The sequence below is a fragment of the Zingiber officinale genome, chromosome 8B (genome assembly GCF_018446385.1).
Source record: "Zingiber officinale cultivar Zhangliang chromosome 8B, Zo_v1.1, whole genome shotgun sequence".
In the NCBI taxonomy this organism is placed as follows: Eukaryota; Viridiplantae; Streptophyta; class Magnoliopsida; order Zingiberales; family Zingiberaceae; genus Zingiber; species Zingiber officinale.
The window spans coordinates 78,127,705-78,271,883 of NC_056001.1; the positions used below are offsets into that span (position 1 = coordinate 78,127,705).

At 38.8% G+C, this 144,179-nt stretch overlaps 1 protein-coding gene across 3 annotated transcripts; it reads left to right on the forward strand.

The window, feature by feature from the left end:
* Nucleotides 1-39,642: 39,642 nt before the first annotated feature.
* On the forward strand, nt 39,643-116,116 carry LOC122015265. Of its 3 annotated transcripts, none has more exons than XM_042572063.1 (21): nt 39,643-39,886; nt 39,995-40,164; nt 40,427-40,597; nt 40,912-41,022; nt 41,102-41,191; nt 43,093-43,283; nt 43,350-43,410; nt 43,670-43,744; nt 44,020-44,097; nt 44,630-44,692; nt 44,769-44,852; nt 71,683-71,843; nt 71,991-72,030; nt 72,111-72,254; nt 101,821-101,940; nt 102,016-102,234; nt 113,415-113,588; nt 113,775-114,456; nt 114,626-114,747; nt 114,909-115,038; nt 115,747-116,116. In XM_042572063.1, exons 1-21 carry the CDS (start codon nt 39,742-39,744, stop codon nt 115,896-115,898), a joined length of 3,183 nt encoding a protein of 1,060 aa, XP_042427997.1. In that variant the 5' UTR covers nt 39,643-39,741; the 3' UTR covers nt 115,899-116,116. The 3 variants fall into 3 exon arrangements, with proteins under 3 accessions (XP_042427997.1, XP_042427995.1, XP_042427996.1); XM_042572061.1 differs by having other exon boundaries at nt 39,645-39,886; nt 114,554-114,747; XM_042572062.1 differs by having other exon boundaries at nt 39,645-39,886; nt 43,350-43,404; nt 114,554-114,747.
* Nucleotides 116,117-144,179: the final 28,063 nt, after the last annotated feature.

Here is a 144,179-nt window from a genome sequence, read left to right on the forward strand (position 1 = left end):
TATATTAAATTGCCTTGAATTAAAGGTTGAATTAGATCAACCATGAGAGAGATTAAGTCAAGTTTGACTTGACTTGAAAGGAAGAGGAAGAGTCAAGTTTGACTTTACTATTTGCCACATCATTAATGATTTGGCATTAGGAGGACTAATGATGATGTGCCACATCATCAAAGTGTGCCACCTCATGGGGGTTATGTTGGTGCGGGTAGCACTAACGGTCTAACCTAGGTTTTGATGAATGACAAATAGGTTAAGTTAGGTTTATTGTTGATCTAACACTCTGATCAAGTGTGCAGGATAAGTCCAGACAGGTCGACGGGCCGACCGGATGTCTGGCACGAAGCCCAGCTAGGTCGACGGGCTGACCGGATAGCTGGCACGAAGTCCAAGCGGGTCGACGGGCTGACCGGACGCTTAGGCACGAAGCCCAGCTAGGCCGACGGGCTAACCGGATAGCTGGCACGAAGTCCAGACGGGTCGACGGGCTAACCGGACGTCTGGCAGGTAAGTGAGGTAAGTCACTGGAGGGGAGTGACTGCGAGGACGCGTTCCCAGGAAGGGAACATTAGGCGTCGATCCGGCTTAGATCCATTTCGGATATCTAAGTCGAGATCGTGACTAGATTCCAGTCTCGGAAAGACAAAATCTAAGTCATACTTTTTCTGTTAATTCATACTTTATAAATTGTGCTAACAATCTGTGTTGCAGGATATATTTTGCCTCGGACTAACCTTGTTTTGCAGGAGAAGGAATCTCTAGAAAAAGGTGGTCCGGGCGCCCGGAGGGGATCCGGGCGCCCGGAGGCAATTTTTATCCTGTGCGTCGCCTCGTCACGTGGAGCATCCTGACTGGACTTGCCACGTCGCACCAGGGCGCCCGGAAGGGATCCAGGCGCCCGTAGCAGCATATAAAAGAAGCCCCAGGGGTGGAGCTTCTAGATCATCTCAGAATTCCCAGATTTCTTTGTTGCTCTGTGCTCCAGCGACGCTAACAAAGCTCCGACAACGCGCCCTTGCTCTTTAAGTTTTCTTTTCTGTCGGTATAGCTTTGTGTTTTGTTTCATTAGCATTTCTTGTACTCTTTTTGTAATCACATTCGAATTGCTAGTGATTGCCCAACGAAAGTGGTCAAGGACCACGGGCCTTCGAGTAGGAGACGTCACAGGCTCCGAACGAAGTAAAATCAATTGTGTTCATTTACTTTTCCGCTGCGTACTTTTACACTCGAGTTTTCGAATTGATATTCACCCCCCCCTCTATCGAACGATCACGGTCCTACAAGTGGTATCAGAGCAGGTACCACTCTGATTTGGCGCAACCACCAATCAGACAGGGGGTGAAAATTTATTTTTTTTTCTAGTTTTCAGTTTTACGTTTAATTTCAAACTGGTATTATTGCCTGTTTTGAATTTTTTTTTTTTTGCAATTAAATCTAAATTGGTGCAACACCAATTTAGATACTTCTATTATTTTTTCTTCCGCACTACTAATCCAAGACCAAGTCTTGGGATTTTTTTTCTTTTCTTTCTTCTGTGCGTAGGACTAAAATGTCTCAGACAGAAGGATTCAGCACGGTACGACCTCCACTCTTCAACGGGGATGATTTTCCGTACTGGAAGAAGCGCATGGAGGTTTACCTCAAAACAGACTTCGACCAGTGGATGAGCGTTACGAGACCCTATAAAATTCCAGCGGACACCTCCGGGAATATACTAGATCCTGAAGACTGGACAGCAGATTTGAAGAAAAAGGCGTCAACAGAAAATAAAGCGATCAACACTCTACAGTGCGGATTAACAAGAGAAGAACTGAACAGAGTCGGTCCGCACAAAAACGCTAAAGAGCTGTGGGACAAATTGATCGAGCTGCACGAGGGAACGAGCGATGCCAAGGTAACAAAACGAGACCTGCTTTTAAATAAAATTTTTAATATAAAAATGCAGGAATGTGAAACGGCGAATCAGCTCCACGCAAGGATCAAGGACATCCTCAACGGGCTTCATGCAATAGGCCACCAGATGGAAAATAGAGACTTAATAAGGTACGCATTAAATGCTTTTCCACGTAATAGTTTGTGGGCATCAATCGTAGATGCCTACAAAATTTCTAAAAATCTTTCCAAGTTAAAATTAGACGAGCTTTTCTGTGAATTAGAATTACATGAACAAACTAATGCTGGAGCCGAGAAAGGTATAGCTTTATTTGCAGGTTCCTCCAAAGAAAAGAAGGGCAAGCCTGAATATGAAGAAGATTCCGACCAAGACTCCGAAGACGAAGAACACCTGGTGAACTTGGTAAGAAAAATGTTCACCAGGAGAAAAAGGAGCTTCAGCAAAAAGGACCTTCAAAAGATCAGTTCTCCCTCAGAACAAAAGAACGTAACTTGCTTCGGCTGCAATAAAAAGGGGCACTACAAGAATGAATGCCCAAAACTGAAGTTTGACAAACCGAAGCCAACCAAAAAGAAGGCCCTCAAAGCAACGTGGGATGACTTCTCGGACGAATCGGAGGAAGAAGAGCAGAAACATCAGAGCCACCTCGCACTGATGGCCCGCGAAGCTGAAACAGAAGACGAGTCGGAAGATGAAGACGGGTCTGAACCCGAAACAAGCCACGAGTCCGTACTCGTTTCAGAAGGCCCGAATGAGGTAGATTTTAATTTAAACAAAAAAAATTTTAGAATTATTTCCTGTTTAAATAGTAAATTAATTAAAATAGAAAATGAAAACAAATCACTTCTTGAGGAAAATCAAAACCTCAAGGAACAAATCAAAAATTCAAATTCAACTCAAGATCTAACACTTGAGGAGGAGAATTTATCATTAAAAAATAAGATTAACAATTTAAAAGAAATGTTAGAAAAATTCACAACAAGATCAAAAAATCTAGACTTAATCCTAAATAATCAAAAAGCATGCTATAATAAAACCGGACTAGGATATAAGGCGAATTCAAATAAAACCTTCAAATCATTAATAACCCAATACAAATCAACCAATCTAGCTTGGGTTCCGAAAGCGTGCTTAACCACGCAAATAGGACTTAATCAATATTATATACCTAAAGAAAAAATACATTATATAAAATCGAATAAACCAAACCAAAATCCAAAATCTAAACACTTTAAAAATCAACAAAATTATCACCAAGTTAACTATAACTATAAAAGGAATCGACACAAACCTAAAACCAAAATTTAAATTAATGGCCAATAATTCAGGGGGAGGCTCCAGAATAGCTGGCACCTCCAAAACTAACTTACCCGACAGGGTAACCTAAAATAAACTAACCCGGCAGGGTAATTAGGATTAGAGACCAAGTTTAACTTGAATCATGGTACTGGTGAAGTTTTTGGATGATAGTACATTAGGGAAACTTGGGCATCGCATGTCTAGAAAGATATGGTTTCGATCTGGTGCATTTGGCCAAGCGGAACTGACCGAAGCTACCCTTAAATGAATCCTAACCAGTTAGACCAAGGTTTAGTACTAAGCTCCATGGATAGGACTATTCGGAAAACCTCGAAAGGTTGGTTACTTCTAATGACGTCCATGTGACTCACCAAGCTTAGAAGTTTATCCGAAGAATGTCTGTCTGTAAAGACCAAAGCTAAACCTAAATCTAATACAAGTTAAACCAAGACTCCATAATTAAAATCCAATTTCATCTCACAAAATCGTAGGATTCCCTGATTGATAATATAGATCGGGTGAGATGAATAAGGCTTAAATTTGCTTAATTAAAATTTTAATTTTAAACTTAAAAATTAATTTCAAAATTTTAATTTTAAAATTAAAAATTAATTTCAAATTTTTAATTTTAAACTTAAAAATTAATTTCAAACTTAAAAATTAATTTCAAAATCTTAATTTTAAACTTAAAAATTAATTTCAAAATTTTAATTTTAAACTTAAAACTTAATTTCAAAATTTTAATTTTAAACTTAAAAATTAATTTTAAAATCTTAATTTTAAACTTAAAAATTAATTTCAAAATTTTAATTTTAAACTTAATTTCAAAATCTTAATTTTAAACTTAAAAATTAATTTCAAAATCTTAATTTTAAACTTAAAAATTAATTTCAAACTTAAAAATTAATTTCAAAATCTTAATTTTAAACTTAAAAATTAATTTCAAAATTTTAATTTTAAACTTAATTTCAAAATTTTAATTTCAAACTTAAAATTAATTTCAAAATTTTAATTTCAAACTTAAAAATTAATTTTAAAATTTTAATTTTAAACTTAATTTCAAAATTTTAATTTTAAACTTAAAAATTAATTTCAAAATTTTAATTTTAAACTTAAAATTTTAATTTTAAACTTTAAACTTAATTTCAAAATTTTAATTTTAAACTTAAAAATTAATTTTAAAATTTTAATTTTAAACTTAAAAATTAATTTCAAAATTTTAATTTTAAACTTAAAAATTAATTTCAAAATTTTAATTTTAAACTTACTTAAAAATTATTTGAAACCTGAACATACAATGTTTGCTTAAAAATAATTCTAAAAGACTAACCTAATTCCTACTTATTATAGAAAACTAAGTGGATTCTGGACAGTAGTTGCTCCAAACATATGACTGGAGATCACACCAAGTTCACTCAACTCACTTACAAAAGCTTAGGAATAGTTGCCTTCGGAAATAATGGCAAACTCAAGGTAATTGGCATAGGTAATATTGAATTAAAAATAGATTTTATAATTACAAATGTTCTACTTGTCGAAAATTTTAAATATAATCTCCTAAGTATAAGTCAATTGTGTGATACTAGATATAAGGTTAAATTTCTATCTACAGAATGTTTAATCAAACATTTAGATAATCCTACTATAAGCTTAAAAGGCTTTGAAAAGACAACATCTATGCTATCAACTTAACCACTTCTTCAATTAAATGTTATTTAACACTAAAAGAAGAAACTTGGTTATGGCATAGGAGGATGTCTCACACCAACTTTAGAAATATAAGTAAACTAAATGGACTTGTGAGAGGCTTACCAAAATTACCTAACTTAGATTCAACCATATGTAATGTTTATCAATAAGGTAAACAAACTAAATCCACTCACAAACAAACAAATCAGACACAAACTAACTCAATATTAGAACTTCTACATTTAGACCTTTTTGACTCCCATGGAGTCAAATCTATAAATGGAAACTTATATTGTTTAGTAATTATAGATGATTATTCTAGGTTTACTTGGGTAAAATTCTTAAAACATAAAGATGAAACTTTTGAAATCTTTATAAATTTCTACAAACAAATTGAAAACGAAAAAGATCCTAAAATTAAAAGAATTAGGAGTGACAACGGGGGAGAATTTAAAATTCACAACTTTAACAGATTTTGTCTTGAAAATGGTTACCATCATGAATTTTCATGCCCTAAAACCCCCCAACAAAATGGGATTGTAGAAAGAAAAAATAGAACCTTACTTGAAGTTTCTAGAACAATGTTAAATGAATATAACCTACCTAAATATTTTTGGGCAGAAGCTGTTAGTACAGCCTGCTATGTATAAAACAGAACAACAATAAATAAAACCCATAACAAAACCTTCTTCGAAATGTTTTATAATAAACAACCCAATATAAAATATTTTAAAGTATTTGGGTGCCCAGTTTTCATCTTAAATACAAGAGAACACTTAGGAAAATTCTCCTCTAAAATTGAAAATGGAATTTTTGTAGGATATTCACTAAATAATAGAGGCTATAGAATCTATAATAAGGTTACCTTAAAAATTGAAGAAACTACTAATGTAAAATTTGAAGAAACTAAACAAACCTTAGAACTTACACAACCACTTGAATTTGTTCCAGAAACCAACCAAACTCTAAGTCATGAAGAAGAGGAACAACGTCAAGAGAGTCAACCCCCTAGAACAATAAGGGTTAACCCAAATCACCCAACTGATCAAATAATTGGTGACCCAGACTTGAGAGTTCAAACCAGATCATCCTTTAGAAACATAAGTCAAATTTCTCTAATTTCAAAAATTGAACCCAAAACTGTGGATGAATCCCTACTAGACCGAGACTGGATTATAGCTATGCAAGAATAACTAGCCCAATTTGAGCGTAATGAAGTTTGGGACCTAGTACCCCTACCTAAGAATAAGAAAATAATAGAAACAAAATGGGTATTCAGAAATAAATTAAGTGAAACTGGGGAAATCACTAGAAATAAGGCTAGACTAGTTGCCAAAGGGTTTAGTCAGGTTGAAGGACTTGACTATGATGAGACCTATGCCCCAGTAGCCAGATTAGAATCCATTAGAATGTTACTAAGTTATGCAGCCCACAAGGGATTCAAACTATACCAAATGGATGTTAAGTCTGCCTTTCTTAATGGACTAATTAAAGAAGAAGTTTATGTAGGTCAGCCTCCTGGGTTTGAAAGTCTAGAACACCCTGTTTATGTTTTTAAGTTAAAGAAAGCATTATATGGACTTAAACAAGCACCCAGGGCATGGTATAAAAGGCTAACATCTTACTTAACATCTAAAGGATTCAACCAAGGTCAAATTGACCCAACCTTGTTTGTAATCATTAAATACAGACATATTTATTGCACAAATATATGTAGATGATATAATATTTGGTTCAACAAACTCAGAATTTTTAGAAGAATTTATTAATCTAATGGAAAAAGAATTTGAAATAAGCTTAGTAGGAAAATTAACTTATTTCTTAGGATTACAAATCAAACAAACAAATGAAGGAAATTATATTTATCAACACAAATACACTAAATAATTACTTAAAAAAATCGGAATGGAAAATACAAAAGAAATAAAAACACCTATGGCAGTAAACACAATCTTAGATAATGACCCAAATGGAAAACCAGTTGATTTAAAATATTATAGGAGTGCAATAGGTAGCCTACTGTACTTAACTGCAAGCCGACCTGATATTTTATTTGCAGTTAGTATGTGTGCTAGATACCAAACTTGTGCTAAGGAATCCCATTTGACACAAGTTAAAAGAATTTTTAGATATCTTAAGGGAACAACAAATGTAGGAATTTGGTATCCTAGGACCAATAATTTGAACTAATAGGGTATTCTGACTCAGATTATGCTGGATGTAAATTAGACCGCAAAAGCACAAGTGGTGGATGCCAATTATTAGGTTCATCACTTGTCAGCTGGTTTAGTAGAAAGCAACATTGTGTTGCTCTATCTACCACTGAGTCAGAATACATAGCTATAGGCGAATGTGTTGCACAATTATTATGGATGATGCATACTCTAAAAGACTTCAACTTAAATATCACAAATGTAAAAGTATTAATTGACAACATAAGTTCAATTAACTTAACCAAGAACCCGGTGCATCATTCAAGAACCAAACATATTGAAATTAGGCACCACTTTATCAGGGATCATGTTACTAAAGGTAATATTGAACTCAAATACATTGAGTCCAAATCAAATTTAGCTGACACTTTCACAAAACCACTCCCTGAAAGTGAATTTAGCAATTTACGTCGAAAATTAGGGATGTGCTTAATAGACTAGGATTTTTCAAAATCATTTTCAAAAATTGTTTTCAAATTATAAGTTAAACTTGTTTGTTTTCAAAACTTTCCATTTTTAGATTTTCAAAAATAGTTTTGGCCTTAGACTAGTTTTGAATCCTTAGAAAGCATGTACCCATAGGACTAGTTTTTGAGCATCTCACCGCACCTTAGGTTTACCTTGCTTGTGTTTGATAAACATAGAAAGGGGTGAGATGCATAGGCCACCTGTCTGGACTTAAGATGCTTATTTCAGTGCATCAGCATAAGTCTGGACGTTAAATACAAATCAGACATTAATCAGATTAAGTTCATCAGTCAAGTCAAACACTGACTGCTTATAATCAACTTAATCTGACTAACAAAGTGAAAGCTACTATCTTCTGATAGTTAGTTAGTACCTAATTGGTTAGACAGCTGTTTAATTTTAAGTGTCAAGTTCAGGGGGAGAAATTATTTAAAATTTTGTATGTTTTTGTACATTTATTTTAAAACTAACTCATTTTTGAACACCAGTCTTCAAAACATTAAATTTAACTGAGTGTTTAAAAAATTGGAAGTTTAAAAATCCCACTAATTTCTAAACTTGATTTTAAAGTTGAAAATTATTACAAATTTAAACTTATTCAGTTTTGTAACATATGCTTGAAAATTAAACTTTCCAAAATTAGCCTTAACAAATTTACTTTGGCTAAAATTTTACTTGTTTTTTGAAAAATTAAAAATTTTGCTTTGTTTTGAAAAATCAAATTTAAAAACTAGATTCAACTTAGTGTTTGAAAATTGGAATTTGAAAATTAGAATTTACCTTTTGAAAAGTAAATGTTACTTAAAATCTAAAGTTGAAAAACCTGATTTGAAAATTTTACACGTTTGAAAAGTTAAACTTGATTCACTTTAAACTTATACTTTTTAAAATTCAACTTGACTCCCCCAAGTCAACTTGACTATCTTTTAAAAAAATTGTACTTTTATCAGTATCTTTGAATTTTGAATCAAACTTAGATATTTTCCAAAATCAGCTGTTTCTTAATGAATTTTTACAGTAACTCTACACTATGCTTGTTTACCCTTGCCTATTTTCGATGAATGCCAAAGAGGGAGGGTTAGGTGGTTAAAGTTAGCTAAACCAAATTGAAAACACTAAAAACTAACTTTAAAAACCATGTACCTGTTTTAATTATTTTTGCGTCTTTTCAGTAACTTAACCAGGTTGTCATTCTATCAAAAGGGGGGAGATTGTTGGTGCGGGTAGCACTAATGGTCTAACCTAGGTTTTGATGAATGACAAATAGGTTAAGTTAGGTTTATTGTTGATCTAACACTCTGATCGAGTGTGCAGGATAAGTCCAGACAGGTCGACGGGCTGACCAGATGTCTGGCACAAAGCCCAACTAGGTCGACGAGCTGACCGGATAGCTGGCATGAAGTCCAAGCGGGTCGACGGGCTGACCGGACGCTTAGGCACGAAGCCCAGCTAGATCGACGGGCTGACCGGATAGTTGGCACGAAGTCTAGATGGGTCGACGGGCTCACCGGACGTCTGGCAGGTAAGTGAGGTAAGTCACTGGAGGGGAGTGACTGCGAGGACGCGTTCCCAGGAAGGGAACATTAGGCGTCGATCCGGCTTAGATCCATTTCGGATATCTAAGTCGAGATCGTGACTAGATTTCGGTCTCGGAAAGACGGAATCTAAGTCATACTTTTTCTGTTAATTCATACTTTATAAATTGAGCTAACAATCTGTGTTGCAGGATATATTTTACCTCGGACTAACCTTGTTTTGCAGGAGAAGGAATCTCTGGAAAAAGGTGGTCCGAGCGCCAGGAGGGGATCCGGGCACCCGGAGGCAATTTTTATCCTGTGCGTCGCCTCGTCAAGTGGAGCATCCTGACTGGACTTGTAAAATACCGGAAATAGGCGAATATGAATAAGGAAATTTTTGGAAATTTTTGGAAATTTTTTGGGAATTTTTCGGAGCTCGTACGGACGAGTTGACGGTGATAAAAATGGAGTCCGGAAAAAGCCTGTTTAGGCTACCCCATTTAAATGAGGAAAAGTTTTATTTTCTTTTCCTTTTCCTTTTCTTTTTCTTTTTCTTTATATTTTCTTTATTTCCTCGCCGTTCTCTTTTCTCCTCGCGCCAACGCCGCCCGCGCCCGATTCTCCTCCGAGCCCTAACCGCACGAGCGGTTCTCTCCTCTCCTTTTCCTCTCCTTTTAGTTCTTCTTCTTCTTCCCCTAAGCGCCGGCGACCAATCTGCCCGTCGACCTACTGCCACATCTCGGCACAGCGTCGTCGCCGCCGATACTCCCAGTGCCGAGTTCTTTCTCTTCTTGACAGCGCCGCCGGCCACCTCCTCTATATCGGCCACCAGATCTGACCCCAGTGCCGATGTCGCCTTTGCCCTAGCGCCGGCCACTGCCTCCTCTTCTCCGAGCCTGATCTCTGCCCACCGACGCCGAGTCGTGCCCTAGTTTCCACTGCCGCCACCACCACAAGGAATAGCGGCGACGCCCTCACAGCCGACGCTGCCGAGAATCCTCTCTGCCTTAGCGTCGACGCCCCATTTCCGACGCCACAGCGTCGCGGCTGGTCGCTAGCCACCCGAGCTCTCGTCGCCGACTAACTCCTTGTGCCCTAGATGTTTGGGTTCACAGCCACCGCCCCTCTCCGATCTTCTCTCTGCCCTAGTCGCCGCTGTGAGGTTCGAGCCGACCAGCAGATTCACAGCCACCACAGTCGGCCAAGTTCCCTCTTTCGTGCCGCTGTCTCTGTACCACACTGCTGCCGGCCACCAGGTCCAGCCGAGTCTTGTTGATTTTGGGAGGTAAGAAATCGTGTTATATAATTAGGATTTCTTAAATGGGTAATTTGTGTATCTCAATCTGATCCGAGCAGTGGGGAAGGTTTCCTGTAGGGTTTGCGTTGCTGTGGATTGATCTTGGAACCGACAGTCACACCTTCCAGCTTCTCTTTGATTTTTAGCAGCAAGATTGGCTGTGGGAATTGAGGTAAAGAATTTGGATTTATTTGATTAGTTGAATATGTATTGAATTTGGGCTAAGTCGGGTAAGATGTTATGTTTGATTATGTTTATTTCAAATCCTAATTCGAATGGAATATTTAGAATCAGTTGAGGAGTTAAATGATCTAATTAGAGTTTATAATTGGATCCAGATTTATGATAGCTTCTCGAGGATTTGATTTAGCTAATTATTTATATGAAATTAGCTAAATCTAGATATCATGTATTACAGGACTTTGACGCGAGACGAGTATCTCGGAGTCAGATTTGGACCTTTTCTATTGGAGGCGGGTACTTTGACTTATGTCTTTTGATATGCATGATAAAGTGTTTAACATATAGCAAGAATTGTGTTTCCATTTGATTCGGTTGGTCACTACATGATCTGTTACATGTTGTTTGTTTATTTATTATGCACTGCATGTTATTATTTATCTGACCATACATGCTTTCGGTAGTGACCCAACCATGTGATACATCATGTTCAGGACCTAGGGTTTATTGATACCCTATCTGTTTGTGTACCTTCCATCTGATACATTGACTTGTGGTACACCTTTTATTTATGTATGGATCTTGCTATGCTATTCATGAGATTGTCATGCTTAGTGTCATGCATCATGATTGCATGCTGTGCGATTGTCGGCTTCACTATGGTTGAGCCCATCGCCAGTTACATGTACTGCACACACCACCCATGGATTAGTTGTATATCTGGCTGGTGTGTGGCGGTTCTGCTGTTTGGCTCCGTTGGTCAGGTGACTCAGCGTGGTAGCCGGCAGGCCTGTTTGGCTCCGTTGGCATTTAGTGTAGCAGCGTGGTAGCCGGCAGATGGTGGACTCTGTTTGGCTCCGTTGGTCAGGAGACTCAGCGTGGTAGCCGGCAGAGATATCCTCCCCATCATTGGGTACCGGGAGATGAGAGCATTGAGCTCCCCCATTTATGATTTGGGGACAGAGGACAGGAGTACTCCGACAGCATTCCGTCCACTCAGTCACTGTCAGGAGCAGTGATGTCCGAGTGCACGGTCACCATATGCATTTATTGCATTTTATTGTTGTGATTGCTGCACTTATATGCTGCATTTGTATGGATGCATTTGATTGACATGCATACAGGATTATGATTTCTTCGGTCTGACGACCTGTTACCTTTGTACCTTGATCCCGGTTAGTACAGTTATCTCCTGATTTCGTTCCAGTTGCATTTATTCCTTCTCGTATTCAGGAGACTGTACGCATGATTAGTGTTGTCTGTTATTTGTTTTATTATGCATATCAGTTGTACCTGCTGAGTGTTGGACTCGCCCCGCCTCCATTGTTGATATTTTCAGGAGCAGTTCCAGTCGCTGACCCCCCATCTGCACGTAGAGCTAGTTCTCTATTAGTTCGTTATTTGTTTTATTTTGGTCTTTTTCTATATCAGACTTTGTTTTAGTATTGTCTTTGGATTTTTCCTATGGATATTGTATGGAGTGATGCCTTTTGATGGATTTTTGATATGATATTGGATTCCATTCTACTACGTGCCTGCCTGGATGGCAGAAGAGGTGAGTTCGTTGGATTTGAGCTTTACGAGTGTAGTGGAGTAGGGTGGATTTCGAGTCAGAGTCCTATTGTTATTGTTTACTATTATTAACTGCGTGGTTGTGACAGCCAGAGGCTGAATATCTTTATAAACTGCGTGGTGTTTATTTTTATTTTTGTTATCATTCCAGCCGCTTGTGGCTGATGTATTTGTGATATGTAGAAAGTTTCATATTGTCCGCCGTACAGGGGAGATGCTGCCGAAATTTCTTCGGACAGAGACTCCTCTGGGGCGTGACAGGACTTGCCACGTCGCACCAGGGCGCCCGGAAGGGATCCAGGCGCCCGGAGCAACATATAAAAGAAGCCCCAGGGGTGGAGCTTCTAGATCATCTCAAAATTCCCAGATTGCTTTGCTGCTCTGTGCTCCAGCGACGCTAACAAAGCTCCGACAACGCGCCCTTGCTCTTTAAGCTTTCTTTTCTGTCGGTATAGCTTTGTGTTTTGTTTCATTAGCATTTCTTGTACTCTTTTTGTAATCACATTCGAATTGCTAGTGATTGCCCAACGAAAGTGGTCAAGGACCACGGGCCTTCGAGTAGGAGTCGTCACAGGCTCCGAACGAAGTAAAATCAATTATGTTCATTTAATTTTCCGCTGCGTACTTTTACACTCGAGTTTTCGAATCGATATTCACCCCCCCCTCTATCGAACGATCACGGTCCTACAGGTTACAAATCTATTCTCTTTAATGGCCACATTTAATGAGAATGGGGGTTACCTTTTTGGTTTTGAATGAGAATGAATTTTTCATTCACTCACATTCACATCATTTTCTTCCTCAAGCTCTCTTTTTGCTCCTTCTCTTCTCTTGGTCGTGGGTTCCAAGCAAGGGAGAAGAAAGGAGAGTGAGTCTAATCCAAGAAGAAAGGTTAGTGAAAGTCACATAGAGATTTTTTTAGAGGAGTGTGTTCTCTTCTTTTCCTTTCTTCTTCTTCCAATCCCATCCGAGAGCATCAAGAAGTGCTAGCACACTTGTGGTGTTCTCTTCTCCATCCTTGTGTGTTAGAGAACACATCTTGTTCGTGTGGATACTTCTAGAGGATTGTCTACGTTGACAATCTTGAGATCCGGCACTTCCTTGGACGAGCAGGATTCGAAAAGGGCACGCATCAAGGGTAATTTTCTAAACATATAGATCTAAGAGTAGATCTAGTTAGTAAACTCGTACATGTAAAATTTTGTTCTATACTCTTCGCACGGATCCGTTGTCTAGGGAGTTTCGGGGTTTCCGCGACGCGAAAAAGCGATTTTCGCGTCCCGAAAAACCCAACAAAAATCACCTAAGCGAGCGGAGCAGTAGGAGAGCCAAAGGAGAAGTTTGGAGCTCGGTAGTGCTTAAGGTGCCTCTAATGGTATTGAAGGCGCCCTCACACCTTTCGAGAGGAAGGCACCTACAACCCTTGAAGGCGCCTTCGAGCCTCTATTGAAGATGTCTTCAAATAGTGACTGTTGCAAAGATAAACTTTATCTTTGCATGGATAGGATTTGCCACGCTGGATGCGCCTTCCATCCTATTAAGGTGCTTCCAGCTTTGGATAAGATTTTTCAGGGGCTATAAAAAGACTCATAGAGTTAGGAATTAGATATCAACTCTTGTATTCATTTCCTAGCAACTGTCTGAGCATTTAACGAGTATAAGAGGCTTCTCCGCCTTCATCGAAGGAGACTTTTAGTTCTTTTCATTTGCCTTGGATTAACAACGCTGATGTGCTAGATTTTATACACTTGTTTAGCATGTTTTGACGCACATTCCTATATTTTATGCATGCTTTATCTACGCATTTTCATACTCTTTGCTTTACTTTTAGCATATTTACTCTTCTTTGTTCGGAGATCTGCTCTTGTGCATTTTCTATCTATAAGAGTCAAATTTGGAAAGGAAATGATATTCGTGGCAAATTTGATCAATGAACGAAGGAAGTCAGCGCCAGCCATGTGTGCCACACGACCTTGTCAAAGGAACAAGAAGGAAAATAGGCATGGCCATGTGGAGCAGACCAGGTGTGCAGCATCGACAAGAGAGAGGGTTGACATGGTCGTGTGGTATCACATGGCCATGTCACTTTTGAAGCAAAATCAGAACACGGTCGTGTAGATCTACACGGTCGTGCAACCTTTCCAGAGGCCCAGCATTGCCAAGTCGTGTGTGCTACACGGTCGTGCCACCTTTCCAGAGACCAAGACTGGCACGGTCGTGTATGACACACGGCCGTGTGAGCCATCCAGAGATGGAGCACGGCACGGCCGTGTGAATCTCACATGGCCGTGTAACTCTAGTCGAGAGTAAAATAGGCAAGGCCGTGTGAGGGCCACACGGTCGTGACACGAGCCATGTGGCTCCCAAACCCCCTGCTTTATTTAAAGGGCTTCTTCCTCTTTGAAAGGGGGAGGCTCTCCCTTTGGGGAGATCCAATTTGAAGGTTCTTCTCCATCTTTTGGGTGTCGATCCGGCCATCTAAGGACGTCTCCATTCCCGATTCGACTCCGGTAGCAAGGATTGGTTCCGAAAATTAGTCGTCATCTCTAGATAAGCATTTCTTTTCTATCTTCTTGATTTGAATCGAAATGTTTACAATCTTCTTGTCTTCGGATCTTTTCTTTTGTTCCATGGACTAGATCTCCTTGTTCTAGGATTGAGAGAGTATTTGTGATGTGAATTGATATATGAATTCAAGGATTTACCAACTTCTTATTTCAATGATGTTGCTATGTTTTGTATCAATTCAATCTTGTGTGGATTGTTGTGTTTGGATCTAATTACCATTCTTGATTGAATGTTTATAATTCTTATGGATCTTGTAGAGGAATTCTCTAGGTTGTATGGCCGAGAGGCGTCGTGACAGGGTTGCCCCATTAACGAACATCTTGGGGATCACCTTAAAGGGTGAAGCAAGAATCTACAAAGAAGTGGGATAGATAGATGAGCTATTACTATATCTTGATGTGAATTGATTACTGATGTGTTTCTATGTCGTATGGTCGATGGGCGTCGTGACAAGGCAGCCCTGCTAACGGACTTCATAGGGATCATGACTATTTAGTTGCTTAAGGTATAGATATAAGTCCCTTGTCGGTGTTTTCTGCAGGAGATAACCGATAACTTCTTTCAAATACATGACAATTGAGGATATAATTGGTAAAATCATATTACAATGATAAGTATCACAAAAAAACCAAATCTCCTAAAACTTTCATAAAACCTAATTTCTGCATTACTTTTCTATTTCCATTTTCTAATTGTTTCTTAGTTCGTGTAATTCCTAATTGATTGTTTAGCTAATTCGCTTTGAGATATCTTTAGTGATTATAACCAGTCCTTGTGGATACGATATCTTTTATATTACTGACTACGTAACCGTACACTTGCGGTTATCTAACAAGTTTTTGACGTCGTTGCCGAGGACTACGTCTATAACATTAGAGATTATCATTTGAGTTAGACTAAACTTTTCTTTATTTTTCTCACATCTAACTTGTAACTAGTTTTTTGATTCTATTCTTTAAATTTTCTTTGCATTCTTTTATTCTTTCCATTTGTGAATCAAATTATTTAATCTTGTTCTTGTATGCGAAGATCTAACTTTGTAGGTGATCTATACCTTTTGATCCCGGAATTGATAGAACCTTTTATAAAAGGAGAACCTCACAAAGACATTCAGAAGAACAAGTACATTCAAATATGGCAAACAAACCGCTTAAAGATTACGCAGCACCTTATGCTAGAGGATTTTATTCTAGCATCACAAGATCCTCTGTTGAAGCTAATAATTTTGAAATCAAACCTGCGATAATCAGTATGGTCTAGCAGAATCAATTTGGGGGTGGACCACGTGAAGATCCTAATCAACACTTAGAAATTTTTTATGAAATCTGTGGAACTATGAAGATGAATGGTGTTCCATCTGAAGTTGTGAGACTATTATTATTTGGTTTTTCTTTAAGACATAGAGCCAAGCAATGGTTAAATTCACTACCAGCAAATAGCATTACCACTTGGGAGCAATGTGAGCAACAATTCCTTGATAAATTCTATCCTCCAAGCAAGACTGCTCATATGAGAAATCTTATTGCAAGCTTCAGACAATCAGACTCAGAATCTTTATTTAAAACATGGGATAGATACAATTTTGGTTGATCCTAGGAAGATCATACCGGTTCCACTGTATAAAAATTTTGTACAAGTATCGAACATTTCCTAACAACCTATTGTGTTCTTTAGAAATTAAATCCGGAATCGCAAACGGAACTTAACATTATTGATTCCAAATTTAACTTATCTGTTCTTAGTGGTTTAGACTTGGATCGCAAACAATACTTAACATTATAGATCCAAATCAACCTAGGTTACAAATTTAATTAAATATTTATTTCGGAAATCGGCTCCTAGGTCAAACATGGCGAGACACTTGGCCTTCTTGGGTATGGGAACATCCACCACTGCCTCGACAAAGCCTCTTAACGAAATTCAATATTTAATTTCCTTACATAACCTTAGGTTTATTCAAAAGGAACAATCGAATCACAAGATCGACAAATAAAATAAAAGAAACACAACTTCGAATTACAAATCCGAAAATCTAGAATCTCTAGCCTCTTGTGTTTGGAATTCATATAAAGAAAACTAGTATGATGCGGAAAACAAATTCTAGTTATACCTTTCTTTGTAAGCAATAACCTCTTGATCTTCTACCGTATTGCTCTTCTTATCTCGGACGTCGTGTAGGTGATGATCTACCGAGATGAGAACCACCCAAGCCCTTCTTCTTCCTTCTTCCAAGATTCGACCAAGCAACCTTCTCCAAGAAATTATAAGTCTCGGCCACCAACCAAGCTCCAAGGAAAACTAGGAAACGAAACCTCCTTTCTCTTCTTCTTCTCCAAGCTAGATCCGGCCACCAAAGCAAGCTCCTAGAGATTGATGAGGTTCGGCCACTAAGGAGGAAGAGGAGGAGATGATATGGTCGGCCACCACCAAGGAAGAAAAGAGAAGAAACTATAGAAGATAGGTTGTAAGGTGAGGCACCTCTACCCCCTCTTTTATATTCCTTGGTCTTGGCAAATAAGAAAATTTAATTATAATTAAAATTCCCTTATTCTCCTTGTCATTGGTTAATGAGGAAAATTTAATTAAACTTTCCTTTTAACCCTTATCATGGCCGGCCACACCACAAGCTCCAAATAAGGCAAGTTTTAAACACAAAATTAAAACTTCCTTATTTGTTTCCGAAAATTTTTAAAATTAAAATTTCTCTAATAATTTTTCCCTTCATGGTTGGTTATAAAAGAAAATTTTATAAATTAAAATCTCTCTATTAAAACATGTGGATGATTTCCAAAAAGGAAAGTTTTATCTAAAATTAAAATCTTCCTTTCAATTTACAAATAAGGAAAGATATCAAATCTTTTCTTAATTTTTTGTAGAAACTTATAAAAGGAAATATTTAATTTTAAAACTCTCTTTTTAAATCTTAAACATGATTACAAAAAAGGAAAGTTTTATCAAAAATTAAATTTTTTTTAACTACAAATAAGAAAAGATATCAAACCTTTCACTTAATCTTTTGTAGAAAGCTATAAAAGGAAATATTTAAATTTTAAACTCTCTTTTAAAACCATGGCTTCCACATAAGGAAAGATTTTAAATAAAATCCCTTTTATTTTATATGTGGTAGGCCACACCTAGCTTGGGCTCCAAGCTAGGGCCACTAATCTTGGCTCAATCCCTTGGCTTTAGCCGGCCCAAGCTTGGGCTCCAAGCTTGCTTGGCCGGCCACCTAAGGGTGGATAGGAAGTATAATTCTCTATATACAAGAGGCTACGATAGGGACCGAGAGGAGGAATTAGTTTTGGTCTTCTGATGAATTAAGCTTCCCGTGTTCGCCCCGAACACCCAACTTAATTTCATCAATAATAATTCATATCACTAAAGAATTATTATTGAACTACCACACCAATCCCAAATTACATTTTGGGCTCCTTCTTATTATGAGTGTGTTAATCTCCCTGTGTTTAAGATGTCAAATGTCCACTAATTAAATGAGTTACTGACAACTCTCTTTAATTAATATCTTAGTCCAAGAGTAGTACCACTCAACCTTATTGTCGTGTCGGACTAAGTCCACCTGCAGGGTTTAACATGACAATCCTTATGAGCTCCTCTTGGGGGCATTATCAACCTAGATTACTAGGACAAAGTTTCCTTCTATAATCAACAACACACACTATAAGTAATATTATTTCCCAACTTATCGGGCCTATTGATTTATCGAGCTAAATCTCACCCTCTGATAAGTCAAAGAAATAAATACTAAATATATGTGCTTGTTGTTATATTAGGATTAAGAGCACACACTTCCATAATAACTAAGGTCGTGTTCTTTTATTAAGTCAGCATAAAAAGAACTTACCTTAAATGGTCCTGCTCAATACACTCAGAATGTACTAGTGTAATTTTATAGTTAAGATAAACTAAAACCAAATTACACTACGAATATTCCAATGGTTTATTCCTTTCTATTTTAGTCGTGAGCTACTGTTTATAATTTATAAGGAATTGATAGCATGATCTTCTGCGTGTGACACCACACACCATGTTATCTACAATATAAATTAATTGAACAACTACACTTAGCATATAAATGTAAACATTTGACCAATGTGATTCTTATTTCTAAATAAATATTTATACAAAAATCTAGGCTTTTAGTATACACTCTAACAATAATAACATGCTCAGACGATGCCCACACCATAGATTGGAAAGATGGTTAGTGTTACACACATTTTATAACGACATCAATTATCACACAAAGACGTCCCTAGATTCAGCAGCTGGAGGGGCACTTATAAATAAAAGTTTAGATGAGGCCGAAAATATTATTGAGAGTGTAGCACAGAATCATCATCAATGGGCTACAGAAAAAGTGGAGGCTATTCTTATTCAAACCCAACAAAGACATCAGGGAAGTTTGATGTGGATGCAGTTACCTTGATGGCTACAAAATTGGATGCTCAAACTAACAAGATAGAAAGTATGGGGACAAATTCTAGCACGGTCAATGTTATAGTATGTTGTTGTGAAACTTGTGGAAGCTCTAATCATACTCAAGACTCATGTCCTTTGGGAGCTATTTCTGCACAAATCAACCAATTGGAACAATGTGATGCTGTCATGAGTTATAATCAAAGACAGAACAATCTATTTTCAAACACATACACCCTGAGTGGAAGAATCATCCCAACTTTTCTTATCATAACAGTCAAGAGCAAGGACCATCCACGGGGGCTAGACCAAATTTCTAGTCCGGGCAACAAAATTTTCAACAACAACAGTCTTCTCAAAATTATCAACTTTCTAAATTGGAGAAAATGCTTGAGGAATTTATTTCCAATCAAAATGAAATGAAGCAGGAAATTAAGTTGCTGACTCAGAGAATGGATAATTCTGACAGCATCAAAAGATCCAAGATAGCCAAATTGCCCAGATTGCTTCATCACCTTCAAGATCACTTAGCCAATTTCCTGGAAAGCCTGATGTTAATCCAATAGAGCATTGCAATAGAATTAAGCTTAGGAGCGGACGGACTTTGGGAGATCCCCAAATGACTGCTCCAAAAGGGATGAAAATTAAAGAAGAGCTCTCTCCTCTAACTCCTGAACCAATTCAGATTCAAGAAGAAGAGGAGAATACTAAAAAGGTTGAAGAGACTCTTTCACTTCACTCATAAAGTTAAGCAATCCCTTTTCCTTAAAGATTGATCATGTTAAAGAAAGATGAAGAGTTCGGCATATTTCTTGAGAAAGTTAAAGACATTTGTGTTGAAGTTCCTTTGATTGATACTATCCAACAAATGCCAAAGTTTGCCAAATTGTTGAAGGGCATCTTGTCCAACAAGAGACAAAAAGGAGATGTCGAGACCATAGCTCTAACTGAGGAATGTAGCACTTTGATTGAGAAGAACACTTCCCCGAAACTTAAAGATCCCAGAAGCTTTTATATTCCTTCCACTATAGGAGCTGCATTTATAGAAAAAGCTTTTTGTGATTTGGGGGCAAGTGTTAGCCTCATTCCTTATTCAATTTGTAATAAGCTAGGTCTCAAAAACTTTAAACTTACTACCATGACACTGTAATTAGCTGATCATTTTTGTAGGTACCCAATGGGTATTATGGAAGATGTGCCAACAGAAGTTGGCAGGAGTATTATTCCCGCAGATTTTGTGGTACTTGACATGGATGAAGACCCAAAAATTCCAATAACATTAGGAAGACCCTTCCTTGCAACAACTGGAGCAATAATTGATGTGAAAAATTATAAGCTTTCATTGGTAATTGGTGAGGAAAGGTTAGAGTATGATTTGGCTAATTCTTCTAACCATGTCTCTTCTTTTCTAGTAAATGTTTGCAGTGGGGCAGATGCTTACAAGCTGAAGGAATGGAATTTTCATCCTCACAGGAGGCCGCCGAATGAGGAACATGATCCGGCAAGCATTGGGAGAAGGTCTCCCATAAAAAATGAAAAATACATCTGCCCTCCGAGGGCAAGAAAGAGGGAAAAAGAAGAATATTCAACCCTAGGAGATAAATCCGTGTCTCCTCGGGAATTGCCGTGAAAACGGATACGGGGTCGAGCTAATGACCTTAAACAAGCGCTTCTTGGGAGACAACCCAAGGGTTCTTTTGATTAGAATTTACTTTGCTTTCTTTTCCATTAGTTAGTACTTTTACATTGCTTTTGTTTTTGTTTTTCAGGTTGTAAATTGTTTCTATGAGCTGGCCATGAGTATTTTGTGGGCATGGAAACATAAGGGAAGTCAGAAGGGAGGAAGATCATCAATAACGAGAAGAAAAGTAGCTCAGTCGTGTACCAGACACGATCGTGTTAAGTCTACAGAAGAGGAGGAGTACACGGCCGTGTGACTCACACTGGCCGTATGAACTTACCCGAGGAGGAGATGTGCTCGGTCGTGTACCGGACACGACCGTGTGAATTTACCAGAGAGGGGAACTGCACTGCCCGTGTCAACTAACACGGCCGTGTAGAAATTTCAGAGAAGGAGAAGGAACCGGCTGTGTACCATACACGACCATGTGAATCAAGCCGTGAAGGGGACTGCACTGCCCGTGCCATTTGGCACGGTCATGTGGACATACCCGAGAAGGAGACACCTTGGGCCGTGTAGATCTACATGGCCGTGCGGAGCAATGACCGTGTCTATACGACACGGTCGTGTCTAGGTCGTGTCAGCTACACACCCTCCTCTCTCAACCCTTTCTAATCATCAACCTATCTTCTTCAAACTCTCAGATCTAGATCTCTACCCTATTTTTCTCTACAAACTATCTCAGATCTAGATCTAAATAGTAATTTTCTTCTCCTATCTTCAAGATCTAATTACCTCTATTCCTAAGATCTCATTTCTCAAGATCTATTCTCTTGAGATCTCACTTCTCAAATCACAAAGTTTTTCCCTGTTTTGAACTTCAAATCATGTCTAGCCTTTTGAAGAAACTTTGCAAAGGAAGTGGTGGATCAAGCGGAGGAAGGGAGCCAACAAAGGACAAGGGAAAGGAAAAGGCCACAAAGGGCAAGGGAAAGAGGATTTCACGCGACGAAGGTAATGACAATGAATTCAATATCATTTTTAGAGAAGATCATAAATCTAGATTTGATATTCTTGTCAATAGAAAGATTGTGTACACAAGGTACATGGATTCAACTGTTCTTAATATTTTAGGGATTAGAGATGATGTTGATTGGATGATTGGTTCCTTGGATTGGAATGATATCATGTACACACATTTACCTACATATCCTCGCATTATACTTGAGTTTTTGAGTTCATTAGATGTTCACTTTGCTAATGAGGATGACTACGTTGGAAAAATAACTTTTAGATTAATGAATCAAGAATTTCAGTGGGCATTTAGTGATTTCAATAATTATTTTGGATTGTCTACCGGTAACTCTCACAGGTTTGACTCTAGATTCAATTGGAATAATTTTTAGAATTTGATTACTGGTTTGGATCAATCTTATAAGCCCTCTAGAGCTAAAGCTTTCCATATGCAAAACCCCATTTTTAGGCACATTCATCGAGGTATGAGTAAAACTATTTTTGGTAGAGGGGAAAGCAATGGAGTTGTTAGAAAAGTGGAACTTTATGCTTTGTGGGCTATGTTACATAAGGTTGATTTTGATTTTGGTTTCCATTTTTTGCAAACCTTGGTGAGAGCTGGGAAGACATCCTCAGGATCAATTATTTTTGGTAGTTTGATTACTCAAGTAGCTATAAATTTGAGTTGTGATATAGATGAACTAGAGATCATTCATGGTAATAATATGATTGATATTGATGCATGTCTTGCTATGAAAATAATTTACCGGGATGAGAATGGTTTTGCTTTTCCTAGGAGGGATGGTTTTCCACTACCCCTTCCTTCTCCCGAGCGGACTTCTGTTCGCAACCCTGCTAATTGGGGGATCACTGATGTAGATCCTGAGAATGTTCCTTCTTTATTTGAAGACACTGAACCCCACCTTGAGCCCTCGTCATCTAGACACCCGCAACCCTCCAGACATCTGTAACCTGCTAGGCATTCATTCACCTATGGTACGGGTCATTCCAGATTTGATTTTTCTTATTTTTGCGCATTTATAGACTCGCTTTATAAGAAGCAGAGGCCCAACGTGTGATGTTGGAGGGTCATTTTTCTTTATCAGATGATCAGTTTAGAGAAGTGCAAGATCATTTTTAGTTTAGGAGGAATTTTCAAGGTCAAGTGGTTGAGTTTGTTCAGGACTATGATATTGATCAAGCTAGGATGAGAGAATTCATGAAGGGTATGAGTATTACTAGTCAACAAGTTAGTACCCTCTATGAATATCATAAGTTTTTGAGTGAAACTCCAGGTTTCTCTAGTTTTCCTATTGGTCGTCCACGTAGACCCCCACCTCCTCCTCCACCACCATATTGATTTCATCAGGGTGATGAAAAGTTTAAGTCTGGGGGTTGGTTTGCAACCTGAAATTTTTTGCATTTTGTTTGTTTTTGTCTTGTTTTTGTTATGCTTGTTTGGTTTTTGTTTTTTTTTACTATCATTTGATTGTCTTTTGAAGTGTTTTGTGGCATTCATACTGAGAACATCAATCCTCACTTATATACTTGTTTGTTTAAAAGTAAAATGGTTAGCACATTTATATCTTGATTCATGATGTTGTAAATGATGCTAGTATGTTTAGTGTATCTCTTTTCTCTATCTTAAGTTGCATGATGTGAGCTAAGTATTCTATGGAAATAAGTTTGAGTTTTGGCTTAACCTTAAGGATCTTACTTTCACTTTACTTGAGTTTGAATAGTTGATATCATTGAAATAGTCATGATTCATCTTATTTATTTAGTACTTAGTTTCCATGGTGATTTCTCAAACTTCATTTTGGTTACTGGATGATGCTCGAATCATGTAAGCTCATTTGAAAAAATAAAAATACCCCAACATTTGTGCAGTATATTTGTGTTTAAGTGTTGCACCTTGCAATCACTTAGAAAAAAAATAAAATGAAAAAAAGAAGAGAATGAAAAAAATGATGATGATGAAAAAAGGGATATAAAAACAGTTGTCGTGAGTGGAAACTAGCAAGTTACCTCTTTGAGACTTAGTTAGGTTAATGGAGAAATGACTGCAATGCTTCTCTTGATATCGAGCACGCCTTTGAGACCTTGGGCTGATTGAGAAATATGAATCAAGTGCGTGGCAAGTAAGTGCATATCACCAGAAACATTAGGAACTCAATTGGATGACGACTTGACTAGAACGAAGATTGAAACTTGAAGAGTTTGGGTCACTTATTTGCACTGTACATAAAGAGACTTATGCTTAAGCCATACTTGGGTTATTTCTATGATCATGCTCATTAATGAAACTTGTAGATAGAGTAAGGAAAGTGCATTAGGGATTATAATGCATTATTGAGCATGTGGGTTTTAATTGTGGCATTTTACCTTAGGACAAGCAAAAGTTTAAGTCTGGGGATGTGATGTGCGTAGATTTTATACACTTATTTACCATGTTTTGATGCACATTCCTATATTTTATGCATGCTTTATCTATGCATTTTCATACTCCTTGCTTTACTTTTAGCATATTTACTCTTCTTTGTTTAGAGATATGCTCTTGTGCATTTTCTATCTACAGGAGTCAAATTTGGAAAGGAAATGATGTGTAACGCCCGCCCTTCCCCTACTGTTAGCAAGGGCGGTGCAACACGAACATACATACATGCATAAGAAATCATTGCAGCCAAAGAATTTTTTTTCTTTTTTCTTTTTATTCTTTACAACTTAAAACTTAATCATATAACCAAAACATGTGAACATGCTAGCATTCATGTATATAAAAATTTATTTACTATCTATTACTTGAAACATGATACATGCTTGTCTAACTAAAGCATAAAGCGTAATAAGATGAGAAGAAAACTAAACATGTATACTGCTCTCTAGAGTTCATGATCACTAACAATTCTCTAAATAAACAAGTACTTAGCATTTCGAGGTATCATGGAAGCAAGAGTAAGTATAGTTCACCTTAAATAGAAAACATCCAATAAGTTCAAGCTAATATCATCAAAAGTAGCAAGAAAGAAATAGTTCACATGCAAAAGCTTAAAACATATATAAGTCCTGAAAACACAAAACAGATCTCTTCCACCATGTCACTGTCACACACATCCTTTTCCCCTCCTGATGCTCCCTTTAGTTTAACCATGCTTTACCCTTTTCTGCAGTACAAGGAAAATAAAACTATAAGCACATAGGCTTAGTAAGATCCTTTCCTACTCACAAAAACATACATCATGAAGTTGATATAAAGTAATGACATGTTCATCTAATCAAACAAGCATAAGCATAAGGTAGTAGCATGTTCATTTAGGCATCATAGACATATCACACAAGAGCATTTTCATGAAGCATAATAATCATGTAGCATGAGATAAGCATATGCAAGATGTTCTTTTAAAAACATATATCATAATCATATAGCATGAAACAAACATATGCAAGATGTTCTTTTGAAAACATATATCATAATCATATATATAGGTTCTTTTGAAAACATATATCATAATCATATAGCATGAAACAAACATATACAAGATGTTCTTTTGAAAACATATATCATATAGGTACTTAAACATAAATCTCAACATGAGGGCCTGGCATTGTACCATATACATGAATTACGTGCATCCTAAATAAATCTGAGGTAGCTAATCTCGAACCTACTAGGAACTAGGCCCGTTTCCTTGACCATCGACCTAGGGGCAACTTAGGAGCTCATCTCATGGACCATTCTTAGGGTCTGGTACAAGCCAATTCAAAAGTAAAATAGTATATCATGTTCTTGTCATATCATGAAGCATATCATGTTCTTGTCATATCATGAAGCATAACATGTTCTTGTCATATCATGAAGCATATCATGTTCTTGTCATATCATGAAGCATAACATGTTCTTGTCATATAATGTAGCATATCATGTTCTTGTCATAAAATGAAGCATATCACATAGCATAACATAGAGAGTCATTATCATGCATGGTTAGGGTTTTGAACTTTCCATAATTCCTAATCCACATCTTGTTGAAACTTGCATGGACATGATCTTAAATTTTTTAAGCAACTTTAACCAAGGAAAGCATCATACTAGCATCACATCATACATAGCATAACATGGGAGAAAACATAAGCAAGTCTAGTTGGAATTAAGCTTCCCCTAAGTCCCTTCCTTTCTTCTTGGCCGCAACTTACAAGGTATGGCCTTAAGTTTTAAGCACTTTTAAAACAAGGAAAGTATCATACTAGCATCACATGGTACTCATCCTAACATGGGAGACCTTTAGCAACATAAAAGGACTTCTCACCCTATTTTTTTTCCTTGGTTGGGCCGAAACTTACAAGAGGTGTCATCCTAGGTGTTAAGCAACATAAAGCATGGAAACTTTACACTAACATCATATAATGGATTACACACCATGAGCAAGCATAGTTAGGTTTTAAAACTTTCTTAATTATATTTTATTCCTTCTTGGCCGAAACCCTAAGAGCATGGTTCTAGGGTTTTTAGCAACTTTAAAACATAAAAACCTTAACTAACATAATATAGTAGATCACATACCATAAGGAATCATAAACAAGCATAGTTTAGGTTTAAAACTTTCTTAATTCTATTTTATTCTTTCTTGGCCGAAACCCTAAGAGCATGGTTCTAGGGTTTTTAGCAACTTTAAAACATGAAAACCTTAACTAACATAATATAGTAGATCTCATACCATAAGGAATCATAAACAAGCATAGTTTAGGTTTAAAACTTTCTTAAATCTATTTTATTCCTTCTTGGCCGAAACCCTAAGAGCATGGTTCTAGGGTTTTTAGCAACTTTAAAACATGAAAACTTTAACTAACATAATATAGTAGATCACATACCATAAGGAATCATAAGCAAGCATAGTTTAGGTTTAAAAACTTTCTTAAATTCATCTTATTCTTTCTTGGCCGAAACCTAAGAGCATGGTTCTAGGTTTTTTTTAGCAACTTTAAAACATGAAAACCTTAACTAACATAATATAGCGGATCACATACCATAAGGAATCATAAACAAGCATAGTTTAGGTTTAACAACTTTCTTAAATCTATTTTATTACTTCTTGGCCGAAACCCTAAGAGCATGGTTCTAGGATTTTTAGCAACTTTTAGAACATAAAACCTCGAAAGTTACTTGTACTGCAGGTGAGGGAGATACTTACATCCTCTTGCTTGGGTTTACTAAGAGAATACCCTTGGTGAAGAAGAAGAATAAGACCTTTTTCGCTTCTAGAATTCCCTTTTCCTTATTCTTTTTCTTGCAAGAAGAAGTGTGTTTTAAGGACCTCCCTTTGTGAAGTTTTTCTTAGGGAGAAAGCCCTTAACTAGAATTCGGCAATGGGAGAAAGAGGAGCTTGGATTTTCGGTGAAGGAAGGAGAAGGAGGAAGAAGGAAAAGAATAACTTTTCTTTCCCTTTCTTCTATTTATTCTCCATGAAAGGGAGAAGGGAAAATACCTTTTCATTCTTCCTTTTATTTATTCTAAATGAAGGGAGAAGGGAAAATGAACTCTTCATGCTAAATGAAAGGGGAGAAAGAAAAGAAAAACTTTTCTTCAAGTGAAGGGAGAAAGGTGTCCCTTCACCATCCCTACCCTTAACTACAATTCCCTTTTCCTTCCTACCAATACTTTCTCTAGGTCTATTGGTTATCCCATACTACTTAAAACTTGCCACTTGTTAAGAGGTTCAAGGTTCAAGCCTTGACCACTCTTCTTTTTTTTCTCTCTTTTCTTTTTGGTTCCATTTTCTCTTATTCGTAAAAGAAATTCATATGAAATTGCTGGGCGTTACATGATGTTCGTGGCAAATTTGATCAATGAACGAAGGAAGTTAGCGCTAGCCATGTTTGCCACACGACCATGTCAAAGGAATATGAAGGAAAATGGGCATGGCCATGTAGAGCAGACCGGGTGTGCAGCATCAGCAAGAGAGAGGGTTGACATGGTCATATGGTATCACACGGCCATGTCACTTTTGAAGCAGAATCAGAACACGACCGTGTAGATCTACACGGTCGTGCAACCTTTCCAGAGGCCGAACATTGCCAGGTCGTGTGTGCCACACGGCCGTGCAACCTTTCCAGAGACCAAGACTGGCACGGTCATGTATGCCACACGGCCGTGTGTGTAACACCCGCGAAATTGTTTAGCTACACATATGGGGTATTCTCTTTTAGAATAAAAGGAAAAGGGAAATAGAACCAAAAAGAAATAAAAAGAGAGAGAGGTTAAGGCTTGAACCCCTCACAATAGATAAATTGTGCCAATAGAGTCATGAATGATAAAGCTAAATTGGTGACAAGTAAAGGTCATGCGAAGGTAGCAGATGCAGGGTGTGCCACGGCCGTGTCTCACACACAGCCGTGTGAGTTGTGCAGAGAGGGGAGTGAGGCAGGCCGTGTGAACCTCACACGGTCGTGCCTCGGGGTCGTGTGGCGCCCAAACCTCACCTCTATATAAGCCTTCCTCCTTGATTTAAAAGGGGATCTTCTCCCCTTTGGGAGAAAGGAAGATTTAGGCGATTCCTTCCATTTTTGGGTGGATTTCTGGGCGATCTAAGGGAAATCTTCACTTATTCGACTCAAAGATCGAAGGATTGGATCCGAAGACCATTTTTCTCCGTAGATAAGTTTTCTTTCTCTCCTTTCTTGGATTTGAGGGATTAGAAATGCTTGTAATCTTTGTTTCTTTCGAATTCTTTCTTCGATTTATGGAGTAGATCTCTTGTTCTAGGATGGAGGGAGTATTTGTAAGGAAACTTTGATGTAAAACTCTTGTGGATATGCCAATTTCTCATTTTTATAATTTTGTCCTATTTTGTATCTATTTGTCTTGTATGGAATGTTGTGATTGTGCTTAATTACCATGCTTGATTGAATGTTTGGATATCTTGTGGATCTTGTAGAGGTAATTTTTCATTCGATTTTCCGAGGGATCTTCGTGACAGAAGCATGCCCGTGTAAGGACGTTTGAGGGATTATCTTGAAGGGGAAATTAGGTATTTCAAGAGGGTAGGATAGATTTATGCATTAATCTTTATATCTTGATGGGTTGATGAGTGATGGATTCCTATGTTGATTTTTTGAGAGACACACGTGATAGGCAAGCTCGTGTAAGGACAACATAGATTCATCCCTAATTGATTAATCTAGGTATGGATTTCAATCCTATGTCAGTTCTCTATTGCAAGAGAGAACCGACAACTTTCTACAAATGATGGATAAATGAGAAAATGGATTTGGTAGATCATTTACATTGAAGAACCTTACAAAGAAACCAAAACTCCTAGAATATCCCTTATCATTGCCTTTATTCTTGTTGCCTATTCTTTCATTCTTTTGTTTACTTTTCATAGTTACACTTAGAATTTGTTAATCCATTGATTTGTTGTCTAGCTAATTCGCTTTGAGACATTCTTAGTGCTTATTCCAGTTCCTATGGATACGATAATCTTTTATATTACTTGCGATATTTCCGTATACTTGCGGAGACTAACATCCTGCATTTTTCAGTCTGAACGACATAATATTATAACAATAAGCGCCCTCAGCAGTTATGAAACCAACCTTCTCCTGGTCATCCTTGGTGAGTAAAACTTGGTGATATCCTTGGTACACGTCCAGTATACAAGTAAACTCGCACTTGGAAGTGGAATCCACGGGAGTGGATAATAGTTTTTTGGGCAGACCTTATTAAGATCTTTGAAATTGATGCAGACCTGTCATTTGTTTTCTAGCTTTAACACTAGGACCACATTGTCCAGCTAGCTCGAAAATTGAACTTCACGAATGTAGCCCCCCTCCAATCACTTGTCCAACTCATCTTTGATGATCTTATTCTGCTCGGCTCCAAAATCTCATTTTCTTTGCTTAACTGGTCGAGCATCTGGATATATATGAAGCACATGCTCCATAATTGTTAGTGACACCCCGATTACTTCAGTAGGCGACCAAGCAAAAATACAATTGTTGCATGTAAGACATGCAACTAACTCCTTTTTAAGTTCGTTGGGTAGGTCAGCTGCCACTTGAGTGGCAACCTCCGATTGACGTGGTTGAATCTGAATTTATTTCTTTTCTTCATAGACTAGGGCGAGTGGAGCCTCCTAGATGGTGTTGACTTCCATCCACTGTATCTTCTATGTAGAGTGAGCTTCAGTCTTTATTATATCAACGTAGCACTTTCACGTCATTAATTAATCTCCTTGAACTTCCCAAACTTGATCATCCATGAGAAATTTTATTTTTTGACAGAAGGTGGAGACTACTGCCTGAAATTCATTTAGGGATAGCCAGCCTAAAATGACATTATAAGCTGAGGGTGCGCTGACCATAATGAAATTTGATCAATGCGTCCTCATTAAGGGCTCCTCTCCTAAGGATATGACTAATTTTATTTGGCCGAGCGTTTCGTTACCCGTGAATTCATACAAAGGAGTCACCATAGGCTGGAGGTCACTCGAGTCTATTTGCAACTGCTCGAATGCTTGTTTGAAAATGATGTTGTCAGAACTACTTGTGTCAACAAAAGTACAAGAAATATTATAATTGACTATAACAACCTTGATTATTAATGCATCATCATGGGGTATCTCCACCCCCTCTAGATCCTTGGGCCTAAAACTAATTTCGGGTCTGACCGCCCATTCTACACTGCAGCAGACCACATGAATTTTCAACCATCGAGTATGTGACTTTCTCGCTTAATTGGAGTCTCCATCAGTCAGACCCCTCCCCCCCGCTATCATGTTGATGTTGCCCCAAGCAGCATTATTGTGGTTCTCCTCCTACCGAGTTGGGAGCTCCGGTTGATTTCAAGCAAGAGTTGGCGTTCGGTCCACGGTGTAAGGAACTAGAGCGCTAAACACGCTTATGCGTAGCGGAAACCATCTAGTTCCTTCCAAGAAATCCATGTGAAGGGAAAGAAAAATATACTAAGCTTTCATAAGATTATAAGAGGTTATACCTTTGGTGCATGTACACGATCTCCCGATAGCTCGGATCACAGCACGATCTCATGTTCGCGTCTCTACGGTATCCACACGAGCGAGCGTTCGTTTGTCTCACAAACTCACAAAATGGAGATAGGTTGTGCTAGCAACCTTGTAACACCCACAAAATTATAAGATAAGTATATGGGTGTTATTTGCTTTAGAACATAAAAGAAGAAGAATCAAAGAAAAAGAAATAAGAGAAATAAAAAGAAGAGGTGAAGGTTTGAACCTTGAACCTCCCACCAAGGATAGAAATAAAATTATGTATGTTAACCACTAGGATAGTGAATAATATGTGAAAGGGAAATGATAGAAATTGTAGTTAAAAGTAAAGATATAATTTATTAAGGGAACAAGAGAAAAAACCAATGAGCTTTCTTCCTCTTGTTTACCTCTTGGTTAAGAAAAAGAGTAGCAAAAGACAAGTTGTCTTCCTCCCTTTTCCTCTCTATTTTCGTGGAGTTTAAAGAGGATAGTGAAGAGAAGAGTTAAGGGGAAGGAATGAGGACATCTTTTCATTAAAAAAAAATATATATACATGTATGCATTAAGGAGGAAGGGAAGCAAAGTTCATCTTTGTAACTTCCACTCACTTAGCATAAAAAGGAAAGGAACTAAAGGATTTCATTTTTTTTCCCCTTCTCCCTCACCCTTTGCCGAGACTAACATCCTCCTCCCTCATCTCCACAAGCCAAGTTTAGGTTTCTCCCTAAGAGAAAACTAAACTACAAGAGAGCCTTCAAGGTGTACCTTTCCAAGCAAGAGAAATCGAAAGGAGTGCTAGAAGAAGAAGCTCCCTACTTCCTCTTCACCAAGGGTACCATTTCTTAAGGATTAACAAGTGAACATTAGGTAAGCTTCCCCTCACCTGTGGTACAATAGTTTGTATGGTTTTTCATGGAGTTAGATCGCTTAAAAACCTAGGACTTGCCTTAAGAAAATTCGGCCAAAAGAAGAAGAAGAGTTTAAGAAAGTTGTAATTAGATACGCTTACTATCTTTCTTGTGATATGTATTTTATGTAAAAAGTTAATCTAAGGTTTTCATGCTAGAATAATTAATGAAAAATTAGTTTCATGATTTACATGTTTCGGCCAAGCATGAACAAGAAGACTAGGTAAGTTCAAGACTCAAACTGAGCATGTTTTCTTATTCTTTTTGTTATGTACCCTATGATAATGAGGTTGTTAACTTTCCTCTTACTTGTATGTTGTTTGAAACTCCATTTACATGATCATGAATATTCGGCCAAGTAAGGAGTAAAGGCCTAGGAGAGTTTTAAACCTAAGACCAAGCATGCTAAGATTTTTCCTAAGACGAGACATGAAGCTAAAATGTTATGTCATGATTGTATGTTAGTTATGAATTTTATTTCATGCTTATGAGGGTTCGGTTATGATGAGAGTTGAAGTCTAGGAAAGTTGAAACCAAGGCTAAGAGGCTCATGACCTTCTTGATAATATAATATGAAACTAGTTGATGTTTTATGGTTGCTTGTTATATAGAATTTTGAATACATGTAACTTTCGGCCACATTAGGTTTTAAAGCTAGTATGTGTAGGTTTTTTTTAACAAAGTTTACTCATGTTGTTCCTTGTTATGAAGCCATGAAAATTGTGTAGGGTTTCCATGCTCTTGTGCCACTAGAAACTTAGTTTCATGCTTGTTAAGTTTTGGCCACTACAAGTTTAAAGGGTCTAGAGAAATTTGAATCCAACTTATACATGCTTATGATGTCCTTGAGATATATGCTATGAAATGTAGTTGTGGTTCCCATGCTCTCATGTCACTAAAAATCTAGTTCCATGATTTACATGTTTCGGCCCCTACAAGTTTAAAGGCTTAGAGAAATTAGAACCCAACTTATATATGCTTATGATGTTCTTGTGATGTATGCTATGGAGTGTAGTTGTGGTTTCATACTCTTATGCCACTAAAAACCTAATTCCATGATTGTTAGGTTCGGCCACCTTGAATTAAGGGGTCTAGGAAGTTTGAAATTTTAAACAAACATGCTTATGTTGTTCCTCATGAAAATGTATAACATGTTGGCTTAAGGTTCAACACCTCTATGCTACTTGTAACCTAGGATGAGATAAGCTAGGGTTCGACCATGATATGATTAGGAGCTTAGGGAACTTAGAACCCAAACTAGATGTGCTTAAGTAGTTCCCTATGAAATATAATATGATATGAGTATAGGGTTTACATGTTTACATGTTGCTTAGAACTTGATTCCTCTTCATGAAAGGTTTCGGCCATGAAATAATTGGAAACCTATAAGGGCTTAAAAATTTAGGTTAACATGTTTATGATCTTTCTTATGTTAGTATGTGAAGATATCATGAAAATTTTTATGTTTGTATGTTGTCTAGAGATCATGTGGTCCTTTCATGACTTTCGGCCATATGGGTTTAGTGACTAGATATACCTCACATGCTATGAAGGGATGATATTTAATGATTCCATGAATGATTATGTCTTTATAGGATATGTGTTATGCTCTTCATGTATGCTTATGACCCATGTATGTATGTACTATGTGCTCAAACATGCTTACTTTATGACATGATAAAATGATACATTCGTTATGCAAGCCTATGATTCATGCATGTGCTGTGTGCCCAAATATGCATGCTTTAAGATAAGTGATATGTTCATGATGTATGTTATGATTCATGCATGTGTTGTGTGCCCAAATATGCATGCTTTAAGATAAGTGATATGTTCATGATGTATGTTATGATTCATGCATGTGCTGTGTGTCCAAATATGCATGTTTTATGATATGTTAAGAAATGTGATATGCATGAAATGATAAGAACTATGATATGTAAGTTAAGTCATGCTACTTTACTTTATGTATGGCTTGTACCAAGGGTGGGCTCCATAAGCGCCCCGGGGTCGATGGACTAAGAAACGGGGCTCGTTAGGGATGAGCTCCTAAGTGCCCCTAGGTCGATGGACTAAGAAACGGGCCTAGTATGTATGCCTTGTAGGGTTCAAGACTTACCACCTTGGACCTACATAGGACGCGCGCATTTATGTATGTGGTACAAGCCGGGGCCCCAAATCATGTTGAGATTATGTTTAAGTATGTATTGTATAAGTTTTCAAAAGACATGTTGCATATGTTGCATGATATATGTTTAGGGATGTACCATGATTATACTTTATGATTACGCCATGCTAGTTATGATGATGTTATGCTATGACAGGATACGTTTGATGATCATGATATGTTATGCCATGATACTTTATGTTATGTTATAATATGCCATGATATGCTCTTAACATGATACACTGTCTTTATGTCTTATGACTTGTGATTTTAATATGCTTGACGGTTTTTGTGAGTAGGAAAGAACTTACTGAGTCATGAGTGCTCATAGCTTACTTTCTTGTACCACAGATAAAGGCAAGGAATGGATGTACTAAGGGAATAGCAGGAGGGCTTGAAGGATGTGTGCAGTAGTGGACTGGCTAAAAGAAATGACCTGCTTTCATTTAATAAGAAATTTGCCATGTTGATGTTTTACTTTATGACTGCATGACTTTAAGTATGTGTTTGGTATTAAGACCCAAAATATATGATAAGTATGCTATGTGGACCTTTTATGTCTATTGTGATTTTTTTTTTAAGTAAGAAAAAGGTTTTTAAATTCTCTAAGTAAGACTTCCGCTGTGTTAAGTATGCAAGTGTCGTCAAGTAACCCCCGTCGCCTTAGCAGGAGGGACGGGACGTTACAAACCTAGAGAAAGGATTTCGACCAAGAGAGGAGAAGAGCAAGGAGAATGAAGAACTAACTCAAAAAATGAAGAGAAATTGATTAAGTATTTTTATCCAATGAAAACACTTAATTAGCATTAATAGCCTTAATGAACATTTACACTCCATTAAGGACCACACTTGAAACTCTTCATTTCAAATTCAATTTCAAAAATTGAATGAAATGAATCATTGAATTTCGAAATTCAATAAATCTCTCCATTAATCCTCACTTGAGTCTAACTCAAGTCTCCTCACTTGAGTCTAACTCAAGTCTAATTCACTTGAGTCTAACTCAAGTCTAATTCAATCGAGTCTTACTCAATTAATCTCATGCAATTTCAAATTTAATAAATCACATTTCATTAATTTGAATTGACTCTTTGAGTCTAGTTTGAATTAGACTTAATCCAATAATTAGATCCAATTGAGTCTAACTCAATAAGTCCAATCCGGATAAGACTTAATCCAATGATTCATCATATAAACTCATCTCCAAAACTACTTGTTATTTGTGTATGCCCTAATAGGTTATCGTAACGTTGGCAATGTACCCAAATCAACATTTAGATACATAAATAATGAGTGACATCTAGCAATGCATCATTGCTACCCAAGTGACGAGAAAGTCGAGATCCGACCTAACCTGTCCATGACAATTATCTTGTATGACTTTGTCCCTCTATCCTTGATATCTAGATTGATCAATGAGGCATAGACCGTGTCATTCTCTTATCAACCTTTGTGTTTCTTGATCTCTAAGTAGACACACTCAATCAAATAAGCTCAATATCTCATATTGACTCATTTGCGCATGATCATGCTTTCTTGTGTCCTACTAATCAAGGGGCCCACATATATTGCTTCTGTTATATGGAAGGGATAGATCTCATCTATATCACTCACATCCCTCCGCATAATTCATTGCATACCTAGTGATTGACTTTATTGTCCACCTTATTACAGATGACGTTTGCCGATACCAAAGTACATAACTTCTTATATAGGGAACCGTAACGACTTCAGGTCTAAGGACTATTCATACCAATAGTCACATGAGAATGTTTATGACACTCATATAACGATCCATGAAACATTCTTATGGCAGGTCATTCAGTATATATTCTCTAATATATACCCATGTGTCAACATGATATCTCATATCCATGACTTGTTAGATTAAGTCATCTGTTGACCTATATGCTAATCTCAACGCATTAATATTGTCCTTGTATATTAATACTCGACTAGGAATAGTTAAGAGTAGTGTTCTATGTATATCTACAATATCTCACTATCAATTCAACCAATTGATATGCTGTAGATAAGAACCTACTACCCAATGACATTATTATACTTATTCAATCGACACTGAACTGAAATAAATATAATAACCAACTTTATCTTTTATTAATATTCAAAATGAGCTCTTTACAATCATCTCATAATTGGTACTAGGGCTAATACTAACACACAGGTGGTGTGGTGTCTGCTGGTGTCGCTCGACCTTGCGTTGATTTCTTCTGGGCAAGCCATTCATTCTTCAATAGGGTCAGTGGTTGGCCGATGGAGTACGTCAGCAAAATCTTCGATTACTTCCTTGATGATTGGATAGAGTGTAGCACTCTTACGCGCCATGGGTAGTCAACCGGTGGAGAGTACACCACCTTCTTGGAGCTTCTCTAGGAGGCTCAAGACACCTCTCTTGCTTGACCCCCACATGCTGCACGGCTTGGGGTTGTGGTTCTTGATGATGAGGCTGAGGAGCTACTCGAGGTCCTCTAGTCCTCTAGGTGGAGAAGCGAGTAATGCTTGATGTTTGGGTATTGGAGTCGGTGTTGATGCAGTGGTATCTTTCCTCTAGGCAGTATGTGCCTCTTTGACATTAATGAATTCGGTCACCCGGTCTAGCAGACGATCGAAATTCCTTGGAGATCGTCTAACAAAGGAATTGAAGAAATCATTATTGACAAGCCCTTAGGAGAAGACACTCATCAGGATCTCAGTGGTGACTGAAGGAATGCCCATAGCCACTTGGTTAAATTTTTTAATATAGGACCTTAGTGATTCCTTAGGTCCCTGCTTCAATGACAAAAGACTCAAGGGTTTAGGGTGTCGTCGACTATTAGTAAAGTGGTGAAGGAAAACCTTGTGAAAATCCTTGAAACAACGAATAGATCCAACAGGTAGTCGCTTAAACCACCTTTACGTAGAACCACCGAAGGTCGTGAGAAACACTTGGCACTTCACCCCATCAATAAATTGGTGAAGGAGGGGCGGCATGCTCAAATTTGATAAGATGATTTTCAGGGTCAGTCGACCCTGAGTATTCCCCTATGGTCAGGTTCTAATAATGGTTCGGCAGCCTATCTTCTAACACTTTCTGAGTGAATAGGGTACTAATTTCTTCAAGGGAGCTATACTGTGCCAGAGCCTTTCTCCCTCCCCTTTCACATACAAGTACTTCTCCAGAAGACTCCCAGTGAGGTTCTTCTTTGTCCATATGCTTAGGCGACGTGCGGAAAATAGCTCGATGGCAAGGGAACCGAGGAGTGAGATGCACGCGTCAAACGAACCGGACCTTCCTCCTTAGCCACTCTCTTCCTCTGGGGAGCCGTTATAGATGCGATATGATTAGGTGGCAGCACAGTACCACCGGTGGCTCCTTGTTGTTACTATTGCAGCACCCCTTGGACTCGGGCGTTGATGAGTAAATCTAGGTCCTCTTGTGCCAAAGTAACAGTAGTGAGTTTCCAGCTTTCTCTATCTCTAATTCTCAGATTTAAGCTAATATTCCCATAGATAGTGCCAAATTTAGTATTGTCCGAGACCTACGAAGATAATGCACGGTGGATGAATAATTGACCATCAGAAGACCTTTCTCTCCAAAAGAAGCTTCTCCTTTGATCCTGCGCATAAGGAGGCGATCAAACAAAATGCCAGCGCCTAAAAACCAGGTGGGAGTCTCTGGCGAAGGCCCTCCGATGCTCAAGTCAGTTCTAGTTCGAACAAATAGATGAAGACCAATTAGAACGTATGTGTGAGAATAGAGTTGTAGATGTTAGTGAGTTTACCTTCGTCACGGAGAGGACTCTTCTTTTATATACCACCTCACATAACCTCCGCAATCATGAGGTAACAAAATGTGTCAGAGTTTGTTAAGTAATTCACTATAACCATCCGAGGAATCTTTATTCTACCCACATGTATACTCCTTTTGTCGTTTATAGCTTCTATTATTGTCAAGATTACCAAAGGAATATGTTGTTATTATTGGTCTGTTGACGAGCGACATGATGATTCCTGAAGAAGTTTTCATAAGAATATTTTTTGACACAAAGTTGTTATTATGACAAGTTGTCAGGATATTGTCTGCTGAACATGATTTGACCGGTCCTTAAGCTGGTCGCCTTGTTGAGATGATGTTGTCGACTGAATATAATCCAGCCAGTCCTTAAGTCGACCTCCCTATTAGGATGATGCTATTAGCTAAATATAATCTAGTCGGTCCTTAAGCCACTCGCCCTGTTAAGATGATATTGTTGGCTGAATATAATTTGACTGATCCTTAAGTCGGTCGCTTTGTTAAGATGATATTATTGACTGAATATAATCTAGCCGGTTCTTAAGTCAGTTGCTTTTATTGAGTTGTTCAATTGCATTCTATATATTCCACTGCTATGCATCATATTAAGCTGCTCAACTATGTTTTGCGCAACATTAAGATACTCACTAGAGAAAGGTAAAGTGCATCATGCTCCTAGAAAATCCTTTTGATAGTATATGCTTTGCTAATATCCCGCCTGGGTGGTAATATGAGGATAGGTATTGCAGGCCCGGTCATTCTTTTCCCGCCCAGGCTTATAATGGGCTACCGAGAGATGCAGCTATGCTCTGAGAAGTTCGGTTATTATGTTGAGCTGAATTATGTCATGTCATTGCTCGGCTGAATTTTTATATGGGCAGAGTATGTATACTCGTCTGACTCTAAGATTGGACGGATGCACATGTACACTGTCACTTATGATTGGTATGTAGTGGAGTGAGTTAGTCATTTCGACCGATATGTAAGGCAGGTCGGCCTTAAGCTTGACCACCTTAAGATCTGACCGCCTTTGAGACACTAGACTCCCTGGTTCACTCGGCTTAAGGGTTGATCATCTTTCCCTGATTGAATTATAACTCGGTCAGGTGGAATCTAAGAAGCTTAGCACTGGACAATTTAAACAAATCCATATGAGGGGATTGCACTCCTTCTAGAGTATAATTGCCATCTCATATTAACTTTGACCGCCTCATCACCTGGACTTTGACCGTCATGTTACCTTCTGGGTCTACTTATCACAACTTGTATCACTAGGAGTACGACCGCACTGCCTTTAACCTTCATGTACATGCAGGGTTCATATGGTGAAATCAAAATATTTGATTATCTCATCAAAACAGATGTTTCAACTCTTAGATGCTAGCTTTGGTCCATAATTAAACCATTGAAACTTTCATATTTTATTTTTGTTAATAGATATGAAGCTTTTGGATTGTATCATATAAACATGCTCAAATAGACTTTCATTAAAGAAAGTTATTTTTATATTTATTTGTCATATTTCATAATCATGACAAGCTGTTATGACCAGAAATATCTGAATGAATTTAAGTACGACATGATCTTGCCATGAGGTCGCAACCATAGCTTCATGTCTCGCCTGCAATCTTATTACTAGATAGCGATCACGACCTTACCATGGGAAGTCCGATAGCTAAGAGGTCATGAAGTCACTCACCTTTACTTCCTCTTCTTTTTTTCCCTTTCTCTTCCGTAGTTTATTTTTATTATTTTTCTCTCTTTTATCTGTCCATTTCCATCTTTGAGGATATATTTTCACCATAAATTTCTTTCCTTCCTAGATCCGCACTTTGGATAAACATACGTGTGAGTGGGGTAACGGACGAATATTGTTAAACACAGTATAAGTACCTTACTCCCGTTTATATATTTATCTGTCTTTTTTGCTTGAAATTTCCACAAAATAAACATAGTTTTTTTCCCCTCGTTTTACTTTCGGGCTCTTCCCGGCACTATATTTGTCGAGGTCCCACATTTCCCGCCCTTGTTAATTCATGATTGTTTTTCTCCTCCTCTCCTTAGGGTTTCAAGCGCCACCATCATCACCGTAGCACACTCTGATGGATGCCCTAATTCCAGATGTTTCCCGGCTGCTCAACGACACCTTGAGCACCGAGAAGGCCGTCCTCACCTCTACTACTGATGCTCTGGACCAGCTCTCGGCCCTTCCCCACTTTTCCCTCTCCCTCCTCGCTGTCGCCACAGGTTGTTCCTTGTGTCGCTTGAGCTCTAATTTATTGTACTGGGATTGCCTCTGGAATATGTTTTTGTTGGTTGCTGATTTTTTTTCTCTTCTGGTCTTTGATTATGTAGGCGGTGAAAGCCAAGGGCTAAAATTAGCAGCGGCTGCTTATCTGAAAAATTTCATCCGGCGTTCCACTGATGCTAAACTGTCGTTTTTTGAAATCCACACGTTTAGGAACCAGCTAGCTCAAGCTACGCTTCGAGCAGAACCTGCAGTTTTGAAAGTTCTTGTTGACGCAGTAAGTCTTCTTATTTTCTCAGTGTTTTTTTTTTTGTGCGAGTGTCTTAAGTCATTTTCAGCGATCATAATACACTTTTTATGGATTCAAGTTTGTTGAGCCGGACTCACTATACTTCCTTCACAGTCATGAAATTCACTATATTGTCTTGTCATACGTGGACCGATTCGTTGTTACCACCCATGGCAAAAGATGGCACCACATGCTTGTGATTTATTCAGTTTGAGCACAGTTAATCATTAGTTATGTTCTTGTCATGCAGCTTCGTTGGATTGTCCTAAAGGACTTTGTGAAGGACTACTCTTGGCCTGAACTTGTGCCCAATCTAAGAACAGCAATACAAAGTAGCAATCTCATAATCCAAGGCATGACTTCTGAGTGGAGTACTGTCAATGCATTGACAGTGCTCCAAACAATTCTTAGACAATTTCAGGTTTGTCTTTTACATTGCGGAGTTATTTCATTATTGTAATCTGTAGATGCTATTCATTTTGGATGATTTTTTTTTTTAAAGATGGTGCACAAGAAATGCTTAGCTCTTTTCATATAAATTGTAGAATTCTTTAGATATTTAAATTTAGAAGCATGATTCAAAGGAATGTTTTTTTTGCCTTTTTAGTTTGTTGCTCAATTAAACATTATTCTTTGTTTTTGATTAAACACCATCATTCTTGAATTCAACATGCTTGTTTCCCCCCCTTGAATTTGGCTTCTGTATGGCCTGATTGATTACTTGTTCTTGTACAGTATTTTCTTAATCCAAAAGTTCAAAATGAACCAGTACCTGTGCAGTTGGAGATAATAGCAAAGGACATTCTTGTACCTTTGCAAGCAACATTTCACGGTTTTGTTGACAAGGTTTTTATTGGTTATTCATCACACATCTTTCATATTTCACGAGTTCACTTGATGATGACTATATCTTCCTTTATCACAGGTATTATCATCTCAAAATTCATGCCATGATCAACTTCGGAAAGAGTTAGAACAAAGCATTCTTATTATATGCAAGTGTCTGTACTTTAGTGTAAGATTTCAATATGCATTAATACTCTGGATTTTGTATCGTTTCTATTCATTGAGCTATCTTTGTGCATTTGGATTGTAGCCCAAGAAGTTCCATAAATATCATATGCTGGCATTCAATTTTCTATATAATATTCTATGTTATGCTTGAATGACAGGTTCATGGGTTACATATCTAATAGATAGTTTGTCATGAAAGGTTTTGAAGTTTATCACTTTACAGTTATCTGATGCAAATTCAGTTTCGGCAATATATAAACTCTTTATTCTAATGTCAGAAGATGATTTATATTTTTGTTGATAATCCAAAGCTCAAAGTTCACTAGTGACACATGATATCTCACTATTTCTTCCTGAGAATTGCTACATAAGCCACCTTGGACATTGGAGTAACTCACTAGTAGATTGGCGCTATAGGCATAAATAGAGATGTCAGCATATTTTTGTTCTACCTTCTAGTGTGGTTGTGGTGGTGGCCATGTAGCTTTTATACTTAAATATGTGTTTAAGACATGCTATCCACCACCACTTTTCTTTGATTAAGGATGAATTTGACTTACTTTGGCTACAATCATTTTATTAAGCATGTTTCTTGTCATTCTTCTTTATTTTTCTTCATATATTGAGACTTTTTGATACTATTCACCATCCTATATCCTTGTATATGGATTATGGTATACTATCTGACTAGTGAGTTTTTATTTAAATGATAAGATGTAATAAAAGTTCCTGTAAACATGGTATGCACTATTCATAATTTTTTTATATGTATTAGAGTTTCCTCCTAAATTTCTCAGTAAATATATGGTCCAATATGTAAAGATTCTTGATGACCTGTTTCTCAGTTATGATTGAATGTTCACTTTTGCTTGCCTCAAAAGCTTAAATTGCCATTAAATGATCCAATTTCTATGTGGTGATACAACATTTTTATGAAAAATACAGGTATATGAGAAGTAAACTTGAAACATGAAACCCAAAGAAGAAAGAATATGCAATGAAAAGTGGATGCGTATAAACAAAGAGGTGATCGATGAGTAATCAACTGAGAGAAATACATCCTAGTGATCCTGGAATTGGACTCATGGCCTGTACTGTGTGACATATTTAATTGGATAACCATTTATCCAAAAGAACAAACACAAGGGATATTTGATTGGATAAGTAAATAATCACTTATCCTAAAGCTTCAACTATTAGAATATCTGATTAGATGACCACTTAAGCTGAAACCCAAAGGGCTCTATATCCATGTGCATGGTCAACACATTTCATGAGTACAATATACTACTTTCTTGTATTGACTCTTGTTGTTGTTGTTTTCTTTATTGAATACTTGTTGGCTCAGGTTATCTTAAGTTGCATATATTCCAGTTGCTAAGAGATATCATTTGAAATCCAAGCAAAGGTTTAGGTTTTATGATGCTAGCTTTAGCCTTTGTATATATGACTAAGATTCTTAATGTTGCCTACTGAGCATAAAGTAGTCAATTAGCAACTGTTAGAGACAGACAAATAGTTTTTGAAAATTGTGATTCAGGTGTCTGACATTCAAGGGTAGATTGTGGCTATTATGGTTAAGGTTTCTGGAAGTTGCTAGAAAAATTGGTAGTATGTCTGCTTTTAGAGTAATGCGCATGCTAATGTTTCCGCTTGATTACCTTGGTTGTTCTTTTTGCATTGAAACATACTATAATTTATAAGTTCAACTGATTTTTAGTTTTAACTCCAGACTTCTATTATGCTGTTGCTACTTGAGTTCAGAATAAGTTTGACTGGAAAAATCACTGCTTTGTAACAGTTGTAAAATTTATGTTTTGTTTTTCTTTTCTTTTTTAAATTTAATATACTAACATACTCATAATTTTATGCTATTTGAGTTTTAAGTATTAAATTTTACAGATGAGGTCATACATGCCATCTGAACTGGGTCCTATTTTGCCTTCTTTCTGTCTTGACTTATTCCGGATACTGGACATGTTGAGTTTAGATAGTGCTTCTGAAGATGGATCTTTACTATTGCTTAAGATTGCAAAGAGGAGTTTGATATTTTTTTCTGGGTTAGTGACCCGCCATCGGAAACATGTTGACAGGTGACCCCTCAATGGCCCATCATTTTTATGATTCATGAACATATTATACCTTCTTTCCTTTCCCAGGTTGATACCTAGTATAGTGGACAGTTCATTCAAAGTAGCTAAGCAGAGTGCTTATGTAAGTGTAAGTGTTAAGCATGCCATTTTTCTTCAATTACAGCTAATCAGTTAATGCTTCTCATTTTAACCATCTTAATCCACAAGTATATTTGTTATTTGTCAATATATGCACAATGCATTCATGATAGATCTTTAAAATTTGCTGAAATTTCAATAGGATGCTTAATTTCTTATTTTTGGCATGGTTAAATATTCTCTTCCTCATTCTTTTCCTATAATTCTGTGTCTTCTTCACTGAATCCTGAAAATCTGTGGAAATGCAGAACTTTGGTTACTTATCGGAGCGGATTATCTCCTTGGCATTTGATGTCATTTCACATGTATTAGAAACAGGCCCGGTTAGTGCATGCTGTTTTCCTATCAGTTTTGAACTTTTACCAGAATGGTAATTTTGGATATAATCATAGAATAGGAATTGTTTCCGCTGCTGCATATAATGCTACTCAAAGTCTTACTTTTAAGTTCTGTTAGTCATGTGTCAAGAAATCCTAGCAATCTACCCTCTTGGGAGCCGGAAAAGAGGCCTAAGCTACTTTCTTTTTGTGATTCAATGGTCTTTTAGTTTTATCTTCCATAAAAATTTGATTTAATAACTTGTCTAACCTTTTTACAGGGATGGAGATTTGTTTCACCCCATTTTTCTTCACTTCTTGATAGTGCAGTGTTTCCAGCGTTAGCTTTGAACCAGAAGGTACTCATGGAATATAATATCATTCTCATGCCCTCTTCAATAATAGTGTATATTGTTTTCAAGCTGAAAAAAATATATTAGTTGTTTGTGTGAGCAAAGTGTTCTCTTATTAGACAAGATGAACAACATTTTGACAGTCTCAAAATAGCTGCCTGATGACTAGCCAGCAAAGTGTTCTCTTATTAGGCTAATGATACTTGATTGGGAGCCAATTGGGTGAATATTGAAGTGTTCCTTTGTATAAGGTTAAACAATCTTGGTAAATATCAATATGCCTTAGGCTTAGGTGCATGCCAATTGGGGCAGAAATTTCTGTTTGGTGCTATTTTTCCTAGTTTCCCCCCTTTTTTCCTTGTATTTTCTGGTATACTATATATATGACAGAAATGCTTAAACACGAATGCCTAAAATGAATGCAAGATAATTGGTACCTGATTAACGTTAAACTTTTCCTTGAGTGTTATGTAACATATATGCAAGTGTAAACTAGTTTCTCTCAGTATTTGTTCTAATCATGTTTTCTAATTTGAAGGATATCGTGGAGTGGGAAGAGGATACTGAAGAGTATATAAGGAAGAATCTCCCATCTGACATTGTATGATTATTTAGCTAATAGTCACAATATTGTGTAATTTGTTCTTTGTGATGATGTCATTAATGTAGTATTGCAGGATGAAATTTCAGGATGGTCTGAAGATCTATTTACTGCTAGGAAAAGTGCCATTAATTTGCTTGGTACCATTGCAATGTCAAAGGTAAATTTTTAGATATTTATCCTGCAAATTTCCTTTACCACTTTTTCACTTAGGATAGTATAATTCTTTCTATATAATTGGATTTCACACTGTATGAATTTGAAAGAAGTTGATCACTCAAAGTTCAAGTTTACTTAGCAATTAATTCTAGTACGTATCTTCTTTTAAGATGTCATACAGTGTTTTATATCACTGATTATTCTATCCTTATTTCTTTTGCTATACCATTATTGTGGTCAGACAAGACATATTGTTATGGCTTCTAGGAAAATTTTATCCATTAATTGGATAGTTAGAAGATGAAGGAGAGCCTTGACGCAACGGTAAAGTTATTGCCGTGTGACCTGGTGGGGAGTCGTGAAAATAATCTCTTGCAATGCAGACTGCATACAATAAATTTAATGTGGTCTGACCTTTACCTGGACCCGTGTTGACTGGAGCTTTCTACACTAGACTGCCCCTAATTGATAATCAGAAGAGGACCTTAAAATCAAATTGTTTACATTAATGGAAGAAGATAAATAACTTAGGGAAGGATTAGTCCATCCCATTGTTAGGATTTAGAGTGCTAAACACGCAGAAAATGCAGCGGAAAAACTAACTAGATCCTTCTAGAAGATCCATGTGAAGGAGAAAATCATATACTAAGTTTATTAAAAGGGAGTTTTACCGTTGTTGCGTAAACACGAACCCCCAACAACAAGGATCTCAGCACGATCATGTGTCCGTGCTTCTTTCGGTGTCCACACGAATAAACCTTCCGTTCGTCTCACGAACTAACGAAGTGGAGAAGGAAAAATCAACCAAGGTTGTGCTAGCAACCACAAGGAAGATTTCGGCCAAAGAGGAAGAAAAGAGAAGAAGATGAACACAAGTTGTCCACCAAATGAATCAAAACCCCTTTATGTATTCATTCACTCAATGAGTCTTGGCATTAATTGCCTTAATTGACATTAATTCTCCATTCATTCAATTAAGTCCTCTATTAATCTAATTAAGTCTTGATCTTTCCTTTTCCTTGGTGAATTCGAGTTCACCCAATGAGTCTAACTCATTGATCTTCATCAATCCGAATTGACTCCACGAGTCTAATTCTAATTGGATTCAATTCAATAGTTGGATCCAATTGAGTCTAACTCAATGAGTCTAATTCAGATTAGACTTAATTTAATGATCCATCATATGAACCCATCTCCAAATCAACTTGTCTTTTGCGTGTGACCCAATACGTTCTCATAACGTTGGTAATATTTTTAAAACTATTTTAGTTACATAAACAATGAGTGACGTTTAGCAATGCATCATTGCTACCCAAGTGACGAGACTATCGAGATCCAACCTAACTTGTTTGTGTCTACTATATTGTATGACTCAATTCTTCTATCCTTGATATCTAGATTGGTCAATGAGACATAGATCGTGCCATCCTTTTATGTTTCTTGATTTCTAAGTAGCACATTCAATCAAATGACTCAATATCTTATATTGACTAATTTGAGCATGACCATGCATTTTTGTGTCCTACTAATCAAGGGGCCTACAGATATCGCTTCCGTTATATGGAAGGGATAGATTTCATCTACATCACTCACATCTCTCCGCACACCATATTGCATACCCAATAATCAACTTTATAGTCCACCTTGTTACAGGTGACGTTTGTCGATACTAAAGTATATAACTCCGTATGTAGGGAACCGTAGTGACATTTCAGGTTTAAGGACTATTTATACCAATAGTCATTATGAGAATGTTTATGACACTCATATAACGATCCATGAAACATCTAATGGTGGGTTAATTCAGTATATATATTCTCTAATATATACCCATGTGTCAACGTGATATCTCATATCCAACTTGTGAAATTAAGTTATCAATTGACCTACATACTAGTCTCAACGTATTGATATTGCCATTGCATATTAATACTTGATTAGGAATAGTTAAGAGTAGCATTCTATATATCTACAATATCTCACTATCAATTAAACCAATTGATATATTGTAGACTAAAATCTTCTACTCTAGGATATTACTGAAATAAATATAATAACCAACTTTGCCTTTTATTAATTAGTGAAATATGATAAAAAAATGCTCATGTCAATCATCTCATAATTGGTATTAGGGTTAATACTAACAATCTCCCACTAGCACTAGTGCCAATCACTGAAATATCTAATACCCAGTGACTTAGTGTGACCATTATGCTTCTTCTGTGCTAAAGCCTTGGTCAAAGGATTTGCAATGTTAGCATTGGTTGGTACTCTGCATATTTTCACATCTCTTCTATTGATGATCTCTCGAATGAGATTGAATCGCTGTAGTATGTGTTTGGATCGTTGATGAGAGCGAGGTTCCTTAGCCTATGCAATAGTCTCATTGTTATCACAATAGAGGTCTATTGGGTTCGCTATACTAGGAATAACACTAAGCTCTGTAAAACTTATCCAAACAGTCTCTTTAGCTGCAGCTGAAGTGGCAATGTACTCGGCCTCTACTGTAGAATCAACGACGGTGTCTTGCTTTGAACCTTCCAGCTTACATCACCACTATTTAGGCAAAATACATACCCCGACTGCGATCTGGAATCATCCTTGTCAGTTTGGAAACTAGCATCGGTGTAACCCTTTACAGCAAGCTCTTCATCGTCTTTAAAGATCAAGAAATAATCTTGGGTTATTCTCAAGTATTTAAGAATATTTTTGACGGCTGTCACCTTTATCTGAATCTGACTGGTATCTGTTCGTCATGCTTAATGCATACAAGACATTAGGGCGAGTACACAATATGACATACATGAGAGATCCTATAGTAGATGCATAAGAAATATGATCCATGCGGTCTCTTTCTTCCTTAGAAGAGGGGTATTAAGTCTTCGAAAAACTCACATAATGTGATTGGCAAGAATTCCTTCTTGGAATTTTGCATGGTGAAACGATTAAACGCCTTGTCAATATATATACTCTAACTTAGACCAATCAATCTCTTAGATTTATCTTGATATATCTTGATGCTTCAAATATAAGCTGTTTCACCTATGTCTTTCATCGAAAAATAATTTCCCAACCGAATCTCCACTGGCTAAAGAATAGGGATATCATTTCCAATGAGAAATATGCTATCAACATACAATATGAGAAAGATGATTGTGTTTCCATTAACCCTCTAGACACAAGATTTATCTTCATTCTTGATGAAACAAAACTCTTTGATTGCATCATCGAATTAAAGATTCCAGGTTCTAGAAGCTTTCTTTAATTGATAAATGGATTTTTGCAACTTACATACCTTTCCAGCATGCTTTAGATTTACAAAATCCTTAGGTTGTGTCATGTACATATCCTCGAGTAAATTTTCGTTAAGAAATATAGTTTTGACATTCATCTGCTATATTTCATAATCATAATAAGCTGCAATAGCAAACATGATCTGAATAGACTTGAGCATCGCAATTGGTGAAAATATTTCATCATGGTCTATACCATGAATCTGCTTGAATCCTTTAGCCACTAGTCTACCTTTATAGGTATGCATAAAACTATCCATGTCAGTTTTTACTTTGAAGACCCACTTACACCCAATGAGCTTGATCCTTTTAGGTGGATCAACCAAAGTTCATACTTAGTTAGTGTACATGTATTCCATTTTGGATCTCATGACTTCTAGACATTTCTCAGAATCTGGGCCTGTACAGATTCTTGATAAGATGTAGGCTTGTTGAGACCAACAAGTATTACATCACCGTGGTCAGATAAGAGAAAAGAATATCTCTCAAGTTGACGAATGGTCTTATCAGATCTGCGTACAGGTTATTCTACTTGAACAGGTTGTTTTTTCACAACTTCTTGCGGTGTAATAAAATCATGATCCACAACATCTTGTGGTACATGTTCGATTTCATTGAAGGCGTCGGTGCTAGTTTGTGTATGTTGAATTTTTTCAAGATCTACTTTACTCCCACTAATTTTTCTAGAAATAAATTCTTTGTTAGAAAGACACCATTTCTGGCAATAAATATTTTGCCTTGTGCGAGATTATAAAAATAATATCCATTTGTTCCTTAGGATATGCTATAAAGTAGCACTTGTCTGATTTGTGTCCTAGTTTATTTAAGATTTGTCATTGAACATAAGTCTCACATCCCCAAATTTTCATGAAAGATATATTGGGACTCTTTCCCGTTCATATCGTATATGGTGTCTTTATGATGACCTTAGATGCAACGTGGTTAAGTGTGAAAGCGGCCGTCTGTAGAGCATGTCCTTAGAAAAAAGTAGGAAAATCTGTTTGACTCATCATCGATCGTACTATATCTAATAAAGTATAATTTCTCTTTTATGACACATCATTCTATTGTGGTGTTCCTGGTGGAGTGAGTTGAGATATGATTCCACACTCAACTAGGTGGTTAAGGTCTTCCCCACCTCGATCTGATCGAAGCATCTTAATACGGTTACCAAGTTGATTTTATACTTCATTCTTGAATTCTTTGAATTTGAAGGATTCCGACTTGTGTCTCATCAGATGCACATAGTCGTATTGACTGTTATCATCAGCAAAAGTAATGAAGTAATAATAGCCTCCTCTAGCTGTTATTCTAAAAGGGCCACATACATCAGTATGTATGAGTCATAATAAGTCATTAGCTTTTTCGCTGTGTCCATTAAAAGTAGTCATAGTCATTTTACCTTGAAGACAAAATTCGCATGTCTCATATGATTCAAAATCAAATGAGTCCAGAAGTCCATTCTTATGAAGTTGGGATATGCGACTCTCATTTATATGACCTAAGCGATAACGCCAAAGATATGTTTTGTTTAAATCATTAGATTTGAACTGTTTTGTATTTATATTATAGATTGAGTTTTCAAAGTCTAGAATATAGAGTCCATTCAGAAGATGTACACTACAATAGAACATTTCATTGAAATAAACAGAATAACATTTATCTTTTATTATAAATAAGAATCCTTTCTTGTCCAAATAAGAAACAGAGATAATGTTCTTAGATAAGGCAGACACATAATAACACTCTTTAGTTATAAAATAGGTTCTCTATATACCCAATCATTTTGAGCACATAAGGCTCTACGAGACTTCCTCCTTGTATCTTGCATTGAAGTAAAGTCTTAGAGATCTCAAATCTTTCATGCATTGTCTGTTTTTGATATAGTTGTCTAAGATGTTCAACCATATCATAGGCATTTATGTTCTCATATTGCTTCTGAAGCTCAGAGTTCATGGTGGCAAGTATAAGGCATGATACACATCTAATATATTATCTTGATGCTTCTTATAAGCATCCTTATTAGTTCTAGTGGCAGTAGTAGGGGGTGTTTCATGAATGGGCTACTCTAGGACGTATAATTTTTTTTCTTGCTTGAGAATTATTCTTAAGTTTCTGAATTAGTCTAGGAAATTAGTTACATTGAGTTTGTCCTTATCAAGAACGGATCGCAGAGATAGTGTATTTGATGTATTTGATGACACGGTGATCTACAATAATAAAATGCAAAAATAAGTATTATATTCGGATAATTTAATTAGGCCTTTAATTAAATGATTCTCCCATTGAAGTGTAAAGCTTGGTAAGAGCAAGTCATAGATGTGGTTTTACCCATACTACTAGTTCCATACCCCTAAGTAATAACATTCAAGTGAGACAAAATCCATATTATACCTCATCTTGAGTTAGCTTTGGCTAATCGTCCAAGACTTAGTATAATTTGAATTACATTGTATGTGATATGCGTCTAAGTTCTCAATCCATTTGAGACAACTTAGTTAAGTTGCACCCAAAATTTAATAGTCGGACATCACAATTATCCTGTTGTACTCTACCAAGATAAATCAAGTAACTTTACTTTGACAAAATCTGACTACAATTGATCGAGACAGTAGTGAATGCCAAACTTGGATAGACATATGAAAAAAACCTAATTACGATTAAATTACACATGCATCGCATATAATCATGACATATTATAGCATACATCAACATATATGCTAAATAAAACGTGACATGGTTATGCCCCCATCAACTACGATCTTCTTAAGTCATTGAGAAGATCGAAAGGTTAACCTAGGTAAAAACATTTTCTCTAAGTGTTTCCTTTGTCGTCGTGTGTTGTTGCCCTTCTCCTTTTTCACCATCGTCTGGTAGACTAGTTCTTTTCCGAATTTGTACATTACAAAACCTAAAGAAGCCTCGAGTTACATTCGAGGGTAATTTAAATTTATAATAAGAATGAAAAAGATGAAGGCACACATGCCGTATTATGAATTACAACATACACATCCAATCACATTAGGGTTAAGGGCCATAACCATCCACTATGTCATATAATATTCACAATATCTTTATGACATAAAATCTACTACCACTATTAGGATCTAGAGCGTTAAATTCGCAGAAAGCGCAGCGGAAAAACTAACTAGATCCTTCCAGAAGATCCATGTGAAGGAGAAAATCATATAATAACTTTGTTAAAAGGGTGTTATATCTTTGTTGCGTAAACACGAACTCTCGATAGCAAGAATCTCAGCACGAACACGTGTTCGTGCCTCTTTCTGCATTTACGCGAACAAGCTTTCCTTTCGTCTCACGAACTAATGAAGTGGAGAAGGGAAAGTCAATCAAGGTTGTGCTAGTAACCATAAGGAAAATTTCGGCCAAAAGGAAGAAAAGAGAAGAAGATGAAGAACACAAGTTGTCTACCAAATGAATCAAAATTCGTTTATGTATTCATTCACTTAATGAGTCTTAATTGACATTAATTACCTTAATTGACATTAATTCAATTAAGTCCTTCATTAATCCAATTAAGTCTTGATCTTTCCTCTTCTTTGGTGAATTCGAGTTCACCCAATGAGTCCAACTCATTGATCCTCATCAATCCGAATTGACTCCATGAGTCTAATTCAAATTAGACTCAATCCAATAGTTGGATCCAATTGAGTTTAACTCAATGAGTCTAATTCGGAGTAAACTTAATCCAATGATCCATCATATGAACCCATCTCCAAATCAGCTTTTCCTTTCTGTGTGACCCAATAGGTTCTAATAACGTTGGCAATGTCTTAAAATTATTTTAGATACATAAACAATGAATGACATTTAGCAATGCATTATTGCTACCCAAGTGATGAGAATGTCGAGATCCAACCTAATCTGTTCGTGTCTATTATATTGTATGACTCAATCCTTTTATCCTTGATATCTAGATTGATTAATGAGGCATAGACCGTGTCATCCTCTTATCAGTCTTTGTGTTTCTTGATCTCTAAGTATACACACTCAATCAAATGACTCAATATCTCATATTGACTAATGATCATGTCCGAAAGCGATGAAGATAGTTGGGGTGGGGATGTGGCTTAGCAGTTGGCTCCGCTCCGTTCTGCAAAACTAAAAACGTTAGTGCTAAGTTAGGGAAGGGGTTTCAGCGTGGCTCTTTGACGCTCAAGTCAGTTACTGGAATAGTAGAAGCAAGGTAAAGGACTGTAGTAACAACATGAGTCTAATCACAAATAACGCATACCAATGTTGTCACCATCGTGCACATCTGTTCTCCTCTCTTTGGCCGTCCGACTATTAGGGTGTTGCCAACGCCCAGCCAGAAGATTGATCTGGTCGGGCTGAGCGGACCCTCCTCCAGCTCAGCCAACCTTGGTGATCCAGTGATGTTATGCCTTTGACCACCTTGATTTTGACCTCCACGTCAGCTACTTGACCTATCTTTGACTCGTCCTTGGTGGACTCCCTTTACTGTTGCATCACAAGTTTTCCTCTCAAGTCTAGTCGAGGGAGACTGTAAGTCCGACTAACTGGACGAGCAGTGTTTTCAGCGACCTTTTTGCTCGATCGAACATTATTTGGTTTAGAGTTGTCGCTCGGCTCATATTTTCACTCATCAAGGGTTTATAGTCGCCGCTCGACTTTGCGTTCTATCGATTAAGAGTTTATATTCGCCGGTTGACTTTACTCAGATTTAGAGCTGCCGCTCGGCTATCGCTTTCTGCCATAGGTCTAGAGCCACCTTTGGCCTTACGTTCCATCGATCAAGAGTTTATAGTCGCCGCTCGACTTTACTCAGATTTAGAGCCGTCGCTCGAATCTAGGGAATACTGCAATCGCTTTCCGCTATGAATTTAGAGTCGCCGCTCGACTATAGCTCTCTGCCATGGGTTTAGATCCGCCGCTCGGCTACCTCTTAATCTGCACCGGTCGTTCGGGATGCTAGTGGGCAATACTTAGCAATTTTTCAACTTCTCGCCGCTTTTGTCAACGATTGAGTGCTTCTTAATGGTTGTTGATGTCATCCCAATTTCTTGAAGACTATGCAAATCTCTAGTCATTAATATCGAACATGTCACCCATGCCCTTTAATTAAACCTTATTAATGTCTCCCTGTCGCCAAGCGCCACATATCCTGCTTTCTGCCGCTGCACGTTTGATATGACAGGTGAATATCCACAATTGATGTGATGAGTGCCGTTTTTAATTCAACAACTAGATCTTGACTTTGTTTTCCGTAGCTATCATGCTCTAAGGGTAAGATTGTCCAACGAAAATCGGACAACACCTTCCCTGTAGCAGTGACAAATGGATTATGAATACAAAACCATAAGACCACACAAGAGATAATCAACAGTCCACACGGCTGGAACATATACAACCACGTAGTTATATACTCAGTCCACACGGCTGGAACAAAAAGAAACCACACAAAATAGATATACTGACTGCATGTCGGCATGACTTACACAACCACAACACAACTAAAATAAGGTAGCCACAAGGCTAAAATCCAAAAGCAAGTCGAATCACTACAAACCAAGTTCGATAAAAAAACAAAGTAGGAATAATACAGTGCGAAATAATAAGAAAACGGATCTCGGATGTGACATGGGATTGGTAGTCAGGATCCTCCAAGCAACTCCTTCAACATATACCTATTATCTGGCGAAAGAAAAAATCAGTACAAAGGGTGATGAGTGCGGATCACTCAAGTGGTGAGTGCGGATCACTCAGCGGGTATTAAAACATGGTAGTACATGGACAAAAATGTAAGGCGATAAAAGATATACAGTCTCAGTAGAGAAATAAGAACATGATTATATATATATGACATAACAAATATATATACCCGTACCGGTCTAACACAAACAGTATAGATCAACAACAAATCTGCTTATAACACCTAGGCAATATATATGACAGTATAATCATGTATGATAAACAGTAATAGATCATCAAATGTGAGAGCATCGCTCATCACAAGAATACGTCATATGTGAGAACAACGCTCCACCACAAGCAATCCATCGTATGTGGGAGCAACACTCCACCGCCAACAATCCGTAGTATGTGAGAGCAACGCTCCATCACAACCAATCTGCAATATGTGGAAGCAACGCTCCACCATAAACAATCCACAATATGTGGGAGCAACGCTCTACCACAAACAATCCGCAAGTGACTAAGACATCTAGCTATCTAGTTAAGGACTGCGCGAGATCACTCTACCACATATCGCTATGGGCAGTCCGAAACGTCAGGGTCCCCGTCTGCGCGAGATCACTCTACCACAGATCACCGTGGGCAGACAGGAAGTAACTATCTAGCTACGGGCTGCGCGAGATCACTCTATCACATATCACTGAAGAATAAAACCACAAGTAAGCCATTATACGTGGGAGCTACACTCCGTCACAAGAAAATACAAGTGATCAAGACATCTAGCTATCTAGCTAGGGATTACGCGAGATCACTCTACTATAGATCACTGTGGGCAACCCAGGATATAACACTCACCGTCGACTAGCTCTGATCTCATCCTACAACGTGAGGGAGCCCTGGTCGATAGGAGACATGCAAATCTAGAGGTATAACAATCACTATCAACTGGCTCCAACTACAAGGGAGCAATGGTCGTACCACATGAGAGCAATGATCGTCAAATTAGTTCATACCACATGGGAGCAATGACTATTAAACTAGCTCGTACCGAAAGGGAGCAATGATCGTCAAACTAGTTCATACCACAAGGGAGCAATGATCGTCAAACTAGCTCACACCGAAAGGGGGGGTCGTCAAACTATCTCATATCGCAAGGGAGTAATGATCGTCAAATTAGCTCATACCATTAAGGAGCAATGGTCGTCGGTATGCATATAGTGCAATGATGAACATGATGTAAATAACCATGATACCGATACCGATACAATGATCATCAATGCAACAACTCCCTTAACATAGGTACAATCTAATCAACATGATCCTCCAATAGTACACACAAGACACGTGTGCGCACACTACATAGGTATAATCAACATGATACATCTAATAATACACACCTGATATGTGTGGACACTCAACGTAGGTATAATCAACTAGATACCTCCAATAGTATACACTAAACACGTGTACACACCACAATACAGATATAATCGACAGGATACCTTCAATAATACTCACCTGATATGTATGCACACATATAACACACGATAGATCCAAAATCATGATCCATCCATCACATACACCTACACGCATGAAAATATCCAACATGTGTCTACCAACAACATCTACAATACATAGCAATACCTATACACGTGTGCACACTAATAGTGCATAATCAGCATGATAACTCCTACAGTACACACCATACACTACAGAGTAAGAATAACCAAAGATGAGACTGTATAAATAATAAACAGATCATCTCAAAGATCAAGCATATAAGTATTAAACGCAAATAAAATACGAGTGGAGTCAAGATAAAGCAACTAATCCATGCACTAAGTTCAAAGAACTATAGAGGCCAAGAAAGAAATACTCGCATTTAATGTATAGCTCGTGTCAAATAAATCCCTCGTCACGATGCCCGTCTCCAATGATCAGAATCCTGTATCATTACATGTTATTTAGCTAATTTAATATGAATTAAATAGCTAAATCAAATCCCAAAACTAATTAAGAAAAATTTTAATCGAACAATCATTAATTAACTCTAATTAATAATTAACTTCGATTAATCTAATTTATTGAGCAAATTAGGGTTAACCCGATTCTTAACCCCAATTAATCCATTCTATCGATCAAATTAGGTTTAACTTAACCCTAAATAATTCCATACACCAATTCATTAGGGTTAACAAGTTCATCACATAAAACTCACCCAAACTCAATGGCATAGCCGGTGGCTCACGGCTGGAGCTATGGATCACCAACGAACAGTAATGGTTGAAGTTGTATTGGTTGGAACCAAACAATTGCACACCAATCTTCCACTGTTAATTGAAAAACAATCCCAAATCCAACTAATTAGGAATCCTTACAGTAATTTACAAAATCTACATTATCATTGAAGTTAAAAGGACCATTACCTAACCTTCTTCTTCTCCGGCGATGACAGCAAGCAACAGTGGCTGGTGGCAATGCTAGGTCAAGAGACGTCGACCCACTGTGAGTGGGTGCCAGAATTGATCCTTATCGATGGAGACAGAGTAGTCAAGGAGGCAATCGGCGGTTCTAGGTCAAAATGAACGGTGCTGGCTTAGAGCAGAGGGAGACAACGACTCTTACACTGCCTTGGCTGGATCTAGTGGTGCGGGTGCGATCAGGCACCACTAGCGTGATTAGGTGGCGACGAAGAACGGGGTGGCAGTGATGGAATTGTAGGGCACCGTCAGGCTTGTAGGCAACTAGTGTGTTGGTTAGCTTCTGCTCGGGCTGGCACCCAGGGAAGAGAGACCGGTCGAGGTGATCGGGAAGGAGACAGTCGGCGTCGTTGATCGGTGGTCGGCGACAGCACGAAGAGGAGAAGGGAGGAGAAGATCAGCGAAGATGAGTTTGGGATGAGAAAAAGGAATCCGGAATGAACAATGAGAAATTTAGGTTTTAATAACCTAACTTAAGTTAGGTTTAATTAATTAAACCTTATATTAATAAATCCAATCAACTCCATCTTAATTGGGTATTCCTAATAGGCTTTCTCTAGGCCAATCGATTCATCCCCTTAAACGTGTCATTCGACCTCCGTTTAAATCCCGAAAAATTTCTAAAAATCTCCAAAAATTCCTACAAGATTATTTTTCAAATAACTTTATTATTTAATTATTATTTGGGTGTCGTATTTTACAGTAGGCCTCGATTGGACGACATAGAGCAGCCGCCCCCAAGGTTTATAAACCTTTTTTCACCGTCGTTCTCCTACTTCATTACATCTTCTTCCTCGCGCACGCTCTCTACCGATTCTCTCCTTCATCGTTCGTTGGCGACAATATTTCTTAGTAAGCTTTTTCTCCTTTTGTTCGCCCGCTTCTTGATTTTCATCGACATCCCCGCCTCTACTTTTCGTTGTTTCTCCATGGCTTGCTCCTCTCCTCTTCCTCCCATCGTTGGACTATGGTATATGTCCACCAAGTCTGATTTTAACGGCGGCGAAATAATGTAGATGCAAATGTCTTACAATATTCCTGATGACTACCAAATAATCATTCTCACTGCATATGCACGCTCGCATACGCCATCGGACGATTGCCTTACTTTTTTTAAAGATCAATTTTTGGTCGGCCTGCGCTTCTCAATCCACCCCTTCTTCTTTGAAATCTGTAGATACTTTCATATTCCTTTACCCTAGTTAGTGCCAAACTCCTTTAGACTTTTGTATAGGGTGGTAATCTTATTCCGCCTGTATGACATCCCGCTCATTCCTCACATTTTCCATTATTTTTACTATCCTAAGCTATTCGAGGCGGGAACCTTTCTGATACAGGCTCGAGTGGGCTCTGTATTCTTTGATAAAATGCCTTTCTCTAACAAGTACGGGAAGGAGCATTACTTTTTTGTTCGCCTTCCCGAATGACCATCATTCAAGATCAGCTGGCAAATGAAGTTGATGAAGTCTCCCGCTTTGCACAAGTATCGTTGGGAGCCGACCTACCTCGAGGCAGCCGCTCATCTCGCCGGCCAGAAGTACCATATACAAAAGCTATTGGACGAAGGCGTTCTATATGTTTTTGGACTTAGTCCCTTTTGCTCACGGCTGCTCGGCTCATTAGGTAAACTATTTCTTTCTATGTCACTTTAGAATCTAACTGATTTCACATTCGTTTTTGCAGCTGAAGTCATGTTAAAGTCCCTGAGCAGCAAGAGCAAGCTCTCCGCCGTTGAGATCAATGCTTGCGGAGCTGTCGAGCTGGAGAACCGTGAGCTTATGTCGGTCGGAAGTTCAGCTGATCAGATCGGTGAGGCGAGCCGAGCGGCAGGGAGTAGTGCAGTCGCTACCACTGGCGAGCTTCCTCCCGTGTGGCCTAGCATGATCCCGGTGGCCGTTCCGTCGGAGTCGTTACAAACCGATTCAGCGGGTTCCGGCGAACCACTAATTCAGCGCCAACAGAGAAAGAGGCTATGCTCGGTGGGAACCTCTCTCTCGGGAGCCTCAACACCTGTGCCCATGGAAGTGCCTACTTTCCGATCCCTGTCCGACAGGGTGAGAGCTCGTCTTCTGTTGTCCTCGAGAGGACGATTGTTTTACCAACACCCCCTTCGTCCGATCGGACTCTATCATTGTTCGAACTACCGGTCGACATGCTTTTAGCATAGCTTGTTTCTTTCTTTCCATCGCCGGTCGATCTGGGGGACTCAGTCTCTACCATCCGCCCTTTGAAGTCCAAATCAAAGGGCCAGGCGACTTCAGTGCCCTCCGATCTGGTCGGCCGTAGACAAATCTCGGCTTTGATCCGCTTGCCCACTAATGCCTGGCGCTCCCCCGACGATGACACACCCCGATCGCCCGAGCACAAGATCCATATTCAGGGTTCTCTGGCTCAGACCTAGACGGACGTTAAGAGCAGGGCGATGACCATTCCGTCCAGGGAGTTGGCTAACGACTTCACGCAAAAATCTATCATGGTAAGTGACGTTCCTTAAGAGTTGTTATTCGCCTTTGCTGCGTCGTTCTAACTTTTACTTATTGCAGTATTGGGTGGAGAGTTTGACGATGTGTTAGAGGTTGGCTTTCCTCGAGCACGAAAATAAGCAGCTGCGAGCCCCAATCGGCGAAGCAAGTGCATTCCGAGCTGTTGTTGAAGCGCTTATCGCTAAGGTCGCTCAGTTGAAGGAGGATCTTGAAAAGACTTCCGAACAGTTAGTGGGTTTCGAGTGGGCGCTTTCAGTAGAGAAGAATAAGCAGCTTGAGAGGCTCAACAAGCAAGCTCGGGATTTTGACTCCAAGGTCAAATCGGCGAACACTCGGAAACTTCGCGCCATAGAGGACTTGGAGAAGAAAAACCTAGAGGCTCGGCCTTGGACAAGAAGCTGAAGGAAACTGAGACAGCTATGGCGCAAGAACAATCGAGCCGATCGACGGAGCAACAAAAAATCATCGACCAAGACATCGAGCTGAAATCTCTAAAGGTCGAGCTAGATGCGTCCAGGGCTCAGCTGGCTAAGTATCAAGAGGACGAGCTCGCTCGGCTCGAGGACTTCTGAGCCAAGTATCTCCGCTCGGAAGGCCTAGCTCTTCTCAGATCGGATTCTATGGCTTTTTGACCTCGGCATAGCAGGCTTCGTCCAACAGCTGAAGGATGGTGGCCACTTGTCTGCTGATATGTTCGTTGAATTCGTTCGAAAGGATGATCTTGTGGCCTTGCTTCTCGAGAAAGCCGTTGCTGAACTGGAATAGTTTTTCTTCTTAAGTTTCTTGTCAGCTCTTTGTACTTCCTCTAATTTTTTGTAAAAAATTTCCAAGTATTAATCAACGTTCCTCCGTCCTGCGTGTATGCTGCCTTACCCTCAACGTCTTCTAAGTGTGAAACAATGTCCTTCCGTTTGACTCCATATATCACTTCATCCTTAAAGCTACCAAGTACTAATCCATGCATCCCTGCTCGACGCGTTTCATTTTTCATTTAACTTAGTTACCCTGTGCAATAGTTTGAATACCCTGAGTCGTGGCTGAGTGACATCCCATTATAGAAAATAAGAACGGGCGTTTGGCTCAATCGAGTCGAGCATCTCCCACTCTTGAAGTTTTCATGTGAGGATTCCTCTTCGCACACTTATGATTCGCCTTGTCGGGTTAGGAATGTTTGACACTTGTTTTTTTATTCGAAAGTCTCGATGACTCCCGCTAGGTTCTATTGCTGTCGCTCGACTGTTCCAGGATTTATAGTCGCCGCTCGACTGTTTATCCCTCTTGTACTCGAGTTTATAGCCGTCGCTTGGCTGGTTGATTATCAAGGCTCAAGGTTTTATAGTCACTATTCGACTCTCAAATTACATTGTGCTCAGGTTTAAAGCCGTCGCTCGGCTTTGATTCTTCTCGAATGGCAATGCTAGGTGCCTCTCATCTATTATTTTCGTTGACTCTTGGGTTTAAAGCCGTTGCTCAGCTGTTGTTTTCATCGACTCTCAGGTTTATAGCCACCGCTCGGTTGTTGTTTTCATCGACTTCCGGGTTTATAGCCGTCGCTCGGATGTTGTTTTTGTCAACTTTCGGGTTTATAGCCGTCGCTCGGTTGTTGTTTTTATCTACTCCTGAGTTTATAGCCACCGCTCGGTTGTTATTTTCGTCAACTCAGGTTTATAGCCATTGCTCGGCTGCAATCTACATTGCCCCAAGGGTTTATAGTCGCCGCTCGACTGTTAATATAAATACTTTACCCCGGTTTATAGCCGCCGCTCGACTATTGATATAAATACTTTACCTGGGTTTATAGCCGCTACTTGCCTGTTGATATTTAGTTTACTAGGGTTTATAGCCGTCGCTCGACTACTATTCTTGAAGGCAAGGGTTTATAGCCGTTGCTCAGATGGTAATTATTATTAATTCCAAGATTTATAGTCATCGCTCGACTCTCGATTACTAACATGCTAGAGTTTATAGCCGTCGCTCGGTTGTTTGTTTCACGTTGGTCCTGAGTTTATAGCCGTCGCTCGACTTATGGTAAATTTGTAATGAGAGTTTATGGTCGCCGCTCGACTTTAAGCATCACTGCTCAAGGGTTTATAGTCACCGCTCGACTGTTGATATTAACTTTATCGGGGTTTATAGTCGTTGCTTGGCTGTTGTTTTGGTAGCCTCCCGGGTTTATAGCCGTCGCTCGGCTGTTGTTTTTGTCGACTTCCAAGTTTATAGTCGTCGCTTGCCTGTTGTTTTTGTCGACTCCCGGGTTTATAACTGCCGCTCGGTTGTTGTTTTTGTCGATTCCTGGGTTTATAGCTACCGCTCGACTATAATCTATATTGCCCAAGGGTTTATAGTCGCCGCTTCACTGTTGATATAAATACTTTAACTGGGTTGATAGTTGCCGCTTGGCTGCATCCAACGGTGTGGATTTCCAGCCGCCAGGCGTGTGACTTCCGAGCTCGATTGGAATCACCTTCAGTCGGCCCTCCAGAGATCATTCCGATGTCGTCCTGAGCGACATTGCTCCTGTTGTCCTCCTCCCGAGCTGAAGATCGAGCTTGCTCAGCTGAAGCCCAGGCAGGACTCGCATTACCTCGTTGAGGCTGGTGTTGACGCTACTTGGCTGTCGGCCTTTCTTCTTCTCGACGTCCACTTGATTGGCGTCGATGATGTCGATTAGGAGAGGGTGACCGACGACGATATCCTGCGGAGTTGGTCAGCTTGAAACTGGCCTCAAGTCGTAGTAGGCCTGGGTATTCTGTGTCGTCGAGCGATGGTATGAGCAGAACAACGGTGTTCACTACCTGTCTTTCGCAGCCTTCTGTCGCTTTGCTTCCACATGCTGTACAACGTGGGCTCAGGGCTCCTGATGTGGTTGAGTTGCTCCCGCTCGGGAGCCCTTTGGTGGTTGATGGGTGCGCTTGCCGACTCAGGAATGGTTTCCTTTTTTGCGAGCTGCTTTGGCCTCCTCTACGTTGGTGTATTTGCTAGCCCTTCGGGCTCAGGGCTCCTGATGTGGTTGAGTTGCTCCCGCTCGGGAGCCCTTTGGTGGTTGATGGGTGCGCTTGCCGACTCAGGAATGGTTTCCTTTTTTGCGAGCTGCTTTGGCCTCCTCTACGTTGGTGTATTTGCTAGCCCCTCGGAGCAACCAGTCGAAGTCCTTTGGCGGTTTTCGGATGAGTGAGCGAAAGAACTCGTCTACTGTAAGTCCCTGCAAAAAGTCACTTACCAAGATTTTCAGGATGGCCGATGGGATGTCCATGGCTACCTGGTTGAACCTCTTGATGTAGGCCTTTAATGTTTCTTTGGGTCTTTGCTTTACAGGACAAATTAACATTCGCCTTCTGGTAATTGCGACTGTTAGCAAAATGATGTAGAAACGCCGCTCGGAAGTCTTTGAAGTTGTGGATTGATCCGATCGGCAGATTTCTGAACCATTTCCGTGCGGATCCAGAAAGAGTAGTGAGGAAGACTCGGCATTTCACTCCATCGGTGTATTGATGGAGTGTGACCCTGTTGTCAATTTTTATTAGATGGTCTTCTAGGTCGGTTGTTCCATTGTACTCCCCGATTGTTAATGACGTGTAATGTTGTGGTAGTGGGTCGTCTAGGATCCCCTAAGAGAATTACTTGTTGATTCGTTCGGGGGAATCATCGATCCTTGGTGTCTTTCCCTTTCGTCCGTCCCAGATAGATATGTCGTGGAGGATCCTTGCTCTTTATCCGCTCGGCCTTGTTCCTCTGAAGGGGTGTGGAAGAACACTCAGTGAAAGGGGATCGACACATTTGGTGCATTCCTATATGTGTTGGTCGACTTTTTGTTTGACCTCCGAGCGGATATATTTTTCGCTCGGTCTCTGTAGCCGGCCTGCTGTCTTGTTGTTGACGTCGCAGGTTTATTTGCTTGGCGCTGGACCATCGCCTGCTATTGCTGCTCCACCATCTTGGTCGCCCGTGCTTGTATCAGCATGTCCAATTCTTTCTTCGTCAATGTCACGGTCGTAAGTCATCCAGTGTCCTTTATCTTCATGCCTTGGATATAGGTTAAGTTCCCACAGATGACGCAAATATGATCTTGTCCGAAAGCAGTGAAGACAGCTGATTGGGATGTGGCTTAGTAGTTGATCGTGTGAAGACTTCGCTCTACTTTGTAAAACCAAGAATGTTAGTGCCGGACCAGGGAAGGAGTCTCGACGTTGGCCCTCCGACGCTCAAGTCAGTCATCGGAATAGTAGCAAGAAGGTAAAGAACTGTAGCAACAACAAGAGCCTAATCACAAATAACGCATACCTCCGCCAATGCATGAACTCCCTTTATATAGTGCTCCAGTAGCGGATGTGCACATTTCTTAAGGTGTGTGCACGTTTTCCCAATTATCTTATGAAAAGACAAGTTAGAAAAATGTCCCTAACACCTTTCCTTAACAGGGTGTGCAAATCTCTGACGTGACAGTTGGAAGCTTCCGTCATACGATTTATCGGCTGACTATATCCTGTTGTCAGCAGTATTGACTCCCAGAAGGATACAATGAGCTAAGCAAGGAGTCCCATTGTTTGGTCGAGCGAAATAGTCGCTTGGTTGGATTCCTTGCCCGGTTGCTCGACTTGGTAGATTGAGGTCCGGTCGGACTGACTCTCAATTGGTTGTCACCATCGCGTACATCTGTTCTCCTTTCTTTGGCCGTCCCGCTATCGGGGTGTGGCCAACGCCCAGCCGGAAGATCGGTCTGGTCGGGTTGAGCGGGCCCTCCTCCCGCTCGGCCAACCTTGGTGACCCAACGATTCTACGCCTTTGATCACCTTGATCTTGACCTCCACGTCGGCCGCTTGACCTACCTTTGACTCGTCTTTGGTGGACTCTCTTTATTGACTCATCACATTATTGGTTGTCACCATTGCGGACATATGCTCTCCTCTCTTTGGCCGTCCGACTATTGGGGTGTTGCCACGCTTAGCTGGAGGACCGGTTTGGTCGGGCTGAGCGGGTCCTCCTTTCGCTCGGCCAACCTTGGTGACCCAGCGATGCTATGCCTTTGACCATCTTGTTCTTGACCTCCACGTCGACTGCTTGACCTAACTTTGACTCGTCCTTGGTGGGCTCCCTTTACTGCCGCATAAATTAATTTGAGCATGACCATGCGTTCTTGTGCTCTACTAATCAAGGGGTCACAGATATGCCCTTGCATATTAATGCTTCATTAGAAATAGTTAAGAGTAGTGTTCTATATTGTTGGAGTGTATACTGAAAGCCTAAGCTTTGAAAACATTCATTATGAATAAAGAATCACATTTGGTCTAATTATCTACATTTGTTTGTAGTTGTTCATTTAATTTATATTGTAGATAACATAGTATGTGGTGTCACATACAGAAGATGATGTTATCAGTACCTTATAAATTATAAACAGTAGCTCACGACCAGAATGGAAAGGAACAAACCATTAGAAGGTCGTAGTGTAATTAGGTATTAGTTTATCTTGACTATATAATTACACTAGTACACTCAGAGTGTATTGAGTAGGACCATTTGAGGTCATTTCTTTTATACTGACTTTATAAAGGAACAAAGACCTCGGTTATTATGGAAGTGTGTGCTCTTAATCCTAATATAATAACAAGCACATATATTTGATATTTATTTCTTTAATTTATCAATGGGTGAGATTTAGTTCGATGAATCAATAAGCAGATAAATTGGGAAATGATATCACTTATAGTGTGTTGTTGATTATAGAAGAAACTGTCCTAGAGATCTAGGTGATAATGTCCCCAAGAGGAGCTCATAAGGATTGTCGTATTAAACCCTGCAGGTGGACTTAGTCCGACGTGATAATAAGGTTGAGTGGTCCTATTCTTGGACTTAGATATTAATTAAATGAGTTGTCGGTAACTCTTAATTAGTGGACATTCGATATCTTAAACACGGGAAGACTAACAATAAGGAGGCCAAAATGTAATTTGGGATTGGTGCGGTAGTTCATGATAGTTCTCTAGTGGAATGAATTATCATTGATAAAATTAAGTTGTGTGTCGGGGCGAACATGGGATTTTATCGGAGACCAAACCAATTCCTCCTCTCGGTCCCTATCGTAGCCTCTTATTTATAAGTCTTATATATACATACCCACTAAAGGGGCCGGCCCGAGCTAGCTTGGGAACCGAGCTAAGTGAGGCTGATGGTTTAAGGTGGTGGCCTACAGCAGACCCAAGCTAGTAGGGCCGACCGTAATTAAATAAAAAGAAATTTAATTATTATGTGGAAGATATAATTTAAAGAGAATTAAAATTAAAATATCTCTCTTGTAAAAGATTTATAAAAGATTAAAGAAAGAGATTAGATCTCTTTCCTTATTTATAGATTGGAGAGATTTTTATTTTTTCTTTAAAATTATTCACATGTTAATAAGATTAAAATTATAGATATTTCCTTTTATTAACCATGAAGAGATTTTAAAAGAAATTTTATTTTTTAAAATTTCGGAAACAAATAAGGAAAGTTTTAATTGTTGATTGAAACTTGTCCAATTTACTTCCTCTTGATGTGGCCGGCCATTAGAGTTTATTTGGGAAATTTTATTTTATTTTCTCAAATAAATCATGTCAGGAAATTAAGGAAATTTTATTGTAAATAAATTTCCTAATTTGCCTAGGCCAAGGAATATAAAAGAAGGGGGAGGGTGCCTTCATGAGACACAACCTCTATTGTTTTCTCTCCCTCGGTGTTGTGGCTGGCCATTACCTCTCCCTCTCTTCCTCTTGTGGTGGCCGAATACTTCATCTCTCTTGGAGTTCTTGTGGTGGCCGGATACTACTTGGAGAAGAAGAAGAAGAAGGAGAAAGCTAGCATCTCTTGGAGCTTGGTTAGTATTTTGATTTTCTTCTTTGGTAAAGTTCTTCCTTTGTGGCCGAACCTTGCTTGGAGGAGAAGGTGGTTGGTGGTTTCTCATCTCGGTAGATCGTTGCCACAACGTCAGGGTTAGAAGAGAATCTGATGAAGATCGAGAGGTTTTACAGGTATAACTAGTAATTTCTATTTCATCATGCTAGTTATTTATGGAAATAATACCAAATACAAGGCTTACGTTCTAGAATTTCGAATATGGTTTTCGAAGTTGGTTCTTTTGTTTCTTTCTTTTCCTTGTGATTTGATTGTTCTCTTTGGTTAACCTAAAGTTATTTTAGGAAATTAAATATTAGCTTTCTATTAAAGGTTTTGTCTAGTCGGTGGTGGTTGCTCCCATATCCAAGAAGGCCATGTGCCTCGCCACGTCGGAAATTAATATTTAATGGAATTAATAACTTAAGGAGACTTGGGTCGAACGTGTTAAGTTCCGCAGGAGATCCAAGTCAAAACCTAAAAGAACAAATAGATTAAGTTTTGGATCAAACGTGTTAAGTTCCGCAGGCGATCCAAAATTTAATTTAAAAGAACACATGGTAGCTAGGAAAAGGTTCAGACCTTTGTACAAAATTTTTGTACAGTGGAACCTATAGGCTTTCCGAGTAGCAACCAACATATATATCTATAAAATCCCACTATCGATTCAATCAATTGATATGTTGTAGACTAGAACCTCCTACTCTAGGACATTATTATACTTATTCATTCGGCATTGAATTGAAATAAATATAATAACCATCTTTACTTTTTATTAATTAGTGAAATATGATACAAAATGTCCTTATTAATCATCTCATAATTGGTATTAGGGCTAATACTAACACCCATCTCTTTGAAGTTAGGTTTTCTCTGGATAGAATGATGACTGTGATTTACTTGTAAGCTGAGGATATTAAAAAAGTAGCCTTTTTTTTTCTGTCAATTATATTTAATACTTTGCCTCTTGGCCCTACATCAATTTAGTATATCATTTCGCTCAATGGTTTATGGCTACTTATGTAACTTCTATTTGGAATGTGTGAACTTGTTAAACTTAAAATAATTTTCTCTTGGTGATCTAGTATTTTACTGATTGATTGCTTTATTTACAAGCTAACTTAAGTATGGTTAAGTTTTATTGTTTCAGAAAGCCTAAACCAAACATACAGAATTAAGTACCACATTACATGACTTTTTAAACTTAAACAGATAAATATCTACATATTTGTATGTATGGTATGAATCAAAGAACAAACATAACTGTACCAATCAGTTCAATTGTGTTTGATGTATCTTTTGTTTCTGAAACAGTATCATATAATTTAGTTAGTTTTTCATGACTGTCAAACTGCTCTTGTTCCTTGATGCTTATATCATTATGCTAGAGGCATTGATGATTATAACATGTATCTCACAGGATTTTCCATTAGTGTGTCCTTTTCTTGAATCTGCCTCCCTTTCATACTTTGCAACACGCTCTATTGTTTTTTCCCCATGTTCATCAACATAATTAATCAACATGAATTATTTGAGATATCCAGTTGAGACCTTAGTTGGCCTATCTATTCCCCCACTTATTTTAAAATATTAACCTAAACAATCTTTATTTAGTTATGCTATTCAAATCCTGACTCTGGTTAATTCTCATTGACATTTTTTTGGTGCTTTTGTTGGTTACGAAGACATTTTTTTTCATTCATACATGTTCCATAGTTAAGTTTTAGTAATTTATGGAAATGACACATTTTGACCGCTTACAAGGTTTCAAACTATGTAATCAATAGTGAGTTTGAGTTTTCTTAGAATTGTTTACTTGTGATTGATTAATATACTTAGTTTGATGTATATGGTAGTCATTGTTTATGTTTATTTTAATTTGACTATTGTTTTCATATTTTTAATTATGACGACATCTATTGTATATGATATATGTGTAGGATCGAAAAAAATTTAGATATCTCCACAATATTGTCCATTTTGGGTCTAAACTCTCGTGGTTTTACTCTTGGGCTCTACCCAAAAGGTCTCATACCATTGGAGATATCTTTTCTCTTATAAACCCATGATCTTTCTCATGTGTTTTCAATGTGGGACTATGTTTGCAATCTTGCAATCCCAATAATCCCCCCTCAAACAAAGGACCACAGACTTCTCACGCTCGATCCTCGACCCACCAGGTCTTTCTGTCCCTCGGTCCACCCGATCTACTAGGACTTCCTTGCCTAGCCACAACTAGGACTTACTTCTGGTGTATGATCCTCTTGATCCGAACATAGGAGCTTCCATTTTTTTTTGTTCGAGGTCAATATTGTACCCACATGGTTCAATCAGACCATAGCTCTTGTGCACAGTCGGCGGTTAAACCTTCTGGCAGTCCGGGCTCTGATACCAATTGTCGGATCAAAAAAAATTTAGATATTTCCACAATGGTATGATATTGTCTACTTTGGGCCTAAGCCTTCATGGTTTTGTTCTTAGGCTTTACCCAAAAGACCTCATACCAATGGAGATATCTTTTCTCTTATAAACCCATGATCTTTTTCATGTGTTTTCATTGTGGGACTATGCTTGCAACCTTCTAACCCCAACAATATACAGGGTTGACTTCTTGTCACCTTAACATGTCTTTTAGAACCTTAATTTCTATCTCCTCTAAGAGTCCATTCTAAAGATACTTAGCACTCTCCATTTGAACTCTTTGATTCGATCAACGATAACTCTTACTAAGAAAATGTAACTTAGAGATCATAATAAGTATGAGGTTCATTGCTTTGTATCAGATTTCGGCCTTTTAGCCACTTCACATGTCTCCTAAAAGCATTTTTTTTTAAATATCACTATAGGCCTTTGACTTGCCTTACCTCTCGAAGCTAATGCCCTCTTTACTCTTAGGTGCGGATGAGAGAAAAGATGGATTACACACAAGTTGACACACTTTTTTCTATTTACTTATTAAAAAAATAATCGACAAACATATTCTAAATCCATCTACTAATTAATTTTAACTCATTTTTTCGTTCACCCAATATTGGGTGGAATCAATTTTCTGCCCTTCCAACGAAGATCCCACTTGAAATTTAATGAGACGACATTGCCATAAAGCCATGAGCTCGAGGTCGCGGTGTCTCTAAGAGGTTGCTGTTGTGAGTTCACGTCCTCGCGGTGAGGCTGTGAGGTAGGGGCCTTGCTGCAAAGAGGTTGTGGCAATCGGGATTCACTTTTCATCATGACCGTAAGGATTTCTTTTCCTTTTCTCTTTAGTCATTTACCTTCATTGTCTTTTTTTCTCCACTTTTTTCTTCCCTTTCGCTAAGGATATTTTTTCACCATGATATTTTTTCACCGTTCCTTGTCTTAGTTGCGTGTCTCAATCATAATATCAATAAAAAAGAAAATGTGCATGACTTCTAAGATCAAATGGGGGAAGTTAAGGATGGGAAGCAAAGTATCTTTAATGAGAGGGTAGGACTAGGAGCGCAAGTATTTTGAGAAATAAATGACAACTCAAATACAATATGGGATAAGATGACATCAAATTTGAAAAGCTCAGCATACTTGGCGAGTCAAAAGGATAGATATTATAAATAAAGAATATTGGTGTTGGAATGACGAAGTACGAGAGACACTAAAGAGAAAACAATAGCATATAAGTTACTTACACTTGTATGAATGAAGAAAATTTTAAAAGTATATAGTAGCTAAGAGAGCATTAGGTGAAGCCAAGAATGAAGCTTTCAAATGCTTGCATCAATAGCTTGATACAAAAGAAGGGGAAAGGGATATCTATAAAATAGTAAAGTAAGAGAGGAAAATAAAGGATCTTTCTCAAATATGATGCATAAAAGATGACTACAATAGGATACTAATGAAGGATGGAGAAATAAAAGATCGATGAAGGAGATATTTTTATTAACTTTTTAATGAATGTTCAGATACTAAGTTTAGGAAATTTAAATAGGTTAGAGAAATATAAAAATTTAAATTTTTATTAGAGAATTCAATTTTAAAAGTAACATAGGCGTTAAATAGGATAAAAAAGGAAAATCAACTGGACCAAATGATATTCTAATAGAGGTATGAAAGTGCCTAGAAAACATGATTTTGAATGACTTGCGAAGTTATTCAATCGGATATTGAAAACGAAGAAAATGCTTAATTAGTGGAGGGTAACTACTTTAGTCGCTTGTATAAAATCAAATGAGACATACAAACTCATGTAAATTATAGGAGCATTAAGTTAATAAGCCATACCATGAAACTTTAGGAAAGAGTGGTAGAAAAAAGATTAAGGAACGTGATCAATGTGATTGTAAATATATTTGGATTCATGTTTAAAAGGTCGATGATAGAAGTTATACATCTTCTTAGACAATTGATAGAAAAGTATCAAGAGACTTAAATATGATATTTATTAACTTAAAAAAACTCATTATAGACTTTCGAAAGAAATTATATGGATATATGGAAAAGAAAGGTGTTAGTGTATATTGAAATAATTAATGATATGTATAAGATTGTAATGACGAGTAAAGACTCCTAAGTTGATTAACTGAAACATTGTTATAAAAATAGGGCCACATCAAAAATCAATTCTAAGTCCATATCTTGAACTCACAGACATATTTAAGCCATGTTACTATAGTGACTTTGCAAATAATATTGTTTTAGTCGATGAGACACGTGAAAATGGAAGTTAAAGAATTAGACTTAGTAAAGACAAAATCTATGAAATTTGAATTTAGTAGCAGTAGATGTAGCTTGACAATTTTTAAGATGGGAGATGAGTTACTAGTAACCGAAAGTTTAAAATATTTAAGAATTTTTTACAAAAGGATGGAAGGGTTGATTTAGATGTTTTACATAGGATATAAGTAAGATAATAGAAATGGAGGAGGGTATCAAATGTTTTTTGTGATTGTAAAGTAGTGCTAAAACTTTTAAAAAAGTTTTACAAAATGATGGTTAGACCTACTATGCTATGTGGAGTTAAATGTTGGGTTGTGAAACGAGCACGCAAGTAGAATATGAGAGTCGTAGAGATAAGGATGTAAAATAGATGTGCAAACATATGAGGATGGATATGATAAGTTATGAAAATATTAAAAAGAAAGTGGGTTTGCATCTAGGGGTGTCAATTCGGGTGGGTTGGGTTGGGTCGGGTTGAGTTTTTTTTTTTTAACCCAACTCGAACCCGACCCGAACCCGAACCCGAGTTCAACCCAAAACACCTAAACCCGAACCCGACCAACTAGATCAACCCGAACCCGACCCATATAACCCGAAAATTCGATTCAAAACGACTTTTTTGGGCTATTTTCCCTATAATTATTCACTTTTATCTCAATACTCCATCATTATCATACAAACATGATATTAATATACATAAAAACATCTAAATTTTTAAAATAAAATTTGATTTAACCCAAAAAAAATCCACAAAATCCTATATTTAAGTCAACCCGGGTCAACCCGAACCCAATCCGAACCCAAAAATGCCCAACCCGAACCTGATTTTTTTCGGGTTGACTCGGGTTGGATCGTCGGGTCGGGTTCATTTTTGACACCCCTATTTGCATCTATTGAAGGAAAACATTGAGAAATATGTTTAAGATGGTATGAACATGTATTTAGGCGATCAATAAATGCCGAGTTAGCAATGTGAGATCATGACGAATACGACCATTAATCGAGGAAGGAGACCAAAGAAGAGTTGGTTAGCAATGATAAAAGGATAAAATTCATTTAAATATAGATGAGGATAATTTGGGGATTCAAAGAATCTATATAACCAATCCCATTTAGTGGGATAAAAGTTTGGTTGTTATTGTTGTATTTTTTCCCCTCCATTTTCGTGTCGGAGTAAATAGGGCATAAAAGGTGTAGTCGATGTTCTTGCGAAACACATCAATCTCTCTTTCACACACACACACACACACACACACACACACACACACACACACACACAAAGGAACACCAATCATGGTTTTCTCTTATTTTTCATTCATGAGAATAAATTATGGTGTTTGCAGGGTCCACATTTAGTCGCTTCCAATTCTAAACGTAAGAAAGGGGATAAGAGCAAAGGAAAGCAACAAGAATCTTCTACCGGGGAGCTCCTAGTTATTCCATTCTTATCCAAGTTCCCCATGCCTTGTCATGAAGATAAGGCTTCATCAAAGATAGTACAGAAGTGAGTTTCTATCAATGCAGATCAAAATTTTAGAACAGAAATCATACATCATTAAGTAAATCTCTCTGGTATTTTACTGTGTTTCATTTCACACTTTTGCAAATTAATAATTCTGTATGCTTAATAGCATTTTGATTGCTGTGGCAGTTACTATGGTGTTTTGATGGCATATGGAGGCCTTCAAGCTGTGAGTTGCTTCCTTTTTTCTTATGAACATATTTTCCTCCTTGTTGGAAATCAAATAGATGTATTTTGCTTGCTTTACAGTTCTTGAAGGAGAGAAATTCTGAATATACATCTTCATTAGTTCGAAACCGTGTTCTTCCATTGTATTCATCATGCCCTTTTGTTCCATACTTGGTTGCCACAGCAAACTGGCTACTTGGGCAGTTATCTCCCTGCCTTCCTGAGGTGTGTATATGATGAATTCCTCTTTCTTGTTGCAAACAGGTCCACACTAGGATTTATCATACATTGTGTCTGCTTCAGTTGAAGATTTGTACTAAAAGCAATAACTGTCTATCACACCCTTGGTCAGTCACCATGGCTATTGGCATGCCATGACATCCATGACAGCTGCACGTATAAGAAATAGATAATGAGTGTTTTCAGAATTACCACTTTCAGGAACTAGTTAAGCTATAAAAAAAATTTATATAGATGAATTCAAATTTCATAATTAATAATAGTCTTAACTCATTACAAGCGGAAATAAACATGCAGAAACATGCCCCAATGGTTTGTTGAGTGGTAAAACACTCAAAGGAACAATAGGAGGACCAAGATTTGAATTTCAAATGAGATGAATATCCTAGAGGTCGGTTGCTAAGTGTGTTTTGCTTCATATTTATCTGATAGGTGAACCAAGGGAAGACTGTCTATCTCCACGATTAGTCGGGCATCTAGATTATCAAAAAAAAAAAAAGAAAAAAAAAAGAAAATACAGAAACAAATTATTTTAAATCTCATAAAATTCTCAAAAGCATGGCAAGCATCCTCAAATCTTCCTCCTAGTTGAATACTGATCTCAACCCACTAAAGTCCTAGGCTCCTTCTCATGGCCCTAAAGTCCTAGGCTCCTTCTCATGGCCTTGGAGCAGCAAAAGAAGGAAGGTTAGCAGATAAAACTAAGTAGGGCACGCAACATGATGGAATAATGAAAAAGGTAATATGCATTATGAAGATAAACAGACAAAAACATGTTGTGGTATTAACTGCAAGAAAATAATGAAGAACCACTAATTGCAATCTACATGTAACACCAATCAATAAACCTAGACCTATTCTAGATGTTAATCCCAACGCCTTTCTATTATATGAAGAGAGTGGTTCTCATGTATGCTTCAACACATGCGCGGCTACCAAAAGGTAGACTGAATGTGTTGCATCCAACAGATCACCCTTATTAACAATGCCAACTGTTGTCAAGATGAGAAGAATGCTATAATTGCTAAATTGGTCCGGAAATCATCTTATAGCCCGAAAGGCCTCATCCATAATGTAATCATCATTCACTATAAGCTTGTGTAGCTCAATTGATTCTGACGTGGGTCTAAGAGTTGGATTGGAATCAACTCTAGTCGATAACATTTTGTCCGACATCTTGGATATCTGTTCAAAGTTCATTGGAAAATTGAAAATAAGATCAAAACGTATGGAAATATCATTGCAAGTATATCAAATTAAGAATCAGGAGGAATTGGTGTTTGTTTAAGAATCAGCTGATTTCTTGCAGAGATATTGTTATCACTTGATGAATAAAAAAAAGGGGGTGGAGGGGTGGTGGAGAATACTTGGGTTGGAGCCTTGTTGTAACCTTATTGCATGGAGAGAAGAAAGAGAGAATCCATCTTCAGGAGAGGGAATGATGAGGAAGATTCTCGCCTTTGAATAGGAATGAAGAGGAAGATGATTTCTCTTGGAGCAGAAGAGAGGGTGCAGGGTTGTGTGAATCATGAGCTAATGAAGATTATTAATTAAATTAATATTTAATGGTACATTATATATTAATTAGTAATAGAAGGGCTATTTTTTTTTTGGCTTAAATTCACATAGGTTATTAATTTCTTTATAGAGAATATAATAATGAAACAATATATTATTGAAATTAATCTATTTGATAGTAAATTATATTAGGTGTTAAATGTCTATAATTAAACAATTAGGTGCTATAATAAGCACATACCTAATTATTACTAATTTTCTATAATATTAGGTAATCAATAATATAAAATAGTTATTAATTGCTACTTAATAGAATTCTTTTACCAACAAGTAAAAAAATTAATAGTAATATATAATATAAATATATCATATTTGATTAATAAATAATAATGTCATGAGTAGTATGGAAATAATAATAGTAATAAGTATGATGCTTGCCACTACCAATATATCCAGTGATGGAGCTAGAGAGGTCGGAATGAGATGGAACAAAATCCTATGTGTTCGTCTAATTTTCATGATTATATCCATGCCCTTAAACATTAATTTGACACACTATATTGAGAACAATGATTTTTTCAACATGAATTGAATATTAGTTAGTTTTGGTCGAAATCGGCTGATGACCTAGAAGCTTATAATGATATGAAACCAAATCCTATGTGTTCGTCTAGTTTTCCTGATTATATTCATGCCCTTAAACATCAATTTGACACATTATATTAAGAGTAATGATTTTTTTAACATGTATAGCAATCGATTAAAATTATCTACTCTCAATCTAGTATGCTAAATTGATATTTGAGGATATGTATATAATCAGGAGAACTAGACGAACATATAAGATTTAGTTCCATATTATTCCGAACTATGTAAGTCCTTCAATTGATTTTGGCCCGGATTCTCCTGATTATATTCATGTTCTTAAATATCAATTTGGCACACTGTATGGAGAGTAGTAATTTTTTGATTATGAATTAATTTGATTCGTATCACTGCTCTCAATATAGCGTGCCAAATTGTTGTTTGAAGGTATGGATATAATCAGGAGAACTATATGAACACATATTATCTGGTTCTATGCCATTTTGAGCTATCTAGGTCCTTCAATTGGTTTCAACTAAATTTGGGACAAATCGGATGATGGACCATGCGAGCTCAAAATGATATAGAGCCAGGTCCTATGTGTTCGTCTAATTCTCCTGATTATATCCATGTCTTCAAATATTAATTTAATACACTATATTGAGAACAGTGATTTTTTGATTCGTCTAGTTTTTCTGATTATATCCATGCCTTCAAACATCAATTTGACCTGCTATATTGAGAGTAGTGATTTTTTGAACACAAAAAGGATTTTTTAATCGATTGCTACGGTATTTTACTATGCTGATGACATTGAATACATGATTTGATAATTTTGAAATTAGAATACGTGATTTAAGTATTTTGGAAACTTACCTACTCACTAATTTATCAAAGAAATGAAGACAAAATGGGAGAAATATTTTTATTATATTATTGATTTTTATTTAGTTGCATTTGTTTTAGATCCTAGATTTAAATTAGATGTTTTATATGAAATGTTAGTTATATATTATAACACTTCAATACTATTTAAAAAAATTTCCATTTAAAGATTTTCCTTCTCCAAATCCTACTTTTATTGTACAAAATACTAAAACCAATTTATATAATATTTACAAAGAGTATAGTTTAAAATATAGATTATAAGGTAATACGGCTAAAACATAAAATAAAAGTCGTGGTAGTAGTAGATTAAAACTCTCAAAGACACAACTTTTATTACAAGTATGGACGAAGCATCCACGTGGATCCTTAAGTTTCAGATAGGAACTTAGGAAATATTTTACGATTTCTTTTGATTTTAGTGAAATAGAAGTGAATTGGATTTCTATATTTTACTATGCTGGTCGCAGAAGATCCAAAATTATCCCATCTTTCTATCATAGCAAAGGAGATTCTAGCTTGTTCAGTATCAATCGTTGTTGTAGAACAAACATTTACATTTGGATGTGATATCTTGGATGAAAGATGATTTATTGTCTCCTTATTCTTGGAAGCTCATGTGCTATTTGATGATTAGACGAGAACTGCAAAGAGAATATAAAAAATGTAATTTTCAGAGGACGAGGTAGACCATTTTGATACTAAAGGAACTACTACCAACGAAAAATGAAAGTGAGTAAATGTTATTTCCTAGGTAATAAAGGTAAAAATGTAAGTGTATTACGTGGGACTTTGATTCCCCTATATCCTAAGGGGATAGATAGACAACTTAAATAAATTTAAGCTTTTTTTATAATTTTTTTACTTCTCCAAATTTATAAACTAACATAATCTTAAATAGGTGGTGAGCCGTGACCAAAATCGTAATTATCGGTTTTGGACTTTGAATTGTAACAAGACTTGAAGGTTAAGGCTGCGAGTTGAGAAATTGTCGAATTGCTGGTTCTTTTGAACTATTGAACTATTCAACTGGCAATTTTGAATTGTGGTTAGATCTACGTTGACCATGCATATACCTCATGTGATGTAGATTATTTCCTTGGTCGAGTTACACGTGGTATTGGAAGATACTATATTCTATACCTCATGTGATGTAGATTATTTCCTTGGTCGAGTTACACGTGGTATTGGAAGATACTATATTCTATACCTCATGTGATGTAGATTATTTCCTTGGTCGAGTTACACGTGGTATTGGAAGATCCTCATGTGATGTAGATTATTTCCTTGGTCGAGTTACACGTGGTATTGGAAGATACTATATTCTATACCTCATGTGATGTAGATTATTTCCTTGGTCGAGTAACACGTGGTATTGGAAGATACTATATTTTCTATCAGCACACACTATGATAGAAAGAATCAATTTTGATTCCTTTTATTTATTGCAAGGAGGAGAAAGAGGATTGGGGCTATGAATTAGGGTTAATGGAGTACTAACGACCACTAACAACGATCAATGACAACATTGAGGCATTAGGAACCGAAGGTAGTGGTGAATTGAAGTGACGTGTGGACGAGTTGTGTAAGAAATACTGGAGAAGAAGCTCGTTGGCATCTCTATTGTGATCATGGAATGGAACATTGGTCAATGAATTGTGATTGGGGGTTAGTAGTAATAGTTATATGTTAAGATGTTTATATCTGTTTTATAAATATAACAATACACTATATAATGTTATATATTATATACTAGTGTTCTATATTAATAAACTATGTTATTATATACAAAATTATATAATTAATATATCTGTTAACTTATATAAATTATTGTTAACAAATATAAATGATCAGTTACATAACATTAATAATAATTTTTTGATTAATCGATATAGTAACAATTATATATATAATAAATTATTAGAACGTTATAGAATAAATTATCAATTATATTGCTGATTAATTATCAATTATATAATAAAAGTCAACAATTAACTGATAATTATCAATTATATAATAATGGGATATAATTTATTAATATAATTATTATATCCATAATAATAATTATTATGCACAACAAATATAATAATGTATTGTAAATTATTATTTAAATTATCAATTTATGCAATTGCTAACATATGTAATAATTTATATAACAATTTGTATTTTAAGAATATATATATGTATTTGCTTGTGATAATTGGTTAAATAGTTTGATTTTTAAACATCAAAATTCCTTAGTTGACAATAAATTTAATTCAGGATTTGTACAACATTTAACTACTTGAATGTATCAATAAATTATTTGATTTATTCGGTTAATGATTTTTACTAAAATATATTTATTGGGCATAATAATTATTTTTATTTTCATTTGTTTAGATGGAGTATATATTAATGCTATTATACAATTATAATTGTTATTATATGTTGTTATATCAAATTGATTAATAAATATTATATCGTATTAATTCCTTTAACATCTTATATTTATATAACAGTGACAATATTTATATATTTTTAATTATTATAATATATTAATAATGATATATTATTGATATAATTAATTAATTATTAATTAGATAATTTTAAGTATTAATTGGATAATTTTGGATATTAATTAATAATTAATAAATATTATATTAGTATGTTGGTAAAATGGATTTATTTGTCATAAATTCTTTCATTTTTTGATAACTTTTTAATGATGCATCAGTAGACAAATTATCTTTGAGGCATGTATAGACTAGAGAATCGATTTCATTGATAATGCTTACATTGTGATATGATTGAATATGGTAGTGGGGTTACATGCTTGAGCAACATCTAGTAGGTGGATATTTAGATGATTTTGTGTCTAAAGTTCTCTCAAGAAATATGTCATGCAATGCAGGAACTTGTTACTAAAAAAAAAATCAAAGTACGAATAACAACTACGTGAAGATTTTAATAGACAAACTTTTGGAGAACATAATGTTGAATTCGAAGGTTGTGGTGGTATAACAAATTGACTAATTATTTCTAGTATAAGCAACAAATGGAGTATAATAATGACATAGGTAGTGCTAGTTGAAGTGATGTAACAAATTCACCAATGAAGAACAAGTATTTGTAGTACCTGATCATGAGAGGGTATTGGTTGTTTTTTTTCTTCTTTTTGTGGGTTGAAAACGTGTAGTTGATATTGATGACCTTCCCAGACTAGGCTAGCAAGCTATACTAGGATTGATGATGCCTACATAACAAAGAAGTCAATTAACTAAAGTATTTTTTTTAATTTTAATCAAATTCCTCTAAATGCAGGAAACAATATCTACTATTGTACCATGATATCAAACATTCAAAAGTTTGGTTCTCATGTCCCATCTCCAACTGTGTATGATATCTACTAAAGTATTTTTTTTAATTTTAATCAAATTCCTCTAAATGCAGGAAACAATATCTACTATTGTACCATGATATCAAACATTCAAAAGTTTGGTTCTCATGTCCCATCTCCAACTGTGTATGAAATTGTTGGTTCATACCTAATCAAGTGTAGGAGATCAAGACACGAATATGATTGTGCAAGAAACAATAAGACCTATGTAAGGTTATGTTGATGTATGATAGAGCTAGATATGACCTTCATGTATGAACATTATTAACTTTCTACTATATTATAATATTATACTAGAAAGGTGATATTTCACAAATCTAATGATTACATATATCATCTAATAGATAGTGTAGTTCAAGATATATATGTAGAAGATATAATGCATGTTGTTATAGCAATGATGCCAACTTCAAGAGGGATGAAGAATTGTTACAGCAAGACCTAATGTTGTTGTGGAAATCATGCACCACGCATTACATTGATTTGATGATGATGGACATTGGTAAACTTGATATAATGAAGAAAATAGTAAACAAAGGGTAATTGTTAATAAAATCCAATTATAATCTTCATTGGGTTCATTAATCGATAGATTAATTACGGAATTTATTAACAAAGACATCTTATAGCTAGGAGCAGACCAGAGAGCTTTGAACGTGTGGGGCAAGCTGTGGCATGGAGTGTGCAACACCAGTGTAGAGTTTCAGCGTCCAAACCACCCTTTGACAGAGTTGCCTCCCTTGTAAGACGATCATCGGAGCAAGGAGCAAGGACCCTTACAAAGACAATAGTTGGTAGGAAGCTACTGTGGAAGGTACAGGGCAGAAGCTTCCTTTGGTCAGTTTTCTGCTTTTGGTGGGTGCACAGTGTGCCCCCCTGCTGCCTACACTGCACCTTTCTGCTTCTGGGCAAGCCATGGCCAGGAGCAGAAGGCAACCTGCCAGAGGATAGAGCCGTGGCCAACCACAGGCCACAAATGGTATCCCACATCAACAAGCTGATGCTGGACCCAGTTGGAGGCTGACCTGGCGGACAGAGCACACATGGAACCACAAACATCTACACAAGTGGCAGTGCAACCAAGTGTGCTGGAGGTTGACATAGTTGTAGGGTAAAACTATTATGTTCAACAGATGATAAGGCTGCTGATGGAGTCCTGAAGGCTGAAGGAACTGAGGAAATGACACAACTCAGCACCACACTAGGTGCTTTTGGACAGCTCGTCCTCCTAAACGCTGAATAGAATGTCCAGCAGGGCGAAATGACACCACCTTAGCCCCAATCGCCAACTGATTCTCATCCACCAGAGGATTAGCAGCGGGAAGACAATATGGAGATGTGGGCTGGGCTGTTCCGAGACAATCAGAACACAGGATCAGTGCTGAAACTTCAGCAGCTAGAACAGCAAGGAAAAAGGCTGCTTTGGACTACGAAGATATCGATACGGTTGAGGATTCCTTAGGGTTTTGCTTTGTCGGATGCTTCATGGGGCGCAACCCCGATCGTGATGGGATCGTTGCATTTGCTAGGCGATGGAGAAAATCGTACAAGTTCCATATGCGTAAGAGTGGTTGGACAATTTTCCGCTTCGATATGGTAGGGGATCGAGATCATGTGTTGACAAAGGGGTCTTATTTTGCATATGAGAGTCCGTTATTCTTGAAGATGATGCTGAGCTATTTCTTGTTTGATGAGGATGAACGTTTTGTTTCAACATTGGTGCAGATACACGGACTATGACTGTTGGGCGGAGCACGTTTTTAGCCTTGTTGGCTCATAAATTGGGCGACCATTGTATACAGACAAGTTGATCCGGGCTATAGAATGTGTTACTTACGCAAGACTATTGATCAAGGTTCTAAAATTCGCTAGGCGCTAATCGGGCGGCAGACCAGCGCCTAGCGCCTAGGCCGCCTAGGCGAGGACTAGGCGTCGCTAGGCGGATTCCTCGGTATCCCTTGTTTCATGTGGACTGTGGACAATGTCATATGCAAATTTAAATGTTTTCTTAAACAATTTCATAGCAATGAAGATCTAACTATGTATGCTAAAATAAATACATACTTTCCAATACCAAAAAATGAAAAACTATAAAAGAAATAGTTAAACAATAGAACATGCAGTAAGTTATCATAATCATATAGTAAACAGTAGAACATTGGAAAATAGTAGCAATAGTTCAATTCAAGATTACAATGCATTGTGAACTAGTAACCACTAAGCAAAATATAATTGTTAAATAACATAAATCATGTCTTAACAAAATGAGTTCAAAATTACACAACTAATAGACTCGTATTTATTCTGCTTCTTTTTCTCCATAATTTTCAATAACTTGTTCTTCATCGGACACAAACTCAATATCATTATTGTGATCCTCGTCTTCTTCTTCGGATTCAAAATCATCTTCATGAAGTTCTCTCACTCTAGAGCTTCTTCGGGGTTGTAGATTTTCATCTGCTCCACTTGCTTCATCAACCATTTGCCAAGTGAGCCCGGAACCTAGTTCAACTTCATCATCTTCCCCACCATCCACAATCCAACCTTGTGCATTTGAAGCATCTTTTGCAAGGACATCAACATTTCTTTCTTTTTCTCTTTTTTGTTTGTTCAACAATCTAGCATTAAATTGGACAAATACTAGATTGTTCAACCTGTTTGCATCCAACCTATTTCTTTTCTTTGTATGAATCTAAAAAAAAACAGAGAAAGTAAATACTACAGTTAGTACCTGAATATAGAGTATAGACGTTAAAAATTATAACTAATTTAATTAAAGACTGAAAGTTTAAAACTTACTCCTTCAAATGTACTCCAATTTCTTTCACACCCAGATGAACTTGTAGTTAATGAAAGTATCCTCAATGTCACCCTTAGCAAGTTAGGTGTGTGAGCACCGTATGTACTCCACCATGCACATGGATCAAATGTATCATCATTTTTTTTACATGCTTTTGCTGCCAATGTTTTTCCAAATAACCCAGTCTTATTTCTATATTTTGGAAATTCCTTGTTAATAATTGTATCTTGTAGATCTAACTCATTGGCATGCAAAGTTTCCATGCATTCAAAAATCCCCATCGCGACCTCCTCATAAAGAGCAATAGAACTATCTTTGTAGTAAAAATAAGGATTCAACAAAAATGCAGTGGTATGCAATGATGTATCAAGTCTATCCTTCATTTTTGACTCAATAATGACTATGATAGGCTGATAATTTGATTCCACGTTATTCAGAGCCACCTTGATATCTTCTTTAGCTTGAAGAAGCTCCCCATATAGAAACCCCATCGATGACTTTCTATCTCCATCTACCAATCGAAGAACTCTTACCAAAGGAGCAAATATTTTCAAACAAAGTGTCACACCATTCCAAAAACTCATGCTCATCACTGTAGAGTAAGCCAATTTTCCTTTGTTTGTTTTTGACCATTTACATTTCTCCCACATATCACTTGTAAACATGACCCTTAAACTAGCTTTTTTTTCAATCAAACTTTGCAATGTGAGGAAATTTGATGCAAATTTGGTAACTCCTGGTCGGACTATGTCTCTCTTCTTCGTGAAACTTCTCATCAATGACAAAGTCTTATGGTGAGCATAGATGAAAATGGTAAAAGACTTGAATTGCTCAATAACCTTTTTATATCGTGGAAGTTTGCCAATACTTTCGAGCATGAGATTAACCGTGTGAGTTGCACATGAACTCCAAAAAATCCCAGGTCGCTTTTCTCTCATCAATTTAGCTGCAGCCATACTGTTGGTGGCATTGTCTGTTACAATCTGAACAATATTCTGAGCTCCTACTTGTTCAACACACTTGTCAACATAGTCAAAAATAAGTTCAGCTGTATGCGCCTCCTCTGAAAACTCCTTAGACTCTAAAAATGTAGTACCCTCCTTGCAATTAACACATAAATTTAAGATGCTTCTTCTTTTTCTATCACTCCATGCATTTGTCATGATTGAGCACCCATTCTTTGCCCATTCTTCTTCATGTTTCTTCAACAATTGTTTTGTTCTTTCAACTTCGGCTTTCAATAGTGGCTCCCTAAGTTGATATTGAGTTGGAGGCTTGAATCCTGGTCCAAATTGATCCACTGCCTCCATTAGTTGTTTGAAACTATCATTATCAACAGCATTGAATGAGATTCCATTTTCATAACCCATCTCCCAACATATTGTTGAACTTGTTGAGTTCTCTCTTTGAAAAGTGCCTCATTTATATTTTTTTGGCGCAGCACTTTACTTCCACTGGAGCCTGCATTTTCTGGAGCAATTGCCGATGCATATCTATCCATGGGGCCAAGTGGAAGAGGTTTCTTAATTCCATCCATCCCTTCAATTTCAAGACCTTCTTCTTCATCTAGAGAAATAGCCACCTCTGCTCTACAACTTTGTTCTTCCATTATTTTGTTCTTCTTTCTGTTCCTCCCTTCTAAAATAGTCTGTTTGCACTTATTTTTATCTTCTTGAGATGTTTTTCGACAACCAGATACATTTCCAAGTATATTTCCAATGTGCTCCTTTATCCTATACACTCCTCCTGACATGATTTTTCCACATAGCTTGCATTTAATTTTGTCGAGATTTTTAGGATCAATCAATATCCCAAACTCCCATCCGATATCGTTTAACTTTCTTCTAAGCATTCCAGATTCGGGTTGAGTGACAGATGCTGTCGAAGATGGATTGCTTGCCATTATGTTAACAGATAACGTGAAAAAATTATATATAACAACTTAACAAGTTAACAACATAACATGATAATAAAATTTAATTATACATTTTTACTATACCAAACGATACAAAATAATGAAATATAACATTAACAAGTCTAAGAATATTTTTTATATATCATTATATCTTAATCTAAGTATCTAAGTTATCTAACTAATAACATTTATTAGATAATAGATATTTGTTTAAAAAAATTAAATTTAAAATATATTTTTATATTTTTAAATCTGTTTTATACTTCTATATATAAATTAATAATATTTATTGGAATTTTTAAAAATATAATTTAATTTTCATATTTTTAAAACTGATTTATATAAATTAATAATATTTATTAGAATTTTTAAAATTTTAATATAATTTTAATATTTATAAATTTGATTAATATAAATTAATAATATATAAAATTTATAAATACGATTTATATAAATTAATAATATATTAATATGTATTATGATTTTTAATTTTTTTTTATATTTTTAAATCTGTTTTATACTTTTATATATAAATTAATAATATTTATTGGAATTTTTAAAAGTTTAATTTAATTTTCATATTTTTAAAACTGATTTATATAAATTAATAATATTTATTAGAATTTTTAAAATTTTAATATTTATAAATCTGATTAATATAAATTAATAATATATAAAATTTATAAATACGATTTATATAAAATTATAAATTAATAATATGTGTTTAAAGTAAAACCTAGAATCTCGTGTCATGAGAACCCCCACGAGTTAGGCCTTTATATAGGAAAGAAGATATACACTAAAAGACACAAATACCCTTTTACTTATTCTAACACTCCCCCTCAAGCTTGAGAATATAGATCATATATACCAAGCTTGTTACATATGTAGTCAATCCGGGGACCTCTAAGTGATTTAGTAAATATATCTGCTAGCTGATCATTTGAGTTGACAAAACTAGTAGATATTTCTCCGGATATGACTTTCTCTCTAACAAAGTGACAGTCAACTTCAATATGCTTTGTTCTCTCATGGAAGACTGAATTTGAGGCAATATGCATAGCAGCTTGGTTGTCACATATGAGTGACATTTGTGTAACCTCTCCAAACCTTAGTTCCTGAAGCAACTGTTTTAACCATATAAGTTCTTGACTAGCAATAGCCATAGCTCGATATTCTGCCTCTGCACTGGATCTTGCCACAACATTTTGTTTTTTGCTTTTCCAAGAAATAAGGTTACCTCCGACAAATATATAAAATCCAGAAGTGGACCTTCTATCAGAGGGAGATCCTGCTCAATCTGCATCAGAATATCCTACGACTTTAGTATGTCCTTTGTCTTCATATAAAAGACCCTTTCCTGGTGCTCCCCTGATATATCGAACAATGCGAGTCACTGCATCCCAATGTTCTTTGCATGGAGAGCTAAGAAACTGACTTACTATACTCACTGCAAATGAGATATCCGGACGAGTAACAGTAAGGTAGCTTAGTTTCCCTACCAATCGCCTGTACCGTTCAGGATCTGAAAGAGGCTCCCCCTGATTTGGTAGGAGCTTGACATTAGGATCCATGGGATTGTCGACTGTCTTTGAGTTTAACATTCCTGTTTCTTCCAAAATATCCATTGCATACTTCCTTTGGGATATAATGATCCCATCTTTAGACTGTGCCACTTCTATCCCTAGAAAGTATTTGAGTTTGCCAAGATCTTTTGTCTGGAAATGTTTAAAAAGATGTTTTACTTGTGAAATTCCAAGATGATCATTACCTGTGATGACAATATCATCAACATAAACCATTACATAGATGCAACCAGTAGATGAGTGACGATAAAAAATAGAATGATCAGCCTCGCTCCCCCTGAGCAACAAAACACGGAGGTTGCTCCATGTAGACTTGCTCGAGCAGGTCACCATGTAATAATGCATTTTTGATGTCCAACTGATGAAGGGGCCAATGGCGAATTGCAGCAATAGATAGAAAAAGACGCACAGAAGACATCTTGGCAACAGGAGAAAAAGTGTCGTCATAATCCAATCCAAATACCTGAGTATAGCCTTTAGCGACAAGACGAGCCTTAAGCCGATCAACCGTGCCGTCTACACCAACTTTCACCGTAAACACCCATCGACAACCAACCACTGACTTCCCAGGAGGTAAAGGAACGAGGTCCCAAGTCCCACTGCTCTGTAGGGCACTCATTTCATCAAGCATAGCCTGTTTCCATCCTGGATGGGCAAAGGCATCAGATCTTTGGAAGCGAAACAGACGACAGGGAAGACAGACAATAATAATAGGATGGGGAAAGACGATGATAGCTTAAAGAAACATAGTGAGGAGAAGGATTACGAGTGGAACGCATACCCTTTCGAAGTGCAATAGGAACATCAGAGTCAGGAGATGGGACCGGAGGAAACGACGAAGGACTTGGCTCTACAGATGTGCCCACAGCAGTGTCAGTGTTGGTCGGCGGCAAAGCAGAACGAGGACGACGCTGATAAACCTGCAAAGGAGGAGACGAGGCAGGAGGTGATAGAGGCGCCTCCGGAGGATAAAAGATAGTCATTGGTGCAGGTGGAGAGGGAGAAACCTCGGCCTGTGAAGCGGAAGGACCAAAAAAAGAAACCGACTCAAAGAATGTGACGTCAGCAGAGATGAAGTACCGACGAAGAGTAGGGGAATAACACTTGTACCCTTTCTGAGACCGTGGGTACCCAAGGAAGACACACTTATGAGACCGAGGAGAGAGTTTGTCAATGCCGGGATGAAGGGACTGATGTGGATAAAGCACCTGATGAGGTATTTTACCCTGGAGAGTGGATGAAGGCATGCGATTGATGAGATAACACGCAGTAAGTACGACATCACCCCAAAACTGATGAGGGACATGAGAATGGAGAAGAAGAGTCCGAGTGGTTTCAAGGAGATGACGATTCTTGCGTTCTGCAACCCCATTCTGTTGAGGGGTATGAGGGCAAGACGTGCGATGCAGCACACCATGAGATGTCAAGAAGGTACGAAACTGAGTAGATAAATACTCGCGTGCATTATCACTTTGCAAAGTTCGAAGGGAAGTACCAAATTGAGTTTTTATTTCAAGGAAAAAGGATTCAAAAATAGAAAACAACTCTGAACGATCCTTCATTAGATATAACCATGTACAACGGGAAAAATCGTCTATAAAAGTAACAAAATATCTTGACCCCATTGTAGAAGAAACACGACTCGGACCCCAAACATCAGAATGAACCAAAGAAAAGGGAGACATAGCCCGACTCTCAATACGAGGAGAAAAAGAACTACGAACATGCTTACCTAATTGACACGACGCACAAGATAAAGACTCTAAGTGAGAAAGACTAGGATGTAACTGTTTCAACTTATTAAGACCTGGATGTCCCAACTGAGCATGAATAAGAAGTGGAGATGCCGCCGCCGAACCAACAAAAGAGGGTTGGTGAAGTCGATATAGGCCATGAGATTCACATCCGAAGCCAATCATCCTCCCCGTACTCCGGTCCTGTAAGGAAACAGACGTGTTAGTAAAAGAAATGACACAATCAAGAGATCGAGTAAGTTGACTTATTGACAATAAATTAAAAGGAGCGCCGGGAACATAAAGAACATTATGAACTGAAAGAGATGAAGAAGGATGAACAATACCAATACCCTGAGATTGAGTTTGGGAACCATTGGCCATGGTGATCATTGGTAAATTACCAGAAGTAGTGAGAGAGGAAAAAAGGGATTTATTACCAGTGATATGATTGGTGGCCCCAGAATCAAGAATCCAAGGACTCGAAGAACGAGATATGCCAGCAAAAGAAGTACCAGCGTCTGCAATGGTAGCAGTGGAGCCCGAAGCCTGTCGATCCTCAAACCATTTCAGAAAGTCAGTATAGGAAGGTGTTGAAGTCGAATCAGGTGTTAACTGTGAAGTGACAGCTGAAGGAGCAGCAGAACTCTGAACAATCTGAGCAGCACAAGGAGGACGACCATGCAGACTCCAGCATTTATCAATCGTGTGTCCCGGTCGGTGGCAATGATCACACCAAGGGCGTCCTTTGCCACCCTTGCGAGGTGGAGGTCCTTTGTGTCGAGAGACCAAAGCTGACGAGTCAATAGGAACAGAAGAAGGCATCGTCAAGACTTTGGCCGGGACACGGATAAGAGTCACCCAGGTATTTTCCATGGTAGCTTCTGTGGGGCTGCCCAGGATCTGGTCACGAACATGAGAATAATCTGTGGGCATGAATCCTTAATTTGATTGGCGCTGAGGATAGTCATGAGATCTTCACAAACTTGATAGAGTCGTCGAGAGGTGTTTGTAAAGAGTTGTTGAGCTTGCGTCCAAACAGCTTTGCAGGTTTTGTGAGTACGGAAGACATTCCTAAGAGATGAATGGATGGTGGCTCGGATAATACAACACAACTGAGCGTCAACCTTCTTCCACAGAGGACGATCGGCGTCTTGAATATCTTCTTCAGTTTGAGTGAGATGTGTCTCATATCCCTGTCCAATAAGCCAAAGTTCAATGTGAGATGCCCAGGAGATATAATTTTTACCATCCAACTGCTTGGAAGAAAGGGGTGCAGTAATATGGTTGGTAAAGATTGAGGTATCTGGTTTCGGGGCGCCAGAGGTAGTCATGAATAGAACTTGTTGGCTGCTGGTGACAGGCAGAAGAAACCCAACAGCGGCAGAGGCTGCTCGGAAGGAAGCAGCGAGAGATCGCTTTAGGGCATGGGAACAGCAGCTAGCTTCTGGTGTTCGAGAGGGCACATGATTGATGAAGATGGCAACGCCAGTGAGGAGGACCCAGAGGGCTCGATGAGGACTCCGGCGAATGGGCCGCCCTTAGGTACGCCGTCCGTCGCCGTCCGTCGCCGCTGGAGAGAAGAAGAGGTGTCGCCGGCCGGAAAGAAGAAGAAGTAAGGAGAAAACGCTGTGGGGGAGAGGGGAGCGCTGCTGTGCCCTAGCCGCGCGAGAAGAGGAAAACGCGAACAGAAGGGCGTCGGGCGTCGGGCGTCGGGCGTTGGGTGTCTGGCGTCCACGAAACAGCAGGCGGGCGTCGGGCGTCCACGAGGCGGAGCTCAGCGTCCACGAACCAGCAGGCGAAGCTCGATGCTGGAGAACTCGCGCGGTGCGGCGCTGGAGAAGAACTTGCGCGTCGCTGGAGAAGAACTCGCGCGTCGCGCGGTGCGGCGCTGGAGAACTCGCGCGGTGCGGCGCTGGAGAAGAACTCGCGCGTCGCTTGCGGAAGAGAAAGGCTCGGCAGAAAGAGACGGCGCGGATAGAGAAAAGAAATTAGGGTTTTAACTTGGCTCTGATATCATGTTTAAAGTAAAACCTAGAATCTTGTGTCATGAGAACCCCCACGAGTTAGGCCTTTATATAGGAAAGAAGATATACACCAAAAGACACAAATACCCTTTTACTTATTCTAACAATATGTATTATGATTTTTTAAATTTTATTTATTTTTATATTTTTAAATCTGATAAATGATAATTGAAAATATTTATAATGATTTTTATTTTTTTTAAATCTGTTATATAAATTAATATTTAATAATATTTAATTATTTATTAAAAAAAATTAAATCTATTAGTATTATAATAATACTATTATTATTGAATCCTATATTCCTATTCGGCTTTATGAACCGAACCCTAAACCCTACCCTATTATTGAAATTATCCCCGTTAGGAATTGTTTTAATTTATTAATTATTAAATAAAATAAATACAAAATATTAAATATCGAAGAAAAAAACGCCGCGATGCCGCGACGTCGAACGCCATCGGCCGCCATAGGCGCCTCGCGGGAGGCCTCCAGCGCCGCCGGAAGCGTCGTCGGACGAGTCCGGTGGTCCGGCGAAGTCCGACGTTGCTTCCAGCGGCTCCGGTAGCGTCGCGGAAAGCTTTTGGCGCATCGCGATGCTACCGACGCTGCTGGAAGCAACGACAGACTTCGCCGGACGCGCCGGACGCGTCCGGCGACTCTTCCGGTGGCGTCTGATGCCCTGCGACTCGTCCGGTGTTGCCAGAGAGTTGCCGCGACGTCGTGACGACGAAGAAACAAAAAAAAAACAATGAACAGAACAAGAAAACAATAAAAACTCACCGGAAGTTGCAGGCCGCGATGAGAGAAGACACAAGTCGGCGATGAAAGAAAGAAGACGAAGCGCCAGCCTCTCCGCAAATCTGATTTAGTGATTAAAATCGTACCTAAAATACCTAAGCCCGCCGAAGCCCGCGTTGGCCGCCGAAGCCCGCCGAGGACCGCCAAGGGCCGCCTAGGTCTTCCGCCTGGCTGGTTTCCGGCGCGGCTTGCCGCCGCACAGCGCCTAGGCGGCCGCCTAGGGCGAAATTTAGAACATTGCTATTGATCGAGGTGGATATGGAGGGTATGCAAATTGACATGGTGCCGATCACGCTTCCAACGGAAGCGCCGGTAAACTTAGAGGTTAAGTTTGAGACAATGGTGGAATTTTGTGATGGTTGTAGACGCATTGGTCACTCTAAGAACTGTTAGGATCTGCAAAACGATACACTAAGGGCCATAAGGTAGTTTACACAGGGCAGTCGACAATCGATATCACATGGACGGCAGAGCGCAGTGGCCGCGCGTGAGTAGACATAGTAAACACGACAACACCATGGACCAAGGGATCCAGTGCATGGTGTAGAGGGAGGAGCTAGGCCAGAGCGGAGCTGAGAATGGCGATAAGAGCTTACCGCCCAAGCAGACTAGGGCAGAGGGTGGAGCCAGACCATCGTAGAGCAGAGCTTACAATGACACAGAGGGTAGAGCAAGTGACACCTAGAGTGGAGACAATGATACATAGAGTAGAGGCCACGACTTGCTGTGATAGTGCGTAGAGCGGAGGTAATAACATATAGAATGGAGGCAGTGGCTTGCAGTCCGCACATGATAGTGAGAAGAGAGGAGCCAGTGGTATACAATGCGGAGGCAGTGGCTCGACACTTGCACACTAGTGTAGAGAGCGGAGACGGTGGCATGCAGGGCGGGGGTAGTGGTGCATAGAGCGGAGGCAGTGGCTTTATGCCTGCACAAGCTAGTGCAGTGGAGGCAACCCCCAAACCAGTGTACAACAGAGCGGAGGCAATGACTAGGCTAGTGTGCAGCAGAGTGGAGGCAACGCACAACAAAACATGCAACACATGGGTGCGTCAAGCAAAGACACAGAATGGAAGGAAGTGACTATATATGGGCAACGACGGACATGTGGTGTCTGCAATAAAATATGAAGCTTGCTAGTTGGAAAGTTAGGGGCTTCCACAAGCTCTTAAAATACAAGGGAGTCCAATATCTCTTTCGCAAGGAGATGTATACCCTATGACCATTCGTTAGGATTATTACTCAAAGTCTTTGGTCAAAACATCACATGTTAAGAGCATGAGACTCTTGTATACATGTATGAGTAATTTTAATCCGCAGAACGAGGAAGTATTACTTGAGCTAGGTGTGACATAGTCAGCCTAGTGGAGGCAAATACAGACCATATCCTGAACCAAGTGAGTATAAGATGAATGAAAGGAACGAGACACGACTCATTGTAATTGTTGAAGGATTCAGAATTAGTTCTGAGATCAACTGTGATTTTTTGGTTAATTGGAGATCATGATGTACTACTAGGCGCTACTCATGATTGTTCCATAATTAAGTAGTTAATTATGGACGACCAAGATAAATTAGGAGCCTATTGGGGTTTCACGCACTACGAGTCTTTAAAAGACGTAAAACAAGTTAGATAATAGGATTCTCAAATCAAGAGATAAATGTTTGGTTGGATCATATATAAGATAAATATGACAATATTTGTCGGAACGGAAGCGTGGATGAGTCACATCTCTTATGAAAGCGTTGAACCCTATTTGGTTTAGTCATGAACCAACTAGATTTAGTTGTGAACCAAACCAAGGGATTAATGAGCTAATTTTTGGATAAGGCATAATGGGTTGGATTTGGACTTTCTAATATAACTCATAGTTGAAGAGATTATATTGATAGGAGAGAATTAATATTCAATTAATTTTTAACTTAAAGGTTTCATCTCCTCTCTCTTCTTCCTTTTGTTGTCGGTCACAACAAGATCCTCCTGCTTTTGCGTGAGCCACCCAAAGCAAGAAGATCTTCTTTTTGTTTCTTTTTCCTCTTTTTGATTCTTCTCCTTCGTTCATTGCTAGTATCTTCCAAAGGCGAAGCTTGTCCTCTTGGAGTCGTTTTGAAGAGTTCGACATGGATATGAATAGAGACGAGTTTCGATAATGTCGCAAAAGTTTGATACCCTTTTCGTTACAGGTCATTCGTAAGATGTATCTAGAATAATTGTAATTCGATTTCATTTTGTTTTATGATCTTGTCTGTGCAATTATATCTTGTATGCGTGTGGTCTGTGTGATATAATAAATTAATTTATTTATCGTTAAGTCTTCCACTATGCATATTTACGAAACGTGTTTTTAGCATACACTACATCAGGTATTTCCTAGCACCATAGACTTCATGAGTCATGGGAGGATCTGATCACAGGGACAACTCAATTTTGCCTCAAACCGCAGTTGCGAAACCTTAATAGATTGCATTTCCAATAGATTTTAGAGAAGGAGAAGCGAGCTGTGACTGAACTAGAGGCCGCCTAACAGAAAATACTTGCAGGGGAGCTGACACTAGAGCACTACAACAACTTAAGGTTAACGACAAGTAGGCTAACAGAGGCAGACCGATCATTTTATCAACTAAAGGCCAAGTGTGCATATCTCAAGCAATCTGACCGGTGCAGTAAGTTTTTCCACGATCTGATCAAGAGGAATAACAAGTGAAATGCACTGATAACCATCACAAAAATGCTCAGGGAGCAAACCACTAGCATATTTGAGGTTGCGGAGGAATTCATATCATATTTCGAGAGCTTGTTGGGCACAAGAGGGGATTGGACAACATATAACTTGATGGGCCAGTGCTTATAAATGTCCAACAGTAAGGTTTTGTCGCTCCAATTTCTTCCGAGGACATACGCGCAACCCTCTTCAACATTGGCACCGCTCGAGCTCTAGGGCCGGATGGATATGACTCAAATTTGTTCAAGGCGAGTGATGCATTCTTATGTCTATGCAACAATCTAGGAATTTTTCGAAACAAGGCAACTCCTCAAGCAATAGAATCACACCGTCTGTGTTAGTTCCGAAGTCGGATCATGCATTGAGGCTTATGAACTACAGACCGATTGCTTGTTGCACTATCGTGTACAAGATCATATCCAAAATCTTGGCGGGAAGGCTGCGAGAGGTGATGACCAACATCATTGATCCCTTATGTTAAGGACCGTTCCATTGTGGAGAACATCCATCTTATCCAAGAGCTCTTGAGGAAGTACGCATGGAAGAGAACTTCACCACGATGTGTACTTAAGGTCAATCTCCAAAAGACTTTTGATTCCGTCGACTAGTGGTTTTTGCTTGTTGCACTTCGACGGCTTGGATTTCCAGAGCGGTACATCACATGGATAGAGGAATGTGTAACCACCATCTCCTACTCGGTGGGTATTAATGGAGCAATGCAAGGATTCTTCAAAGGGAGAAGGGGCTTGAGGCAAGGTGATCCACTATCAACCTTTCTCTTTGGATTATGTTTAGAGGTGTTCTCGAGAATACTTAGATCTACTGTTATGAAACCGACCTTTCACTATCATTCTATGTGCGCCAGCATCGGTATCACTCACCTAGCGTATGCGAATGATCTCTTACTCTTTGCTAGGGCCGATGAACCAACAATTAGCTTGATTGCAGATTGTTTGAGGCAGTTTGGACTGGTTGCAGGGTTGCATCTTAACCTCAGTAAATCCAATCTGTTCATGGCTAGAATTGATGACCCCACAGCAAGTAGACTGTTGGAAATCATAGGTTTTCAAAGAGGTTCTTTTCCGTTCCGATACTTGGGCATTCCTCTTGTGGCGGAGAAGTTGTGGATCTACAATTATGGTCCTTTGATGGAGGCTATCCTGTGGAAACTTGCTTCATGGCCCAATCAAACTTTATCATATGCGGGCAAACTTGAATTGGTGATGACGGTGTTCCAAGGTATCGAATGCTTTTGACTTTTCATCTTACCAATCCCTTCTGCAATGATAGACAAGCAATGATAGACAAGATATATGTTATTTGTCGCTCTTTTGTATGGTCCACCAAGCATCTACCCATCTCTTGGGCTACCATGTACTTGGCAAAAGGCGAAGGGGGGATACGGACTGTGTGATCTCAAGATATGGAATTTTGCACTATTGTCCAAGTCCTTGTGGAACATCTAGTGAAAGGACTCCCTTTGGGTGTAGTGGGCTCACCACCAATACCTCCAATGCATTGACATGTGGGAGTGACAAGCGAAACCATCTGACATCTCCCTCATTAAGAAACCGATTTAAATCCGCCAAACAGTTCAAGGGCTAGTTTTGCTGAGTAAGCTGTGGCAATGCTGGGCTCATGCTTCGATCCAGAATTGTGGCGTGGAGCTGCTGCATATGACTTTAGTTTGTCATGTGGTAGCTTGCAAACGACAAAGTGCACTGGTGCAAATTACCGGCTCGGGTAGGTCCCGCATAATGCTATGTCCCTATCTTGCTCGGCTTATTCGAACTGCTAATAGATCAAAAAGTATAATGAAATTCAATATCCAATTTCATACCATGAATCTGAATCTATTCTATATAGAATGTAATTCAGATATTCGTATTTTCTTCTTTATACCATGAATCTGAATCTTCGAAAGTAAAAGTCGTTTCGTTTAGTACGAGATCGCTTCACACCTCACGATGCTTACAGCTCTCACCTATTGAAGTTCTATTCAAAAACCTCATACGAGAACTTGTATAGAGAAGGATTTCCCGCAAAGTAGCAATTCTTCCATACCAACTTAGCTGCCCGGCGCTGCTATTGGCATAACAACCGGTACACCATAGGTTGACCCAACAGAGTCTTCTAGTACCAGGGTTAGATCAAAAGCAGCTCATGACCTAGCGAGAAAGCGGTATAGAAACTTGTATAGTAAGGACTTGATAACACCATTGCTCGGTTCTCTGTTCGAAAAAAATGAATATCATAAGTACCAAAGAAAAGGCATAACAAAATACCTGTATGCTAGGCGGGGACTGGCCCACTAACTCATATGTTGTTCATTAATTCTTTGTGGGATAGGGCTCAAAGTTGGCTACACATTGGGCATACCTTTTAGACAGTAACCTTGTTGGAGACGTTCCTACAACGATATCATGGAGGGAGCATGCTCAACAAAGCTCGTCACTTGGGTGTATCTTGTATGATCTATTTGATTTGACCAATCAGAAATCGATGTCAATATAAAGGGGAGTGCCAAACATTGAGAGAATGTTTAGAAAGGTTTAAATGCATGTCTTTAGATTTTTGAGTGCTCCTCGTGTAAGTCCTCGATCAACTTTAATACAATTAACCTTTATTCAAAAATAGAAGCAACTAGATTTACAACTCACTTAATGGTCATCCCAGAAAAGGATATGTTCACTTTTGAGGTCTATGAAGCCTCTTGGTACTTTAACACTATTGAACGTAGAGAGATATTAAAAATTATTATTTTGCTAGATTTTTGGAATATATTATACTTGTTTTTATGGTACTAGAGTCCTTGTACACAATTTTGCACAAGGATGACATGGATAAGAAGTTGTAAATGGAGAATGTCTACCACTTAATTTGCAAGCAAAAGTGAAAATCAAGAGGTGCCTATAATTGCCAACCAAGTTTTAATACTATGTAGATTTTTAGCTTATTTTTTCTTTATTATCTATCAGAACTACGTGAATAGGCGCCTTGGTGCAATCATAAAGTTGTTGTTGTGTCACCTTATCTTCATGGGTTCGAGTCGTGGAAATAACTTTTTGCAATGTAGGGTAAGGTCGTGTACAATAGACTTAATATGATCCAACCCTTCCCTTGGAGTCCGCATTGGAGGAGTTTTGTGCATCATACTATCATTTTTTATCATCTATCAAAACTACATCAAATTAATCTTCGATTGTAGTATCTTTGTTTTGGTTCTAAAAAAGAATGTAAGGGTAATATAAAATGACATATATTTGACATTTTTCATAGTCTTTATCTAAAATTTTCTTTTCCCTTCAGTTGTCATATCGTGTAGTAGTTGTCATATCGTGTAGTGTTATTGCTATATCTTTTTGTTAAATGTTTTTTCTCATTTCTGGTCCTTTGATATATTGTATGTATAAGATAAATATCAATTATTCTATTTTGTAATTAAGGTTTTTTTAAAAACAAACTACTCAGGTCAATTTGAAGGTATACAAAATTTCTAAATTCAAATTTAATTTTATCAAGAAAATACTGAATCCAAAAAATTCAAATTTGAGCCAAATTATATACAAAACTAAGTAAATTTAATTACAAAATTTAAATTTAATTTAAGCCTATTAAAAAATTCTACGGCTCCATTTTTCATCCATTCTAATAATTATGGTTATAGTTACTTGAAAAAAAAACTAAATGACAAAATTTTGAATTATTTCACTTCATCTAAAAATTTTATTTTGGATCATCAAGAAAAGTACAATAAACAAAGTGAAGTTTAATACTCAAATTTTTTATCAAATGCTTATGAAATAATTTTATATACAATTTCATACAACCATAAAAATATATGTTCATTTCAAATACATCCTTAATAATCAAAAGCTTCAATCTAAAGTTGTTCTAATGTTGCAGAATTCAAAAGTAAAATTTATAGAGGGCCAAGGAAGTCTCATTTTCTCGTTGCTTATTCCAACATTCTACTTACAAAATTTAAATAAGTTATAAATGTAAATTATTAAAAAAATGAAAGAAATATACAATCTACTAGACTGAGGTGGTTAAATTAATCAATAAATATAGCAGAAGAATAAACACGTACAACTAATCTCATTAATCATTAGGCAAACAATTAATACAATAAACAGTTGATTACTATTATTATTAATTTAATTAAAGTATTGAAATTGTATCAAGATGATACAATATGGTACTAAAATTCTATGGTTTTAGTCAGAAATCAAACTCCAGCATGGATTGAAATATTAAACATTGTTTTAATCCCACATGGTTAATTGTTGGCTAATAAAGTATAAAAGTGTAAATGTGAGAATTGTTATTTTCTTTGTCTTAAGCATTTGGGTTAGTTATAAATTAATCAACCACTTGTTAGGCATATGGGCATCTGGGCAGATCATTATAATTATAATTGGTATCATAGCAGGGACCTTATTGTTGGTATTGATAGAGTATGACCTTTATTCTGCTGGGTCACTTTGGATCCCACACGCCGTATTAGGCATTATTGTAAATTATGTCTTAGACTTTGAGCCTTGAGTGGATGTCAAGCTAGAAGTGGATAAGATTGTGATGCCCTACTTTAATCGCAACATGGCTAGTATTTAGTTAATGTAAGAGAATCTATGGGTTGATTAGCAAATTGCTATAATTTTTTGATGCAGGAGGATCCACGGATTATTATTATTATTTTTAGTAATTTTTTACTTTTTTAATATTTAAGATATTTTTGGTATTTTTGATAATTTCTTTTGTATTTTAGTTTTTAATTTGTTTAGGGATTTTAGGATTGTGAGTTTGTTAGGAAAATTTTTCCACTCTTAGAGTTTCTTTTCTTTTTTACAAAATATGAATTGTAGTCCATTTATTTGGATTTCTTTCTTTCTTTGTGTCTTAGGGTTGGAGTTTATATAAACATATGTTTAGTTATATGAGGGACCATCCTCGAATATTAAATAATTTTTTTTTAAAAAAAATCGGAGGATAACAATTATCTCTTCTTGCCTTCTTCTTAAAGCCCCCTTTTCTTTTTAGCTCGCAGGATAATAACTATCTTGTCCGGCGTCAGTTGGTATGATTGAGGAAACCGAGCATCAGATCCAATGGAAGGTCGTCGTGGTGGTGCTCGTGGTCGTGTCAGGCAGGTTCCGGCTAAGGAAGCCTCACACCGTGGTCGTAGCACCGAAAACTTGATTGAAGATTTACAGAGGCAAGTTGTAGATTTAACTCGACGTGATTTATAGAGGCAAATCGTAGATTTATCCAAGCATCTAGCAAAAATGGTGTGAATTTGTGAAGATTGTGAGACACATGGTCGAGAGGATGTACATGGAGACCTCAGATTTCGAGTTAATCTACCTGAATTTTCTAGTACATCATTGATAGAGAATTTTATTAATTGGATCAACAAAGTAGAGTGGATCTTTAACTATAAGCAAGTTTCGGATCGGATAAAGGTGGAGTTGGTTGTCTTCAAACTTAGAGGTCTAACATCGGCATGGTGGGAGCACTTGCGACGCTTATAAGACCGACAAGGCAAGACCAAGATCAAGGATCGGGATACAATGAAGAAGAAGATGAAAGATCACTTTCTTTCCGTTGATTACACTCAAATTTCATTCCAGGGGCGATTAGGTTTCGCCATAGAGAATGATGATGGTTTCGAGGCCTAGGATGACCTTGACGGATTTGAAGATGATTTGAAAGAAGTTGACAAGGTACTTTAGGGTGATGACCTTGAGAATTTAATCATTCGTGAGAGTTTGTTGATTGAGGAAGATGTGGGAGATGAGATCGAGGCGGCTAATGATCCAATATATGACGATTATGGAGCAGACAAAGTGCTTGATGATGATCCTTTATTTGTTTTGGATTCATGTTCTGTCCAACAAGGTAATTTTGAACCTTTTATCAAATTATATCAAGCTATAAACCATTTGAGGAAGACTTAGAGGGCAAGACTGAAGAGATTAGCGGGTCAGTGTACAACGATAATGAAGTTAACAAGGATATAAAATTTGAAAAAAAGAAATCAACAAGCATTGCTAGTGAAATATGAGGCACGGTTCTGTGCATTTTGCTGGTACAGAAGCCTTTGAATTCTTTGAAGACAAAGATCTCCAAGCAATCAATCCAGACCCTTCTCATTCAAGTTGTACAGAGGTGAGTTGGCCTCATTCTTCATTACAGGCTGGCCATCGAGAAAAACAAATTATGAGATTCATAGTGTGAATATCGTCCTTGATCTAGGAAATATAGCGCACGCTTCTCCTTTCTCTTTTCAGAACCTTCCAATCATAGGGAGCAGGTAGTTTCAACTAATGAAACTCAAATGGTATGTGAACAGAAAAGTGTGAGTGATATTCTGGATGGATGCACTTGTGGTCAAAAGAAAATTACTACAGTTGATGAACAGGCCAATACATTCTGAAGCAGCTCAAGTTGAAGCTGAAGCTCAGGTGTTTGAGTGCAGAACATCAAGAAGTCAAATTTGAAAGTGCTGCTGGAAATTTAGTTATCATCCAAGGGACAACATCACAAGTTCATAACATTGATACTCTTGAAACACGGAGCACTCCCCACAACAACCCCATTGAGTTCGACCTCCATCAAAGTCTCGCCGTAATTGAACCTGTTCACCAGCCTAATGCCAGCGAACTCCACGTCAATCCAAATGTTCTTCACCAGCACGAAGCTATAAAGCTTGAAGGAGGAAGGCTTGACGTGTGGACTAGTGGCGCAGAATGACCAACTAGGAGGGCTTCCTCCAACGGCGCGCCTCTGAGTTGCAGGGACCAACTTCGCCACCAGAAGCATGAGAATAGGGAGCTTGAAGTGAGTCTCCATAGCGTCGCTGCATTCCTCGCTCCTCCACCTAGTCCTACCAGTAGGGGGGGTGAATTGCCTGAAATTATAAAAGTACTCTTTCCAAAACTTTCGACTTTGATTAAAACAAATATACTCCACTGGTCGAAACTAGCCGTTTGTTGACGTGGCAACCCGGACATCTGGACCCTCTTGGGCGCCCTAGCGAGGCAAACCTTATTTCCACGCAAAGGCTTTGAGATTGAATTTTTCATGTTCGGGCGCTTGAACCCTGTCCGGACGCCCGGACCGTTGTTGACATGGACCTAAAGGTGATCCACAGCAACGACACTGCGATGAGGCACCTTGGTGGTCCGGGCGCTCGAATCTGTTAGCATCGGGCTGACCATCCGACACCTTCTCCAATAGCTGGCTCCTCTGGTCGCTTGGGTGATCCTCCGACCTTCTAGAGTTAAGCTCATTCGAACCCACTTTGGCCTTCTCTCCTCGAGCAGTCTTTCGCTCAGGCTACTCATCCATCGAAAACACCGCGCGCTTCCTTCTCATCTGTTAGCATACTCTTCTGCAACACCTCGTCATTCGGACGCACCGAACCCATCAACTCCCTTCCTGTGCCATCCTTCTTGCTAGTTGTGTCTTCTGCTCAATTTCCTGTGTTCCTAAACTCCTGCACACTTAGACACAAAGATCAAATACACAGGACCTAACTTGATTTCGTTGGCCACATCAAAACAACTGGGTACTTACACTTCGCTGTTTCTGAAGCCGAGATCGATTGGCCTTCCATGAGATGGATCACGGAGACGGCGAGGGCGGTGGGTTCCTACGGAATTAGGTAATCTTCGCTATACAGGATGAGGAGCAGTTCTATCGTGAAGACGACGACTTTGACGACCTTTACAGCGATGTCAACGTCGGGGAGGGGTTTTAGCTAACCTTCCACGGGGAAGATGACGTGAGGAGGTCAGGGGAAGAGAAGTGAAGCGATCCACAGCCACCGCCATTGCCACCGCCATCGCTAATGCCTTTGCACAGTTGGTGGTAGAGACTTCAAAAAATGTCCATATCCTGGGTATCGTAGGAGAGGCAAAGATTGAGTGTGCTATTGTTAGATCTGGAGGTTTCAGGAACAAGGTTCCGATAGGAGGGAGGAGCTAGAGCGGTGCTTCTCGCTGTCACCTGTGGAATCGATGGAGCGATGTCTCTCTTTGTCGCCATATTTTAGGCCACCATCCTACTCGTTTGCTGAGAGTTTTAGATCCTCAATGGTGATGAGGGGGGGGGGGATAGGGTTTTGTCATAGAAGACGAGGGAGTCGGATCCCCAATTAGAAATTGGTGGTGGAGAGTAGATTAAGGAAAAAGAATTTCCACGGAGGAGGTGATGGGGGAGATGGTACGATGATGATTATTTAATGATTTTGATGTGAGGATGAGAAGAGGTGGTTAAAGCAGAAGCAAGAAAGAGCTAAGGTTTGAGGGTCGATGAGCTGTTGGCTAAAAGAAGGAACAAGGTATTGAGGTTGTTCAGAAGGTTCTTAATATGAGGAGACCACAAGTTAAGGTTTTAACGAGTCTGTATAATGTGAACATGGACACTGAGATAAAAGAGAATGACATGCCCATGTCCGAGCTACAATACAATGTTAGATTAATTGTGAATTTAATCAATTTTGATGAGGAGGTGATAGTCCAATCGTTGCTAGTAGATTTTACCGATTTGGTACCAAAGGATCTTTCTCCGGGGCTACCATATGATATTACTCTAAATTCGAGAACGAGTTCTTTCAACTCAGGGCAACTATGCAGGAGGATTCACATATTTTTATTATTGATAATTTTCACTTGTTTAGTATTTAAGATATTTTTTTGGTATTTTAGGTAATTTTGATAATTTTTATCTTTTGTATTTTTGGGTTTTAATCTATTTAGGGATTTTATGACGTGAGTTTGTTAGGAAATTTTTTTCTTTCTTTTAAAATTTCTTTCTTTTCTTTATAAGATAGGAATTGTAGTCTATTTACTAGGATTTTTTTTCTTTCTTTGTGTCTTTGAGTTGGAGTCCATATAAACATACGTTTAGTTGTACGAGGGATCATCCTCGAATACTAAATAAAGTTTCTTTGTTTTTTGGAAAAATTTGGAGGACAACAGTTATCTTTTTTTGCCTTCTCCTTTAACCCCCTTCTCATTAGCCTACAGGATAATCGCTATCCTATCCGACATCAATTTTAACTTGAACATTTTGGGCTTGTGGTTTTGTCTGATATTAAATGTTCTAGTTCTCTTATTGAATGGATTATTACATAAGGTCTCTTTTATGAAGATGATCACCGACTTTATTTGAGAGTGTTTAACCATCAACGTTTCTCAATTGCTGTGTCAATGTGACATCTTTGTTGAGTGTTTTTTTATTTTCTCTTTAGAGGTTTCTTTCTATTTTTGGATAATAAGTTGGATATTGATTACTATATTATCCAATACTTTCTATGTTTTGGTAACAAGTTGGATATTGATTAATATAAGATCCAATTTGAAGGGAAGTGCTAAATCGATAGTTTACATTTGTGTTAGACCTAACAGATTCATTTCCCCATTAGCTATTATACCCTTCTTTATGTTAGGATAGCCCTGTTAATATGCCTGTATTGATTTTCATTTTCTCTGAATAATGCAATTTTATCCTCTAAAGTAATTTCAATAATTAAGCCTTTTTTTACATGGAGGAATGTACACTGTTATAACACTAGTTGTGTGTTAATGCAGGCTATGAGTTCAGATGTCTATGATTCGTTGATTAAAGCTTTAACTTTCCCAGAGATAAATTGTATCAATTGCTATCCTGTTCGTGCTTCTGCAGCTAGGGCCATCGTAGTTCTTCTTGAAGTAAGATTGTTCTTTTGAATCTTTTCTACTTCTAACTGAATAAAATGTGTACTAAATTTTCTTTTCATTTTGCAGAATGAATATGTACCACCTGACTGGCTGTCTTTCCTGCAAGTCGTGGTCAATAGGATCACTAATGGAGATGAAAATGAATTATCCTTTCTATTTCATCTTCTAGGCTCTGCAGTTGAGGCTGGGCTAAGTGTAATTTCACATCAGGTACCTATGCTCCTCTCAAGCGTTGTTGGTGCAATTGCTAAACACTTTCCTTCAATTCCAGATCCTTGGCCACAGGTACCATGTTTTCAAGTATTGTTCAGGTTGTTAATATTCACGTTTATTCCTCTGTTTTAATAGCTTTATTCATATTCCATAATATTTGGTTGATTTTGTTACTCTTGCAGTCTATTGTATCTCTGTATATTACACAAGTATTATGTAACCCATGCTAGTGTCTGCTGTTTAACTGCCTAAATAAAACTGTTATAGTATCATTTTCTCTGATTCAACTAGCACAACTGTCACAAGTGCTATGTTTACCGTCAAAATATATGAAGTATGTGACAAAATAATAGTAGGAAATGGACTTATTATCCAAATAAATTTTATCCTAAAATAAAAAAATGGAAAATAATCAATGTTTTTTGGTATAAATATTAACTAGAAATAGTATATAATGACGATTAAGATATTGGTAGGTAGACTCAAAATCTTTTGTTGATTATTTTTGGATATTAGGGAGCATGGATGAGTGATGAACAAGATAAAAGTCATGGCATTTCAAGCATCATCAAGGACTAACATGGCATCACAAACATAAGGAAGAATCACTTATACTTCAAACAAGAATAACTAACATGCTAACTCAACAAGAATAACTGAGCGGAGCGGAATGGAACAACACAGTCAGAGTAGTATGCCTAACAGTAAGCTTAGGAGCCTTGGTTGAGCAATGGGTGAGGCAGAGTAGCAAGTTGTGTACAGGCAATCAAAGGACTTAGAGCGGGATATGCATGACCCGTGCCATGCAAGGGGCAGTGCAGGGGCTACACAAGGAGCAGAGTGGACCTATTTAGGGCAAGCAACGACAAGCAATTGGCCTAGCAACAACATAGATTGCAGTGTAGAGTGGAGTAATGCAGGGCCATGCAGTGCAGACTAATGCTGTGTAAAGCGGAGTGGTGCAAGCTAATGCTGTGAGAGCAAAGCGACGCAGGGCAATGCAGTGCAAAGTGGAGAGTTGCAGATCAATGCTGTGACAGCAGAGTGGTGTAGGGTCATGCAGGGGAAAGTGGAGAGTTATGGCCAATGTTGTGCAGAGTAGAGTGGTGCAGGTCACTGTAGTGTAGAGAGAAATGGTGTAGGGTAGTGTAGGTCTATACAATGCAGAGTGGAGTGGTGCAGGCCAATGCTATGTAGAGCAGAGCGGTGCAAGGCATTGCAATGCAGAGTGGAGCGATGTAGGGCAATGTAGTGCGGTGTGAAGCGATGCAGGGCGATGTAGTGTAGTGTAGGGCCATCCAATACAGAGCGAAGCGATGCAGGGCAATGCCATGCAGAGTAGAGCACTACAAAGCTGAGCAAACCTGTATAGAGAGCGAAATCAAATCCGCTGAGACCTCTTCATCAAGCTTTGGCACGATGTCGCTAGCTCAGATTTAGCTTCATCGTTAGTGATAGAGGGAGCCACAATGGGCATGACAACCAAAAGTTGGAATTGTCAAACTCCGTCCTTTCATGCAAATGAAGATTGTGAGCTGGAATATAAGGGGGTGCAACACCTACTTTGGAAGCATGGGATTGGCATCATTGGCCTTCTAGAGACTAAACTGTCTGACACATTGATGTGTGCCCACAAGTATATGGGTGTCATCAAGTAATAAAAATATCGATCCCACAAGGAATAAATACAAGCACTAGAATCTAAGCACAACGAATTAGTTAAACTATTAAAAGATTAAAAATCGCAATCACAAATGTAAGAGAAGTAGAGAGAGAGAGAGAGAGAGAGAGAGAGAGAGAGAGAGAGTGCAGAGGAACTTAGTTCGAGGAGATGTTCTAAGGGTTCGGTTTCATTGTGATGCTAATCAATGTATTATGGATCACCTATCACTCATCTTCTATTCCTATGCACTTGTAAGAAGTTAGATTCATTACCGACTCTTCCCCACGGATGTCAAGTCGAAATGCTATCTTAATTCATATCCTATGCTACAAAATGGAAATGATTCCTATGAAGTCCAGTAACAAGATATCCCTGTCACTAGGGCCCCTCAATCATAAATCACAAGAAGACTCTGACACTCAATAACACAATTATGTCTAATTCTCTACTTCCTTGTGGAGAATTGCTTCTCATTTCTGGAAACGGGATACTTTTGTCACTAGGGTCTCTCGGTCATATGATCTAGAGCATTCCTCTTACGGGATTAGCAATTCTACACAAACATTCAATCAAACATGAAAATTAGTTCAAACACACTACACACACATAAGATCAAATAGATACAAGGCATAGCAATGCCATATAAATAGGGAATTGGCATATCCACAAGTTTTACATCAATCCACATCACAATTACTCTCTTAATTCTGGAACAAAAGATCTACTCCATAATTAGGAGGAAAGAATCCAAAGGCATTAAGATCTAAGCCAAAAAACACCAAAACTCAAGAAGAGAAGGGAAGAAAGCTTTTCCTATACGAAGAGTGGTCTTTGGATCCAATCCAAGCTTTCGGAGTGATGGAGACGGTGAATTCGGCTTCGGATCGCCTAATAAAGTACTGAAGAAGTCTAGATCTCATCCAAGTTGGATCCCCAAAGGGGAGAACCTTCCCTCCCTTGAGAAGGGGAAGAACTCCCCTTAAATAGACTTCAGCATAGGCCTGGCACGACCCGTGCCATGGTCGTGTGGAATCCACACGGTTGGATGCTGCCTTGGCTCTAGTCCGGTGGCACGACCGTGTGGATTCACACAGTCAGAAGCTGCTTCGTCTCTGGAAATTCCACACGGCTGCACCCTGCTTCTTCTCTATTTCATTGACACGGTCGTGTGGATTCCATATGGCCGAGGCTTGCTTCTTCTCTGATTTGTGGTACGGTCGTGTGGGTTCACACGGTCAGAGCCTTCTCCTCCATTTGGCATGTGGCACGGCTGTGTGGATTCCACACGATCGGACCCTTTTTCTTTGTTTGCTTTCTGATTCATCTACAAGCGTTGTTTTCGCTCTAAAAGCGCATCCTGTCAACAAGAAAATACACAAAGAGCAGATCTCCGAAAAAAGAGTAATTATGTTGAAAATATGATGAGAGGTGTTAAAGTGCATAAATCAGGCGCAAATAAAGTATGTGAATGTGCGTTAAAACATGCATAAAAGTGTATATAATTTACGCACATCACGCATCCTTGGATGATATTTTTAGAGGCATCTTCAACTTGTAGCTAGGATTCAACCAACTATAGTTCAGAAGCTGAACTAGTTATCCTTGGCATCGTTGCTCAAAGATGCCACCATGCATACATAGGATTCCGCTTTCATTCGATATATGTTGTGATTGGAGTCACTTATCTAGCATATGTTGACGATCTTTTGATCTTCACCTGAGGGGATGAATCCACCATCACACATATATCTAATTGTCTATGGAGATTTGCGGATTTTGCAAGACAAGTCCAACATCTACATGGCTACCTACACAAGTCCAACATCTACACGGCTAGTGTTGATGGCCGTACTAGGGATTGACTGCTAGAGGTATCAGGCTTCCAGATTGGTACTTTCCCCTTAAGATACCTACATTCCTTTGATAATAGAGCCATTACACACAACTGACTACTTGATTGACATAATGATTAGATCTTGGGTCGGGTTCGGTTTGGACTCGTCTTGTATCCGTAACCAAGTCAACGGGTTGGTTATTCATTGACTCATTGGTTACATGGGTTGGAATCGTAACGGCCTAGCTGGGGCTGAGCCGATTATGGTTCACGGGGCCCGTTAATCGTTAAACTGATGGTTCATTATTTTTTTCTAAATTTCAATTTTATTTAGATTTTAATTTTTATTTAATAATATTTATAATATTTTATTATATTAATGGTTTGATTTAATATTAATTAACCTATTTTACCTTTTTATTAAAGCTATTTTTTCAATGTATTTGTTTTAAATTATTTGATGTTGAACTATTCTACTTTACTATTAAAGATAATTTTTCAACCTCTTTGCCTTGAATTTTTTATGTGGAACTATTATATTTTTATATTAAGATAATTTTACAACCTATTTACTTTGAATTCTTTGATGTGAGATTATTCTACCTTTAACTCATTAAATTTATTAATCTTATTTAACTTTTTAAATTACTCAATGGTCTTATTTTATTCATTTAATATTGAATTTATAAAAACTTTTTTGACTTGTATGATATATCCAATAATAAATTTATCTTGAATATAATTAGTTTAATAATAAAATTATATATATATAATAAAAGCTATCGTTGAACATATAAAATTAATTAAAAGATATGACTTAGGTCATATATATATCTAGACCTGACCCTGGGCAGATTCCGACTTTTGACGCGGTTACGACCCTTGATTTTTTTATAAATTTACAATTTTTAAATATATTTTTAAAATAATAATAATTTTAAACCGTCTTGAACTGTCGTGAATTGTGAACCGAACCAAGAGCCATGAATTGTAACTGTCTTGGACGATTAAAGTTAAGGATCGACGCTTGAGGAATCGTTGAGCTGGCGGTTCAAAATCGTCGAACCGTTGGTTCTGAACTGTGGTCAGGTCTAAGTAATTGCTTGGCTTCTTGGTTGAGGTACATGCTCTCTTATGTCGGAAAATTAGAGCTAGTCTGGACAGTCTTGCAGGGTATAGAGTACTTTTGGTTGTCTATCTTGTCAATCTCCAATGGTGTTGATCCTGTCCGAAAGTCGAAGAGACGGAAAGCTGGGGATGTGGCGCTCACGTTGACCTCCTGTGGACTCCGTGTTGACTTGCAACACAGCGTCAGTGCCGAGCCAGGGAAGGGGTCCTCGGCGTTGGCCCTCCGACGCTCAAGTCAGTCATCGACGATGAAATGGAAAGTGGAGCAACAAGAACTGTAGCACATACAATGAATATCGCGTGTATTGCGTACCTTTGCTGATGCTTGTACCCCCCTTTATATATATAGCTCTAGTAGTGCGCGAGCACACTTCTCAAAGCTTTCCCTGAAAAGATTTGTCACTAAAGTGTCCTTGACATAGTACCTTAACGGGCTGAGCATATCTCTGAAATGACGGTGGAAGCTTCCGCCGTACGATCTTCTGGCGTCCCATGTCTAGTGTCGGCAACACCAACTCCCAAAAGGATATCACTGGATATTAGAAGTGTACTACTAGCCGCCGACACCTGGTGCCTCGTCAGGCTGGCCAGAACCTAGCTGTTCCTCCGTGTGTCTGTTCGACCGAAGGTCCATTGTGTTATTGCCGAAGCCCGTTGTCGAGCCGAGCGGGGTAGCCGCTCGGTCGAAATCTGTTGCCACGCCGAGCGGAACAGCCACTCAGCCAAAGTTGAACTTTGCACCTCTGTTGTCTGATCGAGCGGGGTAGCTGCTCGGCTTCTGCACATTGTCTCCCTTGAGCGTTAGTTGTTTGATTGTTCCTTGTGTCGAAGATGACGTCGGGTCGGAGCCTTCTCCCCGGTCGGGGCATACTTTGCCCGACCGGTATTATTTATGCGTTGACCGCCTTGATTTTGACCTCCACCGTGACAACGGGTTGGGACCCTTCATCATTGCCGCATCAGGCGTGATAGACAATATATTCCATTTGTAGAACTTTTATGTAGATGTCTAAGCACCCTCCTATATCCTGAGCTCCTATGTGCCTTCTGAAGGAGCGGGGCTATTGACTGCGAGATTTATATGCCTAGAATTCAACGCTATTGACTAGAACCTTATGGAACATACAATAGAAGAATACATTGAATGCGGTGGATTCATCACATGTATCTAAGCTGATCTGATCTATGGGCATTAAACTCGTCGCTTATTAAGTGACTGTTGTAGATTCGAGATACTATCCTTAATCGTGCAGGTATAGCAGAGCAAGTGATATCTTTACTCAGTATTTGGCAGGCCTTGTCTTGGCGAGGCACTACAGATGCATGACTTCTTTTGGTCGAGGGGTCAATTGTTTGCTTAGACTATAGTGGTTTGGAGGTTGGACATTATGCCCAAGCATAGCTTTGTATCGTGGCTACTCACTCACAAACGCTTGCTTGCATACTAAGGATAAACTTCCTTATATGCCATGCAAGACTTGCCCCCTATGTTAGGGGGAGGAAGAGACCCAGAAGCATCTCTTCTTCAGTTGCTTGGCAACAGGGCCTTGTGGATTAGAGTGCGCGCTTGGCTGGGTATTTGGTAGGAGATGAGCACTATGAGATGGATGCCGTGAGTCTTCAAAGGGGAGATTTGAGGTTTGGGGTGTATTGTGAAGAGGATTTTGACTGTCTTGTATGGTCTCGGCAATTTAGAAACCGTTGTAATTTTGATGGAGGGGTGCAGAATCTTGATAGGATGTTTATAAATATCCAAACGCATGTGTTTTGATCTTTGAGCTCTTAGATTGTACATTTTACTTGGTTCTTAATATAACTTATAAAAAAAGTTATTAAGAATAACTGAATATTCAAACTCTATATTGTGGTAAGTTGCATTAGATTCTCATATTATTTCTTATCTCACACCAAAAATTCATGAAGGAAGCAAAGTGTTATCCCCCTTGGTGTAGATCACTAACTTGTGCTTCGTACTCTATACGACTCCTACTCTAGATCACCAATAAAAAATCAATCATTTTGGTCACCAATTAAGCAATTTAACTGAGGATCTCGCTAAAAATCTCCCACAAAAGTAAGGTTTTAAAATTTGCTAGATGCTAGTCGGGCGCCAAACCAACGCTTAGCACCTAGGCCACCTAGGCGGGGACTAGGTGCCGCTAGGCGAATTCCACGGTATTAATATAAATTACATAATAAATCACATTCTATAATTCAACACAATAACATCAAATTTAAAATGAGTTCAAAATTACTCAACTAATAAAATATCATAAATTTATTCTACTTCTTCTCCATAATTTTTAAAAACTTAGTTTTCATTGGACACAAATTCAATATCATCATTGTGATTCTCTTCTTCGGATGCAAAATCATCGGACACAAACTTAGTAGGACGAAGATGAAGTTTGATGCTAGACCCTAGGGCAAGCCAACAAATAGATTTTCTTGTTGGACTAAAGTGTAGGGCTTATAAAACTTAAGTCCAACAAAAAAAAAAGGTTACATTTCAAATTTTTTAATTGTGCTTTAAATTTAGAAGTTCAAATAAAAAAAAATCATGAAAACCTACACTATTTCCGCGGTGCTTAAATGATTCGACCGATTAGTTGGCGGCTAGGGTCGCCTAATCCCGCCTAGGCGCCAAGGTTGCCTAGGCTAGCCGACTAGTATGTTTTCGATGCGGTTGGTTGCCTAGCACCTAGGCAACTCCTAGGCGGCCGCCTAGGCCAATATTTAGAACATTGCACCAAGGTGAAGGGGACAACTCTAACTCCTACAGAGATTGGACTCGAGTATAATTTTCTCAAAAGGGCAGTTGTGTTTCCTTGTAATAAGGCATGATATGGCTTCAAAACTCCATGAATTCCATTGTAGCACAAAGGATTTAGTTACACTCAAACACATGAACTCAACAAACACAAAATCTACATTAGATGTTAGAGTGCTGCCTTAACGCTAGAAAAATTGCTCGTGGCACTTCAAGTGCCGAAAACTGCAGCAACATGTGGCTTGCCAGTAACTTGCAGTGCATGCATGAGCAGCAAAAAACAGTTGCTTGGTTGAAATGCACAGAATTTTATATGTGCCTTGGTGTCTGGTTTGGCAAGGATGTGCAGGAGTCTGTGTGGTTGCTGCCTTAGGCTGCCAGTTGTTCAAAATGGATGCTGCACTTTTGCTTCTCTGCTAGGACACGCAACAATGCACCAGTCATAGGGATGCACAAAACAGTCTATGCTTGGCTATTTGCTCGCCAATCTCGAAGAACAGCCTTCCTGCTGTGTGGGGATGGCATAGAAAGGTCAGGAATTTTGGTGAGTCATCAAGAGGGATTGCCCGAGGGGTGGAAGTGGCAGCATTGGCTCGATGAAGTGGAGAAAACAGTAGGGGCATAGCCACCTCGAGGAGGTGCGACTGCGCCCTCTCACATTTTATTAAAAAATAATATATATTTGAAAGTCCTCATCGTCACTTTGAGTAGTTGATTCATCACCATTTATTGTTGAAAACTGAAATTGATCACATATTTGGAAAGTTTATGACCTAAGTTATCCATTGGTACCACTTTTATGAGAAAATATCATAATTTGAAATGTTAAGTATTGAATTTTAAAAATAAAATATATAATAATAAACTGATGAGCTAAATCGTAGGACACAAAATAAGGAAGCTAAATTAAAATTGAATCGAGTTTGAACTACATCCAACGGGTAGATATGGAGATACGAATTATGTTGGTTCAAATCAGAATTAATTTGAAGTTGAGTTATAATCGAACCAATTTTAATGTTTAAACGAGTTCAAATGATTTAAAAAGAATTAGGATATTTTTGACGAAACCTTTCATTTTTTTCTCTCCCTCTTCTCCCTATGCATGTTACATCCCCATCGTAACGTATGCCACCCCTTCACCCATTCCTCTTTTTTATTTTTTTCTTCCTCTTCTTCCTCCTTTGCTTCTTCTCCTTCTCTTCTCCAACATTAGTAAACTTATAATTTTTCCTCTCCTCTTATGAAGCACAAGAGCTTTATTCTTCTCCTTTCTCTTCTCCAACAAGCAAGAAATGCAACACCAGTTGCTGACCTCTTCAAGCAACAAGATCAAGCAGCCATCAACCCCCATATCTTTTTTCCTCTTCTCGTATATTTAGGATTTTATTGACACAGCAAAATAGTCATGTTTTGTCTTACCTTGCTCTCTGTGTTGTTGCCGAGCTCACCGAAACTAGTCAAGGTTGCTAACGAAGAAAGTAAAGTTTTCCATTTTTTTACTTCTTCCTCTCTATTTTATCTTTTCTATTTTTCTCAAAAGCAATGATCTTCCAAGAGTTGTAAGTTATTCCTTTCTCGTTTCATGAATTTTTGAAAATTGCCCCTCCTAATCGAAAATCCTGACTATGTCCCTAGAAAACACTGAGAGGTGGAAGGGGACCAATGCAAAAAAGGAGGGACCACTGGGTTTTATAAGGAAAAAGGTTTCCCCTCGATTGTATAGAGAAAACTCTAGGTCTCATAATTGAACTGAATCCAAACTTAATCTGGTTCAACTCTGGGTTTCAAAGTTACCCAAATTGAGTCTGTGCTAAACTTTCTTTAAACCAGATCTCTTCTATTGACATGGAAATAATTTGACATAGCCCGTTGTGGTCCCTAAACACGACCATATAAGGGGAAACTCATTTAAAATAAATAATTCAAATTAAATTATTAATCTTGTCACTAAAAAGATAAATTTAGTGCTCTTGCAAAAATACTCAGCAAAGAAAAGGATATCTCTCCCTTAGGAGGATGAAAAATCTAATCATTCCTAGTTGGTACATGAAAATGGAAGGAGGTAGGAATATAATCTCTTTGGAGATCGCTAGTTTAGTATGGCTCATGTTTGATGGTTCGCTATAGGTCCTCTCCGACTCTTGCATAAGTTTAGTGCCTGGTCGAACTCTCCTGGCCTACGAGAACTGAAGATAACCTCTTATCTGACCTCCATTGGCCATGTGGAAGTATCTAGAAGGAAGGACAAGTTCTTGTCAAAGCAACTCTAGAATGAAGAATAGGATAATAAATAGAGGACACTGAAGTTTTAATGAGATGGGAAGTCAAAGTGACCTCTAATAATGAGGTAAAAACATATGGAGATTTTGCATTTATTGTGGTGTGATGGCCTTTGATCTTGTAAACTCATGCCTTGCAGGATGATTCTTTGCCACTCATAAAACCTCTAGGAACCACTACCTATACGATCAGAGGGAAGGCTGCACACGAAGTGCACAACAACTCACAGTGATAATCAACCAGATGCTGGCACATGGTGACACAACATAGGAGGCACAATTACCCAAAGCCTATGGTTTTATAATAGTGACTCACTATAGCGACAAGAGAGGGTAGCTTTTTCAGGTTTCCTAAGCCTTGACAGTCCTTGTCAAGGGGCAGACTTTTCAGGTTTCCTAAGCCTTGACATTCCCTGTCAAGGAGCAGCCACAGCTTCCAGGGGCAGATAAAGACAAAGTAGTTTATCCCTACAAGTCACTCCTTGATCATGCTTCACCTACTCTTATCAAGCTAACCCACCTTAGTTTGGCCCAAACTACCTCGGGGCACCCCCAAATGCGTTTGGTGATCAAAATCCACCTCAGCCAAACTTACCAACCACCCCCAACACCTTAGTCCAGGTGCCTACACCTTAGGTGAAACTGTTGATGTTAGCACCACCACATTGCCTACCAAATAAACTTGGTACAGTCGCATCCGTGACCTTTAGTTGAGTCTATACTACCTTGATTTAGGCTCAACCAACTATGATTGTATTCTCTTTGCCCTTGGCTTGAGCAAGGTCAATTCTTGGCTCATCTAGTGGAACACATCATATTTATTACAAATTTGACCATAACATTTTGCAAAAGGGAATCTGTCATCCTAGTGGCCCTCCCACGTCTGCCCCATACCACTGGAAGGGAGTAAATCAGGAAACCGAAGCTAGCCATCACATGGGAGGGTAATTTCTTGGTCTTTGCCGGGATTCGACCCTTGCTCAATTCTACAAATTCAACCATAACATAATCCATATCCAATGGAATTTGATAGGATATGATTCAGTCAACTTTCTGATTTGTTATTTTTATTCTGGTACTTTCCTTTTTATTTTTCCTATAATCATGGCTCTATATTTATGATATAAGATCCTATATACTATAAAACTAGTGTAAAATAAAAGAGAACTCATTTTTGACAGCCAATGTTTCAATTTATTGGACTGATTCTCTTTTATTTGCATGTCTGATAGATATCTTTGGTTTGGAACTAAGGAATTCCAACTGATACCATCATATTTATAACCTAGAATTTTGTGAATGAGTAGGTGCCTAATCTGCAATTTGATGCATGTTGTGAGTAATGAGAAAAAAATCTGTATGTGCAATGATTTACTTTCCTTTACAAGATGATGTGTCCTTGTTGATTTGGACAGCCAGTTACCTAATATATGCATCTGTTTCTTTAACAAATTTTTGGTTTATCTGTATCTTTCAATTAGTAGTTTTATAACTTGAAAAGTAACTTAATTTGTTGCATTATTTATTTATTCATTATTTTAGAAAAAGAAGTAATATTCTATTTTTTGGCTTAAGGTAGTTGAGAGGGGTTTTGCTGCATTATCTGCCATAATAAAAAGCTGGGAGGCTTTGTTGGTCGATCAAGATCCAGAGCACAATGATGCAGAATGGCAGTCAGACCAGGCTTCAATTGCAAAGTCATTTTCGAGTTTGTTGCAACAGGCTTGGCAAATGCCTATGGAGTCAAATGTTAGTTCACTTGCCTCTTGGACTCTGAAAAGTATTAGAGAGGACTTTTGATAAAAAAAAATGTTCTGTATTATTATTTATTTTTTTATTTTTCAATTTATCATGAATTGTCATGACTGACAGCTGAGTCTTTTTTAACATTGGGAAAGTTTATCAGCTACTGTATTTATTTCCTTTTATGTTTAGGTAACAACAGAAGAAAGTACATCACTTCCTCCTTCCTGCTTGGATGACATCTCGACGTTGCTAGGATTGATCTTGAATTCTGCTATTAACGAGAATGAAATTGAAGAATTGAAAGTTCCCGAGTTGTTAGCTGTCTGGGCTGAGCTAATAGCAGATTGGCATGCTTGGGAAGAAACAGAGGACATTGCAGTATTTGACTGCATTCACAAAATTGTCAATCTACATAATAGATGTGACTCTACAAACTTCTTCACAAGAAGGATAGCATCTCGTCTTTCTCCAGGTCTGGAGCATTCTATTATTGCGGACATCTCTTCTTTTATTGCCAAGGGCCTTATGGCATACCCATCTGCTACTCGGAGGGCTGCTTCATGTGTACATGCAATACTAAATACCTCTCAGTTCTCACTTCAAATTGAAGATGTCAAGCAGTCAATTACAACTTCATTCACACAGGCAGCATTTTCTCATTACAAGGATTTGCAGAACAAGCCCACTGCCCTTTGGAAGCCCTTGCTTCTGGTTATTGCATCATGCTATATTAGATATCCTGAAATTGTTGAGCGGGTCTTAGAGAAAGATGAAGTCAATGATTTTATAATTTTTGCCCATGGATTGGCACAGATCTCATCTAACACTTTTAAATCTGGTCTGTCATCAGTATCTGAGATAAAGTTAGCTGGTGAGATATTGGATACTTCTGAACATTATTCGTCTCATTGATATTGTGATAGTAGTTCAATTTGTGGTACATAATGAATTTTCCAAATATCATGCAGTGATTTCACTGGGAAAGTTAGTTGTGCAGTTTTTAGCTTTCCCATCAGAGCATAACAATCACATTTTGCCAGAATGCTTTGCCTCCTTGATGGAGGCATATATACATCTGAAAGAAGTTGAAGAGGCAGAAGCTCAAGAGAGTGATAGTGAAGACATAGATGTTGAATCTGAAGAAGAGACCAGTTATGATGAGGTCACTGAATGTTCCTTTGTTCATCTATTTACTTGTTTGACGTTTTGTTTATGGTTTTTTTATATGTTTCCTATTTTTCTAGTAGTAGCTTGGAGAGAGGAGATCTTGTTAATATATCTACTTCCATAGCATTCATTTAAAGCTAAAGACTGATTATGCAGGATTCAGAGGATGATGGTGATCTAGAAGAGACTCATGAAGAGTTTCTGGAGAGATATGCAAAAGCAGCTGATGAACTTAGTGAGGTGGCTGAAGGAGATATGGAAGATGGAGTTCAAGATCTTGAACTGGGTAAGCTTTGCACAGAATTATTTTCTTAGGTAAATGGTATATTTTGGACAGGTATGAAAATCACATCTTTAGTTTTTCTGCTCAACTATCCTTTGTGTTGGCTCCAACATTAACTTGCTATGTTTGTTGAAATTTTTTTGAAGCAAAACAATATGCTTGGTGTCTGAAGAACTGACATACATGTGCTTGATACAAAAAGTACTTTATGGCCTCAGCTATTTAAACCCTTAAAATCGAACCATAAGTGCAACTTAATCCACTTTGATGAATATTTTGTTTTATCGTTGAATTTTTTACTTCTTGTTAGTATAAACTTAGTCTTATTTTATGTCCTCACAGTTATTGAACTGTCGCCTGAAGTCACCAGCTATTCTTGTTGAAGTACATTGTTAATAAATTCCACCCGTTGAACTTTCTCACTTTTGGCTACATACTACATGAATGGGGACACAGTTTGAGAAAAATTACAAACAGTCAGCATTTGAACTGAGTGAAAGTAATCCGTCATTGGTTCTTGTTTTTGCTAATACTGGGTTTTTGGTCCTTATTGATGCCTATTGTACTAAGCATACCAATACCAATACCAATACATCAACTATCTACGTGATAACTACAGTGCTTTGTTGACTCATGCATATTGTCTGGTTTTTATTTTTCCTGCTAGTTGTCAGTGCATTGTTAGTTTTTCTTTATGCTTTGTGGTTGCAGGTTTCCTTGAGAAAATTGATCTACGTGAAGAGATTCTTTTGCTCTTAAGGAGACATCATCAAGTTCTATTGAAATCGCAAGCAGTATCACCCAACCTTGTCCAGCAGATCATGAATTTATTTCCTGAATGCACTTCTCTTCAAGTACATTGAGATGATCGAGCACATTTGGACACGTTGACATTGTAAAAATCATGCTGTCTCTTCATAGATATTCTTTGGATTGTCTTTTGGGTTTCTACTCATTTGTCAGTCTGTTGTAATGTCTATATATTAAGCGCTGTTGGTTGTATTTGTTTTCTTTTATTTATGCATTTTGGCATATTTTGTTGTATGTTAGATTAGATCTGAAACGAAAGTCTTTTTTGTCAGTTAAGACTACATTTGTCATTTATTCTCTTTATTGCATCAGTTTTGTTTCCCTTGTTTCATCCTGCAAGTTAGCTTTTGAGGAAAAGTGATGCAATTTGCAGATAATGTCATTATGCAAAACATAGTTCATGTATGTCATCATGTATGATAAAAAAGCCTTAGGATTTTTTTGCTTTCATTAATGTGCCTCCGTGAGTAAATTTTGTATATGCAGATGATTTGCTGGGTGTCCATCGTGTATGTCCACGGTGGGACGGACACCTGTGTTGAATGAGTGAATGAGATTTTATTGTGAATGAGATTTTAGTCCCACATTGAAAGTTTCTTGGTATATTGGTTGGTTTATATTGATTCATCTGCTTTGATAATGTAAACAAATGCATGGGGAGAGATTTTCTTTCACGCTTGGGTGCGTAAGGGTGTAAATTTAGGGATCGGATTGTATTAAACTAAGTTGACTCGTGTGTGAGTGTGATCTGCATGTGTTGAATGTTGGATTGGTCGGGACAAAATTTGCTCAAGTGGAACAATTAATATTTTGTCACGCAAATCTTTTTGTTATTTGTGTAAGATAAGTGTTTTTATGAGTCGTGGAATGAAAGACAATCGTCTTACAAATATTTACGAATGTGGGGGTGTCTTGTCAAAGGTTTGGTGTTTGATCTAAAAAGGATTAAGATCGGATTAAAAATTGTTGATTGCATATTTATTGGATATGCACATAATAGCAGTGCGTATCGATTTTGTGTGTATGAGTCACACATACCGGAGATATATAAGAATTCGATAATTAAATCGAGGAATGTCTCGTTCTTCGAGCATGTGTTTCGGTATAAGACTCGAGAGGATGTTAGCTCCTCAAAACGGGCATATGAAACACAAGGCGAAGAAGATGATGATGAACCAGTTGAGGTTGAACTTAGACAGAGTAAGAGCTTGGGTAGAAAAATTCTACGGATCGGATTTTATCACTTTTATGTTGGAAAGTGAGCCCTGAAGTTACTCAGAAGTAGTAAGCTTGTCTAATGGACCTCACTGGAAAGAGACAATTGCATCTGAGATAGAATCTATCTTGCAAAATCACAATTGGGAACTTATGGATCTTCCTCCGGGAAGTAAACCACTAGGTTGCAAGTGAATCTTCAAGAAGAAAATGAAGTCAGATGACACAATTGACAAGTATAAGGCCAGATTGGTAATCAAAGGATATCGACAACGAGAAGACCTCGATTACCGGTGTCGAGAATAACTTCCTTTAGAGTATTATTGGCTATCGCTGCTCTATGAAATCTTGAAATGCATCAAATGGATGTAAAGATAACTTTTTTAAACGATAATTTAGAATAGGAAATCTATATGGACCAACCTGAGGGGTTTTCTTTGTCAGGACAAAAAAACAAGGGCTGCAGATTGGTGAAGTCATTATATGGCTTGAAACAAGCACCAAAACAGTAACATGAGAAATTTGATAATGTCATGAAGGAATGTGGAATCAAGATTACTGAATGTGATAAATGTGTCTACATGAAAGCCACAGAGTAACTATGTCATCTTGTGCCTCTATGTAGACGACATACTTATCATTGAGAGTAATGATAAGATAATCAAATCCACAAAAGGGATGTTGAACTCAAGATTTGATATTTAAGACATGAGCCTAGCTGATGTGATTCTAGGAATCAAAATTCTTAGAACAGAAGGATTTGTTCTTAGTCAGTCTTATTACATGGATAAGGTTCTTGAGAAATTCACCAAGGGTGATACTGCGTTGGCAGGAACGCTGATAGATACAAGTCAACATCTATTTAAAAATTGAGGTGAATGTATCTCTCAGCTAGAGTACTCTCGAGTGATTGAAAGTCTGATGTACTTGATGAGTTGCTCACGACTAGACTTAGCCTACATAGTAAGTAAACTGAGTGGATACATGAGTAATCCCGGTGTTGAGCGGAAGGGGATAACAAGAGTACTAAGGTATTTGAACTATACTCGTGAATATGGACGACATTTTACCAGATATCCCGCTGTGATCGAGGATACAACGATGCGAGTTGGATATCTGACATGAAAGACTCCAAGTCTACGAGTGGATATGTATTCACTTTTGGAGGTGCAACCATTTCTTGAAAATCTTCTAAGCAAATCGTAATAACCAGATCCACGATGAAATCTGAGTTTGTAGCTCTTGACAAATGTGGTGAAGAGGTTAAATGACTATGACAATTCTTAGAAGATATTCCGAGATGACCGAAACCTGTGCCGACAATTTGCATATATTGCAATAGTCAATCAGCAATTGGCTGAGCACAGAGCCATCTATACAATGGTAAGTCTAGACATATACGTCGTAGACATAATACCATTAGACAACTACTCTCAACGGGAGTTATCGCTGTTGACTATGTGAAATAAAAGGATAACCTAGCGGATCCGCTAACTAAAGGGTTAAACGGAGAGTTAGTTGCAAGCTTATCATGGGGGATGGGCTTGATGCCGATGAGAAATGTTGGTGCAAAGGAAACCTAATCTATGCAGACTAGAGATCCCAAGAACTAGGTTCAAAGGGCAACCTAACTGTACCGACAAAAAATTGCTCACTATTGGGAATAACCCAATGGATTAGTGAAGGAATACTCTTAAAAGATCACCTACGTGAGAAAGTTGTGGGGCCACTTCGAAGAGAATTGAAGAATTGCTCACAGAACCAGACGTGTTCATGGCCAAGAATGAACACACTCATGAGAACTGAGTGTATCAGGGAGAGTCTTGAGTGAGGTATATCAATGTTTACACAAACGACAAAAAAGTTCAAGGATATCACGTCTACTGTCAGCCAGTAAGCAAACAAATCTTCACAAGGGAAGGTTTAAAGGGTAAAACTTACCTGTCCTATACTGGACTCAACTGCAGAATGCTATCATATACCCTATCTCCATTCATGTGGGGGATTGTTGAATATGAATGAATGGAGAAGAGATGGAAGAAGATAGAAGCTCCATTGTGAATGAGACTTTAGTCCCATATTGGGAGTTTCTTAGCATATTGGTTAGTTTATATTGATTCACATGCTTTGATAATGTGAACAAATGCATGGGGAGAGACTCTCTCTAACGCGTGGGTGCACAGGGGGTGCAAATCCAGGGCCTGGATTACACTGAACAAAGTTGACTCGTGTGCGAGAGTGACCTGCGCACACCGAATGCCGGACCGATTGGGGCAAAATTTGCCCAAGTGGAACAACCAACATTTTACCACGTAAACCTTTTTACTGCTTGTGTAACGGATGTATTAAAGGAAGATTAATGCAGAATCAAAATGATGGAGAGAAATGTTGGCGTTTCATTGCTCGGTGCGTAATGATTATTAATTTTACCATTCATTTGAGCTCCTATAAAAGGAGGCTGCGACTACAGGCAAAAGGGTTAAACATATGAAAAGCTGAAGCTCTCCACCTACGCCCGTCCCGTCGTGCAACTCCTGCTCGGTGGAGTACCCGTGATAGCAGTCGGGTACCTCTCAGTTCGTCGTGACCACCAATGCTTGGTGGGATTCACGGTTAGCCATTGTATCCTGAAAAACAGACGACCCAAGAAAGCCTTGAAGCACAACCGGAGGTGGGGCCAATCTGTTTCAAGGAAACTGCGTTCATCACAGGCCTCGGTCCCTGCAACTTGGTCGGTAGCAACTCGCTCCACAGAAGCCCTACAACTCGGTCGGCAGCAACTCGCTCGCCAGAAGCCCTGCAACTTGGTTGGCAGCAACTCGCTCGGTAGAAGCCCTGTAACTCGATCGACAACAACTCGCTCGGCAGAAGCCCTGCAACTTGGTCTACAGCAACTCACTTGGCAGAAGCCCTGCAACTCGGTCGGCAACAACTCGCTGGGCAGAAGCCTTGCAACTCGGTCGACAACAACTCGTTGGGCAGAAGCCCTGCAACTCGGTCGACCTCTTTACTCGGTCGGCCTTAAGCTTCACTCGGTCGGCCTCTTCACTCGGTCGGTCTTAAGCTTCGCTCGGTCGTCCTCTTCACACGGTTGGTCTCTTCACTCTATCGGCCTTAAATTTCGCTCGGTTGGCCTCCTCACTCGGTCAGCCTCTTCACTCGGTCGGTCTCGACACTCGATCGGCCTTAAGCTTCACTCGATCGACCTTAAGCCTCGGCAGTCGACACTCAACGATCGTCACTCGACGATCGACACTCGGCAGTGGACACTCGACATTCGACAATCAGCGGTCGACACTCGGCGATCGACATTTGACAGTCGACACTTGGTGGTTGGCACTCGACAGTCGACACTCAACGGTCGTCACTCGGCAGTCGGAACTCGACACTCGGCACTCGGCACTCGGCGGTCGACACTCGGCAGACATCAACCCCTGCTGACAGCCTGAGATTATCATCTCAGGTCATTTCAATAGATAACTTGAATTTAAATTTGTATATTCAAATTCAGCTGAATCCTCAAAAATTTCCGACAACATATTATTTCGTCTAACACTGGATCACTTTCAGGTGCTCTGCATGTATTTAGGTGCCCAATGTGGCTGCACATATTGGGCATCCAATAGATTATATTCACACACATGAGATTGATATGCTTCTTGACTCGTGTTCATGTCTCATTTATGTGATTGAGATAACTCGGGGTGCTTGGAAATACGGGGTGCCTCGAGTAATTCCATATGCCTCTAATGATTTTAGGCGCTCTATATTGTCTTCGTCGTGTGTATATATATAGAGCAATGATATGCTCAAGGAAAAAAACTCAAGGAAAAGCTCAAGGATAGACACATAAAGTCATAGTCCACCATTTCACTTTTTGTGGGCCCCATCACTTTATGTGTCTATACTTGAACTTTTTCTTAAATTTTTTTCCTTTAGCATATCATTTTTCATATATATATATATATTCTAAAATTAAAGTTTATTTACTTCAGATAAATTTGAAGTATAATTTATGTACATTTGAAAGTTGATTTTTAGAATATTCATTTTATTTAAAATTTGAACTTTCAATGTTTTATTGGAATGTTTTAAAATTGTTCAGTCAATCTTGCTCAGATGTATTCACTATTTCGTTGCAAAATTAGTGGAAGTGGAGTACCTCATTTCCTTGCAAATTCTCATCCTGACGGTCTTGTCTTTACATATACTTTCAACTCCCATTATTCATGCAACACAGTATTCAATTCCACCAATACGGCAATAACTATGCTAAAGCCTTTTTAGTGTCACGCTCAAATCTCTTGCAAACATCACCTTACAATCTAAAGACAGAATAATTTCAATCTATAGACTCTCCTCAGTCCAAAGCATTCCCAAGTACCTACATGTAGCCTTGAGGGAGGTCTAGATATAATCAACTGTTAATTATCTTGATCGATCAATTAGATAATTAAGAAGTTAATTAGGTTCACTAATGTATATTTAATTGGGATGAGTTAAATGCTAATATGCACAGGTTAAATTGAAAAAAAATCTGTTGTCAAATGAAAGATTACTAAAGGATCAATTAAATTTATTTGGACTTAATAGGTGAATTATGTAGGTATAATTTTAATTAATTCTCTAATGAATTAGATTAGATCTTAATGTCAAGCAATGAATTGGATTTTAACTGCTAAGATTAAAAGACATCTTCACAGATGACATATCGATCTAGGAAATTTTCTTAGCATCTTCAAAAGAAAGAATATTACATTGATTAATGTTAGATGCCTTGGTTTGTGGATGGGTCCTTATGGGGTTAGTGGATTCAGAAGGAAATTATGTATACATTTTAATCTAGGTCTGGTTCTAAGTTCGCTCCTTTGCGGTCTCTCCCTCTTCATCCAAGATGGTGCTTGAACATTCCTAGTGGGCACATGTCTTCGGAGAAAAAAAAATTCTCTCTTACCCTCTAGATAACTTGGCGGTCAACAATAAGTTGACCCCGTGATTTATTTCTCTTAATAAAACTTGGGGACGAATTATGAGAGGTGCCTGGAGTGAATGTAATAATCTGTTACTATAAAAGATGATGGTTGAATTTTTAAGTGTTGGAAAATAATCTTTCTGTTGGGTTTTTCGGGCCACGAAAACTGCTTTTTCACGTCGCGGAAACCCCGAAACCCCTTAGCCAACGGATCCGTGCGAATTTTTTTTTTGAAAACATATGAATACGAGTTTACCTAGATCTACACTTAGATCTACATGGAGAAAATCTTTTATACCTTTGAAGCGAAGCCCTTCGCGAATCCCGCTCGTCCAAGGTACGTCGGATCTCGTGATTGTCAACGTAGACAATCCTCTAGAAGTATCCACACGAACAAGATGTGTTCTCTAACTCACAAAGATGGAGAAGAGAGCACCACAAGTGTGCTAGCACTCTCTAGGGCTCTCGGGTAGGATTGGAAGAAGAAGAAAGGAAAAGAAGAGAACACACTCCTCTAAAATCTCTATGTGATTTTCACTAACCTTTCTTCTTGGAATAGATTCACTCTCCTTTCTTCTCCCTTGCTTGAAACCCACGACCAAGAGAAGAGAAGGAGCAAGAAGAGAGCTTAGGAGGAGGAAGATCACTTGAATGAGAGTTACACATGCAAAAATGAAACTCTTTTCATCTAATTAAGTGATTTGTAACCTCCATGGGATACCAAGAGTCACAACTCTTGGTAACTCCCATGAGGTGACACTTCACTTAAGTAACCATGATGATGTGGAGCATCATCATTGGTCCACCTAATGCCAACTCACCAATGAGGTGGCATAAAGTCAAGTCAAATTTGACTCTTCATCTTCCTCTCAAGTCAAGTCAAACTTGACTTAATCTCTCTCATGGTTGATCTAATCCAATCATTTAATTCAAGCCAATTTAATATAATGAATCTAATTCATTTAATTAAATTGATTCAATGAGTCATAATCTAAATTAGACTCATTGAACACATGAATCAACTTGAGTCCAACTCAATTAGCCCAATTAGGATTACTCTTAATCCAATTTGATTCATCAAATGAATCTAATCCTCTTGGTTTATCATATGAACATAATCTCCAACCACTTGTTCTTTGTGTGTGACCCAATAGGTTCTTGTAACGTTGGCAATGCCCCTAAACTCATTTAGAAACATAAGTAATGAGCGGTATCTAGCAATACATCATTACTACCCAAGTTACAAGAATGTTGAGATCCAACATCACCTTGTGACTACTAATTGTGACTCCTTACAATATGTGACATTTCCCTTCTATTCTAGACATCTAGATTGATCAATGTGAGGCATAGACCGTGTCATCCTCAAATCAATCTAAATCTTGAACTCCAAGTAGACTCACTCGATCAAATGAGCTCAACATCTCATGTTGACTCATTTGGGCATGGCCATGCACTTCGTGATCTAACTCTATCAAGAATACCGATATCGCTCCCTTCATATGGGAGGGATAGATCCCATCTACGTCACTCACATCCCTCTGCATAATTCGTTATATACCTAGTAATCACCTTTATAGTCCACCCAGTTACGGGTGACGTTTGACGAAACCAAAGTACATAACTCCTTATGTAGGGAACCATGGTGACTTCAGGTCTAAGGACCAATAGTCATACTAATAGTCACATGAGAAAGTATATGACACTCATATAACAATCCATGATACTTTCTCATGGCGAGTCATTCAGTATACATTCTCCAATGCATACCCATGTGTCAACTTGATATCTCCATATCCATGACTTGTGAGATCAAGTCATCGAGTTGACCTACATGCTAGTCTTATTGCATTAACATTGTCCCTGAATGTTAATACTCGACTAGGAATGATTTAGAGTAGTGTTCCCTATATCATCTCACTATCGATTCAACCAATCGATTGATATAGGTAAGAACCTTCTACTCAAGGACGTTATTATACTTAGTTTATTTGACACCAATACAAGTAAGTATAATAACAAAAAACCAAATGCCTTTATTTATATAGAATATGATACAACAAGTCCAAAATAAATCATCAAATGATTGGCTCTAGGGCTCTAGCTAACAATCTCCCACTAGCACTAGTGCCAATCAGTGTAGGCTCTAAGCCCAAATGACCTAGTGTGACCATCATGCTTCCTCTGTGCCAAAGCCTTGGTCAAGGGATCTGCGATGTTAGCCTCTGTAGGTACTCTGCAAATCTTCACATCTCCTCTCTCGATGATCTCTCGAATGAGATGGAAGCGCCGTAGTATGTGTTTGGTCCGCTGGTGTGAGCGAGGTTCCTTCGCCTGTGCTATAGCTCCATTGTTGTCACAATAGAGCTCAATAGGATCAGCAATGCTAGGAACCACCCCAAGTTCAGTGATGAACTTGCGAATCCAAACTGCCTCTTTTGCTGCCTCTGATGCAGCAATATACTCGGCCTCTATCGTAGAATCAGCTACTGTGTCCTACTTCGAACTCTTTCAGCTCACAGCACCACCATTAATGCAAAACACGAACCCCGACTGCAATCTATAGTCATCCTGGTCGGTCTGGAAGCTAGCATCACTGTAACCCTTTACAGCTAGCTCATCATTGCCTCCATATATCAAGAAATATTCTTTAGTCCTTCTTAAGTACTTAAGAATATTCTTGACCGCTATCCACTGACTTTCACCTGGATCTGACTGGTATCTGCTCGTCATGCTCAAAGCATACGAGACATCAGGTCGAGTACATAGCATGGCGTACATGATCGATCCTATGGCTGAGGCATAAGGGATCTGATCCATACGGTCTCTCTCCTCTCCAGAAGAGGGACCTTGAGTCTTCGAAAGACTCACGCCATGTGACATCGGCAGAAATCCCTTCTTGGAGTTCTGCATGGCAAACCGAAGGAGTACCTTGTCAATGTATGTACTCTGACTTAGGCTGTCACGCCCCGGAGAAGTCCCTGCCCGAAGAAATTTCGACAGCACCTCCCCTGTACGAGTGACAATCTGAAGCATTTCTACAGACATCATATACATCAGCCACAGGCGGCTGGAATATACACACAACCACGCAGTTATATATATATATCATCAGCTCACACGGCTGGAACAAAACCAAAGCATAAAAACTGCTAGCCGGCTAGGCTTACACAACCAACAACAAATACAAAATACCACATAACAACATCAACACTCCAAAAATAAAATCGGAGTACAGAGCTAACAAACTGATACATAAAACAAACAAAACATACGTGAAACCGATAAGTCTTCTGATGTGACGTGGGGACCAGCAGACAGGATGCTCCAAGCGACACCATAAATAACCTGGTACCTGAAAAAGATAGTGTCAACGGGGGTGAGTTCAACAACTCAGCGAATACCAATGGACATGAGTAGTAAGATATATCTAACAGCAACAAACATGGAATACAGCTTCCTAATCATATATATAGGGAATATGCAAAACTGAAAGGTAACTGAGGAAACTATACTCACCAGGAACTCCTATCCAGACAAAAGGGTCGTCAAACCGAAAGTGTCAATAATCCTGTATGCAGGTCAAAGGTATGTATCCAACCAAAATGCAGCAACCAAATGCAGCAAACACAATCACAATAATATAAATACATCAATGCATATGATGCTAATGATGCGTCCTGGTCACCCCTGACGCCAGTCAGTCCTCTCACACACAAATGGCGAGACCGAGTGGGTAGGGCTATGACAACCGTGCACTCTGTCGTCACTGCTCCTGATGAGTGACCGAGTGGACGGGATGCTGTCGGAGTACTCCTGTCCTGTGACCCCAAATCATAAATGGGGGAGCTCAATGCTCTCAACTCCCGGTACACGATGACGGGGAGGTATCTCTGCCGGCTACCACGCTGAGTCACCTGACCAACGGAGCCAAACAAAGTCCACCGTCTGCCGGCTACTACGCTGCTACACTAAATGCCAGCGGAGCCAAAGCTGACTGCCGGCTACCACGCTGGGTCATATGACCAACGGAGCCAAACAGCAGAACCGCCACACACCTGCCTGATATACCAGTAAACCATGAGTGGGGGTGTGTGCAGTACATGTAACTGGCGATGGGCTCAACCATAGTGGAGCCGATAATCGCACAGCATGCAATCATGATGCATGTCACTATGCATAACAAAAACTGATCAACATAACCATATCCATATATACAAAATGGGTTTGTAAAAGCGATGGTCACATCAAAATCTATATACAGGTGTGGATAGAATATCCAAAACCTATCAAAACATATGTAAAGAATATACTTGATCAAATAATCATAATATGGGTACCACAGTATCAGTAGGTCAATCCACGGATCTAGGGCATACAGGTCCTCTATGGTATAGCAACCTAGATCCTAAACATATCTCCTTCCATAACATATGTACCAACAATATGAACATATCAAGAATCAAGGTCTAGGTACACGAATCATATATGATATACAAATAGAGGTACACAAGCCAATCATGGCATAAAACCTAAGTATCAGACAGTCTCGATACACATGACTGAAACCAAAAGTCCAGAACCTAGTCCTAACCTCAGTAAAACATGGTATGTCACTTATTCTAGAAACTAAGATACTCATGGTAATACAGTACTCATGGCAATAAATCACATGATATAAGCACGGATACGTCACAGGCGATAAACCTAACATGCTATGGATATCAAACAGTGACATACCAAAGACAAACATGTTCATTGCTTGTAGTTATAAAATACTATGCATATCCAAAGACAATATCATAAAAGATAAGTTAAGAGGTACCCGCCTCAAATATCGCGAGTGGCAAAGGAAATCCCATGTAAGGCAACTAGTCGTAAATCAGAGTACTGTAAAACATGATTCCAGATTTAGCTAATTACATATAAATAAATTAGCTAAATCAAATCCTCGAGAAGCTAACATAAACCCAAATCCAATTATAAACCCTAATTGAATCATTTAACTCCTCAATCGATTCTAACTAATACATTCGAATTAGGACTTGCCATAAGCATAATCAACCATAACAACTTACATAAATTGGGATAAACCACCACTGATCCAAGGCCGGAGTTACCATGATCAAACTACCTCCAAGAATCAGTCCTGATCCATATATTCCACTCATATGAACTCCAACAGCTGCTGCCCACCAAATCCATATCCCTAAATTAGCAATCCACTCCAAATTCAATTATCCCTAATTCAATACATAACCCTAATTAATTATGTATCAAAATTTACTACACTATACCTCAATTCACAGCCGCTGTTGATCCACAACTAGGAATAATGCCGCCGACAGGTGTAGCCGCTGCTGGAGACCAAGACTCTACAACCAGAGACCACCATTCTCAATTAGCACAACCATTCCATCCAACACAATGTTGCTCACAGCAGGACACGAAACGAGCACAAAATCGAAAACCAAATCCTAAACTCTCACCTTCAATCCCACTGTCAAATTACTGCCGCTTGTTGTCATCTTCTCCAGCTTTTGGTTTTCCAGCGGCCTAGGGCTGAGGAAATGCAAAGCTGTGGCCACCGGAGAGAGATGGTGGCCGTGGGTTTCCGGCTAGGGCACGCGGCTGGACGAGGGCAGAGGGTGTCGGAGGAGAGGAAATCAGCGTCAGGGCTCGCTACACTGTGGTGGTCGATGCTAGAGCACCAGAGGTGAGGCGCTGCTCCGTGCGTCGTCGGCGTCTGTGGCGTCGGGTCGGAGTGGCGGCGACGCTGCTAGGGATCGGCTCCGACGCTCGCTGTGATGACGGGAGAGGATGCTAGGGCGCAGCCTCGGCAGGAGGAAACTCGACTAGGGCACAGGATGGCCGGCGGAGACTGCGGTAGTCGGCGGTCGGGCGGCGCCGGGTGGCTAGGGCAGGGAGATTAAGGCTTCGGCGTGAGAGAAGAAGGGAAGAGGGCGCGGGCAGTTTTTTTTTTTTTTTTTTTTTCGGGGAGGAGAAACAGAGGAACCGGCGAAAATAAAGGAAAAAGGAAAATTAATAAAGGAAAAGAATTAAGAAAAATTCAACTTTTCCTCATTTAAATGGGGTAACCTAAACAGACTTTTCCGGGCCCCGTTTTTATCCCCGTTAACTCGTCCGTACGAGCTCTGAAAATTTCCTGAAAAATTTCCAAAAATTTCAGAAAATTCCCTTATTAATATTCGTCTATTCCCGGTATTTTACATTCTCCCCCACTAATATAAATTTGGTCCCCAAATTTCGTTATCTACCATCAGCAAGTACTAACAACAGATATAGAAAGTATAAATGTCGAACGGTAAATAAATCACATACCTCAAGTGAAAAGATGGGGATATCGATCTCGGATAGTATCCTCGAGCTCCCAAATAGCCTCCTCGTCTGAATGATACTACCATCCGACTTTAACCAGCCGAACAGTCTTGTTCCTCAACTGACGCTCTTTCCAGTCCAGAATTCGTACCAGAATCTCCTCATAAGTGACGTCAGGCTGAACTGGAACTAAGACATCTGTCAGCACATGTGTCGGGTCAGGTACGTATCTACTCAGCATAGATACGTGGAATCCATCGTGCACGCCTACCAAGGACGGTGGTAGTGCTAGCCAGTATGCTACCGCTCCAATCCTCTCCAAGATCTAGAAAGGTCCAATGTATCGCGGAGCTGGCTTACCTCTGAGGCCAATCTTTTCACCCCTTTCGTGGGTGAAACTCGCAAAAATATACGGTCGCCTGCAGAGAACTCTTAGAGTCTCCGACTCTGGTCTACCTAACTCTTTTGACAGTCTTATACCTCTGACATCCTTTGTCTAATAGTACGGACCAACTCTGCCTCATGCTAGGCTCTATGAGGTCCCAACAACTAAACCTTCCCAACCTCATCCAGAGGGTGGGTGTCCGACAAGGCCTACCATACAACACTTCAACGGTGACATTTGGATAGTCGAATGCAAACCGTTGTTGTAGGCGAACTTTACCAATGGCAAATGGTCCTCTCAACTGCCTCCGAAAATCCAATACACAAGACTTCAGCAAGTCCTCTAGAGTCTGAATGGTCCGCTGTGACTATCCATCTGTCTGAAGATGGGAAACTGTACTGAAACAGAGCTGCGTGCCCAAGGTCTGCTGCAGACTCTGTCAAAAACGAGACGTGAATCGGGGTCTCTATCCGAAATAATAATCAACGGAACACCACGTGATCTGATGATCTCTCGGCAAAATAGATCTACCAATCGATCCAGGAAATCTGTCCCCCGATTAGCTAAAAAGTGCACGGATTTGGTTAATTGATCAACGATTACCCAAATCGCGTCATGGTCTCGTCGTGTTCTAGGCAGACTCACCACACAGTCCATGGTAATATGTTCTCATTTCCACTCAGGAACAGGAATCCGCTGAAATAAACCGGCAGGTCTCTGGTGCTCTGCCTTCACCTGCTGACAGACAAGACATCTAGCTACAAAATCCGCAATGTCTCCCTTCATGTCGTTCCACCAATAGAAACACCTCAAATCTTGGTACATACGGTTACCGCCTGGGTGGACAGCAAATCATGAGCGATGAGCCTCCGGAAGTAACTTCTATAAGACCGGATGAGACTGAAATACATAAAAATCTGTCTCGAAAGTGTATAACACCCTCCTCGTCTCGTGTGAACTCGGTCTGCTGCCCGGAAGCTATCTAGCTACCAATAAACTGCAAATACTGATCAGCAGCCTAGGGCTCTCGGATCCTCGTCCTGATCAACGACTGAGCAACCATGGTAACCAGAGTACCCTGCTCTGTCTGTCCTTACCCCTCAAGGCCCAAATCGGAGAAACCTTGAATCAAGTCTGTGACCACAACTCGGTGGCAAGCTAAAGTCCCTTTAGACTTCCGTCTAAGTACAACGACAACCACATTAGCTTTTCCCCAAATGATAGCTAATGGTACAATCAAAATCCTTCAGGAACTCCATCCATCTCCTCTGTCGGAGATTAGGTTCCTTCTAAGTAAAACAGATATTTGAAACTCTTATGGTCAGTGAGAATCTCAAATATAACGTCATATAAATAATGTCGCCAAATCTTCATGGAAATAATGGCGACAAGCTTCAGATCATGTACAGGGTAGTTCTTCTCATGCTCCTTCAACCGACGAGAAGCATAGGAGACTACTCTATCGTGCTGCATCTCAAACCCTGAATAGATGCGTCGGTGTAGAGGACATATCCGTCCTCTCCAGAAGGTAAAACCAAAATCGGAGCCGACACTAGTCTCCGCTTCAGCTCCTAGAAGCTGGTCTTGCAATCCTCAGTCCAAGTGAACTTTACGCCTTTCCTGGTCAGGCATGTAAGTAACATAGCAATCCGTGAGAAACCCTCAACGTATCTCCGGAAATATCGAGCCAAACAAAGGAAGTTGCGAGCCTCTTATATCGACTCCGTCTACTCCCAACGGTAACAACCTCGATCTCCTGTGGAACCACGGTATACTCCTACTGGTGACCGTGTGTCCTAATCATCGTCACATAAGACAATCCAAATAAGCACTACTGATCATCACATATAGATGTTCTCGTTGAAACATCTCTAGATCTAAGCAAAGGTGGTGTACGTGACTCACCGCGGATCCGAAATAGGTCACAACATCGTCAACAAAGACAATGGAAACCAATCCAAACATTCTAGGGATACCCAAATCATCGAGTCCATGATAACATCTAAGGCACCGCAAGCACTAATGGTAAAACCAAGACACATAATGTCCGTATCACAGACATTCCTAACAATAAGATCCCCAACAATAAACAGATCTAATCACCAATGATATATAATCACCAAAGAATAGAACCTCCAGTGTGAGAGCAATGCTCTATCACACGAAATACCACATATGTGGGAGCAACGCTCTACCACAAGAAATCCTCCATATGTGGAAGCAACGCTCCACCACAAATAATCCAAAATATGTATCCACAATAAATATGGGAGCAATGCTCCGCTACAAACAATCCGCAACATGTAAGAGCAACGCTCCACTACAAAACAATCCCTAAATATGTGGGAATCCAGAATATGTGGAAGCTACGCTCTACCACAAACGATCCATAACATGTGGGAGCTACGCTCTACCACAACAATACATAAGTGCCCAAAGCACCTAACTATCTAACTAGAGACTGCACAAGATCTCTCTACCACAGATCACTGTGGGTAGCCTAGGGTATAACCACCCAGTAAACAAATCAAATCCATAGTCAACTCTATCATCCTCCTAGTGGGTCAGTCACCCACTAATGGGAGAATTAGTTGACAGGATAAAACAACCAATATCATAATGTAGACATTTAATATTCTACATTTAACATGGGTAGAATCATCATGATGCTACCAACCATACATCTGACACACGTGCACACACAACATATGTATGATCGACATAATCCTCCAATTGGTACACACCAAAAATACTCACATCATAGGTATAAATCACCGTGATACCTCCAACAATGTATACCGAACCCGTGTGCATATACCATCATAGGTAAAATCAACACACTCACATGACAAATATACACATATGCCAAGAGTATAATTAACATATACTTCCAATAAGGCCTACTAAAACCCAGGTGCATTCACAAATCACACATAATCAACAAGATACCTAAGATACCACACCAAACACATATGTACATATCACAACACCGATGTAGTCGACAAGATACTTCCAACATGACACTCACACCCATGTGCACATACCACGACACAGATTTAAATCGATAAGATACCTCCAATATGTCAATCAGGCACGTACAGCTAACTAAATAGCTATAATCCACAAGAAACCTACAATAACCATATCTAGATGGGAATACCCACACTATCCACAAATGAACTATCCATCATAGAACTCCTTCAACTCATAACAATCATATGTACACTTCATAGATATGCATAATCAGCATATTTAATCCAATCTATCACACAAACCCTATGTCATCTTCTAAGTTATCCAATTAGGTACATACAGTCTAAAATTACAGTACCCATGGAATAGGATACACCGATCCTCTATTAACTGACCAAACCGACAATAGTATACGATCAACTCCGTCTTTTCCACGTCAGTACAAAACTTGTACTCAAATGTGCTCTAGATATCAATTAAGCACATACAACCCAAAGATCAGCATCTCCATAAAATAGGGTATGATGGTCCTCTACTGATCGGTCCAACAAAACTAAATCGTCCATCTACCAACTGATCAAAATTACATTAATCCCCTTCAAGCAACTATGGTAAATCAAACTTCTACTGACCGATCTCACAAGAGTAGATCAATCATCTACCGACGAAAACTAATTAAAGTATATCTGTATTCTACTAGCTGGGTCAACTAGAATATATAATTACTAGTCACTACCTAGCTAATAATAGCAGAGGCTGGTATGTGCCTCAATCTGCTAACCAACTAGTAATAACAGAAACTAAAACTACTGGTGTATGATATGAAAAATTGCCAGAAACTGTAATCCCTCAATCTCTATTAAGGTCAATCAAGATCAGTGGCTAACCCATCACATATAATATATGCTACAACAACCAGACAGGTACTAGTAAAGAGTGCTAATACATGTCATAGACTGTAATAGTGAACAGGGCATATACTAACCAAAAAGGTAGGATAACAGTATACCAACATACCTCCTATAGCTTGGAGATGTCCTGCTGCTGCCAAGTCCCAAAACCCGAAAAGTCACATCGAGAAGACCAAAACAGAAAATCCGAAACACCGAGAAAATAAGACTCGTAAGCCAATCTCTGATACCAAATAAATTGATATCAGATAAATCTCGAAAATCCAAAACACATAGCAAGTATCGTAACCTGGCTCTGATACCACTAAATTGTCACGCCCCAGAGAAGTCCCTGCCCGAAGAAATTTCAGCAGCACCTCCCCTGTACGAGTGACAATCTGAAGCATTTCTACAGACATCATATACATCAGCCACAGGCGGCTGGAATATACACACAACCACGCAGTTATATATATATATCATCAGCACACACGGCTGGAACAAAACCAAAGCATAAAAACTGCTAGCCGGCTAGGCTTACACAACCAACAACAAATACAAAATACCACATAACAACATCAACACTCCAAAAATAAAATCGGAGTACAGAGCTAACAAACTGATACATAAAACAAACAAAACATACGTGAAACCGATAAGTCTTCTGATGTGACGTGGGGACCAGCAGACAGGATGCTCCAAGCGACACCATAAATAACCTGGTACCTGAAAAAAGATAGTGTCAACGGGGGTGAGTTCAACAACTCAGCGAATACCAATGGACATGAGTAGTAAGATATATCTAACAGCAACAAACATGGAATACAACTTCCTAATCATATATATAGGGAATATCCAAAACTGAAAGGTAACTGAGGAAATTGTACTCACCAGGAACTCCTATCCAGACAAAAGGGTCGTCAAACCGAAAGTGTCAATAATCCTGTATGCAGGTCAAAGGTATGTATCCAACCAAAATGCAGCAACCAAATGCAGCAAACACAATCACAATAATATAAATACATCAATGCATATGATGCTAATGATGCGTCCTGGTCACCCCTGACGCCAGTCAGTCCTCTCACACACAAATGGCGAGACCGAGTGGGTAGGGCTATGACAACCGTGCACTCTGTCGTCACTGCTCCTGATGAGTGACCGAGTGGACGGGATGCTGTCGGAGTACTCCTGTCCTGTGACCCCAAATCATAAATGGGGGAGCTCAATGCTCTCAACTCCCGGTACACGATGACGGGGGAGGTATCTCTGCCGGCTACCACGCTGAGTCACCTGACCAACGGAGCCAAACAAAGTCCACCGTCTGCCGGCTACTACGCTGCTACACTAAATGCCAGCGGAGCCAAACAGAGCGGAACTGACTGCCGGCTACCACGCTGGGTCATATGACCAACGGAGCCAAACAGCAGAACCGCCACACACCTGCCTGATATACCACTAAACCATGAGTGGGGGTGTGTGCAGTACATGTAACTGGCGATGGGCTCAACCATACTGGAGCCGACAATCGCACAGCATGCAATCATGATGCATGTCACTATGCATAACAAAAACTGATCAACATAACCATATCCATATATACAAAATGGGTACTGTAAAAGCGATGGTCACATACCAAAATCTATAGTACACAGGTCAGATAGAATATCAAAAACCTATGTCCTGAACATAATAAGTATGGAATATCCTGATCAGCATAACCATATCCATATATACAAAATGGGTACTGTAAAAGCGATGGTCAATCCACGGATCTAGGGCATACAGGTCCTCTATGGTATAGCAACCTAGATCCTAAACATATCTCCTTCCATAACATATGTACCAACAATATGCACATATCAAGAATCAAGGTCTAGGTACACGAATCATATATGATATACAAATTGAGGTACACAAGCCAATCATGGCATAAAACCTAAGTATCAGACAGTCTCGATACACATGACTGAAACCAAAAGTCCAGAACCTAGTCCTAACCTCAGTAAAACATGATATGTCACTTATTCTAGAAACTAAGATACTCATGGTAATACAGTACTCATGGCAATAAATCACATGATATAAGCACGGATACGTCACAGGCGATAAACCTAACATGCTATGGATATCAAACAGTGACATACCAAAGACAAACATGTTCATTGCTTGTAGTTATAAAATACTATGCATATCCAAAGACAATATCATAAAAGATAAGTCAAGAGGTACCCGCCTCAAATATCGTGCGTGGCAAAGGAAATCCCACGTAAGGCAACTAGTCGTAAATCAGAGTCCTGTAAAACATGATATCCAGATTTAGCTAATTACATATAAATAAATTAGCTAAATCAAATCCTCGAGAAGCTAACATAAACCCAAATCCAATTATAAACCCTAGTTGGATCATTTAACTCCTCAATCGATTCTAACTAATACATTCGAATTAGGACTTGCCATAAGCATAATCAACCATAGCAACTTACATAAATTGGGATAAACCACCACTGATCCAAGGCCGGAGTTACCATGATCAAACTACCTCCAAGAATCAGTCCTGATCCATATATTCCACTCATATGAACTCCAACAACTGCTGCCCACCAAATCCATATCCCTAAATTAGCAATCCACTCCAAATTCAATTATCCCTAATTCAATACATAACCCTAATTAATTATGTATCAAAATTTACTACACTATACCTCAATTCACAGCCGCTGTTGATCCACAACTAGGAATAGTGCCGCCGACAGGTGTAGCCGCTGCTGGAGACCAAGACTCTACAACCAGAGACCACCATTCTCAATTAGCACAACCATTCCATCCAACACAATGTTGCTCACAGCAGGACACGAAACAAGCACAAAATCGAAAACCAAATCCTAAACTCTCACCTTCAATCCCACTGTCAAATTACTGCCGCTTGTTGTCATCTTCTCCAGCTTCTGGTTTTCCAGTGGCCTAGGGCTGAGGAAATGCAAAGCTGTGGCCACCGGAGAGAGATGGTGGCCGTGGGTTTCCGGCTAGGGCACGCGGCTGGACGAGGGCAGAGGGTGTCGGAGGAGAGGAAATCAGCGTCAGGGCTCACTACACTGTGGTGGTCGATGCTAGAGCACCAGAGGTGAGGCGCTGCTCCGTGCGTCGCCGGCGTCAGTGGCGTCGGGTCGGAGTGGCGGCGACGCTGCTAGGGATCGGCTCCGGCGCTCGCTGTGATGACGGGAGAGGATGCTAGGGCGCAGCCTCGGCAGGAGGAAACTCGACTAGGGCACAGGATGGCCGGCGGAGACTGCGGTAGTCGGCGGTCGGGCGGCGCCGGGTGGCTAGGGCAGGGAGATTAAGGCTTCGGCGTGAGAGAAGAAGGGAAGAGGGCGCGGGCAGTTTTTTTTTTTTTTTTTTTTCGGGGAGGAGAAACAGAGGAACCGGCGAAAATAAAGGAAAAAGGAAAATTAATAAAGGAAAAGAATTAAGAAAAATTCAACTTTTCCTCATTTAAATGGGGTAACCTAAACAGACTTTTCCGGGCCCCGTTTTTATCCCCGTTAACTCGTCCGTACGAGCTCTGAAAATTTCCTGAAAAATTTCCAAAAATTTCGGAAAATTCCCTTATTAATATTCGTCTATTCCCGGTATTTTACATTCTCCCCCACTAATATAAATTTGGTCCCCAAATTTCGTTATCTACCATCAGCAAGTACTAACAACAGATATAGAAAGTATAAATGTCGAACGGTAAATAAATCACATACCTCAAGTGAAAAGATGGGGATATCGATCTCGGATAGTATCCTCGAGCTCCCAAATAGCCTCCTCGTCTGAATGATACTACCATCCGACTTTAACCAGCCGAACAGTCTTGTTCCTCAACTGACGCTCTTTCCAGTCCAGAATTCGTACCAGAATCTCCTCATAAGTGACGTCAGGCTGAACTGGAACTAAGACATCTGTCAGCACATGTGTCGGGTCAGGTACGTATCTACTCAGCATAGATACGTGGAATCCATCGTGCACGCCTACCAAGGACGGTGGTAGTGCTAGCCAGTATGCTACCGCTCCAATCCTCTCCAAGATCTAGAAAGGTCCAATGTATCGCGGAGCTGGCTTACCTCTGAGGCCAATCTTTTCACCCCTTTCATGGGTGAAACTCGCAAAAATATACGGTCGCCTGCAGAGAAGTCTTAGAGTCTCCGACTCTGGTCTACCTAACTCTTTTGACAGTCTTATACCTCTGACATCCTTTGTCTAATAGTACGGACCAACTCTGCCTCATGCTAGGCTCTATGAGGTCCCAACAACTAAACCTTCCCAACCTCATCCAGAGGGTGGGTGTCCGACAAGGCCTACCATACAACACTTCAACGGTGACATTTGGATAGTCGAATGCAAACCGTTGTTGTAGGCGAACTTTACCAATGGCAAATGGTCCTCTCAACTGCCTCCGAAAATCCAATACACAAGACTTCAGCAAGTCCTCTAGAGTCTGAATGGTCCGCTGTGACTATCCATCTGTCTGAAGATGGGAAACTGTACTGAAACAGAGCTGCGTGCCCAAGGTCTGCTGCAGACTCTGTCAAAAACGAGACGTGAATCGAGGTCTCTATCCGAAATAATAATCAACAGAACACCACGTGATCTGATGATCTCTCGGCAAAATAGATCTACCAATTGATCCAGGAAATCTGTCCCCCGATTAGCTAAAAAGTGCGCGGATTTGGTTAATTGATCAACGATTACCCAAATCGCGTCATGGTCTCGTCGTGTTCTAGGCAGACTCACCACACAGTCCATGGTAATATGTTCTCATTTCCACTCAGGAACAGGAATCCGCTGAAATAAACCGGCAGGTCTCTGGTGCTCGGCCTTCACCTGCTGACAGACAAGGTTTCATCATAGTCAATACCATGAATCTGCTTGAAACCTTTAGCTACCAAGCGACCCTTATAGATAAGTCCATTCATGTCAGTCTTTCTCTTAAAGACCCACTTGCACCCAATGGGTTTTACCCCTTCAGGTGGATCAACCAAAGTCCATACTTGGTTGGTGTACATGGATTCCATCTCGGATCTCATGGCTTCTAGCCATTTCTCGGAATCTGGTCTCATCACAGCTTCCTGATAGGTGATAGGCTCATCCTCTATGAGTACAACGTCATCATGGTCAGACAAGAGAAATGAGTATCTCTCAGGCTGACGACGTACCCTATCAGACCTGCGAAGAGGTATGTCTACTTGAACCGGTTGTTGTTCCTCAACTCCTTGTGGAACAACATCATCCACAACACTTTGTGGTTCCAGTTCAATTTCCATCGAGGCATCAGTGCTATTGTTCACATCTTGAACTTCTTCAAGATCGAACGTGTTCCCACTAGTCTTTCTAGAAACAAAGTCCCTTTCTAGAAAGACCCCACCCAGTCTTTGTCACAACTACCTTGTGCTGACTGGGAATGTAGAAGTAATATCCCTTAGTTTCCTTGGGATATCCAATAAAGTAGCACTTGTCGGATATGGGTTAGGACTTGTCTGACACTTGACGTCGAACGTAAGCCTCACAACCCCAAATTCTCATGAAAGACACCTGGGCATCTCTCCCAGTCCATATCCTATATGGTGTCTTTATCACGACCTTGGATGGAACTCGGTTGAGTATAAAAGCTGCCGTGTCTAGAGCATAGTCCCAAAGGTATGTCGGAAGATCTGTGTGACTCATCATAGATCGCACCATATCTAATAGGGTACGATTCCTCCTTTCGGATACACCATTCCACTGTGGTGTTCCAGGAGGAGTGAGTTGGGATAGAATCCCACACTCAGCTAGATAGTCACGGAACTCATGGCTAAGGTATTCTCAACCTCGATCGGATCGAAGTATCTTAATACTCTTGCCAAGCTGGTTCTGTACTTCATTCTTGGATTCTTTGAACTTTTCAAAGGATTCTGACTTATGTGTCATCAAGTACACATAACTATATCTACTAAAGTCATCAGTAAATGTGATGAAGTACCTATATAACCGCCTCTAGCAGCGACATTGAAAGGGCCACATACATCACTATGTATGAGTCCTAACAAATCAGCGCTCTTTCGCTGTGCCCACTGAAGGGAGTCTTGGTCATCTTGCCTCGTAGGCATGACTCGCACATCTCATATGATTCTAAATCAACTGAGTCCAGCAAACCATCCTTATGGAGCTGGGATAAGCGCTTGTCATTTATATGACTTAAGCGACAGTGCCAGAGGTAGGTTTGGTTCATGTCATTTGACTTGAACCTCTTGGTATTTACGTTATAGATAGGGCTCTCAAGGTCTAGAATATAGAGTCCGTTTATCAGAGGTGTCACTACAATAGAACATATCGTTTAAATAGACGGAACAACATTTGTTCTTTATTGTAAACGAAAATCCTTTCTTGTCCAAACAAGAAACTGAAATTATGTTCTTAGTCAAGGCAGGCACATAACAACAATCATCTAATTCTAGTACAATCCCAGAGGGAAGAGATAGATGATAAGTTCCTACAGCAATAGCAGCAACTCGTGCTCCATTGCCTACTCGTAGGTCTATCTCACCTTTCGTCAATGTTCTACTTTTCCTCAGCGCTTGTACATTAGTACAAATGTGCGAAGCACATCCGGTATCTAATACCCACGATGAAGAAATAGAGAGGTTGACTTCTATAACATGTATACCTGAAGTAGAAATCTTATTTCTCTTCTTCTTAAGATCTTCCAGGTATTCTTTGGAGTTCCTCTTCCAGTGCCTTGCTTGTCCTTGATATAGGTGACAAAGATGTTCAACCATATCGTAAGTGCCCATCAACTCATGTTGCTTCTGAAGCTCAGAGTTCATGGTTGCGAGCATAAGACATGACACATCTAATGCGTCATCTTGATGCTTCTTGTAAGCATCACGGTCTGTTCGCGTGGCAGTGGCAGGAGGAGCCTCCGGAATGGGCTGCTCCAGAACGTATAGTTTACCTTCCTGAGTGAGAACTATTCTCAGATTCCTGTACCAGTCCAGGAAATTTGCTCCGTTGAGCTTGTCCTTCTTAAGGACAGAACGTAGAGAGAAGATGTTCGTGTTCGACGTCATGGTAATCTACAACAGAAATAAATGCAGAAATAAGTATCATATTCTTAATCATTTAATTAGGCCTTTAACTAAATGATGCTCCCATTGAATTCTATAATTCATGTGGGACAAGATCCACATCATACTAACCCTTGAGTTAGCTTTGGCTAATACGCCCAAAACTTAGTATGATCGGTAGGTAACGATTACCAATTACATCTCTATGCAACTCTTGTTTATAGGATCAAAATCTACATTTATATTAAAACTCGAGTTAGCTTTGGCTAATACGCCCAAGAGTTAATATAAACGTGATTTTGACCTATCTACCAACCATTGGATAATGCCTATAGTTAAACTTGATCTAATTGAGTTAACTAGTTACTCAATCTAATTGAGTTGTACTCACCCATGCGTTGATAGGCGGGATCAAAATTGTCCCTCCGTACCCTACCAAGATAGTATGTGTTGCTCTGCTTTGGCAGATTCAACAACAACATGCGATCGAGGTAGTGGTAGGTATCACGGCATGGTAGGCATTACGAGTTGACGCGATTTAGATTTAATCTAAATGATGATGCGTATCATATACTCGATAGATCTAATCTAATCGAAGGGTGCATCATGTGCACGACTTAGATCTAATCTAATCGTTAGGCACTAATTAATTACTTAATTAACTAGCATGCATCACATACACACAAAAGCAATTAATTAAATAATTTTGTGATTATGTCATGGCCCTACTACGATCTTCTCAAGCCAATGAAAAGATCGGATGGTCAACCTAAGGTCAACAACTTCTCAAGCTCCTTCCTTTGACCACCTCGTGTTGCTCGCGCTCTCCTTGTAACTCCATCTCGAGTGGACCTTCCACCACCTCAAAATTTACATTACATTTTGAAACTCGAGTTACATTCGAGTCTAAATCTAATTTACAACAAGAATAAAAGAGAAAGGCACGATGCGCAGGTCGCGAAAAAAAAATAAAAAAAAATAAAATACAACATGCACATCACATCACGGCACGCAGGCCGTATTATGAATTACAACACGAATTATCCAATCGAATTGGGTCTTTGGGCCATGACTATCACAAAAATAATATATAATTCAAAATTATATATTTCTATAATTTTTTGTAATTTTTCTATAATTTTTACAATTTTTACGAGTACAATTTTCCGGCGGTTCCGTTTAGCGATTTTCGGGCGCAATCGCGGAACGAATCCCCTTGCGGGGCAAGGGGCAGCGCCCCTACCCACGATCTAACCATCGCGAGGGTTCCATTGCGATCTAACAGCACCTTATCCCACTGTCCCAAAAAATTTTGGGACGAAACTTGGCCGTTTTGGAAAATTCTTCTCGGTAGTCGAAGCCTACAAGTGTCGAAACACTTGTGCTTCGCTTCTACGAGAAAAATACCCAAAAAATTATAAAAATCATAAATTTACAGAATATTACAGAACTGAAAAGTTTTTATAAAACACAAAATAAACTCGTATTTGTCTTTGCACGTGGCTCTGATACCACTGTTGGATTTTTCGGGCCACAAAAATCGCTTTTTCGCGTCGCGGAAACCCCGAAACCCCTTAGCCAACGGATCCGTGCGAAATTTTTTTTTGAAAACATATGAATACGAGTTTACCTAGATCTACACTTAGATCTACATGGAGAAAATCTTTTATACCTTTGAAGCGAAGCCCTTCGCGAATCCCGCTCGTCCAAGGTACGCCGGATCTCGTGATTGTCAACGTAGACAATCCTCTAGAAGTATCCACACGAACAAGATGTGTTCTCTAACACACAAAGATGGAGAAGAGAGCACCACAAGTGTGCTAGCACTCTCTAGGGCTCTCGGGTAGGATTGGAAGAAGAAGAAAGGAAAAGAAGAGAACACACTCCTCTAAAATTTCTATGTGACTTTCACTAACCTTTCTTCTTGGATTAGATTCACTCTCCTTTCTTCTCCCTTGCTTGAAACCCACGACCAAGAGAAGAGAAGGAGCAAGAAGAGAGCTTAGGAGGAGGAAGATCACTTGAATGAGAGTTACACATGCAAAAATGAAACTCTTTTTATCTAATTAAGTGGTTTGTAACCTCCATGGGATACCAAGAGTCACAACTCTTGGTAACTCCCATGAGGTGGCACTTCACTTAAGTAACCATGATGATGTGGAACATCATCATTGGTCCACTTAATGCCAACTCACCAATGAGGTGGCATAAAGTCAAGTCAAACTTGACTCTTCATCTTCCTCTCAAGTCAAGTCAAACTTGACTTAATCTCTCTCATGGTTGATCTAATCCAATCATTTAATTCAAGCCAATTTAATATAATGAATCTAATTCATTTAATTAAATTGATTCAATGAGTCATAATCTAAATTAGACTCATTGAACACATGAATCAACTTGAGTCCAACTCAATTAGCCCAATTAGGATTACTCTTAATCCAATTTGATTCATCAAATGAATCTAATCCTCTTGGTTCATCATATGAACCTAATCTCCATCCACTTGTTCTTTGTGTGCGACCCAATAGTTTCTTGTAACGTTGGCAATGCCCCTAAACTCATTTAGAAACATAAGTAATGAGCGGTATCTAGCAATACATCATTACTACCCAAGTTACAAGAATGTTGAGATCCAACATCACCTTGTGACTACTAATTGTGACTCCTCACAATATGTGACATTTTCCTTCTATCCTAGACATCTAGATTGATCAATGTGAGGCATAGACTGTGTCATCCTCTAATCAATCTAAATCTTAAACTCCAAGTAGACTCACTCGATCAAATGAGCTCAACATCTCATGTTGACTCATTTGGGCATGGCCATGCACTTCGTGGTCTAACTCTATCAAGAATACCGATATCGCTCCCGTCATATGGGAGGGATAGATCCCATCTACATCACTCACATCTCTCTGCATAATTCGTTATATACCCAGTAATCGCCTTTATAGTCCACCCAGTTACGGGTGACGTTTGACGAAACCAAAGTACATAACTCATGTAGGGAACCATGGTGACTTCAGGTCTAAGGACCAATAGTCATACTAATAGTCACATGAGAAAGTATATGACACTCATATAACGATCCATGATACTTTCTCATGGCGGGTCATTCAGTATATATTCTCCAATGTATACCCATATGTCAACTTGATATCTCCATATCCATGACTTGTGAGATCAAGTCATCGAGTTGACCTACATGCTAGTCTTATTGCATTAACATTGTCCCTGAATGTTAATACTCGACTAGGAATGATTTAGAGTAGTGTTCTCTATATCATCTTACTATCGATTCAACCAATCGATTGATATAGGTAAGAACCTTCTACTCAAGGACGTTATTATACTTAGTTTATTTGACACCAATACAAATAAGTATAATAACCAAAAACTAAATGCCTTTATTTATATAGAATATGATACAACAAGTCCAAAATACAATCATCAAATGATTGGCTCTAGGGCTCTAGCTAACACTTTCATACGGTCAGAGTTAGATCAAATTATTGTAATGTGTTGGTAATATAGTTTAAGTTAAGGTTTGCTTATGTTTGGACTTGGAATTGTGCATATGGAGCTTATTTACTTGATGAGATTGAGTTGGGTTTTACTCAATGAGTCAATAAATTAGAACAAGTGGTGGAGCTTTGGAGAAACTTAGAGGACTCTAAAGCATAAACGTTGAGTAGTCGAATCATACACAGAATATTGGTCGAGTGGAGTGGAGTGAGCTCGGGGAGCTCAATGCTTGGATGAAGGAGGTTGAAGATCTAGAGGCAATAATAAAGCTACAAAATATTATGACTCTGAATGTGGTATTGTTTTTTTTTCAATAATATCATATTGTAGTGATGTATGATTGCTAGATAGGGGTAACTATAAGTGTATGGTTATCATCAAATAGAATAATTATCATCCTTTAGAACTGTGGTGTTGTATACTAGTTTAGGTGTAAAGGGAAGCTATCTAGATGAATCGAATTGAGAGAATTGCTATGAAGATAGAGCAAACTAAGAAAACTTTATGAAAAGTGATAATAAAATCAATTCTTGAGACAATTTTAAGATTTTGATTTCACCACGATAATTGTTGACAATTTAATTGTGGTTTCCTCTCTTACCTCAATGTTAGATTATCCTTGAAGGTAGTTTATCCTAAGGTAACCAATGTTTCCTATCGAAATACACCGATGTATCTGCACCAATCGACTGTTATTCTCATGGTAATCGAATTAGTATAGACCTCTTAAGTTTTGTGACAACCAATGTAACACTCGAAAGTGTTTGAACTACTTTCGTGATCAAACCCTCAAATCCAATTCTACAGATCTGAGATTAGAGTTCACCTCTCGGTCTATCCTTTAATCTCTAATATATGCTGACATATGATAATACATCAAAGTTAAGTATGCTAAAATTGAATCAAGAATCAAACATATCATTAATAAAAGATAGAAATCACAAATATCAATC

Coding starts and splice junctions, on each gene's coding strand:
- LOC122015265 (XM_042572061.1), top strand. CDS start 39,742: ATGGATGCCCTAATTCCAGATGTTTCCCGGCTGCTCAACGACACCTTG. Junction 43,745..44,019: donor ATGTATTAGAAACAGGCCCG/GTTAGTGCATGC, acceptor ACCTTTTTACAG/GGATGGAGATTTGTTTCACC. Junction 114,457..114,553: donor ATCTGAGATAAAGTTAGCTG/GTGAGATATTGG, acceptor AATATCATGCAG/TGATTTCACTGGGAAAGTTA.